Here is a 109,431-nt window from a genome sequence, read left to right as displayed (position 1 = left end):
AAAGAGATAGAGAGAGAAAGAGAGAGATAAAGAGAGAGAGAGAGAAAGAGAGAGAGAGAAAGAGATAGAGAGAGAAAGAGATAGAGAGAGAAAGAGATAGAGAGAGAAAGAGAGAGAGAGAAAGAGAGAGAAAGAGAAAGAGAGAAAGAGAGAGAGAGAGAGAAAGAGAGGGGAGAGAGAAAGAGAGAGAGAAAGAGAGGGAGAGAGAAAGAGAGAGAGAAAGAGAGGGAGAGAGAAAGAGAGAGAGAGAGAAAGAGAGAGAGAGAGAGGAGAGAGAGAGAGAGAGAGAAAGCGAGGAAAACAGGGAGAGAGAGAAAGCGAGGAAAACAGGGAGAGAAAGAGAAAGCGAGGAAAACAGGGAGAGAAAGGAGAAAGCGAGGAAAACAGGGAGAGAAAGAGAAAGCTAGGAAAACAGGGAGAAAAAGAAAGCGAGGGAAAACAGGGAGAGAAAGAGAAAGCGAGGAAAACAGGGAGAGAAAGAGAAAGCGAGGAAAACAGGGAGAGAAAGAGAAAGCGAGGGAAAACAGGGAGAGAAAGAGAAAGCGAGGAAAACAGGGAGAGAAAGAGAAAGCGAGGAAAACAGGGAGAGAAAGAGAAAGCGAGGAAAACAGGGAGAGAAAGAGAAAGCGAGGGAAAACAGGGAGAGAAAGAGAAAGCGAGGAAAACAGGGAGGCAAAGAGAAAGCGAGGAAAACAGGGAGAGAAAGAGAAAGCGAGGAAAACAGGGAGAGAAAGAGAAAGCGAGAAAAACAGGGAGAGAAAAAGAAAGCGATGGAAAAGGGGAAAAGAGAAAGAGAAAGCGAAGAAAAAAGGAAGAGAGAGAGAGAAAGCGAGGGGAAAAAGGGGGGAGAGAAAGCGGAGGAAAATAGAGAAAGACAGAATGCGAGGGAAAAAGGGGGAATGAGACAAAGAGAAAGCGGAGGAAAATAGAGAAAGAGAGGGAAAAAGGAAAAGAGAGAAAGCGATGGAAAAGGGAGAGAGAGAGAGAAGGCGAGGGAAAAAGGGGGGGGAAAGAGAAAAAGACAGTGGGGGAAAAAGGGGGGGGGGGAGAGAGAAAAAGACAGCGGGGGAAAAAGAGAAAGAGAGAAAGCGAGGGGAAAAATGGAAAAAAAGAAAGCGACGGAAAAGGGGAAAAAGGAGAGAGAGAAAGAGACAGCGGGGGGAAAAAGAAAGAGAGAAAGCGAGGAGAGAAGGGAGAGAGAGAAAGCAAGGAGAGGAGAGAGAGAAAGCAAGGAGAGGAGAGAGAGAAAGCAAGGAGAGAAGGGAGAGAGAGAGAAAGCGAGAGAAGAAAAAAGAGAGTGGAAGAGAGAAAAGGAAAAAGAAATAATGAAACTGAGGAAAGAAGGGAGAGAGAAAACGAGGGAAGAAGGGAGAGGGGTGAAAGCGAGATAAGAAGGGAGAGAGAGAAAGCGAATAAAGAGAGAAAACGAGGGATTAAGGAAGAGAGAGAAAGCGAGGGAAGAAGAGAGAGAAATCATAAGAGAAAACGGGAGAAGTTAAAGAGAAAGCGAGGAAAAATGAAGAGTGAAAATGAGAGAAGAGGTCCGAGCGAAAGAGTTAAAAAGAGGTCGAGAAAAAGAGAGCAGGAAAAAGCGTGAGAAACAAAGATCGAAAGAAAGAAAGAGCAAGGAAAAGAGATAGCGAGAGAGAGGAAGGAAAAAAGAGAAATAGGGATAGAGAAAAAAAGAAAGATAGAACAAGGGGAACGAAGAGTAAAAATTTGAGAACATAAAAAATTTCAAAAAATTAACATAGAACTATTAGAAATGAAAAGAAGTCGATAGATAAAAAACACTCATACTTTCGTCGCTTACAATCAATATATTGTATAGAGGGAAAGAACACCCCGCGTACATGAAAAAGTTATTCCACCGTCCACCCATTTGTAAAAAAAAAACATGAAAATGCGGTTCAGGTGATATTTGAACTATTTTTGGAAGTGAACAGAGGCCCATGTGAAAAAAGCTAACCACTAATCGGAATCGAGCAACAAATCCGCGAAATTATTCCACCGCCCGTTGGCTTCTTCTCTCAAAGTGTCTGTGTGCCTGCTACTTTCCGGAAGTACGGGAAGTTGTTTTCCCATTTTTGGCCAAGCCCCTTTTTCTGAAGGCATCTGCTGAAGATTCCCGAACTGCTATTCCAGGCAAGCTTTACGGGAGAAATTCTTCCGGTTATTTTCCAGAGCCAACGTTCCGTCCGTCTTCCGACTTCCGAAATTGAGGGTGCTCTTCTATGTAGCAAAAATAACTACAACAACAACAGTGATTCGATCCGTGTACATGGCTACTGGAGGGAAGTGGCGGTCGGCATATCGATTTTTCACCCTCCCCCACCCAATCCGCCAGCCAAACTTTCACTTTCATCCCGCTGGGCGACGAGTTGTCTCTCCTGGTACGGCCGGATGGAAAGAAGTTTAAAATTTCCAACTAGAGAAGTTTAGAAGTGTTCCTTTTTTTGGGGGTGGGGGTTGAATTTCATCCAAATTCCGATCTTGCCACGTGCCTTCGGCTCGGAGTACAGTACTGGCGCAGCGGAGAAATACTTTCACCTTTGCCAGACATGGGGCTGGCCAGACAGTTCAGTGGCCTCTCGAAATGAGTTTGGGTGGTAGCGGAAAATAATGTTCCTTCTCCTGTAAAAGGAGCGCTCCTGGGAAAAAACTGAAAAACGCGCCAAAAAGAAGTTCCGTTTTCCTCTCGCTGATGAAGAGAGAGAGAGAGTGGCTGGAGATGATATCCCACGTTGGAACCCTGTTAGTGGATTAGAAAACACACTCACAGACTCGGCCCATGGGCACAACGAGTTCTATCGAACGATTCCACCTTCTTCCGAGGAATTGAGACCAGGATTGAAGCGAAGGGAGATGGGTGTTTCTGAAGGCAGATATTACGGTACATGCGCATTCGAAATGTTACAGCCAGCAGCAGGCTGCTTGCCTGCGTGTTTAGATAGTTCATCGGACGAATAATTGAGAATCCGTGATTTCTGAATGCGTTCTAATCGAAATGCTAGCCTGTTCCCGTCATGCGGTAGTAGCGGGAAGTGTTCTGGGCCTCTCGAGAATGATCGATTGAGGCAATTTTCAATCGGATTAGGTGTATAACCACTCTTGGGATATTGCTGTTTCTGATATGGCAAATCAAAGGGGTATTTAGATGTTTTTCATTTGAAGTATACGCGATTAATTTGAAGTGATTGAATCGACAGAGTGATTCTAAACACAAGACAGAACGTAAAAGAAAACAGTATACCAACCTTAAGCATCTCTGATCGGATATAATATACCAAACCATAAAACACACCATCGTCTTTATTGGAAAATACCCAGGCAATATGCTCGAATGATCATCGCTAGCAGACGGACAGAGTTGTATTCTAAATATAATTCCCTTACGATCTATACGACTTGTTTTGACGCAGAGTCAAGTGGAGGGAAACTTACGTACGCGCGCGGAGTCTTATTTTGAAAACAGAACCTTCCCGCCGTTCCACACAGCAGCCTGTCTCAGCGCCGGAGGAAACTCAATCTAACCGGAATCCATCAGGTGCAGTGTAGGAATATCACCCATATTCCATCCATCTTTGTCGGCAGGCAGCCAGGCAGCCAGGCAGCCAGGCAGCAGTGAGATTTATGATTTATTCCCCTCTATCGTTGCTACACTACTGCTACTGCTGCTGAATCGTTTACGAGAGGGGAAGTCGTCCGGAAAATCTCATTTTCCTCCAGAGGAAACCATGAACAACTCGCGTAATAAGAAATGAGGGGGGGGGGGGAATGAGTGGAAAGCGCATTTGCATTTTATTTTTAGTAGAGTGCCTCGACTGGATTGCTTCCGGCAAAGTTGAATGATCGCCGATAGTGGGGCGGATTATTAAAATATGTTTACTTTTTCTGGGCCCGCCATATAGTTTTTGTTCTGTGTCGCAAAAATATGTAAATCCGATGTTGGAAATAATCAGATGCAATTTCAAACGATACAAAGTCGATAATGGTGACAAGAAAGAGACGAACCATCGACGCGTTGAGTGACCATGCCATTGTTATTGCCTACATCTGGGATATTATTTTGTATGTATTGCGCGAATGACGATTGTTGTTCCTTGGAACTGTGTTTGCCGGTGTCAAATACGGATCGAATTAAACATGGTAATTCGATACAAAACCTGATAGGAAATCATATCAGTTAACACGTAAAGCCGGGCTGGGGACTGACAACTATCTTTCTGCCTGGTCCGTGTCTTTTTGAAAAAATCATTTGCTCCTGTTCGCGACCAAAGCGCTGAAGTTAAGCATGAGTTCCAAATTTTCAAATTCCAATGTGCATCCCTATCCTTATCCCCATCAAATCCACTGCCCACCCTTCAATAATGCAATGTGTGATGCATACACATCTGCAAACAGCAGCAAAAACCGAAGAATAACATAAAATGCAACGAACATCAACGAAGCATACAACCGAATACGGATATTATAACCATTCCAATTCCAACTTTTACCAGTGCAAAATCGTTGATCAATCCATCCAATGTTTTAGAAGTACTGCAAAGTGTTTAATTTTCCCAGGTGTCCAAATCCTGAGCTATCAACATCCAGGCCTCCTTCAACCGAAGGGTTCGCCACTTCCTCATTGGTGTGATTCACAAGCTCCGCAAACCAAAAGTCTGGAGTGGCATTGCGCATTTCGAGCCGAGTAACTCGTTTCGAGAAAATTCAAACTCAAATCGAATTGGTTTTAGTATTATGTATCTTTTTCGAGTTAATAGTTTCAATGTACTAGATTTAGAGCAAACATTGTCTCGTAGAGAAATGTAAAATTTTTGGGTTCGTTAACAAAGCTAAGTCAGAGTGTTCGAAAAAATTATAGGAGGTTGTGTCCAAGATACGACCGCATTGTTGACGTAGAACTACGCTGTTATTTTATATAAGTCGCTTGTTTATACCTTCGGATATTATTCTATAATGCTGTGAAAATTTCGAAACAACTGCTTAGTAGAATAATCTTTGAAATGGTTTTTCATTGTAAAATCAGTTGACGATAATTGATTGATGATTCATTCTTGCCCTCGCAAAACAATACACTAGCTGATCGTATGTCGCAATTTATTTCATGTCCATGCATTGAAAATTTACCTCGAACGCTATTCCGGTGGCCTTTTTCGCAATTGACATAGACTCCGCTACAGTCGATTATATACATGTTACACCAGCACCATTATTCCACATCTCATAACTACTTCAATACATCTTTGGCACCGAATGGAAACAACAACAATGGCAACATTTGCAAGTATCAAATATCATGCTACATGTTCAGAACGACATTTACTTTCTTGGTGACTAAACAAGCGAGATAAACTCTTTTTGTTAATATCAACAACCTCGAAAACAGTAACAATGCTTCATTATGATCAATATTAGCGCAAATGCAATCCTGGTTGAAGGCAGTTTTGCGACTGGCACGCGAACCTAAATAACTTATAACATTCCAGTAAGACATTCAAGATGGTATTCCCCAAATATTTTTCTGGAGCATAACCTTAACGCCTGCTTCGCCATAACGTCAGTTTAATGCATTGATGCATTCTCAAAGGCACCAAAGAAGCCGTTTACATTTTCGACCGACGCGAAACGTCTAATTTAAGACGCGGGAAGAAAAACACACGATACGAATAACGAACAGAAAAAGCAAACGACGATATCCAAGTTGGATTACCACTGGTGGGGTCCAGTCTTAGATCGAAGCGCAGCGAAAGCAAAGTGAACTGGATTGCTCAACAGTCCGATGTCGAATGAAAGTTTGCCTCAGCGAGATCCACTGTTTATACTCAAGGCAAATATTCCCCTTCATTCTTCTACTTTTCCTTTGTTCACGGCGACTTCAAATCCTACGATTTCCCCTTCGTTGGTCGTCGAAAGCACACAAATCTTCGGGAAAGCACACAAATGGACAGAACAAATGTATGGAAAAATGGAAACGCCTAAAGTTTCCATGAATTTTAACCATTTACAAACCAGGGGATTCTAATGTATAGCATATTAAACAAATCTTACGGAATTTCAGATTCGTTTAGTATGTAAATCGCTAAAATCCGTTCGCGGCAAAAATAGTTATTAACGTTAACTTTATTTCATAAAAACGTGAACTGTTTTCTGATTTGGCACCCTTAATGAATGACGTAGTTCTACGTCAAAAAAACAAAAATCACTCGTTTCGAAATGCGCAATGTCACCCCTGGTCTGCAGGCACCAGCGTGAACGAGATGCAAAATTCAGTGTCAGTCCACAGGGACGGAAACTTGACGTAGGACTTTGAGTGCGGTTGCTTTTCAATTTCATTTTTCTGATTGACTGACCGTGAGTTAAACTCATTAAAATTCCAAAAACCGTTTGTTATATGAACTAAACTGAACTTCAAAGGGAATGATGAGTTGTAGTGGTAGAAAAAATCCGACATCATTAATAATAATTTATATTTTCAATAATAAACTCAGTGGCGTCTCGACAATCTCAGAGAAACATTTTTTTTATCATTTCACATTCGTATAAGGATGAGGAATTATCGAAGGTAATTTATTTATAATTTCCATATTATCCCGAATATCATCATTTTCTTTTCTGTTGCAGTGAAACTTCTCCACCACGAAGAATGTAATCTGATGGGTATAATTTGCTACACCGCACAACCTGTACGCAACACAACACAACACTACGAAATGAGCAGTAATGACTACCAGGTTCAAAAACCCTTTTTCGTATCTTCAAATGCGACACGTCAAACGCAATCAGCTATGTATGAAGCGATCACTACTACTAAAGCGCCGTTTTGCGTAAAAATGACATGTGAAGTTCAATGTTTTCTGCTGAACGAAGCCTATGGAAACGATAGAAAACACACAAACTTCATTGTTGATTGAAGATGAAAGATAAAAGAAGTGAGCGCCATTGTGGCAACCATCTGTGGCTTCCTTCCTCCACTCCACCTTCACTTTAAAATTTGCAAATTGTATTTAAAAATATGTTTCTCACCCGACAATGCTGTAATAATTTTATTAGATCAATTTTTGAATGGCAATATCGTTATCTTTTTAGCTCTCCCCAAGCGTTTCCGTTCCGTCCAGGCAAATCGCTTCCCGCATGTATTCAGTTCAACAGCATATCATTCCTTCCCAAACAGTTCGCTCGCAATCAGTTCGTCCGAAATCAGTTCGTATGGTGAAGTATCGTTTTTTTTAAAGAACGACCGTTCGTTCAATCTTTTTGGTGGACTAGTTCTTTCGTACCGTTCGTGAACGGTTTGCCCATCTGCACCATGGAGGCTAACGGCCGAATTGTATGCAAACATTGTTTGTTTCTCTGCACATTCAATTCAGTCAAGCTGTTCTGCACAAGCAGCAAGTGAAATCTAAAAAAACAAAAAAACATTCATTAAATTGTTTACTTGTTTTATTATTTTCACTTTATGTTATATTGTTATAATGCTGAATAAATTACCTATTCAATGGTATATAGTATGACATGTATCGCAATAACGATTTTGCGTAACATGATTTTGAAATCTTTTAATTTTTCGTTATATTTTTCGTAGAGTTCTTGATGTCTAATTTGTTGGGTGTGAGAAAAATGTTCGATGAACTATATGGCTTCGCCATAGATAAGTAAGGACAATGTCCACAATTAAATCAAACAACTTGTTACTTAGCACTAGCCATAAACTGTTGTACCCTGTGGTTTCGGTTTTGAATTTCACTCTATACAGCGAAGAATCAACACCACCTGTTGCTGCTGTGACGATTACTCGTATCGCTCAAAGAAAGTATTCTGTGCAATGGGATATGCGTTCGAGAAACATAATAAGGGACTGTGCTATGGAATATGTTTGGTCTTTCTCATTGCAAATTTTAGACACGACTCCGCGCATGACACGGGGCATCGAGAAAGAAATATAAATTGTGTTGCTATGGTTTCAAGTTTTAGCAAAAAATAAGGTTTTCGGCAGTCACCCAGCGACTGCGGCAAGGGCATTCGGAATGTCCTTTCTCAAGGCTATTTGTTACGGACCCAGCTCGACTAATTAGGCCGGGGAATGAAGATCAAGAACATGATCAAGAAACTGAAGCTATGACGCATACAAAATTAGAATCAGGGCTATAAACTGAAGAAATATTTTTATGTGACTTGCACGATCCTTGGTATGGATCGTGTTACTCATAGATAGTGCATCGTAGGTACACAAGATAGAGAACGAAGGAAACGGTATCATAATAGAACCATGTGTTTGTTCCTCTCCTTCAATTTCTGTTTATATAGCTTCGAAGAAGGAAGAGCAAATGAAATAGAACGCTAACCAATAGGGATTCCTTCGCTGGCAATCAGCGGATAGCTAGTAGTATAATCTCACCAAATTAAACTCCTTTTAGCGATAACGGATGGAATCAAGTGTGATGAATTTCATGTAGCGAATAGGCAGACGGATAACTGATGCGGTTTCGGTTATTTGAGTAGGAAAGGAAGATCCTTTCAATTCATTCAGAGAAACAAGATCAAGTTCGAATCCTTCAATCAAACAGAACAATTCGGAAAGCAATTGTTAAAGATCAAGTTCAAATCCTTCAATCAAACAGATTAATTCGGAAAGCAATTGGTAAAACCACATGAAAGGAAGAGGACGAACCTTTCTGGAGCCGTCGGATTCCGAAGTTTTGCGTCTACCCTAGTAGGGTAATAAGGGGGCTTAGCCCACAAGAGAATAATCGTCCAGACTTGCAAAATCCAGGGATTAAGTTCCCTCGGATAACATTGGTGGCTCCAGAGAGGAGGAGCCACACCAAACTTTAGGTCGAACCAATTTTGGCAGCTCATGAGGAGCAAAGAGTCAACAAAGACTGCCAATCTAGAGAATTTCGATTGCGATCAAACTATTAGTAGTTTAGGTTATGTTTTCTAAATAAGCCTCTTTCAAGGCTGAAAGCAAATGAAGAGCAAAAGTTAACAACTTTTATAATTCTACTCTTTTTTTCTTTCTCTCTCTCTTTCTTCTCTCTAATTCTTCTCCCTCTCTTCTCTCTAATCTTTCTCTCTCTCTCTCTCTCTCTTCTCTCTATTTTTTCTCTCTCTTCTCTCTAATTCTTCTCTCTCACTTCTCTCTGATTCCTCTCTTTCTCTCTCTTCTCACCCCCTCCTTCTCTCTCTTCTCTCTTTCTCTTTCTTCTCTCTCCACTCTAATTCTTTTTTCTCTATAATTCCTCTCTCTCTCTCCTTCTCTATCAAATCTCTCTCTAATTCTTCTCTCCCTCTCCTCTTTCTCTTTGATTCTTTTCTCCCTCTCCTCTTTCTCTTTGATTCTTTTCTCCCTATCTAATATTTTTTCTCACTCTCTCACTCCTTCTTCTCTCTCTCTCTCTTCTCTCTCTAATTCTTCGCCCTTTTTTCTATTTCTCTCTCTCTCTCTAATTCTACTGTAAATCTGTTAAGTTATGCTCATGAACTATAAGTTATAATAAGTTGACAGCCCTTGGTGCACCCATCTTTTTCGCTTTTTCCTTTCACTTCAGTCATAGTCATCTGCCGAGGTGATTTGAAATCGATATATTCTCTACGCACACTGAAACATAGATTCGTTTAGTTCGTTCATTCCTGCTGTCGTTTCCTTACAATTTTGGAAGCTCTACATCATTATCATTTCATCAAAATGGATTGACCTAAACCATCTTTGAAAAAAATGGCATTATCCTTTGACCTACAATATTGAATCTTACTCGTTGTAAATCGATTTTGCCAAATACTATGAAATCAAGCCTGACGCGGGATACACTTGCTCGTTTACAATTTTTGACGTAGGATTACGTCTTTCGGGAACATGTGGAGGTACAAATTGAAAAACGAAAATCGATCGCATCGTGAAAAATGTCCAATTTCAAACGCTTATTGCTCAGTCATTTAATGATGGATTGATGAGATTTTTGCATCAAACGATTTCGGCACTCTATAACAATTTTTCATCAAAATCAAGCTGCCTAGGGGAAATTGGCATTGCAAATACATAAAAGAAATGTGCTCCCTAACAGAGACAACAAAACCAAGCTGCCTAGGTGAAATCGACATTAAAAATACATGAAAGTAGGGGGAGCTTTTGTTCTCACCGAAAAGTGTACCCTAACAGAGACATCAAGACCAAGGTGCCCGACAGGGTTACCATATCTACAGAGTAATCTGTTTTTATACAGACTTTTCAGATTTTTTGAAACCAAGAATCTGTAGATACAGGTTACAGATTTTTTGAGTTTTCATACAGATTTACAGATTTTTCAAAAAAACCTTCCAATATAAGTTATGGCTTGATCTCAATAATATTTTCCCCCAACTCACCAATTTTATTCATATAACATTCGAATCAGTTCGAATGAGAGTCATTTTGGCATTCATATGTAGCGTGTAATACTGCTTTCTCAATCTAAGGAGAAAAGATCGGCTAGCTCAGGAAGGGTGCCAAATCAAAAACAGGTCACGTTTTTGTGAAATAAAGTTAACGTTAATAATTATTTTCACAGCGAACAAATTCTGATACTTTGCACACCAATGGAAACGGAAATTCTCTAAGATTCGTTTGGTATACTATACAGTGCAATCCACTAATGCCTAAATAGTTTAAATTAATGAAAACTCGAAGCATTCTCATTTTCCCATACATTTGTTCTGCCGATTTGTGTACATTCCCGAACAGAGCTATCAATAACGAGAAACTGACATTCGTTTCTGCCCGTTTTCAGCATATTTGGTTTAAATGAGCCATTCGCGATTTGAAGCCACACCACTTCTCGTTTGGTTTTCATCGAAGCAACATGGTTGCCGCAGAGTGTCGAGCGGGAGAGGATTGTTTTCTTGACGGGTGAAGGAGGAGTATGGAATAGAGTTTCTTTCCACAAGGGCCCTTCTCAGGGTTAGAGGCGGAAACCAAGAATAGAATAGAATGAAAACACAGATGCGAGTGAGCTAGCATAACACAACGAGCGGATATCATTCATGCCTAACGCTGAATTCACACACATACACACACAGCTCGATACAAGGAGAGGAAGCTCTCTGTATCGAGGTGTGCTACGACAAAGAAGAGCAGCATAAGAGAATTTTTCGTGCTAGTGCGGGTATGGAAGAGTATCCAGAATTTTGGAATATATATATACATTACATATATTTCGATAAACGTATATTTCATGAAAGTATACTTTCAAATTCCAGTAGAGTAACCTTACTGTTGCATGTAGTGGGGTTCGATCACATCTCAAGCGGAATATAGGAGCAAAAGGAATCATAGTTTGTTATCGATATCTGAGTAGGAAGGAGAATGTCTGATGCTAGTTGAATCAAATAAACGAGAAGTACTGGTAGCTATCGACTCTACTCGACTTTCGAGTCTTCTGAAGTAATAAAAAATTAAATAGCTAAAAAGATATTAGAAAAATTTCGATGCATTCTAAAATAATATCCGAAGTGATAAACAAGTGGATTGAATAATATAATTACGCAGTTCTACGTCGAAAACTGCGGTCGTGTCCTAGATACAACCCATTACCATTTTTTCTACTAAAGCAACGTGAATGCGAATTTTTACGTGGATACCATATACATCGTCAACTTCATAATAATTATACCGACCAATAAGCTAAGATTATGCTTTTAAATTGAATTTATAAATTTAACCCTTTGCGGTCGTATTAAATTTCGAGTGTGTCGTACTGGTCGCAATTATTTTTACTTCAAAAAGCAGTGATGTACTACTTTGTGAGATCATGAAAGGTGAATAGGATTCCTTTATTTTTCGCAAAATTCTGATTTATGTATTCTGATTCTGTATTTATGTTTATGTTTAAAAAATATTTACTACTTCGTGTGATATCTTGCGCATGCATCAAAAAAAAATAAATAGTTTGCAATTTTTCACCTTTTGTCTATATGAACATACAAAAGAATACTATTCACATCTACACAGTGCCGCAATACATGAATCCTTTTTTGCTGTGCTGGCTGAGCGTAGACAAACGAACGCAAAGGTTTAATACAGATTTCGATACAGATTTTCTGAGAAAAAAAACTCAAATAAAAAGAATTTTTGAGACCAAAAATACAGAAAAATACAAAGTAACATGTTTTTACTGATGAGAAAAATTGATAATTGTGTTCGGTATTGGTATTTATCTTGTATTACATTGGTGAGTTTTTTTTCTCTTTATTTCATCCATACATAAATGGAGTCTCGACCGAACACTCGTCGGGTGCGGATGAGTTTTTCTTTGCTCCGCGTCTGATTTTTTTTTCTTCTTTGTTTAGCGCGTTTCAACCTGTTTCGGCTCTATTCACTGCTAGGAATAGTTTGTTGGTGGAAGTTATCGTGAAAATGGTTTCTGGTTTCGTTGTGTTAATGGTGTTGTAATGAAAAAAAAAGTTCAAATTCAGTTAATCAGTTTTGTGGTTATTTTACTGGATTATGGCGTTGTTTTTTTTTTCAACTCTCTCGTGTACCGTGGTTATGTGTGTATGCGTGGTAGCTTGCTTTTAAGAGCATGTTTTTTACAGCAGTGATATTAAGGATGAAATCCACTAACCACTAATTCTGCCAGCAAAATGATCCAACTGTATCGAGAAACATCAACATCCCAGCTAAGTACTATTAACAATTTGTTATTTTTATAACCGATCCGAAATGCAATCCGCTTCAAGTCTCTCGGTGTTGTATGCGAGAGAGAGAAAGTGTCAGTCAGTAGAAGACTGCGGTGATGGCGGGTGCGGCTGCGTGTGAGAGTGTGGCATTACGAGTGCGCGATCGTGGAGGATGACCAGCAAACATGTGATTGTATTGGTGTGGTTGCCTTGCTTCCCAGAACGGACTCGTTTGCTTCGGAAGACCAAGGTAGTTTGATTCTTTTCGTCGGTTGACGTACAGTCGAGTTTTTGTGAGAGGATTGGATCGGAGAGCATATTTTGATTGTGCGATAGCTGACGGATGGAGGCAGGCTGTTTTGTTTGTTCGAGGCAGACGATTTCGGTCACGGCAAGGCGGAGCGGACTGTGTAGCCACGCCGGTGCAGTTCTATGTCGTTGTTTACTTCTCGCAGTTGCGTGAGATTTGTGCAGCCGCATTTTCGCGCGAAGTTGCATTCAATCTAAACGACATTCTAGAGTTTTAGAAGATCCAATAGTTTTAAAGGTTTTTATATATCTAATATCGTCTTCGTGGTAAAGAGCGCATTGACGTCAACGTAATATCGATTTTCTTTTCTTTTAAATCTAGCTAGACGTTGACTTTGATGTGTATGTACAAGCGGCCATAAGATTTCCATGCAAGAATATTCAACGTAGTGTGCTTTTCGACCATGAGAATATTACGGAGGTCGAGAGAAAAGTTTGAATTAACTTACATTTGTCTCTTTTGCTCACCCATGTTTTTTCTTGGGATTAGTAGTTCACCTTGAATGTCAGTGAGTTCTTCTTGTATGTATCTCCTTTTCGGTTTTTTTTTGAATAGAGGATTGACGTTGCTTTTCCTTCAATTATGTCATTCTAACCCTTACTACAAGAACAATGATTCCGTTAATAATTGCTCGACTGATTACTTGTGAAATTGTTAGTTTTTATTACAAATCCAAATCGCAGGTATCAAGTTTTCCTTTTCGAGGTTCAAATATAAATTGCAAGACTAGGTTCAAGATGCTAGAGTCCCAATTCGGAAAACTTCCGTGATTTCCGTGTATTACAATGGAAGAGCATGACGTGCGACTAGGCACAAGTATTAAGTCCGATCCGAGTCTGATGAGACCTTATCAGGTGACCCTTCAATATATTCAATCTCCAAATGCATTTCATTTTCGAGTTTTTGCTCCGTTGAACAGAGGAGACTTTTCAGGTTACCGTTCAGCTGCTACGAAATGCATTTGATGTTCGAGTTTTCGTTTCAACGAGTAATTGGGTCCACGCTTACAAAATTAATTCACTTACTAGAGTTATGATCCTTTTGCAGAGACCTTTTCAGGTCACCCTTTAATATCTTCACGGCTACGAAATGCATTTGGTTTTCAAGTTTTCGTTTCGTCAAGTGATCTCTAGTTTGCGTTAGCATAATCACATCACTTACCACAGTGAATCCTGATTATTACCCCTTCCCACTAACAAACTATCCCTTCCATGATAAACGCTAGGGAACCACGCTATAGAGGCGACCCTTCTGGCCTTCGGGCGGCGAATATCATACTAACATTCCTACCCTTCCCCTGGTGACTGTAAGGACGTGGCCGGCGTCGTTATTGATCATTGAAAGCTCGAATCACCGAAAATTGCACAACGAGAATGATTTGCTAGTCCCAAGCGTCATTCTGTGTGTTCTTTGTGCAATTTGGTTGGTTCAGGTCAATCACGGAGAGCAACTACGAATTGTACAGTCTACCCAAGCTCAAGCTCAAGCTCTTTATTTCATCCATACATAAAACCGGAGGCATTTCGTCTAGGATCTCAGAGGGCGGTTTTCATCATATCTCATTCCACTTCGGTATCTTTTATCTGATTCGCACTATCCAACGACTGTTTACCATCCTTCTGTCATCATCACTCGGTAAACACTGGTGGAGTGAACCAACAATACCCAACAACCTAACAAAACGGCCCATTTCAGGGCCACCGAATCATTATCAAAGGGTTTAACGATGTAATTCTTCAAACATATCCAAAATCAACAGATAGCCTAACGGAATCCTACGTCAACTATGCGGTCGTGTCCCGGACACAACCCTCCTGTTATTTTTTTTTTATCCTAATGAACAGCAAGTTTGATGACCTCTCCGAAAATTCCAAGGTAGCAGGTCTCACAGTAAACGTCGCAAAGACCAATTAGATGGAACTTAATACAAACAATCCCTTCAGTTCTACGGTATCGGGGAAACAGATTGAGAAAGTGAAAAAACCTTACAGTATTTCGATTGTCCGTTTACGCCAGAAGGTGGAACCCAGCCAGATATAGCTACGCGGAACAGGAAAGTTCGGTGTGCTTTGGCAGATCTTCGAAACACTTGGCGTTCCAGCCAGATGTTAAATTTGTACTACCGTACGTGTCTGAAAATTCTCATGAATCGTTCCACTGAATTACAGTATTCGTGTTCATGAGGTCACATAACAAAGGAACAGAACACACTATGATTCTTCTGCACGACTCCGATGGCGATTAGTGGGTCCCGAAAATGGTTCTCAATTCCAGATACTGGAGACAACGGCGTTTGCCGAGCTTATCTATGATTTGCGCCACATGAGTGAAATTCCTCAACACGATTATTTGCGCAGAGATCTCTGCAGACGTTCCATTGATCTTTATTCCTTATAGTAAACCCGGAACACTGTTCCGGATTGCGTTTCTCCTAGAGGCAGCGCGAACAACCTATTTAACGAACGTCACACAACACAAAACAAACATAAATAAATAATAAAATATACATGCGCGCTAATCTACAAACCACCACTCTGCAGGACATGTACGAAAGAGAACGCGAGGACTCATTCACGTGCTTTGTAGTGCGCGCGTAAAGTGACACACATTTCCGCTTGTTCTGTGGCAACAGAATCGAACCGGGAGGACGTCGTAATGACACGCGCTCGTCACGTAATATCGCTGTTCCCTCGTGTAACAGATAATAGGTCAGGGATTTATATCGCCGGCATGGAAAGTACTATATTCCAATAAGAGTTGAGGGGCTCAGCATTATTGATAACACACGGATTTATTCGTTCAGAACATACAGAAAACGGAATATGAAATTGAGAACTTTGCAAAAAAAAAGTTTTCGATTGAATTCTGACAACAAACGCAGAATAGAAGCACAAAACCAACACCACAACCATTGGGTTGAATAGCTCCATCACAGAGTGCCATGAACTTGCGGGGCGCAAAGAAAAATGAATTTCCTCTGTACGAATAATGAGTTTTGTCTAGCCCCGCTTCTGGGGTCTGGTCTGTTGGTAATCCGCCAATGGTTGAGGAGAGATTGCAATCTTTCAGCTTCGTTTGGCGTTTCTACTCAGAGTTTTGCATGAAGTTGCTTCTCGCTCCGGATGGGCTCCTCTTACGAGGGCGCGATGGGACTTGGCTTAGACTCCACAAAGGCAAGAAGAAGCTTTAGAATTTCGCTCCCAAAGTAAGAGCTTTTCGTAGGGGGGTTAGACGATATTGATCTGTACACGATTTTCGTATGATCCTCCTTTCAATGAATTCGTAAACATTTGCTTCAGATTACAGTCAGACATTCCAATGAGAAAATTTCAACAACTGCTATCAACTGTTATCAATGGCAATACAAAACAAAGAATGTCTGATGCATTTAAGAATCTCCACATTTTGCCAGGAGCACATGTTGTAGGAACTCTAGCGGGGTCATGCTGCAGAAAATAAACGAAAGAAAAACAAAAATCCCTCACATAACCTTGCTGGTATATAACCATCATCAACAACGAATCTTACTATTTAGAAGAGAGTAGAAAAGCGATGGCACAATTTCCCCTATCGATGGTTGTCGTTGAGCGCGTTCGGGTACTCTCCTACCGAAAATAGGGGCTAAGAAAGTGGATCAGTACACGGGTAGCATGCGAGTGAGAGTGAGAAAAACGCACGGAGGGGAGTGGTACAACACACGCCATTTAAACCAACCATCCCAAAACCAATCCACCGCGGAGCCCAACGAAAGCTGCAAAGTTCTGTGGTGAGAACCTTGGGCCAGCAGCGAAGATACCGAAGCCCGCCGTTTTGTCTTTTTCTCTACGAGAAGTCGAAAAGTGCTGAGGTGCTGAGGAAGGGTCAGGAAGGAAGCGTAAGAACACAAACGAACCAGAGTGGAGGGGGGGGGGAAGAGCGAAACAACAATGGAAGCGTAGTATTCCTCGGAAAACAGCGGCAGAGGGTCTTGGGATGCATGTGGGATATTTTCGCTTCCGTTCTTTGCCTACCCAACAACGCGGCACACGTAAAAGGGTCGTAATAGTATTGCGAGGGGAACGGGAGCTGAGGAGTTGAAGAGTAACCGGTTTCAGTGGTTTTCTCTCGGTTTATTCCTTTCTCACGTTTGCTGGCCGATTTAGTCTGAGTTCTTCTGGAGTTCTTTTCCCTCCAATTTTTATGTTCAATCGCGCGGTCATAGAATGTGAAAAGAAGTAGAGGGATGGTAGAGAAAAAAAACCTTGCTTCGTTCAGTGGAAAAATTCCAACATGAATTATTCTCGTGGGATGCGATCAAACTGCGAAGTTTGGTGTCCTCGAATCGTTTTGTATAAATTTCAAATTATCTCGGTAAATCAATATCACACATGCAATTACCCTCAAAAGTGACCATGAATGCATGGTAAACGCTTGCACCTACATTCTTCTGCTCAAAACGATTCGGGTTAAGTTTCGATTATACGTAGCAATAGAAATATTCGCTTTTTGTCACAGGTCTTCGGTGAGGATTTGATTGGAGAAATCATTTCTTCGTCACTACATGAATATTCGATGACTCATTGTGAATTTTGAAATCCATCATACAATATCAGAAAACGACACCTTCATCGTGAATATGAATGCGGAGACTGGGTCTGGAATTCACAAATCGAAACTGAAATCATATTCACTTCATCATCGGAGAATATACATACATTGTGGATTTGAATTCGGAGCTCAAAATCTGGAATTCGTATTAGGGATATACAATTGACAATTCAAAATCAAGAATCTGGACTCGGAACTCCGAAAATGGAACTTCAATTCGGATCATGGAACTAGCAATCTGAAATGTTGAAGCTCTTCAAATCATAAATAATTCGAAGGAAATATTAATCTATACACATACACAGATGAGCAATCAGCAAAGCAACCAAAACATATTATACAAGATTAATCATGACAGCGAAATGAATGATTGAACAATTCGACTTTTCAATATTGAAGATTTGATATAGTAAATTTCAACTTTTGCATTTTATACCCAAGCTATTGGTTTGTAATTTTAAATTCTAGGTAGGTCGCATATAAATTCGTATCAAATTACAATCGTATGAAATATCAATCAAAGGATGCATAATGTGTAATCGTATCGTATAAAATGTAAAATGATTTTCTATGTTATTGATAGATGAAGTCGTATATGGGTATAACGATAATCCTGGTATCGCCATATGTCCACATTCGCACATTCTATTCATTTCATATAGCATTGTCGGGTCAAATCGTATAATCATATTATATAGAAACATGGTATATCGTTATGTACGACTTCATATGCGTATAAATATGGCATTTACGTATATCGGCGCCACATTTGCGTGTATATGCCAGTTATGTGCATCATATATCATCCAAATGTGCTTTGGATGTATGTATATCGCTCCAATTATGGCTATTCATACGATTTAATGTTTGCTGAGTACAGCTTCCGATTTTTTCTCACTGTATGTAATCTAGTCAAAAACTTTTTTTTTTGTTATTTATACACATATTATTCTTTTTTTTTTGAATATGAAAGAAGAATTTATTTTTTGATTCGTCCCCTTAAAATCATACAATATCTATCTCATATACAAAATCCGAATTCATTCAAGAGGTGATAGTGGATCATATTTGATGAAAAAAAAAATCTTTCTACGTATATGTTCTAATTTCAGCAATGGCAGAGTTATTGAACGTTTTCTCTGTTTCGGGCTCTGATTGCCTTAGACTGGCTCTAACTCAAAAATTATACTGCGTAGGACAATTCTGTTGCGTCCATTTGAAAGTTGAAACAAATTAGTGCAGGATACAGTTGTGAAACTTTGAAAGAAGTGGATTTAGGTAACATTATAGAAGTGAAAAACTTAAAAGTTAGTGGTTTTTATCAAAAAAATGCATGATAAACTCGAATGTTTTTATCAAATCAGATTTCATCTAGTCCCGGCTTGCATATTCCAAGGTTTACTCATTTACAGATTTCATATTTAATTAGGATTTTTAAGATTTCATTCAAATTTACCAAAATCAACGTATTGTTAGTCTATCCCTGAATCAAACATAAAACAAATTGCAATCACATGAGATCCAGATTGTGTTCAAATTCCAAGTTTTTGAAATTAAAAATATCTTCGTTTTCATAATCCGGATTGAAGAATTAATATTTTGTACGGATTCAGAACTTCAGCTTTTATTTATTCAAAGTCAGGTCATATAAAATCTCAGATTGTAATTACATCAAGTCTTCGTATTGGATTGAGATGCAGATTTCAAGATTTTAAAATTCAAATTATATTCGGACTTAGAATACAGATTAAAGACATCAAATTTTGTTCATATTACTTGCTGACCCGGCAAATTTCGTCCCACCCAACATTTGTTTTTTGTTATCAATACTTTGAATGTTTTCTTACTATGAGCAAGTTCATGGGTCCAAACGCAGAACTGTTCAATCATTGATCTTCTAATCGATCCCGTTGAATTTAGCTTTTACTATTATTACTAAAATTCCTAGTATTTCTAACAAAACTCATTATTAAAATATCAGATTATTTTCAGACACAATTCTCGTTCAAAATTTTTCAACCACTTGGAAATAACATGTTTCTCCATGGTTTCACATGGCATAAATGTTTTATACAGAAAATATGATAGAACGAAGACAGCTCTAAATCGGACAATTTCTTCCTCGAGTTCTGCTCTTATCACACACATTTGGCGATAATTTTTATTGGTATAGATAGAAGAAGATATAGGAGTGCGTTTCATCACATTAAAATCCATTTCCAGTTTCGAACAAAGACCAATTTCGCTAGCGCAAACGTCAGATGGACTAACAGCATTTGTCACTATGTAATTGTAGAACATATGGGAATTTTTTTTTTCCAAATTTTCCCTTTTTCCTTCAGAGTTTTCCGAAAATTTTCAATTGTCATGTTTGGTTGGAATATTTTTGGTTGAAATATGCGTACTATTTCAACAATGGTATGACACCCCTCCCTCTCCATTCCAGAAAGGTGATTGGAGTATTGAACCACATTAGAAATGTTTCTCGCCTCCTAAAACCTCCACATGCCAAATTTGGTTCAGTTTGCTTGATTAGTTCTTGAGTTATGCAGAAATGTATGTTTCGTTTGTATGGCCCCCCCTTAGAGAGAGGGGTGGAGAGTCTAACCACCATAGTATCATTTATTGCACCCTAAAACCTGCACATGCCAAATTTGGTTACATTTGCTTGATTAATTCTCAATTCATTTGTATGACAGCCATTAGAGAGGAGGGAGGAGTGTCTAACCACCATAGAAACATTTATTGCACCCTAAAACCTCCACATGCCAAATTTGGTTTCATTTTCTTGATTAATTCTCGAGTAATGCAGAAATTTGTGTTTCATTTGTATGGCAGCCCCCCTAAAAGAGGGGGGAGGAGTATCTAACAACCGTAAAACATTTATTGCACCCTAAAACCTTCACATGCCAAATTTGGTTTCATTTGCTTGATTAATTCCCGAGTAATGCAGAAATTTGTGTTTAATTTGTATGGCAGCCCCCTCTTAGAAAGATGGGAGGGGTCTCAAGCTATCACGAAAACCTTCCCCGGCCCCAAAAACCCATACATACCAATTTTCATGTTGATAGGTTCAGTAGTTTCCGAGTCCATGAGAATCAGACAGACAGAAATCCATTTATATATATATATATATATATATATATATATATATATATATATATATATATATATATATATATATATATATATAGATTATATTTACTTTTTATTCATATTCATGTTTCAGATCCACAATTCAGACTCCAAACTTTTGGGTTCCGGATTTTATTCGTTTACAGCATCTGGAGTATAGATTTCGGATCCATAATTTAGAACTCAACTCGAATACCGGATCTTAAGATCTTAAGTCAGAACTCTGCAAACAAATAAAACCCGGAAACCAAAAATCAGATAAATTTGAGTAAATTTCGAAGCTTATTTATGTTCGATTCAGACTCCATAATTAAACCTCAAGATTCTATCCAGATTCCAGATGTAGAAAACACAAGCTTTAATTCAGATTGGTATTCCAATCCTTACACTCTATAATCTTGCCCACATCAAGTTCTACGATTTTGGATAATTCCAGATGGATAACACGGGCTACATTCATTCTAAATTTGGAGATTCCGGGATGGGTTATATTCGTTTTTCAGATTCCAAATTTACGACTTCGAATTCAACTTTTGATCTTCAGATGTTTCGAATTTCATTAAGATTTATTACTTTTCAAACCTTAAGAGTTGATGTTTAAGTTTATAGATTATATTTAGTTGAGATTATAAATTCAAAATTTCAGAGGCGTTACTCAAATTTGGGTATCAAACTCAGGACTTCAAATATTTTATTCACATTTAGATCCTAGATTCAAGGCTTCGGGATATGCTCTATGTCTTATCCCAAATTTAAGACTTTAGATCTCATTCATCCAGTTTTCGAATATTTCAAATTTAATCATGGTTCTGACAACCAATTTAGTAAATCAAATCCAATTGAAATTCCCACCATTCCCAAATCTCCCACAAGGCGCTAGCATCGGATTTTAACACAAATCCTATTAAACCAATTATCTTTCAAAGGGAAGTATTTATTAGTAGGACAATTTGTACTTAATGACACCAAAAATATCGTTTAATTGCCCTCTTTCTCTCTCTCTCTCTCTCTGAAGTGATTTTATGATATCCCTTGCACTTGAGAATTTATGATCCCCAACGGGGGAAGGCGCCAAAAGCATTACCTTTTCTAGCACATACGAATCAACATTCATTGGTCACCCATTTTTTTTGCAGTCTGAAAATAAAAGGCATCAATGCACCTCAGACACTGGAAAGGATGTTCTAGGTAGGGGGGTTTAAACAAATTTACGACATGCTAGAATTTATTGCTTCTCTCTTTAAAATTGAATAGAAGTGAAAAAGATTTAAAGGGATAATGCAGTGAAAGAGGAGGGAAGCAATAAAGCAATTGCATGGTCTAAATTCTCTGGGAATTTGAACAGAGGTAGAGTAACGTGTGGAACCTCGTGTTTACTTCGAATGTGTGAATGTCAAAGCGCCGATCGACCTCAAAGAAGAAGATGACAAGGTGAGAATCCAGGAAAACTGACCTCGCCTGTGTGAAAAACCAGTACGTATACCAAAACACAGAGAGAGAGAGTGTGCAATGATTTATTGACTGAGTTAGTTTGTACAGTTGGTTTTTGGTTTTGAGGGAAAAAAATTGATACCTAAAACATTATTGGGTCATTGTGTTTTTTTTGGGTAGGGCAACAATTATGGTTTTACATCTGGACTCGAGTTTGGTCGGAAACAGGAGTAGCAAAAAAAAAAGCGAGTGAGCTTAGAAAATGCTCCATGATATTCTGCAATTCTTGCGCTCCTGGTACCTTACTCATGATACATCACAACCCTTCTACCAACAGAAGAGATGATGCCCATGCGCTTTTCCAGAGCGTCTGGTGTCTGGCCTTGAAAACACGAATCCCGAATCGCCTTTTTACTTTTATCTTTCGCAGAAAATGCCTCCAGTGCTTGGAAGGCACAGAATCAACCGTAGCCCCCAATCTTGGCATCCACGATTCGTCAGTCTTGCATGACGACTCAAAAGGGGGAGGATAATTGAGTTCTCCCCGCCCCTTTCCCTTATGCGTGTAGCATTTTTCACGCGTAGTTGCTGCGGATCACGTCCGCAAAGCGACTAATAATCAAAACTCAATAAGCACTTCATCCTAAACAACAAGTCTTGATAGTATACAAAATCGCGAAGCCAGGGGTCTTTAAACGGGAGGGAGCCCTTTAAATTAGGAAAGCCTAAATTATTTCGTCGCCTAGCGCGGTGCGATTCACAATGTCCCGTGGGAAAAAAACATTCGCTCGCCTGGGAACAAATATGAAGGGCAGCGCGAAAGCGAAACAGAATGATACAGGGTTTATTTTTCCCCGAGTTTTGCTTTGTTGCCCAATTCGTAATGTATGCAAAAAAAAAAAAAAGAACGAGAACCTACAGAGGCTCTGAGACAAAAAATAAATAAATTATGGAATGATTAGTGATGTCCGGTTCGAGCCTATATACATCGAAGCGAATGAGAAGAAGGTCACTTACATTGAATCACTTAATATCTTCAACATTCAGAGTGAAAAAATTATATGAGGTTGTGTCCAAGATACAGCCGCATTGTTGACGTAGAACTACGCTGTTATTTTATATAAGTCACTTGTTTATAACTTCGGATATTATGCTGTGAAATTTTAGAAATAACTGTTTAGTAGAATGGTTTGATCGCCTTGGAATGGTTTATGTTTTAAATCGTAGAATCAGTTAACGATAATTGTTTAATGATTCATTCTTGCCCTCGCATAACAATTTACTAGCTGATCGCATGTGTCAATTTCTTTCAATGCATTGTAAATTTACCTCGAACGCTATTCCGGTGGCCTTTTTCACAATTGACATACACTCGGCTACAATCTATTATATACTTGTTGTACCAGCTCCCTTATGTCACAGCTCATAACTACATCAATATATCTTTGACACCGCATGGAACCTACAACAGTGGCAATACCTGCAAGTATCAAATACCATGCCACATTTTATTTAGAATTGTTTCAGTGGAATCGCACCTCTAGGCATCGTTCGTGCAACGTAAACCAAGCGTTCGCCATAGCATGCATACAGAGCCATACATTGATTGCTTGAAGCTGCTAGAAATATAAACACTTCTCATCATTTTGCACGCAAATACCCATATATCGATGGCTTGAAGCAACTTAGTATACAAACATCTCCGGTTTGCTATGCTTCTGTTAATATTACCGGTCTAGATTAGCTTACCCAAATCACAGGCAACATTTCAGAACATTTATTTTCTTGGTGGGCCGACGATAACCTGGCTTGATACTTCCCCACACAATTGTGTAGCTCAAAACATTAATGCAATGGCGTCAGTTTGATGCAATGATTCCGAGTGATTTGGTCGCGTCCACAGCTCAATCCGAAACGAAGACATGTGATGACACAAAACAAGGAAGAACAAGCGATTTTCATTGCTTCGTATCTAGAACGATACTGAAAGCTTGCCTTTTTCTTCTTCTATTGAATTAAAGAGACTTTAAACTTTTCAGTTCATTCGTTTCTAGTCTTCAAAAAGACCCTTGGGAAAGTTTCCCACTCGTTCACCTCCATTGCCTTGAGAAAGGCGCTCGATCCTTCGCTGTTCAGCTCGCCTAGCAACGGTGTTGTCCTGTCGGTGTCCTCACCAAGAATGGAAGCTTGCCTCAGCGAGATCCACTGTTTATATTCTAGGCAAATATTCCCCTTCGGAGATTTTAAATCTTGCGATTTCTTCTTCGTTGCTCGTTATTGAAGGCACGGGTAGAAAAGCTCACAAATCAGCAGAACAAATGTATGGGAAAACGTATTTTTCATGAATTTTAACCATTTACACACCGGAGGATTGTAATGTACAGCATATCAAACAAATCTTAGGGAATTTCCGATTCGTTTGGTATGTAAATCGCCAAAATCCGTTCGCGGCAAAAACAGTTACTAACGTTAACTTTATTTCATAAAAACGTGACCTGTTTTCAGATTTGGCACCCTTAATGAAAGACGTAGTTCTACGTCAAAAACAATATGACGATTAGCAGTTTATGTTTCGTCCGAATTAAATTTACTATTCGGTAATATCTCTGCAAAATCAGTTTGGTCTGTATTTCTTAGGTCAATTTTGAAGTCGAATATCGTTGTTAATAAACTGAATAATAACATGAATTTTAATAATCAGTCAATTTCAGACATTACACCGGTTTGACCAGTCGAGTTTCTATCGGTGGATTGTAAACATATTTGAACACTAGAACTGCCGACAGTGTTTATTTACCTATTTCTAACAAATCGATCATTTTGACCAGTGTGATATTTAGTCGTCACAATAAAAAAAATTCAGAGGAAATAAACTATCTTTAGATGTCATTGCATTATTAGAAAATCTATATAAATAAAAATTATTTGGTGTCCGTTCCTCACGATTTAACTCAAGAACGGATCAACAGATTCAAACAGTCAGTATCAAGTTAGATGCGCCTTAGTCTGCGACCGCGTGTATAGATCAAGTACATAAAAATAATTTCTGTGGGAACTCAATATCAATTGTGCGTTGGACGAGGTGCGCCGGGCCAGCTAGTCTATCAGCCCCATTTTCTATATTCCGACGAATTTCCATTTCATTCGAGTTATAATTTCGCATTCCCTATCTCGAACGCGTTGTCCATTTAATGTTCGAAGAGGAACACATCGAACGAAATGTAAAAACAACTCGAACGGAATACAGAATGGAATTTTATCGAGTCGCTCGAAATATTTCGAGTCGATTGAAATACAGAATAGAGGTATATATATACAGCCATTCCATGCCAAACCAATATAGTGGTTCTAAGATTTCCATGAAAAGTGGTACTTTTGTTCTTTATCGCAAAACATTAGACCCGTATTTTTTTATTTGGGTGCCCATTTCCATTTTGGGGTGATCCAAAAAATACTTTTCCCCAAAAATGACTTTTTTTCAAATTTCATAACTTTTGAACCACACATTTTAGATGATTTATATGATTGGTATATCGAATCAAAGCCAATAAGCTAGCCCTTTTATGATAAAATATTGAACTTGCAAAAGCAATGGCTTTTGTTTTCGTCCTTTTTTTTAATTCGTTTGTTTTTACAAGCTCAGTTACATAAGTTTAAAGGAGCCGAATTCTTAAATATATTTTTTGAAACTATATATAAACAATTTTCCTAACTCTATGGAAATTACTCGATTACTCGCGGTTTACTCGAGTTTAGAAGGGTGACATATTTTTTTCAGGAAAGGGATGGGATGTAAGAGAATTGTTACAATGTAGATAATCACACTGAATTCTTAAATCTATTCGTATGTCTATTGTATATTTATATTTCAACTTGTTTTACTGTTTATAGCAAGGGGGACAATCGCTCGCAATGGATGAAAAGGAGGATATGACGACATAGGGACAATCATACACGAAGATCGATAGCTTTAAGGAAAACATATATATATATATGGGACATGTAATCAAGGTCTAACTGAGCCAACACATCTCTCACCGACACATTGAGCTGTCTTCCTCGGGTCCGAAGGGAGTTTTCTAAATTCGATCTGACGACAAGATACACCTCGCACGACCAAACAACATGCTCGATGTCGTGATAACCTTGACCACAAACGCAGAGATTGTTGCCTTATTTTTTATTATTTTTGCCACTACAAAAAATCATAACTTTTGAACTGCTGGGCCGATTCAGATGATCGACATATCAAATTGAAGCTTATAAGTTAGTTTTCTTTGGAAAAATGAATATACTCTTGCGGAAAATTAGGATTTTTGTTTCTGTAATTATTGATTGAGTTAGATTCTCATAGTTTTCTCGGTTAAAGCTAGAGGGCGTTATATTTTTTATATTTTTTCTGGAAAGCTGAGGATTTTATACATTACATAGCTTGATTTTATAGATGTTATTGTTTTTGTTTTTGAGATATGATTTTTCAAAGCTAACCGGTGGTTCGAAATATCACTATTCCCCCTTTATCCAAAAATTACTTTTCGCAAAAATTCATAACATTTGAACTGCTGAACTGATTCAGATGACCGTCATACTAAATTGAAGCCAATAACCTTCTTTGAAAAAATATCACACTTACGGGAAGATTGGATTCTAGACGCACAGGTCTAATCTAGCTACATAGGAATTTAGAACGAAGACATAAAACATGTTAATTTTGCAAAAGAATAACTCAAAAACGAAAAAATAGCATCTCTGATATCGAGATATGTTTTGTAAAAAAACCTCAGTTTTCCAGAAAAAATATAGCGCCCTCTATCGAGATAATTATGAAAAACTCACCCAATCAATAATTACAAAAACGAACATCCAATTTTTTTTGCAAAAGTATATTTTTTCAAAGAAAACTAACTTGAAGCTTTTACAATTTTATATGCCGATCATCTGAATCGGTTCACTAGTTCAATAGTTATGATTTTTTGTAGTGGCAAAAATGGGGAAAATTTGTTTTTGCGAACCGTCGATTAAATTTAAAAAATCATAACTCAAAAACGAAAAAAATAGCATCTTCGATATCGAGATATGTTATGTAAAAAATCCTCAGCTTTCCAGAAAAAAATTCCCATGCGAATGAAACATAAATTTCTGCATAGTTCAAGATTAAATTAAACAAATGGAACCAAATTTGGCATGTGAAAGTTTAAGGGGGCAACTAAGACCCCCCCCCCCTCCTCTCTAAGGAGGGGCCGCCATACAAATGAAACACAAATATCTGCATAACTCGAGAACTAATTGACGCAAATGGAACCAAATTTCATATGAGGGGACAAGAAATGTTTTTATCGTGATACGACTTTCCTCTCCCCTCTCTAAGGGAGCTGTCATACAGATGAAACACAAAATTCTGCATAATTCGAGAACTAATCAAGAAAAGGTGTAAGAGTAAAACTCGAGGAAGGAATCGTCCCATTTCAGATGTCATCATTTTATTATATTTTCTGTATCAAAAATGTATTCCAAGTATGGGAGAAACATGTTATTTGCAAGTGATTGAAAAATCTTGAACGAGAATTGGGTCTGAAAATAATTTGATATTATAATGATGAGTTCTGGTATAAGTACTAGGAAATTTATAGTGAAAGAAATTTGTAAAGGGTCAAAATTAATCAATGAACGTTACTGCGATTGAAACCATGGACGTTCGCTTAGTAACAAAACGTGAATATTTGAAAGTACAGGGTAACTTCGATATAACGTACATTTTGCTTTCAAAATTGTACGTTGTATCGAAATGTACGTTATATCGAAGCATAATAAAGATCTCTGAAACGTAGCTTATATTACTTCATTGTTTTGCTGTTTGAGTAAGGTTGATGAATAAAATCAATTAGGAGACGAAGCCAACTTTTCTCATGATGTTTCCCTTCGTTCAGTTGATTGAAGTTTGATTCATTTAGAATCCGGAATCACAAAACAGTAGTATTTCGGGATTGAATAATGTTACAACACAAGCTTTAGTATCAAAATACAGATAATTTATTGTTCTTTCAGAAAAAAAAATAAAAAAAAAATTCTGGACTTCGATCATGTGTACGTTATATCGAGGTAAAATGTACGTTATATCGAGGGTACGTTATATCGAAGTTTACCTGTATTTATAACAAAAAAAAACAATTTTGGGCAAGATTAAATTTGCAGGGTCAACTAGTGTTATATAAAATTTTATTATATTGACATTGAATCCAAAAAGTTTCTGATGAGCAATATTACACTCTGAAACGTACAGAACTACGGCCGAATGGCTATCGAGAGAGCAATTTCGGTTTTTATTTATATTTTAATATGCGATAGCTCTACTGATGTACAGGGTGACTCAAAAGTCATTAAATTCTTCAAACATAAGGTGACTATCGATACGGCATCTATAGTCAATAGTTATACTATCAAACAAGCAGATGACCACTTTGCCCCTACTACCCTTATAATTTTTACGGATAATTTTCATTCTGATGGAGTAAAAAGTAGAAAAATCAGGATAATTTCAGAAAAATCAGGAAAAATTGAATGTTTGTCAGGATATCGGGAAACTAATGAAATGAAATAATCTAATGAAATATTGTCTTCCCTCAAACCAATTTTCTCCGATGTTCCTCACGGGTGCGCTCCTTTTTCCGTCAGTTTTGAAATATTTTAGGATACATCTTTATGTTGATGATATTCAAATTTATTTATGTAGACGGAAACGATTGACAAACACCGAAAGAAAGCTGGTGAGTTAATTCAAACAAAACAGACATCGCTAGACAAAAATCGCTGTTGTCTAACAGCTTAGTATCTGAGAGTGGAAGAATGTCAGTGCTATCAGATTGTTTGATCAAAGTGATATTAGAACTTCAGCCAAAGACCAACACAATCCGAATACCACGACCATATACTCTACTATGCACTGCCGAAGGGGATGCTAAGAGACGAATGAACTCTCAGAGTTTAAAGTCTCTCTAATTCAATACCTTCCTTCCTTCCTGCCGAAGGGGTTCAATTTAAACAACATGAAATGCAACAATAATCAACCGCGTGGATTATTCATCGAGAATTTTCACATTCGCCCCATTCAATAGTATCAAGGAGAACTTCTATCATCGTATATCCCACTAGTTACACTGCCAAAGTTCGTTGACTACCCAGAAACTCGATCGAAGGAGCACGTGCTTTTTCACTATTAGAAGAGCAGTATCCCGGTCACATATATTCATAGTGCCTTCATAAATGAGTGAGAGAAAGGAAGAATCTCATTTAAACTTCGCCAAAAAAAAACACACAGTCGAAGTTCGGAATGAAGCAACATAAAAAAACCGGCTTTTTGGCCTTGAACTTGGTTTGAGAACTGTTGAAATGGATGACAAAGAAAAGAACTATGATTTTTGGCGAGGCCAAATGACATGCAATGAGCCTTCTACGGTGGATTATTTGACACTGAGCCCTGATATATGCCGGAACACTCTCACGATTTGTAACCTGTAATGTGTATATTCTAGTCTACTTACACTGTACTTGTTAAGTAACACGTCATGGAATCCGCTACTCATCTCTTCTAATTCGAACATTTTAGCGCTCGGTGTCAAAATGGGTCATAAACTTATAATCGTGTACACACTTATATTCCTCTAAGAATATTTATCTTATATTTCCGCCTGCTGGATTGTTTCACGTTTTCCCTCTTCTTTACTCATTAGCTCAAAACAAAATATTCTCCCCACTTCTAGCGCACAGCACCGGTGTAAAAACAGAGAGAGCGAAAATGCGATTAATGCTTTCCCAAACAAGGGGACAGGCAGGCGATTGGAGGGGAGCCGGCTGCTACTTTCCACAAGGGTACAAGAAATGTTGTAGCAAAACACAGAAAGCCGCGTTCCACGAAAAGCAGGAAACGACCAGCTAGAGACCACACCACTCACTCTGAGAGATTATCCTTCTCCGGTTGCTTTACACCAGCTTTCGTCTTCTCAGCGCGCACCCGTCAAACGGCAATATCCTCTCGGTTCAAATCGGCAGGGAGGGGTAGTAGGCATAGAAACAACACAGCAGCGAATCGTATCGGGATCGTTTTTCGCGCGCACTACACTCTTCATACGGACCACTCTCGTACTCAACTAAACTCCAGGAATGGAGGGAACACCAATTTCAACGGAGGTTCTTCGTCCCTAGATGGTTCTACGGCAAACACACGCGCGGCCGGTATCGGGGATGTGTTGGTGTTGCACAAACAAAGTTCATGCATTAAAATTCAAAATACTCGCTTCCGATTGGTTCCCGCTCTCCCAGATGAATTCTCCCCTTGGTTTGTGTTGGTGAGAGCCCTTGATCTTCTCTTCCACACTTCTCTCGACCCGTTGTACGATTTTTCTGTTCTATCGGTTCACACCAGAATTCAATTAAATTTCAGCACAACTATTCAAAGTTGCATCAAACCCATCGCCGGGATCCAACTTGAACGCCCAATTGGATCTTGAAGAGAAACACAGAACTAGTTTCGCACCCAATTATGTCGTCACGACGTCGGACATGAGCGCCTGTCAACGGGGTTTTGACACTAATTTTGCCGGGATATTGAATGTCGATTGCAAAATGGCGGCTAGGTTCACTACCTTTTTAGCCTCTGAGCGAGCACTTTTCGGACACACGGCAATCGGTTACAATCACGTATTTTCTTCGAAAAATCACCACTCTGGGTAAAGCACACTTCAACACTTTTGTCGAACTAATTTATGTAGCACCCACGATTCGCGCAACTGTTCCTATTCCAGCAACGGAACGATTTGCGAGGGAAAATGACTGAACGTGTTCCGAGCGCTACGAAACCCCTGAGCATACAACTTTACAGCCACTGGGAAAGATTTCGAGCCGCAGCAAGAGCGCGAGGCGGCACACACAACAATGCACTTTTGTTTGTATACAAAACCGGGGTTCTTTTTCTTTTTCATGGGCATTACGTTGCATGAGTTTGTGATGTGTATGGCGTGCTTATTCGCCGTTGCCGGCGAGCGTGTTCGATGGTGTGCGTGTGAAAGAGACTGCTACTGCCAATGATTCGGCATGGTCGTATAGGGTGCACTAAAAGTTGACGATGCAATGTTGTGAATAAATGGTTTGTTTCGCTGAACAAATGAAATGTTTCACCGTCTTATTGGAAACAAAACCTTATAATTTAGTTAAAGCTAATAATATTTAGGGGAAGGTAGCCCTGATCCGACTCACTAAGTTGCAACGGCCGTTCATCACATAAAATTCTTGTTTTTGCTGATTTCGGCATTTAAATGTATAGTCTAACTCTTTAACTATATTCTCTACTGGTTGGTGTGTTTCATGTGTGTTAAAAAAGGGGAAAACCAAGGCCAATTCGGAAGTCCCTGTTTTCGACACTTTAAAAATGATATGGTATAATCGCACGGTTGATGTGGGACTGGTTTTGATGGTTTGGTTAGTCAAAACACTTCGGCGGGAACAAAAGTTCCCACTACTCGCATGTATTTACAATGTCAATTTCCCCAGGCACCTTGGTTTAGATCAAGGCGCCTAGAAGTATATCCTAAGGTGGGCCAACTTGCTAAAAGCACTATTCAGCCATCTTGGAAGTCTACTGTGTTATGTTTGTAAACAAAATACAATACGCTAGTGCTGAAGCTCGCTCCTGATCAGTCTGTCTCTTACACGCTTCAAGCAAATAATGCCCCTTCTTCTTTCTTCCGTACTGTTTTCATATACCGCTCCCCTGACCAACTTAGTGACGAAACGGCCTCACCTTAGGATATACTTCTAGGCGCCTTGGTTAAATCGTAACCTAAAATTGAAAATGAAGTGCTCCGCGCGATTCTCCAGCAGTGATTTTAATTGCAAATCGCCAAGAAAGCTTCCAGATGGGTATCCAAACATCGCTTGCGTCGCTGGAAACTATCCAACGTAATCATAAATTAACATGTATGACTCCAAACATTAAACAAAACGTGAGCCCTATTTTATGCTGCCAACGCTTAATTTGCATTGGTTGGGATAGGGTACCCAGAGCCCCGTCTCCTTTTTCAGCGTTTCCAAGTATGTTTTGACCGGTTCCGCGACATGCGGTCGAGCATTGTCGTGCTGCAAAATAACTTTATCGTTTGCTCGTATTGTGGTCGTTTTTCCTTCAGTGCAAATGCATCAATTGTCGTCGGTAGAGGTCCCCCGTAATGGTTTCATTCGGTTTTAGCAGCTCATAGTACACCACATCCAGCTGGTCCCACCAAATAGACAGCATAACCTTCTGGCCGTGAATATTCCGCGCGGCCGTCGATGTTGATGCATGGCCGGGGTATTCATACGTTGCCCGACGTTTGGGATTGCCGTCATGGACCCACTTTTTATCGCCAGTAACGATTCGATGCAAAAAAACCCTTTCTTTTATACTGTTGAAGAAGTTGTTCGCACGTGAAAAAACGGCGTTCGACGTCTCGTGGGTTAAATTATGGTACCCAATTTCGGATCATTCTCATTGTTTTTAAACGATCGGATATGGTTTGCTGAGCTACTTCAAGTGTATCTGAAAGTTCTTGTTGCGTTTGTGATGGATCTTGATCGAGTGAAGCCTCCAATTCTTCATCTTCGAACATTTTTGGCGATCCGGAACGTTCTTCGTCTTCCAAGTCAAAATTACCACTTTTAAACCGTGCAAATCACGTCTGACACACGTTCGCTCAGTTGGAACATGGTCACCATAAACTTCCACCAAAATGCGATGACTTTCCGCAGTTTTTCTCTTCATATTGAAGTAATGAAGTAACACTCCCCGCAAAAACATTCTCGTTGGTACGAAATTTGACATATTCGAAGTGGTTAAAAACTATGTTGTTTACGCTTCAACTTTTTGACATATACTGAAAAACCACTCGCAATGACGGTAGCTTTCCAACACGAATGTCTGGAAATTTGATTCACTGGAATAATAATCAAGTTACGCCATCTGTTGTAAAACCGAAGAAACTTACCGGTACACCTAATACATCAGCCATTCCATCCCAAACCGATATAGTGGTGTCGTGACTTTTTTTTCATTCAATGGCAAATGCACCGATAACGCACTTATGCGACCGTTCGCTTCAAAATTACTCGAGAGAATAGTCTTTTGTAGATTTTATGATATACATCAGATGTAGAGAGAATGAGATTCCTGAAACTCTCATTTTTCTCATACTCACCTTCTGAATTTTGGTAAGAACATAGAAGGCATATCGACGCATATTTCTTATACGCTTCCACTCTCTACTGCTCTCGTTTCCATCTATTTCATTTATGGGGAGTCCAAAATCTCCCTTTACGCTTAGTCTCAAATTTGCAAAGATTTGGAACAGACAAAGTACTAGGAATGTTTACACCAGATTTTTCACTTTAAATATTTAGTTTCAGTTAATTTAATTATCTTCATCTTATATCCCACATTACTCCCTGCCTCTATACTACTGAAAGACATTATAAAAGAATCAGTCGTCCAATCTGGAAGTTTTCTGATCTCCTATTTTTGCCGTAGATAATTACTCTTTTCCTTCAAAATAATGTTTTTTTAGGCATAACAGTTAGTTTATCAGAGTTTGAGTTTCATTATGCATCAGATATTTCTTCAAACCTATAAGTGATACCTTTAGCACTTTTAAAATATTTCATGTTTCGAGTATCTCTATCATCCATAACAACAATTTTGGTCTCATCTTTGGCTCCAACTCGAAATCTTTTACCGAAAACGTTGGTTCCCGCTTATTCCTTGTTTGTTGAACAACGATTACAATTTCTCCCGGTTTATATATCTTTAGTCTTGTGTACCAAGTTCCTTTTATTTTTAATTGAATAATATGTGAATTTGAAATAATTATATGATAAACGTGTACTTATGTATCAATCGATTCACTTTCACAAATCATTAATATCAGACTCGATTTTCTTCATTTTTATTCGAATCATTTTTAAGTGTTAAACTTCTAACATCGACAGTGTTCTTGAAGGTGGCGAAAGTGACACGAAAGGTTCGTTGTATGTTCCTAACACGTCCATAATTTCTACACACCTTATTCGCTGCGTTACAATCCGATCCCGTATGTCGAAGATTGAAAATATGCTGGATATATATTTTCATCGGAAAAGCATCAAACTCATTAATTTTATTACGATTCGTGATGGTATGCCAACTTCCCGCCAGGTTCCTCTCTCGCCATCCGACGCAGCACAATCGGTTGAAACAGAAGTAAAAATTATTGGTTCTAGTTTCATAAATCTCTGATACACTAACCCCTCATTCAGGAGCCTCCAACTCACGCATCTTGTCCGCCAGATCTGTGAAAGTTGCTCCCAATTCAATATCTAAAACAGCAGAACATTCTACATTTCAACTTAACATCTAGCATACTGTACTATTGCGTGTTTGACGTCTTCGCATTCCTCATCATCGTTGAATTCACATAAACGGACTGTTGCCTTACCCCTGTGATAAACTTGAGATCGAAGTCGTTTGGTTTTGTTTCACCAATACCACTTCACACCAGTGGAGTATCACATCCGGGCCTTAGCCGAAATAAGATTTGAATATATTCAAGACGCTCGAAAATGAGTTCGATAAATGATCTGGGATATCGACACCAGATCCCGTGTTCCGGAAAATGCTCTCAAACGCAAACCCGCTTCTACTTGGAAAACACGAACTGAGCAGCCTCATCGTCGATTTCGGCTAAGTTCACAGTGTCACGAAACAAATCCCTTTATGACTCACACTCGTGTCATCGAAGCGATAAAGCTTTGTTTCTCCGGTTTAAATACGATATCTCATGCGACTTTCATGGCCGACGAATTTATATTCGTCCCACGATTCCCTTTAATGGGCACCTTACACGATCAACCGGATTGACAATAAGTGTCTTCAATATCGTGACAGCTAGGCTTTCAACATCTGATCTAACCTCAATCAATATTTTTCCACCTTACACGGTCAATATCGCCCTCAACCCGAGACAACGAAAATATCCGCGATGGCTAGTGGCGACATTTGAGTTTGGGATCCAAACTATTCTCTATCATATTAGAAGGCTAAATGGCAATTTTCAATTGGTAAAATTTTAATGAAAATATCTACTTGGTATTATTTAATTAGTTGAAGCGCGTAGTCCTAACCTTAACTTAACCTATTTCCCCTGAATTTTCAGATATTCCTACTAAAATGTATTATAATATAACGTCAATTTCAGACATAATTTTTGTATGGGATTTTCTCACCACTTGCAGAAAAAAAGTGATTTGCATTCACATAGAATACTAATTTGATTCGTAAAAGTTAATTTTCATTCATAATTTACACTTTAGAGTTCGGTTTTTCTTCTCAAAAATACATCATAATACTCGTTTCACAAATACAGACTGTTCCTTTCAGTTTCAGAGATGCCAGATTATTTTAGTTTACGAAAATATATGCAAGTTATTTTATCTGCAAGCAAATGTTTTTATTCCATAAATGAGACTATGACAGTAGAACCCCGATTATCCGCGAGCGGGTGATCCGCCCTGCGGATTATTCGTGACTGCGAGTTCCATAGTAAATCAATAGGCCTTTCCGGAATTTGTTAGTGAGTGGTAGGCCCATGCTCTTTTGTTTTGGTCATGGCTTTTACATTATTTAGCCACTGGTGTACACGACCTTATAGATGGATAGTTGATTGATTTCTGTATTGATAGAACATAGTTTTTATGTTGAAACATCTATTTTCGTGTTTGCATTTTTTTTGTCCTTTAATGGGTCATCCGCGATTTTCGTTAATCGCGGTGAGTTTGCCCGACTATTCCGCGGATAATCGGGATTCTACTGTAGCTTGAATTAACACATGATGTTTTTTCATCTGTAATTTTCCCAGATCTTCTCATTCTCCAAATTTTATAGCGGAGTGTGAAGAAACACACAACCCGCTCACTAGCGCAAAGAATGAACGAGTTCAACGTTAAAAAATCCTAAAACGTTGTTAAGTTTCATCCACTCTCTCACCATTAGAGGTGTGCAAATCAGCTCATCATGATGAACAACTCTGATCATATCAGCTCATCTAAATGAGCTGTTCTTTATGAACAGCTCTTCAGCTCAGTTGTCAGAGCCGACTTTCAATTTGGGTCCCAAACTCGATAGCCACGAAGCCAGTTTGAAAATGTTAAAATTCAAATGAAATTTTTCACACCATATTATTAATAACTTGAAACACGTATTCCAGACTATTATTTACAACAGACTCGGCGAGTACAACATTTCCGACATTTTTACTGAGGCTTTACATTACAATAGAAAGTTTTCTTCAAAAAAAAAAAAATCTTATGAGATTTTTGCACCTTGCAGGCGGTGCAAAAATCTCATAAGATTCACAAAGTGTTTTTCATTGAAATAGAATACTCATTTGATACACAGAAGTTAATTTTCATTAATAATTTGAATTTTAAAAACGTGTAAACTGGTAAACAAAGCTCAATGCCGTCAACGCGAATATAACAGTTGAAAAGACGAGGGACAAATGAAACTAAACTGTTGTCTTAACACGAAGAGCGAGAGACGGTCAGTTCATTTGAATCTTACAGCTCACACACTCTCTTCAATTCTACAGCTCTTTTCTCTCCTTCATCATCATCAAAGTGAGCTGAAGAGCTGTTTGATTTTTTTTGCGAGCTGTTCCGCGTCAACTCACTTCAAAGAGTCGATTCTTCGGAACAGCTCATGAGCGGATGGCACATCTCTACTCACCATCACATTGTCAGTTTACTTTGAAGTTTTGATTTGTATCGTGAAAAGTACCGTATTTTGCTATTCAAAGTATCGGTTTTCCAAACCAAAAGCTTCCATTTATGATTCCTACAATTTCAGTAGTTTATAAATTTTAATTGCAATCGCAAAAAAGACTAACAAAAATTAAATGTGCGCTTGCATATCTGGCAACTCAGTCTAGAAGTCCGTGAGGTAAAACGTCAACATCATGCATCCATATGAAATGTCACGATATTGATGCTCGAAAATCAGAAAATCCGGATTTCTGCGTCATCGGCCATGTTCAGCTGTCATTATGCTCTCAAATGTCATCATATTGTTAATAAAGTTGACCGTGTAAGGTCCGCTTAAAAAAAATTGTCCCACGATTTTATGATATACATCAGATGTAGAGAGAATGAGATTCCTGAAACTCTCATTTTTCTCATATTCACCTTCTGAATTTTGGTAAGAACATAGAAGGCATATCGACGCATATTTCTTATGCGCTTTCACTCTCTACTGCTCTCGTTTCCATCTATTTCATTTATGGGGAGTCCTAAATCTCCCTTTACGCTTAGTCTCAAATTCGCAAAGATTTGGAACAGACAAAGTACTAGGAATGTTTACACCAGATTTTTCACTTTTAATATTTAGTTTCAGTTAATTTAATTATCTTTATCTTATATCCCACAAGGGGTTCTCAGATTTACGTGAAAAGTGGTGGTTATGTTCTTTATCGCAAAACATTAGACCCGTATTTCTTTATTTTTTCATTTCCATTCTAGGGTTGTCCCAAAAATCAACTTTTTCCTCTATTTTCCAAAACTGACATTTTTCAAAAAATCATAACTTTTGAACTACTAGACCGATTCAGATGATCGATATCAAATTAAAGCCAATTACATGGTCTTTTTTGAAAAAATACTACACCTGCAGAAAATTCGAATTCTGTTCTTTTTTTTCCAAAATATATATTAGGCTGTTAAAAAAGTCCTGCGGTATTTTTTTTTGAATTTTCATTTGTTCATAAAATTAGTTACAATCATCTGTTTTAAGTCAAATATGCGCCGTTTTGTTCGATGACTTGTTCCCAATGAGATGCCAACTTCATAATACTCCTGTTATAGAAGCTCGCTTCCTTATTGGCAAAAAACTCGGATAGCCAATTTTCACAGGCCTCTTTTGTGGCTAACTTCTGACTACCTAGCTCGTTCGCCATGGACAAAAACAGGTGGTAGTCACTTGGTGCAAGGTCCGGACTATACGGCGGATGCAAAAGAACCTCCCAGAGCTTCTGGCGCGTCACCAAAGAAGTGTGTGGCCTGGCGTTGTCCTGATAGAAGACAATGCGTCCTCTGTTTATCAAAGATGGCCTCTTCTTCATGAGTGCTACCTTCAAGCGGTCCAGTTGTTGGCAGTACAGGTCCGGATAGATTGGCAGTACAGCTCATGATAGATTATTCCTTGACAATCCCACCAAACACACAGCAGAACCTTCCTGGCCGTTAATGAGGGCTTGGCCACCGTCTGAGCCGCTCCAGCGGGCTTCGACCACGACCGTTTGCGCTTCACGTTGTCGTAAGTGACCCACTTTTCATCGCCAGTCACCATCCGCTTCAGAAACGGGTCGATTTTGTTGCGATTCAGCAGCGATTCACATGCGTCGATACGGTCAAAGATGTTTTTTTTTGCGTCGACGTGTGTGGCACCCATACATCGAGCTTCTTTGTGAATCCAAGCTTCTTCAAATGGTTAATAACGGTTTGATGACTTATCCCCAGCTCTTGGCCGATGCTACGGCTGCTACTATGCCGGTCTTTCTCGGCTAATTCAGCGATTTTGTCGCAATTTTCGACGACAGGCCTTCCGGAGCGTGGCGCATCTTCGACGACCTCTACACTAGAACGAAAACGTTGAAACAATCGTTGTGCGGTGGAAATGGAAACTGTATCGGGTCCATAAACTGCACAAATTTTATTGGCAGCTTGAGATGCATTTTTGCCTTTGTCATAGTAGTACTGTAAAATATGTCGGATTTTCTCTTTATTTTGCTCCATATTTGCGACACTATAACTCACGAACGACTTAACCAAACAAAACACTGTCAATGACTATATTATACCTTTCCAACAAGCTATAGTATGACTCGATACAATGAATACAACTAGAACTACGCGCTTACAACGACACTTCGCGGAAATACCGCCGGACTTTTTCGACAGCCTAATATTTTTATAAAGGCTCATATGGCGTTAGCCTCACGGGGACGGGAGTTCAATACTTTGACAATTTTTCTTATTATCTATGTTAGTAATATGTAACCGATTACTCGCGGTTGGCTCGAGGTTAGTATTACGAGTGTTTTCGTAATTGGGATGTTGCTGTCTCCAATGCTCTGTACGTGTGCCCGACACGGGATACTTCCTAATGGGATGCAGCTGACCCTTAATCAGCAATGCCCCCCTAGTCTGTACCTCATATCTAGCGTGGTGCATCTTTCTCGACTCGAGGAATCCAGGGTAGAATGGTCACTAGCCGGCGCAATCATCAGTTCGTGTGGAGTTGTCATGAGCGGTACAACCTTTGGCTCTTGTTGAATGATCAGTGGACTGCACAACCTTTGGCCCGTGTATCTGTAAAGAGTGTGTGTATGTATTGCCGCGACTAAGTAAAAGTTTATCGATCGGATAGGAGGGATATGAAACGGGGACACAACGAAAATTCTGTTCTTGTTATTATTGATTGTATTCATTTTTTATTGTTTTCATAGCCTCGGATTTTTTTCTGGAAAGCTGAGTATTTCTCCCATAATATATCTCGAAACCAGGGAGGTTTTTTTTTCGTTTTTGAGTTATGATTTTTCAAAGTTAACCGATGGTCCGAAAAATCATTTTTTCCCATTTTTTCCACTACAAAAAATCATAACTTTTGATCTACTGGACCGATTCAGATGATCAACATATCAAATTAAAGCCAATGAGCTAGTCTTGTTTGAATATTACATTCTGAATAAAAATGGATTTTGTTTTCGTAATTATTGATTATATTTGAACAATCCTCAGCTTTCCATAAAATATAAAAAAATATAGCGCCCTTGGTTCCGAGACCATGAAAACTATAAAAAACGAATACAATCAATAATGACAAAACCAAAACCTGAAAAATCGGTTCTGTAGTTCACAAGTTATGAATTTATGAAAAAATGTCATTTTTGGAAAAAAGGAGAAAAAGTCGATATTTCGGATCACCCTAAAATGAAAATGGGCACCCCAACAAAAAAAAACATACGGGTCTATTGTTTTGCGATAAAGAACAAAACTACCACTTTTCACGAAAATCTGAGAACCACTATATTGGTTTGCCATGAAATGGTAATATTACCAACCTGTGACATGCGGAGTCAATTAAATTTATTTTTCAAGTGCATTTTTCCCCATGCTGTCTTTTTCCGCATGCTGTCAGATGTTTCACTTATAAAATCAGCAAACGTTTTCGTGACTCAGGCTTTGTTCATTTACCTATTTGACCGAATCAGAAATGAAATAAATGTTGTAATTTGTGTAATACGTATTTTTTATTGTTTTAATGAAAGAAAAATGATGAAATAATATAATACTATCATTCAGAATGATAAACGCCTAATATTTGGCGCGAAGTAAGATTGGATTATAATTAAGTTTATATATGTTTAGAGGTCAATAATACTGAAATTTCAGTATCTCTCATGATTTGAAACACGTAGCATTAATTGATGAAAAAATGTACATAGTTCGTTCACTTTGATTAATTGGATTATTCTCACATAACAATACCAATAACAATACTTTCTATATGTAGTGGATTATTGTAAGAAAAATAGCACTTTTCCCCTTCCTTATTATTGAATCACTCTTGATATTTCTATATTTCTTATTTCTTGATATGACCCAGCTTCTAACTGTATGTAAATTGAATGTCAGATGTAATACACATCCCTACCAACGATTGGTACATTTTACAACGCGGTACCGATAACATTGACAATTGTCATAACTGGCACCCGCGAAGAAAACGTAAACATAACATTATTAACCTAATTGCCGAGCTGATAGTTGAGTTGAGCGGCACTACTTTTCCATCTTTATTTCTTCACAGAAAACGGTCATGGAAATCAGTTCAATTTATGTTCTTCAACCAACATTGATACATATTGGACAACCAAGCAATGATCCGTGCTCGTCTGCTGCGGAAGAATGCGAAGACATTAATTCAATCATAAGGTCAATAATCTGGGTACTTCAAGATACAAAAAACGTGCCCCATCGGCTCCAAATTCCACCATTATGCTGTCGGATTTGGTCGAGGGCAACTTCATAAACGTTTTGCGGACAATTGTGATCGGTGTTTCGATCAATTGAATGTTTTCCACAATCGTCACGGATTCGTTTCCATTGACACAGCGCTTCAAGTCAATGTTGCAACGGGACATAGCGTTTAATTTAATGCCGCCTGGGCTTTGTGATATTTCTCGAATGTGTTGTAAATAAAGGTAATGTAAATAAATTAATAAAGATGCATACAATAGCTCAATAATACCTAAATAAATTCATTACAATACATGTATAAAGGTCTGCTTATACTGGCCTATACTGGCCGATTTGGGTGTTCTGCATAGCTCGAGAACTAATCAAGCCAAATTCGCGATGTGAGGGTTTTTCGGTACGAGAAATGTTTCTATGATGGTTTGACACCCCTTCCTCCTCTGAAAGGGTGATAATGGTTTCTTGTGTTTTTAGCTGGTTCTTACTAACGTAGCTTAGGTCGTTTACTGAGGGATCTCTGGGGGAACTCCAAACAATAACTCGTGACGCAAAGGTGGACATAAAATGTGTTTATGGCTCGAGCTCACCGGTATCGTTGCGGCCGATAATCACAGACTCCCAACACTATTTTTCTTTATTTGTCGTATGAGAAATAACATTAAATCAAACACGAGATGTGGACATGAACTGTGAATTTCTCAAACGACAAGACAGCACAAACAAACATTTTATAAAATTGATTTACAATGTTTGTAAGGTCCAAATCAAAGGTTTCAAGGGGGAGGGGTCCCATGAAAATATTATACATATTTTAACCAACCATATTCCAACGGAACATGATAACTGAAATTTTTCGAAAAACTATGAAGGAAAATTGGAAAATTCGGAAAAAATAATTTCCATATGTTTTACAATTACATCGTGACAAGCGTTGTTAATCCATTTGGTGTTTTCGCTAAAGATCAATATTCTAAAATGTAAATCGATTTCCAGGTGAAAAAATGCACTCCTTTATCTATATCTATATCTTATTTTATCTCTATATAATACTATCTGAATAAAAATGGATCGCCAAATGTGTTGTGTAATGTGTAAAAAATGTGTAAGCGCAAAGCTCGAGGAATGAATCGTCCGATTTGGGATGCCTTCATTCTATTATATTTTCAGTATAAAACATGTAACGGAGGAGAATTGTGTCTGAAAATAAGTTTTTTTTCCTTTATTAAAATTAATTAGGCACAACTGTCCCATAGGGCAAATTTTGGCCAATCAACCATTATAGAATATACATAACATAAACTCAATAATAAAACAATTAGCTATGAGGAAACGATTACCCGCGGCTTACTCGGGGTTAGTTCCAAACACACTCACACACATACTTTCCAAACATTCAATAGCTTTCATTCTCGCATACAAAAGGATGGACAAGGGAAGGGGAACTAACTACCTTATACTAACTAATACTATGTGTTGGTCTAAAAAAGCGAAGCGAACAGTGTACCAAATTATAATTGAATTTTAGATTTCATGATGAATTCGTGTAAGAGCTTCATGGTTTGAATGTCCTTGTTTCCAAGAATATCTCGAATTGGTTGAACAGGAATTCCGGTCAGAATATTGGTTCGATATGCCCCGTAACGTTCGCACTCCCAGACGAGATGGTCAATGATGGCGCATCCCTTGCCGCAGTCGCAGAGATTCGAATCGGTGATGTTGATTCTGAAAAGATGACCGTTTTGAGTATAATGATTTGCCATTAGACGACTCATATTTTTTATGAACATCCGTGAAGAAACGATCTGATCGAACCAAGGTTTTGTTTTAACGGAAGGAAGAATACTGTAGCAGTATCTACCAAGATCACTTGCAGACCACCCTTGCTGCCATGACTCGAGTGCCCTACTACGGAGAATCGGAAGAAAATCGTGTGACTGAATTTCTCTGAAGAAGATCTCGTTAGTATCACAACCGCACTTCGCCAATGTATCAGCCATCTCATTTCCGGCGATCCCAGAATGAGATGGAACCCATAAAAATAGTACAAAGTAGTTGCACGATAAGAGATATGCAACGGTATCTCTTATGTACAACACCAATCGATTTGTCTTTTTTGATGTTTTTGTATTCTTTATAGCGTTCAAAACACTAAAGCTGTCAGAACAAATAAGGTATTTACCAGGAGGGAGACCTTTGATGTTATCTACCACGAATAAAATCGCTGATAATTCCGCCGAGAATATTGAACAGGGGTCAATCAACCGCCTACTAACCTCCAGTTCAGTGCCAAACACTCCAAACCCCGCACACTCATCCTTCAGGGAACCATCTGTGTAAAATACAGCGTCCGCAAAATATGTTGACAACTTTTCTTGGAACAAGCTCTTTACGGAAATTGAAGATCTTCCGCTAAGCATATTTCTTTGCAATGAAGTATCAACCGGGACACAAGATATCGTAGAGGAAAAATCGTAATCAAAGTAACATTTCATCGATGCTTCAGTTGTAGGCAGGGTGAGACATTCTCGATATGAAATAAGAAACCTTGATTGTGGATTCCTGTCGGAAAGAAGATCCAAGCCAATCCTAACGTCACTGGAAGCAATATGACAACTGACAAGGTATCTACAGTTCAACTCGTTAAAACGATTTCTGAGGGGCAAAACGCCAGCTAAAACCTCAACACTTTTTGTATGAGTCGACGTCATCAAACCCAAGCAAATCCTGAGACACCTGAATTGAATGCGTTCAAGTTTGATAAAGTGCGAATTTGCGGTCATACTAAAAACGAAACAACCATATTCCATCACTGAACGAATAGTGCAGGGGCGGGTTTCGTTTGTGCACGATGAGCAGACTCAACCATTAAATTAGAAATATAATTATGGAGATCTGGTATGGCCACCTCGCAGCAGTCCGTGGCTCTGGAAATATGCGATGAATATTGTACCCAATCAATATTTTTGGTGATATCAAAAGGTACTGTAGCTTCAAATGAACCCCTTTCGGAAAATTTGACATGAATCGGTAGATGATCGCTTCCTGCTGAATCATCCAACACGGACCAGGAGCAATTCAGCGCAAAGCTTGAAGTACAAATTGAAAGATCAACTCGACTAAACCTAACCGGTGGGCAAGCCAAACGGGTTATCTCACCTGTGTTTAAAATGGAGAGATAAAACTCATCCAACAGATCGTATATTAAGTTTGCTCTACTATCATCGTGAGCTTCACCCCAAGCACAACCGTGGGAATTGAAGTCCCCGAGTAAAAACATCGGGCGAGGAAGTTGGTTGATCACATTTCTTAGAATCGGAAAACTCAATGGGCGTGACGGAGGAATATATATCGAAGCAACAGTAATCCACTGGCCACAAACATCAATAGAGCACGCCACTGCTTCAATTGGACCCAAGTTCACCAACCGAACACGGTTGTATGAATAATTGTTTTTGATACCCAAACAGAACCCCACCGACTATCGCGATCGGCACGAATGATGTTAAACCTCGGAACAACAAAGTTCAACTCCTCGACCAGAAAAGTTTCGGATAATGCAAAACAATCAGCATCGACACAATTCAAAAAGTTTCTAAGATTTGCCTGTTTCGGCAAAACGCTTCTGCAGTTCCACTGGAACAAGGAAAAAATCTTTCTCGGCCGACCGGAATTAGCCATCGATAGTCAAGAACAAACCAAGGAGGGGCCAAGAAACGATGATTTTCGCGAGAATGGTGTTCAAGAGAGGAGATAACTTCATCAGTGTATCTGTCCATACAGGATTTAATACAAAAATATCAGCAATTAGTTGAATCAGACCTGTGATGTTCAGTTTACCTGAAGTTTGATCTTTATTATTTCGTTCATACTGCTGTGAAAATCCATGAGGGAGAGCTTTCGTTGGGGAAATCATGGGTTTGGGAGTAGAGACCGTAGGGCTTAACGGGGGAAAGTCTTCTATGTGAATGACAGGCGAGGACTGCTTCGGTTTTTTGGCGTGTTTTGGCATGGAAACATTTTTTCGTTTTGGTGTCGCATTCTGACTACAATGTGGAACCTCTTCATCCAAGTCCGTAAATTCTCTGAGGGAATCGTACGGATTGTCATCGTTGACAGCAGGGGCGACCTGCCGAAGCATCTCGGCGTAACTCAATTTTGACTTATGAATCACTCTGTCACGAGCAAACCATGCCCGTTCCTTATATAAGGGACAATTCTTTACATCAATATGAACACCATTACAATGTAGACATATGGCTTCCAAGATGGTGCACTGCCCATCTGAATGAGACTGTCCGCATTTGCCACAGCGAGCTTTATTAGCACAAAACTGTTCTGTGTGACCAAATCGTTTGCAAGTCGTTCTGGAAGAGCATCAACTTCGGAGAAAAAAATCGAACTGGAATCAGAACATTATGAATACAAAGATAGTCTGGCATCGAAGAACCACTGAATGTAACCCGAACTTCGTGTGATGGAATAAAACTCTTCTTTCCATCTAAAATGGCAGTCACACCTAAGCGATTACACTCTAGAACCGGCACCGAAGGGAGCCGAGGATCTTTAAACTTTCCTTTGCCATGTTTAACAACATATTCTATCTCTAGATCAGCCTGATTAATTACTCCATCGATCTCAACACGGTCGCTCGGTACGTAAACCCGGTAAAGGCGAGATAGAAGCTCATTTGAAACGACTTCATTTGCCTCCTCCCGATTGGCAAACATAACCCTTAACTTACTAAAGTTTATCTTTTTTATTTCCTTGACGGATTTAAAGTTTTTCTTAAGCTCAGCTGAAACAAGAAGTACATTAATCGGCTTCTCTTTCTGGCGAATAAAGACTTTAAACGGCCCCTTTGCCGTGTCGGGGTAGCAGCGGATTCGAATTTTTTTATCCGGAGGTAACTTAGCCCTATTCTCTGAGGATGTAGGGTTAGGATCATCAGCGGACTCGATCCCTTCCATCACTCACCAACCAACCGAAACCAGAACTCAAAAGAGAAAAAAAAAACAATTGATACTTAGCTTCAGAATTGATGAACAATGATCTACACTTATGCACAATAGCAAATTGATTTTCTTTGAAATTCTTTTATATGAGCTTGAAAATTATTTCGGGAGTAGAAATAGTTACGTCAGCTCTCGGACGTGACTTGCTATGAACTGTCTGAAAATAAGTTGATATTATTATTAGTTTTGGTAGAAGTACTAGGAAACTTAAAGTAGAAAAAAATAGTAAAGGTTCGATTAAAAGATTATTCAATGCACAGTTCTGCGATTGGACCCATAAACGTTCGCTTGGTAAGAAACGTGAATGTTTGAAGGTTCTGATAACAATCCTTTTTGGGTGGGACGAAGTTTGCAGGGTCACTTAGTCACAATAAATTTCAAATTTCGTGGGCTGTAGAATATTGATTGGCAATTTTTTCTATTAATTCGTTAGCTTTTAACATACATTGGCTTAAAAAACAAACTTGAGATCAAATATGCTTTGGTTATTTGGACTATACTTCAATGTGAAAATACGTAAAATAGTAAAAATGGAATGATCATTCCAATAACGTGACTCAGAGTAGTGTGAATAGCGTGTAGTGAGAAAGTTCGTATAATGACAATTTTGTTCTGCGTCGAAAGCATTGTTATTTCTGTTCACCCTGCTGTTCCATAATAATTCCATAATGTTCATTATGAAATGGTTGATCTATATTCAACGAAAACTATGCTCTCATAAAAATAGATCCAAGTTACTTAAATGTATCTCACTTTCGAACTCAAACACAAAATTATTGACCGAGGACAAAATGCAATAACTATGTCCTATGACCCAAGTCGCTAACGTTATCCTACACCGTTGCGCAATCCGCAATCGATTCTCATCCCAAACTTACCTGTTGTTGATGGAGCATTTGTTTACCGACAAAAGCACGTGCTTGCTCGTGGATGAATCCCGTGATCGTGTTCGATAGTGAATCATTCGCGCGCCTCTCGTCAATCTCGTGCTCCTGTCCACCCACATCCACCCGATCGACCAGCTGTGAAAATGATTCAAATGCGCCGAGTGGTTCATCCTCATTAAGTAACGAATCGTCGGCGGAAATAGTCGCGTGCTCGATAGTTGGCCCGAGTTATCGTTGGGGTTTGATTGAAGTGAGGGAATAAAAAAAATCAACTGAGGACTACATTGTTCACGTATCGGTCTGAAGGTGAAAGTTCCAGCAGGATGGTGCTTGATATTGCAATTGCCAGATACGACAACACCACGCCGTTCGGTTTCAAACTGGTCGGTGGGGCAGATTTCGATGTTCCTCTGCAGGTTGTGAAAGTGAGTTTTAATGGATGTTAGGCTAGTCTAACTTTAATTCTAAGAATATCCAGAATACTCTTACTAGATGAAATAAAATCTTCCAAAACGTTTGGAAAAAAAAATCAGATTATGTAACATAAGGAAACTTCCACGTCTGAAAGACGTGATGTACTAGCTTTCACTTTCAAGATGTTTCCTGTGACTGAAAGTAATGTTTTCTAAGGTATGCCTTGAAGTAGCACCGACTCAGCGTGGATTTAGTGTGATTTACAACATTTTGAAGGATTTTTATTGAAATTTACGTGATACAGGTCGCCATGTTGTAATACTCAGCTGTCAAGATATAACCTCAAACGACTGCGATCGATTGCCTCGTGGTTGTATTTTTATTTGCAAGTGAAATCGATTGAAACGAGCCAAGTGCGCGAAACAAAAATAGCCTCGGTTCACTATCATTGTGTATTTTTGTCGTTCTGCCTGCAGATCATACCCGGAAGCATTGCCGAGGAGGTTGGCATGCACATTGGCGATGTGGTGGTGAGAATCAATGACATACCAACCAACAACCTGTCGTACTATGACGCACATCAGCTGCTCGCGTGTGCCGGGAATCGGTTCCTTCTTGGAATTCTCAGGTTGGCTGGACTCGATTTTGTTTTCGCATAATTTTTGAAACTGTTCGGTAATTCTGAATTCAGAGCACGTGAGGTTCCGCCGCAGCAACGTGCTGTCAAGGAACCAACCCCCACCGGAGAGGTTGAGTACATCAACACATCGCCGAAGCCTTTCTGGACGCCAAACACGAACATCACCCAATCCAGAGAAGAGCAAGAAATTGAAGAGAAGATCTCCGACGTTCCCATCACCGACGAACAGATAGCGGAGATCCTTTCCGGAGAAGCCGAAGTTCTGAAGCAGCATAATGTGTTGGGGTAATTGTCCAAAATTATGAAACACATTGATACTTTATTGTTCCAATTGTACCTCTTTTCACAGAGTCAACTTTAAGAAGATGATACCGACGTCCGAGGTGTTCAAACAAAGCGAGGTATTTAAAACGTTGAACAGCGAGCTCATTCAAACGGAGGAGGAGAAGAAGTGGACCACATTCTTGAAGAAGCCGTCACGCCCTGCACCGAAGACACGCGAGGAGAAACTGCGCGATATGCATCCACCGACAGAGCGCTATCAGGTACGAATCGTAAAACAGCCGAAGCCGAAGATCGCACCCGACTATAAGCCACCCAAATCGCCGGTAAGTTTCGCCCCGCGATAGTTTCGTAGTCGTCCACTGTCGCTGAAAGTTGAAAGTCACGCGGAGCTTTTAAATCTCTCGTCGCGAAGTGTTCATAGTTCACTGTTGTACGGTTTGATTTAGGAACCAGAGCCCGAGCCTGAACCTGTGCCTCTGTACGAGGAATATCTGCACGAGCGAGCGGAGATCGAAGAGGAAACCACCAGAACACTCGAAGCTGAACCGGTCATGGAGAATCCAGGTAACACAGATAACCCAAATCCCCGTTCCGATGATCCTGTCAACAATCCAGATGAGTCGCCCAGTCCTACTCCCGATAGTACCGACAAGGTAGATAATGCTATCACTGCAACGGTAGATGATGCGGTTAATCAAGCAGTTGAACCAGAGGAAGAGGAGCCTGAGGCATCTGAGGAGTTTCGCTCCCAGCTTGAGAACGTTCAGAAACAGTTGGAGGCCTTATCGAGCTTACCGAATACGATCCAAGCGACAATTGCTGCACTAACTGAGCAGTTATCTGCTCTTGCGCAACCGAAACGAAAATCAAAAAGTGTTACCCCACGACCTAAAGGTATTCGAATATCTGGTGCACGTGCGGTCTTCTCTGGCCTCGTATTTCATGAATTCATTGTCACTTTCCTCTAAACAAACACTCGGCACCATTTCAGGGTGTCCATCACATACTCACATACACACATATGTTGTCACCCATTTGTCTTTTTTGTAGCCTTGTGCATCGACGTCTAGGGTGGGAGTATTTGTACGCAACGTGTATCTCTAGACTGTTGTATGCGTGCGTTGTGTTTTTTTTTTCACAATATGAACTGTTGTTACAGAAGGTTTCGCTGCGAATGCGGAGCAAGCGACTGCCGAAGTATCTTCGGCTTCGCAGATCGTAGCGGAAGTGTCGGAAACATTCGAGGTTACCGAACACAGTAAAACGGAGGCGGAACCTTCTGTGAGAGAACAGTCCGCCAGTTCCGACGAAGGAGAACACATTACTTACACAGACGAACAGTTGGAGAAATTACAGTTGAAGATGAAGGAACACGACATTGAGTGGACCGATCGGAATGATAAGGTTAGTTTGGAGGACCTCTTAGATAGATGTGAACCGTTTAAGTTTTCCTAGCGGAGTCGTTTTGACGGGAATTATTCACTGTATTTTCTATGTACATAACCAACAAAACAATACAACACAACAACCATTCCGCACAGAAGCCAAAATACCAAACAGTGGACTGGGCGCTAAAAACACGAAGATGCTTCCTGATTATGGTGGATGAAGAAGAAGTTGAAAACATAACACTGCCACTAAGGATCTCTCAAGCTATATACATAGGGGAAGAGGATGGGCAGCAGATAGTAACAGAAACTCCTGCTGCTCCTGAGACAGACGCACCTACTTCTCTACTTACAACAGAAACTTCACAGGCCATTGCAGCCCAGTAAACAACAAGATCTATTGTACTTGAATGTCACACAATAGTATTATTACATTTCGAGTACAAGTTAGCAATAGCAAATAAATTTATTTTACAAATTGTTGAGTTTAACTTCTGTCATACCCCGTTATAACATTTGGGTGGCTTCCAACTAGCACATTCTCTGCATACTTCTAAATAATATAAGACCTTCGTTTAGCTGGTTTTAATTCCAATACCCCTACTAATCCATGCTCCGTGTAGAGTTCGGAGGATTCTTCCCAGACGGATGTAAGCCAGGGTGGTACTCGTACGGCGATCCAAAATGAGCTGAAGATGCAAGTCGTTAAGAAGAAGAAGAAAGCGGTCAGTGCGTTCGGACCGTTGACTCCGCAGGAAAGGCCGATCTTCCTGCCTGGCGGCAGAAAGTGGCGGAACGCCAAAGATGCCTTCAACGAACAGTTCATTGCCGAAGTGATCAGTTCGCAGGCGGAGCTCATTCAGGGAACTACGCTCGGGTAATATTTTGATTCGATTGTTTTGACCACTTTCAGAACCATGGACCATTAGCTGGATTTACCATTAGTATCTTCATTTTACATGATCTTCATTCATTTTTGTAGGAACCTTTACGAAAGTCCTCATCTGGGTTACGACGATAGGTAAAGTCATTTATTTCTAAGTCTGTTGCGCAATGTGGTCGTGAACTTTTCGTTGAAATTGAAGTTTTGTCGCGAACTATCTTTCGGCCTCGTGTCTAAACCATCATCTAGTGACTAACGCAAACACTGTGTTGAACCGCACCCCACACCCAATTCGAAAGTCGCTCTCATTTCACGAATAACTAATAAGCCAAAGTCATTTAACAGACATTTTGTGTTTTAGGTGAAATTTTGGAACTACTACTGGGCCGAAAACAAAACGAAGAAACCCAAGGTTTATCGGTATGTATTCGAAACACTCTTCCTCTTGGACATACTCTCATACGTCATCGTTTGGTACGTTTTGGTACGACATTCCATTTTTTAAGAACTGCCTCCAAAAGGTTCTCCAACTGTGAAGTTCTGGTAGAGAAATTCGAGCATGTGTTGTTCAAGTAGGTAAGGCTCTTCGTTCAATGTCTTCGTTTTGCATGCAGTCACACTTCGTTTCACCAAAGCCCAATCAGTGTGAAGACACCTCGCTTACCAAGGTACTTGACGATTTTCCATTCCAGGGTTAACTTTCTCAAGTACCAGAAGCCCGAGAAGGATCTCAGCTTCATCAAAAACAGCGACGTCTACAAACTAATCCACGACAAGGATCCCCCGAAGACGGGTATCGAGCTGCGTCCGGAGCTGGTGCTGGCCGAGGAAGATGTGCGAAAGGTAATGCATGATGAAACCATATTCCAACCCCGCAAATCTAAGGTATTTTTGTACCAAAATTGACCCCGATTCCTCTCATCTGCTTTTTCATCATCCGTTCATTTCGTCCATCATCTCGTCATCGCGTCAAATCTGTGATTGGCATATATTTCGTCGTAACTGGTCTAACTTGCTGCTGCACATCTCCTGGGCCCGCTGATCCGGCTCCTGAATTTGCCTGCCGTACAAATTTCGACCGACAAAAATGGAATGTAAACACATAATTGGTCCGAACGACAATGCAGTGTATTTCGCCTTGTTGAGAAAATTAGTTTTTATCGTTTGTGCATATTGTACGGACAGGGATGTTATCTTTGCCAAATGTTTTGAAACTTATTTTTATACCATTAGCAAGAGCTGAATTATTTTCTTGTTTCCGTTGTGATGATCCCTTCGCTTGAGTTCGCCCATTTGCAATCAAAGGACTGTAATGTTTTAGTGCTCATTTTTTTCAGTTTCATTAGAGAGTTTTGTTGCGGTATAGTTTCATTTTGCTGTTTGTTTCAATGATTAGAAGATATTGAACGAATATATTGTTTGTTGGTAGCGTGTAGATTGCATATTGATTTAATGGAAGGTGTTCAACGCATTATATTTTACACTAATTAGGATTACGGAATGAATAAAAACAAATAACATATAAAAGAATTGTTTTGTTACATTTTATTACATCCGAAATTACGTCCGGTATACTGAAAAGATGGTAGCATTAATCAAAATATTTGGTTGTAAACCCTTAAAAACATTCATTCAGTTGATTACTACACAAATCAGAAACAATCGACCCGGCTAATATTTGCTATCCGGCCGGATACCGGATATTCGAAAAATTGTAAGGGGTTGTATCTAAGGCACGACCGCTTTTTCGAATAATTTCGAACTACAGAATAATATCATTCAATACGCTTGTTTATCACTTCGGATTTTATTTTAGAGTGCATCTAACCTTTTTAAAAAACTTTTTTGTTATTCAGTCATTTTGACTCTACTTCAGTAGTAAACATTTCAATTGAAATTTGAACAATTAGTAGTGGTAACATCCATACCTCTCACGCGAGATCACGAGTTCAATTCTCACTCCCGACATTCTTCCAAAAATGGAAGTAAAGTGATGAACCAGCCAAAATGTGTTGAAAGTCACAATAATAGAGAAAAAAAAGGTCCGCGAGCTCCTCTCTCCACTCTCCTTTTTATTCATGTAGCAAGCTGTGTGTGTGAAATCAGCCTTAAGCATGAAATGATATCCGCTCTTCGTGTTGTGCTTGCTAGCCCGTTCGCAGCTGTGGTTTCATTCCATTCCATTCCATTTTTGTTTTAAAAAGGCTTTAAACTTCTTCAGTTCATTCGTCCCTGGCCCTGAGAAGGCCTTTGTGGAAGGAAAATTTACTCCATACTCCGTTTAGAGATTAAGGATTTCAAATGTACAAAACAATTTAGAGACATTCCGAATCGATTGGTTTTCAACTCATCAGGATTCATTCGCTGTGAAAATAGTTATTAACGTTAACTTTATTTCATAAAAACATGACCTGTTTTCTGATTTGGTACCCTTCCTGAAAGACGTACTCCTAACTTGAGCTTGAGCTTGGGTAGACTGTACATTTCGTAGTTGCTTTCCGTGATTGACCTGAACCTGCGAAATTGCACCAAGAACACACCAAATGACGTTTGGGAGTAGCAAATCATTCTCATTGTACAAGTTTCGGTGATTCGAGCTTCAAATAGTCAATAACGACGCCGGCCACATCCTTACAGTCACCAGTGGAAGGGAAGGAATGTTAGTATGATATTCGCCGCTCGAAGGCCAGAAGGGTCGCCTCTATAGCGTGGTCCCCTAGCGAATATCATTGAAGGGATTGTTGTTAGTGAGAAGAGGTAAAAATCAGGATTCACTGAAGTAAGTGATGTGATTATATAAATGCGACCACTATATGAAACGAAATACCTAAAATCTTATGTGTCACATCTCGCGGCGTTATCTTCAGGTACACTGAGAAGGAAAGCCTGAAAAAATAATTGGAACTATATATTTTTATTTACGCACGTTTATTTTATCATTCGATATCGCGTGGATGGTGAGTTAAGTGTGGGAAACCTGATAAGAGAAAATTCCTCTAAAACCAATCGATCTCCAGTCGCGTCGACTTCCTGAAGGACATACTTCTCTTATCTATCCCAATTGAAAGTGCTTTTCACGAATGCTACTTTCAATCTCTGTTCATTTAGGAATGAGCTTTGATACAATCTGTAAGGTTTCTCCTAGGCTACATTTTTCAATGTAGTCCAATACAGTATCGTAGAAGTTTTTCATAGGCTTTAAGAAATCCAGCCTTCTGTTTCTAGTTTGAATCAACTAGGCTATTAAGAACACCAATGAAATCATCAGAAATAGCAGAAAATTCAGTGGCAAATGCATAGTCTTTCTGTACAACTGATCTCTTGTAGACAAAGTTGCCAACCTTCCAGTTTCTCCTGTATATTGCCAGTTTTTTTTAACCATGCCAGCGAAGCAGCCGAAAGCAAAAAAAATCTTCATTTTTTTTAAATTTTCATAGTTTATCCAGCCTTTTTCATTTTTCCCGCGTTTTTCAATTTTTGACGTAGGACTACGTCTAACCGGAAGATATAGGGGGTGAAATGGAAATCTAGGCACTGGACAAGTAGGAAAAAATGCAAGATTTGGAACGCTTATAACTCGAGCATTTCTCAATAGATCGCAAAGGTTTTTGTATCAATTGATAGGAAATATATCTACGCATCTATCATAACGAATAACATTTAATTTTTCTTGAGATAAATAATTGAATAATTGTGAAATATCAAGCATTGTCAAAATGCACTATGTGCCCATTTTTGATTGGTCCATTTTGTGTTCCTCAAATCGTACCGACCAAAACGGGCAACCAGAGCAGCAGCGAAATAGAATGAAGCACGATTGGAAAGGAAAAAGAAAAAAATGAACGAAACATTGGTCGCAGTCTCACACATGCGTAATTCTCGAGCCAGCCAGTCAGCTTAAAAATCCCCGCTCCGCTGCCGTAACGATCATTCTCATTCAAACCGTACACCACATCGGTTCGCATCACAACACATCAACAAACCAACCCAAGCAGCCATGTCTGGACATGGTAAAGGAGGAAAAGTGAAGGGAAAGGCAAAATCCCGCTCGAATCGTGTTGATCTGGAGTTCTCCGCAAGGGTAGCTAGGCCGAGCGCGTTAGTACCAGTGCACCAGTCCACCTAGCCGGCGTTCTATAGTTTCGGCCGCCGAAGTGATCGAGTTGGCTGGTAAAGCATCTCGCGACGATAAGAAAAACCGCATTCAGAACAGAACACATCAAGACAACAACAGGCAGTTACAGCGAGGGGCGAGTGGCAAACGCAATCGCAAAACGGCATCAGGTAGCAGAAGAAAAAAGTTTGTTCTTTATACAAACTGCTTTGGTGGCAAATCCAGAACAAGGTGGCGTCGAGGGCTTTCGAAATGGTTTTTTTTTCAAAACCACGGGTACTAAGTTTTCTAAATTGGAACCATTCCATAAAATAAGGCGCTTTTCAGGGCCTTAAACCTTCCAAAAAAGAGTTTAGGAAATACAGTTCAATGCTTTCTAAAACAATATCCAAAATAATAATAAAACACAAATTGATTTTTTCATAATTTGTTTGCCAGGATATGATGAGTATGTGAATTTGGCAGTTGTTCTGAGCTTATTGATTTTCACCAATTCTTAAATTGCTTCTAGATTGAAAGTACAGTAATTTACACTTATCTCGACATTTAGCTAATTCGACGGACCTGTAATGCGACATATTTAGTTGGACATTTTTGTAAACATAGAGTTCGGGGTCCAAATTATGACCCCACATTGAAAGTCGACACTGTACCACTGCCATCGCAAATTATCAATTACAGGTTAAAATTACCTCCAATCCGATACTGAGTGGTGGTAATGCGACGTGCCATTGAATGTAATTTACTGTAAAATATGTCACAAGCTGGATGGGAAGAAATTTTCCAACTGTGAAAGCTGTGGCGAGTGGCAAATGCAATCGCTAAACAGAAAGGTTTAGCCGAACAAGATGGGGATATCGAGTGATAACAAAACAATAAACTCTTTAGATTGAAGATAATTTTGTGATCCTGAAAAGGACCCTTTTTAGCCTGCATGTGAATCCAACGAGCGAACAAATCGTAATGAATGTATTTTTTTGCCATCGCTCCCTTTTAACGCTCATTCGTTCGTCTCGTTGGACTCGCCCCTCTGGCTGAGTCTGCCGATTTGTCTCTATCCTGTGAGTGTGTACCGCTAGTGTATAAAACACGCGGACCCCAAAAAAATATCTTATTTTCTTTCAAACCATAAACCCGTGTGGTTGTACGGCATCGGCATCGTGGACGTACCAAAGGAGGACAAGTTAAGGGAAAGGCAAAGTCTCACTCGAACCGTGCAGGTCTCCAGTTCCCTGTTGGTCGCATTCACTGATTGCTCCGCAAGGGTAACTAGGCCGAACGGATTGCTGCCGGAGCACCAGTATACCTAACAGCGATTATAGAGTTTCGGCCGTCGGAGTGCTCGAGTTGGCTTGCAAAGCTGCTCACGACAATCAGAAAACCCGCATCAAGAACAGAGCAGCTTCGGTTCGGCGCTCATAAAGGCAACAATTAGTTTCAGTGAGTGGCAAAGTGTTTCTCCGGCACGTCGCATTAAATGTAATTTACTGACCAATATGTCACAAGCTGGATGGGAAGAAATTTTCCAACTGTGAAAGCTGTGGCGAGTGGCAAACGCAATAGCTAAACAGGAAGGTTTAACCGAACAAGATGGGAATATCGAGTGATAACAAAAACACAACACCAAAGGTTCTTCTCAGAACCATCAACATATTCATAAAGAGTAAACAGTAAACTAATCAATTATCTACCTGAAATAGGTAGGTATTCACGTAGGAGAAGAAATTAAAACAATATATTTAAAATATATATTTAACAAAAGCTGTCCCCTTTGTATAGTCCTACGTCACTCCGGTTATGTCCCCGACATTACCCACCCGTCTTTTTTGGTTCCTAAAATTTTTTTTTTCTACCTGACCTGAAACACCTAGTTGCTTGGGGACAGATGTAATGATTCCAAAACGTTCTACAGCTCAGAAAACGTTCATACGCGTCCGTCGAGTGATGAATTGTTGCGATCAGTATCCAATAATGCGCCTGGACCTCACCACATTCTCTTCCAGTTCTTTAAGTTCAGGGTTCTCTTGAATGTTTTTGAAGAGGTCAGCGTATGACACGTCACCATTGGCTTTTGCGTTGAGCATTCGATATTTTGCCTTTTGGCTTCTGGCTCTTTTTCTTCTCCGTATCTTTTTTTCTTTTTCTAGCTTTTTCCTGATTCAATTTACGACCGCGTTCCAACCGTTTTTCTGGTTGTCAATGCTACTCTGGCCGTCGTTGTCTCCCCGGTCTTCGTGTTCGCTCTGGTCGATACTTTCATCTTGATCGCCTTTATCGCTCTGACCGTCATACCGTTTTTTGAGCAGTACATCTTGTGTTGGCGAGTCCTTCTTGCTTTTTTCGTAACGGTTTCGATGAATTTCTGACGTCACCTGTCCTCCGGCTGAAGCTCTCTGAAATGTTTCAGTGAGTGCTTCCTCGGCGACTTCTACTCTTTCGACAAGCCCGTCATACTCCTTTATAGTCGTTCTTTGTACATCCTATGGGGGATCTTAGACTCGACATTCTGGACTTCATGTCCTTGTGCACGTTGGGTTTGTCTTGCATAAGGTATAGAGTTCGTTGATCTTTGTCATGATCATGTTCAAGATGGCATCTCTACTTCTATTAGATGATGCTACTGTTGGCGAAAACAGAGAATTGATCCCCCGACTTTGCCAAGCCTTAGATGTTCCTCCAGGTCGATTACTATTGCTAGAATCCAATGTTTCCATGATCACTTTGAGAACCCCTGCACTGGATGATGAATCATGTGGACACCAGAAACGAAAACTTCGTGCATTTCACCTGTTACACTCTGCCCTGGAGATGGTTTTGAGAATTACTCTCGAATATTGGTGAAATTCGGAAAGATGTATTCAAAGTTTGTCGGATGCGATCTGGCGTAGTTGTAACATCCATACCTCTCACGCAAAGATCACGAGTTCGCTCCTCACTCCCGACATTCTTCCAAAAATGGAAGTAAAAGTGACGAATCAGCCAGAAGTGTTGAAAGTCAGTATAATAGAGAAAAAAATGGATAGGTTATATCTATGATATAACGCAAGGATGACGTGGGACTACATTAGCTTAGCAATCATTTGTTTGAATTTATTGAAATTTTGATTGAATGAAACAATTTCCGAATTCAATTGAATTCAATATATTTGTTTTGTGAGTAAAAATATTGTATAATGCCATGTAAGGTCAATTCATGCAATAGATTATGTTCTTCGTTACAAGTAAATTTTATGACGGTCCTTTTACGTTTGGTATGATGGCATCTTGGTTTAGATTAGAGATGGGCAAACCGTTCATGAACTGTTCAAAAGAATTAGTTCATCAAAATGAGTGAACGAACGGTCGTTCTTTTTTACTGGGCAACAGTTCACATGAAATGCTTACCCAGTTCAGAACGAACTGTCTAGGAAGACCGCTGGCTGAACTGTGTATGTACAATCTTTTTGAACAGCATCTAAAAATATGTGACGCTGATATGAATTGTTTCTATATTATATCAGATTGTGCTCGATAATTTCGAGGAAGTCGTTCGCGTTTTGGTACAGTTTTGCTATATCAGTTATTGAAAAACATTGTAAGAAAAGCAGTGCAACGCTAGTTTGTGCTGAGAAGAATGAATCACTAAATCAAAATTTCAAAATCATAGTTTGATTTTCTATTCTGCTAAGATATTTTTAACAAAATTCGGACGTATAATTATTTGCTAACAAAAAGTATTTAATGAATGAACAGAACAGTCCTACATAACATCTCACACTTTTTTATACTTGCTTTGGCATATCCTTCTAATGTACGGAAGAGTGAGCGAACTGTTCAAAAGAACTAGTTCACTTAAGCGAACAGTTGGTCACCGAACGGTTCATTAAAGTGAACCGTTTTGTCCATCTCTTGTTTAGATGTCTGTGTTAGGCAAACACATTTCAGTCAGAGCAAAATGACCTCGAATGCCGATTTCCCCAGATACCTTGGTTTAGAAGTCTTTATTAGGTAAACACATTTCAGTCGGAACAAAAATACCCCTGACAATTTCCTCAGACACCTTGGTTCTGAAGTCTGTGTTAGGGAAACACATTTCAGTGGAATACCCTCGATCTGCATGATGCAATCCCAATCTCCTTAGACACCTTGGTTCAGAAGTCTGTGCTGGGGAAAAACATTTCAGTCGGAACTAAAAAGCCCCTGACTTGCATGTATTTGCAATGCCAATTTCCCCACGCTCCATGGATTAGAAGTCTGTGTTAGGGAAACACATTCCAGTCGGAACAAAAATACCCCCGACTTTCATGTATTTGCAATGCCGATTTCTCTAACGCTGCTTGGTTTTGAAGTCTGTGTTAGGGAACACATTTCGGTGAGAACAAAAGTCCCCATACTTTCATGTGTTTTCAATGCCGATTTTCCAAAGGCTGCTAGGTTTTGATGGCTCCAACATAGCCATCAAACCGTAAATCGGGCCAATCAAAACGAGGTAGTTAGGGTGTTTAGATAACGCTTAACGTTATACAGTTATTCAATTGTTTATCTTGTGAAAAATAACATTTTATTAATAGCGATAGAAGCGTAGAAATATTCCGTATCAGTTGATGTAAACATCTTTCCGATCCAGTAAGAAATGTTCGAGTTATAAGCATTCGGAATCTTTCATTTTTTCCTGCATGTTCTATGTTTAGGTTTTCATTTTACCCCCCATATACTCCGGTTAGACATAGTCCCACGTCAAAATCAAAGTTCGTCGTGTTAGAACAATATTCTCTTTAAAACTCAGTAAATCGATGCCAGAACGCTTCCATCGTCTAATACACAAATCGTAGACTATAATTGCTGTAATACGTACCGCCTGCCACTGTATTTACTAGACCTGGCCCCTTCAGGTCGGGTTGATGGAAATGGAGTCGCCCTCTCGCTTCGGCGTTTGGCTCCCAATTTGGCAGAATTAAGACAGTGAAAAATTATGAAATTTGTTTTTCAAAGTCTAAACACAAACAGCGAGGCTTATCTCGAGTATTTTCGAGCAGAAGAAGGATCAAGATCAGGTGATACTATTTCGCCATTCATTGTCTGATCACTGTCCGCCGTCGCGGTTGAATACATCATCGCTTATTTTTAGAACGTGTGACAAATTCGTGACGTGAAATAAATTTCCTGATCATTCGCATTGGTTTGCGTGTTTGTCTGTATGAGTAACCGATAAAAATACTGTTTATTTTTATCGGCAATCGATCTAAACCGAAGATAAGAAGCTGGTGGTGGTGAGGACGCGCCAAGACTTGGACATTACTGCAAGCCGATCATCGAAGGAAAAACATACGCTTCTGGGGAAATGCTGTGCTGAATAAATGAACGGTTAATGATTAAAACTGAAACTCACTATGTCCCACCTTCAAATATTGTCAGTGATGCGACTTTGGTTCCAGTTGGAACTTATGCTTGTTCGGGGGCTTCAACTAGATGTTATGCTCATGGCGCTTGTAATACGTCGATCGTTTACAGATGATGCTCGGTTTCCGACCGGATGTACCGAAGACGGAAGGCTTCGTCGAATCGTCGGCTTTCGTATTGGATGACATTGAGTAACAGGTATTTTAAAACAAATTTCAATCGCTTGACAAGTTTTAATCGATCAACCGACAGTCGCGCGTTAAGTGATCATTTTTTGCTGTACGATTTCAGGTGATCAGTGAACGGCTATGGCTATGGCGGTGGATGTCCTTGTGGATGCCCAGGAGGTTGCGTTACCACCAATTGAATCTTTCAAAAATTGCGAATACCATGTACGAGTTACTGGAACGACGGAATTAGATAAGCGAATTATGTCCTTCGTGGATAATTTGTGGGGTTTCGAGGTGACGGGAGGTATCGATCAGTTTGAACCACTGACGGTGATATCGGTGAAACGGGAAGGCCTGGCGAGACGCGCCGGTATCAGGGTGAATGATGTGATTACCAAAATCAATGAGACTTCGGCGGAGAAATTGACTCTTGCACAAGCCCAGGAACTGATCGCGGAGTCTGGGAGAACTGTGAAAATATACGTGAGAGGGTAAGCTGATCACGATCCATGTGATAGAGGAATGATACATTGAATGCTTCAAAATTACAGCGATGTGGAAGACGATAGTGATGACGACATGACAGTCGACTTTTGGTTCAAACCTTGTAAGTACTGGACTTCGGATCATCTGTTTGTTTGTGGTCAAAACAGTCACCAATCCAACTGATCGTTCCGATAGTCATGAAAACACAGCATTCAAACCACAATTGGGAAGACGTGATTGGTGGCATATTGTACAATCTCTCTCTTTCTCTCATCCGACCCTCTCATCCTGTTACTGTCCTCTCCCATCCTACGCATTCTTGTTTCTTGTGGAACGGTATTAAACACTCGTTGATCAATAGATGGGTTTTTCTCTTCAGTGAGTGATGCCGAGCGGGCACTTCTGGATTGGGAGGCACGGATGCGAGCGAACCGTAATGTATGTTTTGGAATGTTTAGCAATGATCACAATCTCCAATGAATTTCGTTTCAATTTAGCCGGATAAATGGAATGGGCTGTGGCCGTGGAATGATCGCAAGAAGGTGATCTATAAGTGAGTATCCTTAACACTGGGGAGAATGCGGAACGTGAAGGCACTTTGGCAATGATCTGACTGTTCAAATATTTTGGCAGGCGCCTTTAAAGTTTGTTTGTTAATTTCACAGGGAATCAAACTGTTATATGGTTCCAAGTGAGGCCGAGGAGAAGCGGGAACGAGAGCTGAAACTGCGTGTATCTGAGAGTGAATACAAACAACATCTGGAAAGAGAAAAGGCAGAGGCCGAGCGTAAAGCCGACGAGAAACGACAAGAGGAAGCCAGACGTAGCGAGGAGGAACGAAGAGCCGAGGAAGAAGCGTTCTTCGCCAAGTTCGAAGCTGAGCAGAAGCGTTTACAGGAGCAAGATCCAAGGGTTGCAGAGGAAGCTGACCATTATATCGAGGAATTGATGCAGCAGAAAGATTTACTGGAACCCAGTACTGAAGACCCTTAAGAATGATAGACTCTTTGTAAGGTTATTTTGATTCTTTACTTAGGTTAAGTATACACACATTCGAATACAAATAAAATCCGATATTTTTATTTTTCAAAATAAATCTGTTTCTGATTGAATCCTAATCCTTGCGATTCAACCATTAAGCTTTCTCACATCTCAGATTCGAACAAAAGAAGAGGGAGAGATAGTCTGAAAGGAGTGCAAGTCTAAATTTATCAATCAATCGAATTCATCTCGTCAGAGAGAGACACAGGGAAGCATGTTAACCTCATTAATCCACGGCGACACACGAATTGCAAGAGTGGATACAGACATTTTGCGTGCGGATTGAAACGAGCGCAACTGCGATTTGAATCAGACTACCTTCACGCATTGAACTGTTAACACGTACAAGTCGTTCCGCCGGTCGAACATAACTTTTGTTACTTTATTGGAACTCCTAGAAGTTTCCAGAACCCGGTACGATCAATTCCGGTGTTGTGTTCTAAGTGCATCTTCGAATCGGCATTAAGCAAAGTTCGAAAAAAGCGCAAATCATCACATTCATTCACCAACGCAAAAGGATAACTGGGTTGAATACGTAACCCAACATATTTGCAACGAGCCGAGACCGAGAGAAAATTGCTCGTGCATCGACATGCCGGAGTTCGTGATCGAAAAACGTAACTTTCCAGTGTTGACTATCGCGTCCAATAGTGTCCACAGTGGCAATGGGAACGGTGACAATCCTATGGGTTTTCGTATAACCGGGGGAGCGGATTTCGAAATGCCGATAACGGTGTTTCAGGTGAGAGAATACGTGGGCACTTGGAACAGTTCGGGAGCATCGGGAGTACATTGGTGGCATCACCTGATTCGCCAGACACGGTGGGAAATTTTTCAGGTTTATAAATAGAACCGTTCCCCCGTCATAAGTGCACAGACAGGCAGTTGTTATGCTGCGCCATGTGCGATCGCAAAAGAGAGCAACGCAACCGGATTCTAACCGACAGCTTGAATCCTAACCTAGAGTACAAGTGTTCTGTTGAGGCATAACTTGCGTGCAAGATTTACGAGCGGGTTGTTGCCAGAGCTACCATTATAAAATCTGTGTTTTTGGTCTGAAAAAAATCTTATCTCAGTTATTTCTCAACAAATCTGTATTTAATTTTTTAAGCCCAATTTTGAAACATTGTTGTTTTTTATTAGACGATGTTGATGGTATCCACGTAAAGCCACACAAACCTGTAATGATTGTAACGAATTAAAAGGTTGGATAATTGTGAATAACTGGCCCCGTAACTCGGTACACGTCTTACCTCTGCTGCGGCTGGAACGAGAAAGAGGCCGATTTCCTGTGTGATGTTTCACATCAGCTTTCAGGCCGAGCTCAAGGTTCGCCCGTCAGGTTGCTGTGTTCGGAGTATGCACAAATTGTGGGATGAGCGAATATGATGAGTCAGTTAGAGCTGGTAGTATTGTCAATGTGCATTCTGGAATCCACAAATCCTCCACCCTCTCTCTAAAAAAAATGAAATCTGGGGAATAAATGGAAGAAAACTTGTATCCCTTCAGTCTTTTTAATTTCCGATGTTTCAGTACACCCTCCAATGACAGCGTTCACGCATAACATTGACGTAATATTTTTAAATTAGCTGGTTTCAAAATACCACTTCGCTGTATACCGTGATACTTACGAGAGTCGAACCGCGATTCTGCCTTCACCCGAACCTGACGAATAAGAATCACCCCGTATCTCTAGGTCGAACAAGATAGAAACGAGCCCATGGTTTGCAGTCTTCTCGCTTTTTGGCCCGTAATTTTGACTACTTGTAGCTTCTATACCATATGTTCATTTGTATATGAACAATTCTTGGTGAACACTACAAGTTCTTTGATTTTGCCAAGAGACAGTGATTTCGAGACGATCCACGAATCAATGGCAACGTTCCTACAAAGATCTCTGAGTCCTTATTTCTTTTTTCGTTCTGCTTCGATTTTTTTTGCCTTGAGTTATTGTTTCAGTGTTTGTTATCCTAATATCCTACGGGATTACTGCTGTCTTAAGTGCTACGTTCTGTTTTATTCTCTTTCGGTTTGGGGTCTTGTCTGATTCCTCTTCGATATTGTCTGTTTATTCCGCAGTTTTCGTTAGTGTACGGCCAATCAAAATATTCCCACATTCCATATTCTTCAGTCTTCTCCGCTGTCTTCTCGATCCACTTCCAATTGACCCTAACGCGGTGATCACAATCCGCTTCCAATTGAACTTAGCGCGGTCGTCTCGATCCGCTTTCAATTGAACCTAACGCTGTCGTCTCGATCCGCTTCCAATTGAACTTAGCGCGATCGTCTCGTTCCGCTTTTAATTGAAACTATCGCGGTCGTCTCGATCCGCTTTCAATTGAACCTCAAGCGGTCGTCTCTATCCATTTTGAATTAAACCTCACGTGGTCGTCTCGATCCGCTTCAAATTGAAACTAGCGCGGTCATCACGATCCACTTCCAATTGAACTTAGCGCGGTCGTCTCGATCCGCTTTCAATTTAAACTAGCGCGGTTTTCTTGGTCCGCTTTCAATTGAATCTAGAGCGCTCATCAGGAGCGGCTTCCTTCCTTATCCATCGCGGAAAAAAAGTTCATCAATGCCATCTACCATGCTCCATCATCCAACAAGTAAATTAAAGAAAAAATATCACTCGCGTAGATAGTTTGTATCGTACACGAATTACTCACACATATAAAATAGCGGGTAGTGTTGTGTTTAGAAACTCTGAAAAACTTAAAAACAAAATAATATTAGGCTGTCAAAAAAGTCCTGCGGTATTTTTTTTGAATTTTCATTGGTTCATAAAATTAGTTACAATCATCTGTTTTAAGTCAAATGTGCGCCGTTTTGTTCGATGACTTGTTCCCAACGAGATGTCAACTTCATAATACCCCTGTTATAGAAGCTCGCTTCCTTATTGGCAAAAACTCGGATAGCCAATTTTCACAGGCTTCTTTTGTGGCTAACTTCTGACTACCTAGCTCGTTCGCCATGGACAAAAACAGGTGGTAGTCACTTGGTGCAAGGTCCGGACTATACGGCGGATGCAAAAGAACCTCCCATCCGAGCTCCCGGAGCTTCTGGCGCGTCACCAAAGAAGTGTGTGGCCTGGCGTTGTCCTGATGGAAGACAATGCGGCCTCTGTTTATCAAAGATAGCCTCTTCTTCATGAGTGCTACCTTCAAGCGGTCCAGTTGTTGGCAGTACAGGTCCGAATTGAGCGTTTGGCCATAGGGAAGCAGCTCATAATAGATTATTCCTTGACAATCCCACCAAACATACAGCAGAACCTTCCTGGCCGTTAATGAGGGCTTGGCCACCGTCTGAGCCGCTTCAGCGGGCTTCGACCACGACCGTTTGCGCTTCACGTTGTCGTAAGTGACCCACTTTTCATCGCCGGTCACCATCCGCTTCAGAAACGGGTCGATTTTGTTGCGATTCACATGCGTCGATACGGTCAAAGATGTTTTTTTGCGTCAACGTGTGTGGCACCCATACATCGAGCTTCTTTTTGAATCCAAGCTTCTTCAAATGGTTAATAACGGTTTGATGACTTATCCCCAGCTCTTGGCCGATGCTACGGCTGCTACCAATGAGGTACATATAGAGGTGGAGCAGTAGGCGAAGTATATCTGTATTGGCAAGCAAAATATCGTGTCGTAATTATTTGCATTCAAAATGGAATGTATATGGAAGATACAAAACAATGTTCAAAGTATTCTCGGTTGCATGACAATTTGAGCCAAAATTCTAATGAAATCATTCAACTGGTTGGTTTTTAACAGATGGCAATTATATCGTGGCTTATTTCGATTATTCATGTAGTAGAAAGGTCCAGAGAGCAGTCGTTTGCTTAGTTCTCAAAAGCAGTAACATTTCCGGTAAAATTTCGATTAATTGGCGATTATTATTATCTCACAACATACACACCGACACTGAGAGCCTTCGAAACATCAACTTCGTAACGGTAAAATAAAGAAACTTCGTTTGCTTCTATGAACGTGTTGGAGTGAAAATGGTACATGAAAATATCACTTTTATCCGTCTATTTCGACGTGATTTCACTAATATTCACTCTACACTATCACATTAACCTCATATTCGGCGGGAACTCTACAAAAATGTACGTTTTTAATTGATAAATTACTTCCCGAAAATAGCATTTTTACATGGATGCGGTGGGCAATCAAAGATAAACACAACAACTGACGTCACTATTTGCTAAATAGTTATGGCAGCGCATGCTATGTCGCTCGAAACTCGACCATCTTCATTAACTTTTTTCCACGACATTGGGCTGCTACTATGCCGGTCTTTCTCGGCTAATTCAGCGATTTTGTCGCAATTTTCGACGACAGGCCTTCCGGAGCGTGGCGCATCTTCGACGACCTCTACACCAGAACGAAAACGTTGAAACAATCGTTGTGCGGTGGAAATGGAAACTGTATCGGGTCCATAAACTGCACAAATTTTATTGGCAGCTCGAGATGCATTTTTGCCTTTGTCATAGTAGTACTGTAAAATATGTCGGATTTTCTCTTTATTTTGCTCCATATTTACGACACTATAATTCACGAAAGACTTAACCAAACAAAACACTGTCAAGGATTATATTATAGCGCGCAAAAATACCTTTCCAACAAGCTATAATAAGACTCGATACAATGAATACAACTAGAACTACGCGCTTACAACGACACCTCGCGGAAATACCGCAGGACTTTTTTGACAGCCCAATATAAACCCGTTCTTCTGCATGTTTTTTTCATAAAATTGTACTCGGAGACAAAGTGAACCAAAATTTGGCTGAAGATTCCTCATAAATTGCACGTTTTTACTAATGCTGACGAGAGGGCCTTCATAGTATACCTGTAAACTGTCCAAGTACATTGGGTCTGGACGACAGCCATATTTATCCACTTTCACGATACAAATGAAGCATACATTTTTGAATAACTCGAGAAATGATCAAGCAAATGGAGCTAAATTTGGGATGTGAGGATTTTTGGGGACGAGAAATGTTTCTATGATGGTATGAAACCCCTCCAACCTCTGGAATGGAGAGGGGGTCCCATAAAAATATTAGGCATATTTCAAACAAAAATGACAATTAAAAATTTTCGGAAAACACTCAAGCAAAATGAGAGAATTCGGAAAATTCAATTCCCATATGTTCTTTAATTACATAGTGACAAGCAATGTTAGTCCATTTGATGTTTGCGCTAACGAAATAGATTTTGTTCGAAACTGGAATTGGATTACCAGATGATAAATCGCACTCCTATATCTTCTTCTATCTATATACAACCATTCCATGCCGAACCGATATAGTGGTTCTCGGATTTTTGTCAAAAGTGGTAATTGTGTTCGTTGTCGCAAAACATTAGACCCGTTTTTCTAATCTTTTTATTAAGGTGCCCATTTCTATTTTAGGGTGGTTCGAAAAATATTTTTTTTCCACTTTTTCCCAAAAATGACTTTTTTCAAAAAATCAAAACTATTGAGCCACTCAACCGAATTAGATGATCAATATATCAAATTGAAGCCAATAAGCTTTTTATTAGAAAATTTAAACATGCAACAGAAAAAGGATTTTATTTTTGTAATTATTGATTGTAGTCGTTTTTTTTATTGGTTCCATGGCTTTTGGACCAGAGGGCACTATATTTTTTCATATTTTTTTCTTGAAGGATTTTTTACATAACATATCTCGATATCAGAGATGCTATTTCTTTTTTCGTTTTTTAGATATGATTTTCCAAAGTTATCCAATGGTTCGAAAAAACAATTTTTCTCCCTTTTTTCCACTACCAAAAAATTCATAACTTTTGAACTACTGGACCGATTTAGATGATCGACATATCAAATTGAAGCTTATGAGTTAGATTTCTTTAAAAAATATTGCTTTTGCGAAAAATTTTGATTTTCGTTTTTGAGTAAGTTTTTCATAGTTTTCTCGGTAAAAGATAGAGGGCGTTATATTTTATCATATTTTTTCTGGAAAGCTGAGGTTTGTTTGACACAATATATCCAAAAATCAGAAATGTGTTATTTTCCGTTTTCGAGTTATTTTTTTTCAAATCTAACATGTTTTAAGTCTTCGTTCAATATTCCTTTGTGACTAGACTAGACCTGTGCGACTAGAATCTAATCTTCCAGCAAGTGTGATATTTTCCCAAAGAAGGTTGGCTTATTGGCTTTAATATAATATGTGGACCATCTAAATCGGTTCAGTGGTTCAAATGTCATGATTTTTGCATAAAGTGATTTTTGGATAAAAAGGGGAAAAATGAGCCACCGGTTATCTTTGAAAAATCATATCTCAAAAGCGAAAAAAAGCATCTCTGATATCGAGATATGTTATGTAAAAAATTCTCAGCTTTCAAGAAAAAATTTAAAAAAAATATAGCGCCCTCTAGTCCAAAACCCTGTAAACAATAAAAAACGATTACAATTAATAATTACGAAAATAAAATCCATTTGTTTTGCAAGTTCAATGTTTTTTTAATAAAAGGCTTGCTTGTTGTCTCTAATTGTCGTTCATCTGAATCGGTTCAGTAGTTCATATGTTATGAATTTTTGCAAAAAGTCATTTTTGGATAAAAGAGGGAAAGTGATTTATCGGACCACAGGTTAACTTTGAAAAATCATATCTCAAAAACGAAAAAAATAGCATCTCTGATATCGCGATATCTTATGTAAAAATTCCACAGCTTTCCATAAAAAAAATATAAAAAAGTCCATCCCTCTAGTCGAAAGCCATGAAAACAATAAAAAACGGCCACAATCAATAATTACGAAAATAAAATCTCTTTTTTCTGCAAGTTCAATGGTTTTTTAATTAAAAAATAGCTTATTGACTTCACTCTACGACAATAATTTATTACAATAATCAACAGGCAGAATCTATGCCCTAATGATATTTAAATGGGTTAATATTCTCTTAAAATTACGTTTAATAGCTACCCTACATAAATTGAAATCAAAACCCTCTGCAACTCTGTTGAACATTCTGAGCAGACCGGATATACTACCGTAGGTCGCGTAATTTGTTCGCCGGACCGGTATATGCAGCAAATTTTGGTTCCGCAGACTTCTTGGAGGCACCTGTAGTTGGAATAAACGGAGCAACGCCGGACACTCTGTTTTCGACGTCAGGACATCAGACACTAGCATAGCACGGGCGACATTGCGGCGAACAGCTAAGGTGTCTAAATTGATTAGAAGGCATCTACTATCATAGCTGGGTAGCCGAAAAGGATCCCTCCACGGCAAGCGTCGAAGAGAAAAGCGCACAAACCTGCGCTGTACAGCTTCAATTCTGTCGACACCATTTTGGTAGTAAGGACTCCAAACTTGACAGCCGTACACAAGAGTCGAACGTACCAGCGAGCAGTACAAAGACTTCAAGCAATATATGTCATTGAAATCTTTACCGATTCGAAACAAAAAGCCCAGACTTCTGGAAGCTTTGCCCACAATATATGAAATGTGCTGCTGGAACGATAGTTTGCTGTCTAGAAGTACCCCTAGATCTTTGATACAGTTGGTTCTCTCGATGGAAGTATCCAAGAGTTTATAATCGAACATGATCGGTTCCTTTTTTCTTGAATAGGTGATAATAGCACATTTACTTGGGTTCACCTTTATGCAATTAGCAATACACCAATCGGCAAAACTATCCAGCTGTTGCTGAAGTAGGCAGGCATCGGCAGTCGAGTTGATTATAAAATAAATTTTCATATCGTCGGCGAATGACAAGCGCGGAAGGTTCAGCTTAAAAATGACGTCATTGAAGTACAAGAGGAAAATCAACGGCCCCAGGTGGCTGCCTTGAGGAATCCCAGATGGCGCGTCGAATTTGCGCGAGAAATGATCACCAATTTTTACTGCTAGCTGGCGACCGATTAGATATGACCGCAGCCAACTGATTATTCTGCCGCCAAACCCCAAATTCTCCATTTTAGAAATCGCAATTTCGTGATTAATGCTGTCAAACGCTGCTGTTAGGTCGAAATATATCGCATCTGTTTGTTTGGCGCTATTGAAACCTTCCGTTATATAAGCCGTGAAAGTCAACAGATTGGTTACAGTAGATCTCTTAGGCATAAATCCATGTTGGTCTTCTACAATGTAATGCTGGCAGAAACTAAAGATCGGTTCCAAGACAACAAGCTCAAGCAGTTTGGCGACCGAGCTTAGTGCGGAAATTCCTCGGTAGTTATCGATTTGAGTCTTGGCACCCTTTTTATGTACAGGAATCAAAAACGCCGACTTCCAGGAAGTTGGAAATTTTCCACTAATCAACGATAAGCGGAAAATGCGACAAAGAGGAATCATCAGATTAGCTGCGAATTTCTTCAATATAATAGACGGAATACCATCAGGACCAACTGAGCAAGACGCCTTGAGTTTGTTCATAGCAGATTGTACCATTGGCTCGTCAACCTCGATATGGGAGCAAGACTGGCCGAGAAAAGGTACGTTTCCAGCAGCAGATTCAATTTGCTCGGGTGTTATCGACTCATCCGAAAACACGCTTCCAAATTTATCAGCAAATAGGTCACATATCGTTTGTGTGTCATAACTCCAGCGCCCATTGTACTCCATTGTAGAAGGTAGACCGGACTCATTCCTTTGCTCGTTTACGAACTTCCAAAAAGACTTAGGATTTGATTTCAGTTTCAGCTGCATGTTAGTTATGTAACTACGATAACACGATTGAGTAGCTCGCTTGTATGCAATGTTTAGTCGCACATAATAATTCCTAAGTGGCACGGTTCGGTACTTGGCAAATCGACGTAATGCCGCTCTCTTTGCTGTTTTCATTTGACTTAGTTCCCTAGTCTGCCATGGAGTATGCGAATGCTCTAAAGCAGTTCGCTTATTGATATGTCGATCATCTAATCTAAAAAAAGACATTTTTGGGAAAAAGCGGAAAAAATGATTTTTCGGACCACCCTAAAATTAAAATGATCACCATAACGAAACCATAAAAAATACGGGTCTGATATTTTACGATAAAGAACAAAACTACCACTTTTCATGGAAAACTGAGAACCACTATGTGGGTTTGGCATGGAATGGCTGATATATAGATCACGTACATAAAAATAATTTCTGTGGGATCTTGAGTTTTCGAAATGATTTGAATCAAGATATCAATTGTGGGACGAGAAGTTCGTCGGGTCAGCTAGTACATAATAAAATTCTGCATATATTCTGTGTATCTGTATGATTCTGTATATATATCTAATACTAGCTGACCGGGCAAACTTCGTCCCGCCCAAAATTTGTTTTTTGTTATCAATACCTTCAAACATTCACGTTTTCTTACTATGAGCAAGTTCATGGGTCCAATCGCAGAACTGTTCGTTGATTGATCTTCTAATCGACCCCGTTGAATTTTGTATGGCATCTCCCCCTTAGAGAGAGGGGGTGGAGTGTCTAACCACCGTAAAAACATTTATGGCACCCTAAAACCTCAACATACCAAATTTGATTTCATTTACTTGATTATTCTCGAGTTATGCAGAAATTTGTCTTTCAATTGAATGGCAGCCCCCTATTAGAGAGGGGAAGGAGTGTCTAACCACCATAGAAACATTTATTGCACCTCCACATGCCAAATTTGGTTTCATTTTCTTGATTAATTCTCAAGCTATGCAGAAATTTGTGTTTCATTTGTATGGCAGCCCCACCTAAGAGAGGGAGGAGTATCTAACCAACATAGAATCATTTATTGCACTCTAAAACATCCACATGCAAAATTTGGTTCCATTTGCTTGATTAATTCTCGAGTAATGCAGGAATTGGAATTTCATTTGTATGCCAGCCTCCCCTTTAAGAGGGGGTGGAGTATCTAGCCACCATAGAAACATTTAGTGCACCATAAAACATTTACATGCCAAATTTGGTTTCATTTGCTTGAATAATTCTCGAGTAATGCACAAATTTGAGTTTCATTTGTATGACAGCCCCGGCCCCAAAAACCCCTACATACCAATTTTCATGTTGATCGGTTCAGTAGTTTCCGAGTCCATAAGAATCAGACAGAAAGACAGACAGACAGACAGACAGAAAGACAGACAGACAGACAGAAAGACAGACAGACAGACAGACAGACAAACAGACAGACAGACAAACAGACAGACAGACAGACAGAAATCCATTTTTATATATATAGATTTGGCGATAAAGAACAAAACTACCACTTTTCATGGATATATATATATATATATATATATATATATATATATATATATATATATATATATATATATATATATATATATATATATATATATATTATATTCTGTATGAATTCAAAAAATCTGTAATCTGTATCTACAGATTCTTGGTCTCAAAAAGTCGAAAAAATCTGAAGAAATACAGATTATTCTGTAGATATGGTAACCCTGGTTGTTGCGCCGGCGTCTCGAAGATTTATGCTGAACTGCAACGTCTGTTCTTGAGTGAGTTTTTTCTTCCGATCTCAACATCGCAAAATGCCTGTCAATGATCCCAAAATGTATTTTCTTCTCTGATTCTATGTTGCTAGTGGGAAAAAATAATTGTTATGGTTACGATCTCACACAAGAGATCTGCTTTAAAATGATCAAAATGTTCAAATAACATTGACAACGCATGAACAGCTGCGCTGAATTTTGTCTGCATGCGAAAGAATTTCCATTCAACAGAAAACACGCGAAAGTTTTACTTTTTTTTCAATTTTATTTCGCTTTGATACAGTGCATCATTTGATACGATATCATCCAACTATTCTTTTTATTGTTGCCTCGTGACGTCAAGCGGATAAACCGTATTCAAATTGCAGAGCGAGTGTTTCTCGTTCTCTGACACTGCCAGCATTGTATTGGTTCAAATATTTTGCCTGAGAGGACTGATTTAAAAATATGAAAAACTGAACACGGGGAAAAACAACCAAATCAAATTGATGTGCGACCCAGGGCAAAGATTTTGTTCCACTGGCTCAGTCTCGCGTCTATTGTTCAGAAGAAGAGTCACCAGCTCGCTTGCCAGCAGTTTCCCCGTGTGAAGTGATATTAATTTCTAGAATCCAGTGGCTAGTGGGGGGAAAAAATTAGAACTCTTTCCTTGCCTCGCTTCTTATCATCCTCTTATCGAGCGAATGGCTCTCGACGAACCCAAACTGGCACCCGAAGGGGACGAGCAGCAGCAGCAACGGGACCACCACCCGTGGGCCATAAGAATTGGCAAGAAACGTGACGATGCTCCCGACTATTACAAGCAGCCCAAGTTCAAACGAAACATAATTCCCTTCGACACGGAGGATTTATCGGTGCGGGTTATCCGCGAACGCTTTCTTATTCCGGACCAGGTCAGAGAGTACAGTCCGGCGGAGAAGGCGGGTCTGAAGCTGGGCGATGAGATTGTCAAGATCAACGGTGCGGATGCGTCCGCGATGCGACTAGCTACGGCCGAATCCGTCATCAAGCAGGCCGGCGAACAGTTGCACCTGATAGTGGCCAAGTAAGAGCGGCAATTGTCCCCGTGTTGTATTGTGGCTTGTGTTGTGGAGTTGCTGAATTTTGGGGAGGCACGAAAATCTCTTCAACGGACCTCAAGTTTGCCTATAGATTGTGTGTGAGTGTTCTTTTTTGTGACTAAAATGTGGTTGGTGTGATTTTATTTTTAAATATTGTCTTTCAAGTTCCGACAGAATTTCTGATAGCGAAAACGCGAATTGGAGCAATACACCAGCCGACACAGAAACAGAGGAAAATTGCAGGGAAATCTTGATACGTAATTTTGTGTAGTTTTATTGTATGAACGATTGCATGATTAAACGAGCATGAGAATGGTGCCGGATAGTTTGAAGTGTAATGTTTGTGTTGATTGTCTTATATACTATTGATTCAAAGCATTGCTATTGCTGGTTAATTCAACTAAGAAATCCTAGCCCGAAAACCCATTTTTCGGGAAGTGTAGGAATCCCGCTTCGAAAAGTTTAGACATCTCATGACGTGATCCACTGTTCGAATTAATTGCATTTGTATTTTGTAACGAGTGATGGCTAGAGGAAGTAACATCTGGATAATATGGCGGTTATTCTCGGACCTTCCAAACGAAGTATGTTTTGATCATATTTGCAACATGGAGTCGAGCATTGTTAGGCTGCAGAACATTTTATCGTGTCCTTAGTTGATGTCTGGCAGTAACCCATTCAATGCTTGACACCGAAACATCAATTGCGTTCTATTCTGATCACTTGTTTCAGCTGTTTGCAAAGAGAATACATTATAGATTAAAATACAATTACATGAGCATAATTAATAATGGGTAAATCGTTGTCTAGTGTTAGGTTTCTTAGAAAAGGGTGGTGAATTTTGTTTCCTTTCATTTTTGTGGTAGGTGTAAAGGGTGAATCCATCAAAATTGCACACACAGAATTGCAGAATTGCTTGAAAATACTAGCAAATGAAGTCACTAATTAGTGACTTTGCTTTATTTATTTTATTTAGTTTCCTCTCCTATTTCGATTGCCCGTACTTTTCTCTTCACTCCCATCACCCATCAAATTTTGTGTAACAAATTTTCTCATTTTTTTGAATAGTAGGGAAACTGGGGGTAAGCCCGGCCCCATTGGGGAAAGTATTGCTTTGTGAGATCTGAGGGCACATATTGTTATGTTTCCCTCACAGAATAGTTGTCTTGATTATTTTCCATGAGATACGAGATATATCAGTGCTTTCAAACGGCAATTTTTCAAGTAATAGTCAGTTTTCAAAGCTGACATAAAAACAGAGCTAACCAAACAGCTACCAGGTAGACACAAAATATAGAGCAATTCCACGCCAAAACAGACAATTTTGACGCGATCTTGTACCATTTTTATGTAGAATTACGACTATCAGTAAGGGTGCCAAATCAGAAAACAGGTCATGATTTTATGAAATAAAGTTAAATTTTTTTTTGGCGGAGCCGTTAATTCATGATTTGTTTATTCAAAATTTCTACTTAAATCTATTTTTAATAGGATTCGACCGATTACTCGCGGTTTACTCGAGGTTAGAGGGGCAACAAAAAGTTAACTTTACTAACTACTTTCGCTACGAATGAATTCTAATGATTTGCACTCCAATCGAATCGGAAAAAATCTAGGACATTGTAATTCTCTAATCCTCAAATTCTCTAATCCACAGAAAAAAGTAAACAGTGGTACAATTTTTTCATGGCGTTTGACGAGAGTGCATGACACGCACATTTTGTTGCCTTATGCGTCTCTAAATGCAAAATGAAATGGTTACGAAATGTGCAACAATGGTGCCGGGGAGCGAATATTTAATCATCTGTGATCGAATGTGTCACTGACTGTCGCGATAGTGTTCACGATGTGTAGTACATAAAGGGTGTGTCACATCAAATTGCATCACGGAAAAAACGCTGTAGAAATTCGCCCAGTAGTCCGATCCTTTTGAAAATTTTAGACAGTAAAATAAAAACTGTTAAACAACTTTTGGCATTTTCTTTTTATTCATACTTCGAGCCCAAGCCCGTATGCTCGCACCTTCCTCTTTACCCCGTCCATAAGGTTCTGTACAACGTCAGGTTGTAGTTTTTTTTGAACAGAAATTCATTTTCTCTTGAAGTCCTCCTCCGATTTGACAACTTTTGGGTTCTTCTGGAGGGCCTGCTTCATAATCGCCCAATATTTCTCTATTGGGTGAAGCTCCGGCGCGTTGGGCGGGTTCATTTCCTTTGGCACGAAGGTGACCCCGTTGGCTTCGTACCACTCCAACACGTCCTTTGAATAGTGGCACGAAGCGAGATCCGGTCAGAAGATGGTCGGGCCCTCGTGCTGCTTCAATAGTGGTAGTAAGCGCTTCTGTAGGCACTCCTTAAGGTAAACCTGCCTGTTTACCGTGCCGGTCATCACGAAGCGGGCGCTCCGCTTTCCGCAAGAGCAGATCGCTTGCCACACCATGTACTTTTTGGCAAACTTGGATAGTATCTGCTTGCGAATCTCCTCCGGAACGCTGAATTTGTCCTCTGCGGAGAAGAACAACAGGCCCGGCAGCTGACGAAAGTCTGCTTTGACGTAGGTTTCATCGTCCATTACCAGGCAATGCGGCTTCGTCAGCATTTCGGTGTACAGCTTCCGGGCTCGCGTCTTCCCCACCATGTTTTGCCTTTCGTCGCGGTTAGGAGCCTTCTGAACCTTGTATGTACGCAGGCCCTCCCGCTGCTTGGTCCGCTGGACGAATGAACTTGACAAATTCAGCTTATTGGCGACATCCCGGACCGAACTTCTCGGATCACGTCTAAACTGCTTAACTACGCGCTTGTGATCTTTTTCACTGACGGAGCATCCATTTTTGCCGTTCTTCACCTTCCGGTCGATGATTAGGTTCTCGAAGTATCGTTTTAGTACTCTGCTGACCGTGGATTGGACGATTCCCAGCATCTTACCGATGTCCCGATGTGACAACTCCGGATTCTCGAAATTAGTGCACAGGATTAATTCACGACGCTCTTTTTCGTTCGACGACATTTTTCCAAATTTACGAAAAATTGACAGTGAAGCATGGCCAACGTGATCTAAACACTCTTATCTGATTATAAGCGACAGCTGAAGATATAATTCCTAAAAATTAAATTTCTACAGCGTTTTTTCCGTGATGCAATTTGATGTGACACACCCTTTAGTGCATTACTATCAGCAAACAAATTTCTCGCGTATTGCTCTCGAGAGGGCAAGAGTGGTTCATCAATCAATAATCTTTACCTGTTTCTACGGAACTATCTATCGGCTCTTTTAAAGCCCCTAAAACTAGATTTTAATTATTTGAAAATTTCCGATACATTCCAAAGTAATATCAGATATAATTAAAAGCGAGTGGTAACTTTGTCAAAAAAGAGTTTTTGTGAATTCAGAAGACTTTTTGGTGATTTTTTTTCCGATCGATCATTCAATTTCCGTGAATTCGAGCAATGTGTTCGGGTTGAAATTGGCGCCAAAGTGCAGTGTTGCTTTTAGCAACCGGTTCTCGCGTGTACTTTATTGTGAATTCCTGAGAGGAGAGAGTCTAAGTGCATTCGATGGTGCTTTGTACTCCATAAGTATTTCGTGCTAAAATAAAGGGATGCAGAAGAAGAGGCTCAAACTACGGTAGACTGCATTTTTAACTTTCTCGAATTTGGAAGAAATTTTCGAAGCTTCAGACAGAACAAGTTATTGTCACATGAAAAATGGAAAACGTAGATAATGCTGTGCATTGTTTCTGTGTCAAAGGTAGCTTCAAAGTGCATCGTATTTCAAGCCGGATGTAATAAATGTATTTTCCTCGGGTGAGAGCTGTGTTCTTGGGCGAAAACTGAAGATGAAGGTTTATTCTGCAACGCTTATCCTCGCCAGCAATAATTTTGTAGTCTTAAGTTAACAATGCGGCCGAGTCTTAGACACAACCTTTCTATTTTTTTTAAATCTTGTTGCAACTATTCAAAATCACAATTTTCATTTCTAAATAACCAATTTTATCTACGACATTTTCTTCAAAAAAGTCATTACTCAAAATTGTTGCGAAATCAATCAACTATTTAGGAAAAAGAAAGGTTAATGATTCTAGATGCCGATATCAAAAATCAGTCGCAAATAAAGTTGGTAATCTGATAATGTAAATAATGATTCTGGCACCTGCCACCATACGTACAAACTTTAAAAAAAATGGAGAGTATCGGGTCAAAAACCGGCTGATTTGGGGAGGAATCGCTCTATAATCCGTCGGCTTACGCTTACACTTTAAAAATTCGTTTTCAATTCTTGTAAACATCTTCATCACCTTCCGATTTGCAACTGGCACGAATTCTTAATACACGTTTCTATCTCATAAATTATAACTTCTTCATTCATTGTCCACTTATCAAACAAAATATGTTCATCTGTTTGAACTGGGACTTTTTTTACTAATGCTACTTTAAACATCTGCCCATTTAGGAATGAACTTTAATACAATCCATAGATTCTATTGTTTTTCTCCCAGACTAGCCTTCCATTGTTTCTTCCAACAAAGCTGATTAACTGATTAACGACTTTTGGATCTTTTTTTATGATTTCGATAAGCAGTCACATCACTCACCTCAGCAAATCATGATTCTTGCCTCTCCTCACTAACAACTATCCTTTTCTTGATAATTGCTAAGGAACCACGCTATAGAGGCGACCCTTCTGGCCTTTGGGCGGTGAATATCATACTAACATTTCTTCCCTTTCCCTGGTGACTGTAAGGACGTGGCCGGCGTTGTTATTAACTATTTAACGCTTGAATTACCGAAACTTACACAATGAATTGTTGCTTCTGTCCGTAAATAAAATCAATAACCTCTCTTTGATTTGAGCAAAATTTAAGCAGCCAATTGCGTTGTTTTACAGTTATTGCTTAACACTCCTATACTCGCGCATTGGTCTGTCAGACCGAGAAATCAATAATTCGTTCATTTCTCAGAAAATACCAACACTACGACTTTGCGATTCTCTCTAGCTTCGTTATTCGTCGTTCATCATCGTTTGGCGTATCGCAAGTGTTGGTACAAAGGGGATGTGTGCCACTTTTTTTAACACTTTCGGTCTGACACACCGACGCGAGTATAGGAGTAACTTTTTTGGACAAGTGCCTTTTTTCATATTCTGGAATATTATTGAATGAAATGTATGAATTAATGTTAAAGGCGTGGAATATTTATTGAATATAATGGATAAGATTATTAGAGGACTATTTGATTTCAGTCCCTTTTGTAACTGAATTGAACGGATCCATATATTAACTATTCGTCGATATATTCGTCGTTAGATTCATACGTTCAAATGCAAAATATAAATGTTTGACTTTCGTATAGTTATTCGCTAAATATAATGGTCATACATATACACACTTGTGAAAGAATTTCACTTGTGGAAGAATTGTAAACAGTAAACTATAAACTAATCGGTAGCTTATGGTAATTTTCAACAGTTAGTTTTGGGGATATTTTCTTATAATAGATAATATCGACATAAAAACAAGAAAAAGCAAAAGGAAGTTACTAGAAATCCTTTTATATCATCTTTTTATGCCCCATCTAAAAATAGCATTCATTCTTAGTTTACCAAGAAAACAGAGACAAAGAATATTAGAAATATTTATATTGCAGAACCTTTATCGTATGGTAATTATCTAGAACATCGTTATACATTCTTCTCTTCAATAAAAGATCCGAAAAATACGCAACAACTGCATGAAATGTAGAAAATATGTTTGTTTCGAGCATGCAGTTATGCTATGTTCTGATTCTTACTCCAATGAAACCACAATCAATGTTATTTTATAGCTCTTTATACTTCCATGAATTATATTCAGTTGCTTACTTTTAATTAATAACACTAAAAAAATTCGAATTTCTTTATTTGTGTTGGAGTATCAAAAATTACTCTATTTTGAGGAGGCTGAATTAGATGGCTTTTAAAACATAATAAAGACGAAGAAAACATATTTTTTTGAGTTTTTTATTCAATCATGCCCTCTTCTAAATGCCAACAAAGCCTGAAAAATGCGCAATGGCAACATTACAGAGAAGTTCAATTTTCGGTCTGTGACACCGTGCGCGAGTATACGTGTTATGATTTTGCACGCGAGTACAGGAGGGTTAAGGGCGAGCCCCTGTCTGCAAGGTCCAAAAATAACGATTTTTTTTCGGATGTTAGAAATAAAGTGAAGCATTCGAAAAATGATTATTACGCTGTTGAAAGCTGGATACGCAGATGCTGTTTGAAAATCGGTACCTTGCTGGTGGTACCGATTCTGAAGCAACGGGGTGTCACAGAACGAATTCAGATGAATATTTGAAAACCTAAAGCGTCACACAGGGGTTTTTGAAAATTTTAAAAAAATACAAAATGGCGGCTATTTTTGTTAAAAGTGAGTTATTTTTCACGAAAAATCGGTGTTGGAAAACTCATCAAAAATCTAAGAAAAGAGATATCGAAAACGGCTATGCAACGCTTTAGATAATCTTTTTTTACATGCTGAAAAGAAAATTTCAGCCAAATTGGTCGAGTAGATTCAAAGTTATCGATACCACCAACTGAAAAAAATGGTTTCGAGAAAAACGCGTTCAAAAATTCGTACATCAATACTATATTCCTTGAGATGACCTCATACTTTTGGCTGTAACTTTCCAACGAAATCTAATATCGAAAAATCCTTTTAGGACAACATTTCTAAGCGCATAAGCTCCCGGAAAATGCAGAAAAATAGATTTTTTCGACTTTCCAGACCGGTATCCCGCTCCATGCTGCATTATAAGAACGCATACTGTGCATACGGTTGGAGCAGCGTGGAGAAGTCATAACGCAGGAGTGGCCAAAGCGTAGACCGCCGGCGCCTGGCCGCACGCGTAGCTTTTCTTAGTCACCCGCCTATCTGATATTTACACGGTACTAAAATCCGTCATGTACAACTGCAGTCGTTCCCAAAAAATCTATATAAATAAAAATGTAAGGCAAAATCTGTTGGTAAGCGGAAAACCCGAAGAAGGGATGGTCCGATTTTCTTGCCTCCTATATTTTATTGTATTCGTCTCTTCCCGTAGATCAATATAGCGGAGAGAAAAATCGGAAAATTTTCAGAAAATCCTGAAGGAAGGTAGGAAAATTCGGAAAATTGAATTCCCACATGTTCGAAAATTACATCATAATAAGCGTTGTTAGTCCATTCGATGTTTGCGCTATCGAAATTGATCTTTGTTCGTAAGTGGAAATGGATTTTCAGGCGAAATAACGAATTTCCATATCTTATATCTATATAAATAAAAATGAAAGGCAAAATCTGTTGGCAAGCGGAAAACCCGAAGAAGCCGAAGCCGAAGCCGAAGAAACCCGATGGTTCGATTTTAGCCTCCTATATTTTGTTGTACTCGTCTCTTCCCGTAGATCGATATAGTGGAGAGAAAAATCGGATAATTTTCAGAAAATCCTGAAGGAAGGTAGGAAAATTCGGAAAATTTAATTCCCACATGTTCGAAAATTGGTTGGTAAATGACTGGACTAAGCGTACCATCGGTACTTCGCGTACCTGCAGGCATAAAATAGACCCCATTCGTGGTCCTTAGCTTCCTGTCCAGTAACTCCTATCCCTACCTCCCCGTGGTACCGGCTGGGGTACGAGTAACCATAGTGAAGATCGGGTAACCAACCCCGGTGGGATCTTGGTCGTATGCTGACAGGGAAGGGGGCGTATCCGAGCGTCTGTTCACCATGGAGGTGCGGCTCAAAACAGCGTCTGATCCCCATGTTAGGGGCGGCTGATCACTGTCTTCGTGCCAGCGGGGACTCTAAAAAGAGCTGTGCACGACGGTCCTCCGGCGAGACAGGGGGTTGGTGCAGGCCCTGCAAGCCATCCGTAAAAATAAAACGCACAGGAAAATTCACAAAGAAATTCGAGACAGGACAATCGGACTAGACCTACGCAAAGAACACGGACTAGAGATTGGAAACTCGGAACATGGAACTGCAAGTCTCTCAATTTTCTTGCGAGTACCCGAATTCTTTCGGAAATATTGAGAGCCCGCAATTTCAACATCGTAGCGCTGCAGGAGGTGTGCTGGAAAGGTTCGATGGTGCGATCGTTCCATGGTGGATATACCATCTATCAGAGCTGCGGCAACACACACGAGCTGGGTACAGCTTTCATCGTGATGGGGGAGATGCAAAAACGGGTGATTGGTTGGTGGCCGATCAATGAAAGAATGTGCAGATTGAGGATGAGAGGCCACTTCTTCAATATCAGCATTATCAACGTCCACAGCCCCCATCTAGCTAGCACCGATGACGATAAAGAAGAATTCTACGCGCAGCTAGAGCGTGAATACGATCGCTGCCCAAAACACGACATCAAAATCGTCATCGGTGATTTGAACGCTCAGGTCGGCCAGGAGGAGGAATTCAGACCGGTAATTGGTAGGTTCAGCGCCTATCAGCGAACCAACGAAAACGGCCTAAGACTTATCGACTTCGCTGCCTCCAAGAACATGGCCATACGTAGCACCTTCTTCCAGCACAGCCTCCAATACCGTTACACCTGGAGATCACCACAGCAAACAGAAACACAAATTGACCACGTTTTGATCGACGGTCGGCACTTCTCGGATATCATCGACGTCAGAACCTATCGTGGCGCTAACATCGATTCAGACCACTACCTGGTGATGGTCAAACTGCATTCTAAACTGTCAGTCGTCAATAACATAAGACACCAGCGCTCACCACGGTACCATCTACGACGACTACAGGAGCCGAACGTTGCTGCAACATATTCGCAGCGTCTTGAAGCTGCGTTACCGGGGGTAGACGAACTGGATGCTGTTCCCCTCGATGAATGCTGGAACTCCTTAAAATCAGCAATTAGCAGCACAGCAGAGACCGTCATCGGGTATGAACAACGAGGACAACGGAACGAATGATTTGACGACGAGTGCCGAGCGCTCCTGAACGAGAAGGATGCAGCACGCGCAGCCATGCTGCAACGAGTGACTCGACAAAACGTGGAACGATACAGACTGAAACGAAGGCAGCAAACACATCACTTTCGGGAAAAAAAGCGCCGCCTGGAAGAGAAAGAGTGTGAGGAGATGGAGCTGCTTTATCGTTCTCGAGAATCGCGGAAGTTCTTCAAGAAACTAAACGCCTCGCACAAAGGCTTTGTGCCGCGGGCCGAAATGTGCAGAAACAAGGAAGGAGGCATCTTGACGAACGAACGCGAGGTGATCGAAAGGTGGAGGCAGCACTACGATGAACACCTGAACAGCGCGCAGACAGGAGACCTAGACGGCGTTGAGGAGGACTACACCGGTGCAATGAACAACGACGACGTACCACCCCCGACGATGGGTGAAGTTAAGGAGGCCATTAATCAGCTCAAGAACCACAAAGCAGCTGGTAAGGATGGCCTCGTAGCGGAGCTCTTCAAGGGAGGTCCGAGAAAACTTGTAGAGTGTATGCACCGGTTGATAGTCAGGATCTGGGACACAGAACAGCTACCGGAGGAGTGGAAGGACGGGGTAATCTGCCCCATCTATAAAAAAGGCGACAAGTTGGATTGTGGGAACTATCGTGCCATCACAATCCTGAATGGTGCCTACAAAATTTGGTCTCAGATCCTCTTCCGCCGCCTATCGCCAATAGTAAGTAGATTTGTGGGAAGTTATCAGGCCGGATTCATGCCCGGTTGCTCGACGACGGACCAGATTTTTACACTGCGGCAGATCCTCCAAAAGTGCCGCGAGTATCAAGTCCCTACACACCACATCTTCGTCGACTTCAAGGCCGCATATGATACAATCGACCGACGACAGCTATGGAGGATCATGGACGAACACGGCTTTCCCCGAAAGCTGACAAGACTGATTCAGGCAACGATGAACGGTGTGCGGTGCAGTGTGCGGATCTCAGGTGAGGTGTCGGAATCATTTGAGACTCACAGGGGACTTCGACAAGGCGATGGAATCTCCTGTCTGCTCTTCAACGTGGCGTTGGAAGGTGTTATGCGGAGAGCGGGCTTCAACATGCGGGGCACGATTTTCAACAAGTCTAGTCAGTTTATCTGCTTCGCCGACGACGTGGACATAATCGGAAGAACACATGCGACGGTAGCCGACTTGTATACCCGACTGAAACACGAAGCAGGGCTGATTGGGCTTGGGATCAATGCGTCTAAGTCTAAATACATGCTAGCTGGAGGGACTGATCGCAACAGAGTTCTTCTTGGTAGTAGTGTTGTGATCGACGGCGACGAGCTCGAGGTGGTAGAGGAATTTGTCTACCTTGGCTCGTTGATAACAACTGACAACAACAACAGCCGTGAAATTCGAAGACGCATTGTCAATGGAAGTCGTGCCTACTATGGGCTCCGCAAATCCTTGAGGTCCAACAAACTCCGACCCCGTACGAAGTGTACCATGTACAAATCCCTAATTCGACCGGCTGTTCTCTATGGGCACGAAGCATGGACGATGCTTGAAGAGGACTCACAAGCGCTTGGAGTTTTCGAACGCCGAGTGCTCAGAACAATATACGGTGGTGTACAGGAAAGCGGAGTATGGAGAAAGAGAATGAACCACGAACTGGCGCAACTCTACGGCGAACCCAGCATTCAGAAAGTCGCCAAGGCTGGACGAGTGGGATGGGCAGGGTATGTTGCAAGATTGCCGCACAGCAACCCTGCAAAGATGGTGTTCGCATCGAATCCGGTAGGAACAAGAAGGAGAGGAGCCCAGCGAGCGAGGTGGTTGGACCAGGTGGAGCAGGACTTGGCAAGAATCGGTACAGCCGGGAGTTGGAGAACTGCAGCCATGGATCGGGACTATTGGCGAAAAATTGTGAAGAAGATCTAATCTCTCAATGGGATGTAGTATCATTATAAATAAATAAAAATAAATGTTCGAAAATTACATCATAATAAGCGTTGTTAGTCCATTCGATGTTTGCGCTATCGAAATTGATCTTTGTTCGTAAGTGGGAATGGATTTTTAGGCGAAATAACGCATTTCCATATCTTATATCTATATAAATAAAAATGGAAAGCCAAATGTGTTGGTAAGCGCAAAACCCGAGGAAGGAATGGTTCAATTCGAGTCATCTATATTTCAATGTATTCGTCTCTTCCCGCAGATCAATATAGCGGAAAAAAATCGGAAAATTCGGAAAATTGAATTCCCATTTGTTCTACAATTAGCTAAGCGTTGTTAGTCCATTTGATGTTGGCGCTTACGAAATTGACTTATGTTCGAAAGTGGAAAAGGATTTTCAGACGGAATTGTATCTTCTATCTATATAAACGAAAATGAAAGGTCAAATGTGTTGGTGTGCCCTAAACCCGAGAAAGGAATGGTCCGATTTAAGCTGTTTTTATTTTGTAATATTCTCTGTATCAATGTTTCCATGCAACGAATTTTTGTAGAAGTACTAGACAATTTATAGTAAAAGAAAATTGTAAAGGGTCAAAGGGTAAACAATCAATGAACAGTTCAGTGATTGGGCTCACTAACGTTCACTTAGTAAGAAAACGTGGATGTCTGAAAGTATTCAAATCAAAAAATCTATTTTGGGCGGGACGAAGTTCGTCGGGTCAGCTAGTAATAAAATAAAAAGAGAGTATCGCTGGCTCCGAATGAATGTTTTGCAGAGTTTGATTTCTCGAGTTTTCTCGAGATCGAATTAGAAGTCGAAATCAGCCACAATTGCATCATTTTTTTCAAACATTATTTTTCAAGAAGTCTCCATAAAAAATGATACGTATTCCAGAAAACTATAAAAGATAAAAAGTAGATGTCTTTGACAAAAGCTCATAATTGAATAAGATCTAAAACTTTGTCAAATCGCTATCTTAACTTTAAACAAAATTAGGATTAGTAGTATTTTTTTTCAAAGAAAAAAAAAGCTGTTGTTAGAAAAACTTTTTCCCTGTAAAAGTGCCCATCTTCCAATGTTTGGGTGACTTGTTGGAAATTGTAAGGGCTATTCAAATATTTTTTTGAGAATTTAAAAAAAAACGTTTTTGAGGAAAACGAAATTACAATTTTGAAAATAATTTTTTTTAATGAAATTTTTCTTTAATTTTTTGTTTATATTTTTTATGAAAATTGATTTAAAAAAACAATTTCCTACATTTCATCCAGAATTTTTGTAAAAAATAAAGAATAAAAGGTTTTTTTTATCCCATTTGTCTACTTCAGGCTCATTAGCATTTTAGCTGTAACAGAGCTGAATTTTAATCGTGTATACATGTCACATGGTTATCATATCTATAATTAGCACATTACACAGTTGCCATTTTCCGGCTTAAGAGTTCCCTTCTATACCATTGCATATGGTACATTTACACAGTAGCCATTTAGGCGTAAGAGTATTCTTTCTGTTCTTCCATTATCCAAGTTAAAACACCGGACAGCGGAGACAGTTGCTATGATCATTGTTGAGTTATTAATAGAACAGCAGCCCGATGTGTCTTGCAGAGCAGAGCAGTTGTACGGATGGATCGATCTTATTTCGATCGTAGATCGATCTCCATCGCTGATGATTGTAGCGTGGACGTAGTTATTCTGTAACAACACAAAAATGGTCAATGAGGGTCCTGAGTTTTAAACTCACAAACGATCGCTTACTAAGCGAACGCGCATCCAATGTGGTTACGGAGACCCCCTGAAAATAAAATGTTGGCGCTTTTCAAAAATCAATCTAATTCTTTTTCGAAGATTTCAAGTATGTAAAGTTGCTAAAATGACCAAGATCTATACACCCACAACGTCTAACTGCATCTGAGTTGGTGCTGTCAACTTCTAAGACGAGTTGGCATGAAATCTGTCCATAGTGGACATACTTTTGCTCCTTCGAGAACAACAGTTTATCGGGGGTTTAGTGAATTTAAAATAGGCCGTACAAGCACCGCAGATGCACCTCGCTCTGGAAGGCCAAAAGAGGCTACGAATCCAGAAATCATAAAACAAGTGCATCGGTTTGTTTTGAACGATCGCAAAGTGAACTTATGCGGCGCGTTGGTGATTCAACAGCCAGTTTGGTGTTGTTGAAACGTAATCGAGTGGACTTCTTTCGTCGATTTGAGACAATGGATGAAAACGTGGTTCCATTACCACACTCCTGAGTCTAATAGGCAGCCTTCAGAGTGGCTGACAAGCCACGAAAGCCAGCCAAAGCGGCCAAAAGACCATTGGTCGGTCGGGAATGTTTTAGCCTCTGTTTTTAGGGATGTGAAGGGCATAATCTTCATCAATTTCCTGCAGAAGGGAAAAACAATTATCGGAAAATATTATGCGAACATATGGCGAAGAACAAAGTTCTATACCATCACAATAACGCACCGTCCCATACGTCCTTAAAAGCGATGGCCAAGTTGGACCAATTACGATTCCAATTGGTTGCTCACCCACCATATTCTCCAGATTTGGCCCCAGTGATTATTCAAACCCCAAGCGGTGACTCCAGGGAAAGAGATTCACATCGAATGAGGAAGTTTTTGCAGAAACTGAAGCATATGTCGAAGACTTAGACGTTTCGTACTACAGAAAGGAAATCGAAACGTTGAAAACTCGCTATACCTAGTGTACTCTCGAAGGAAACTATGTTTTGAATAATAAATACAGCGATTGTTTTTTCCATTTAAAATCCCGGGACTTTTCAGTCCATGAAGTAGCATCAGATTTTTCATTTATAACGAGAGACGAACTAACATCTGTGAGCATGGATCAATTGAAGCAAGTTGCGTCAAATTTCGGACGGAAGTATTCTTCAGATGTTGAAACAAAGGAACTTATATCAGAGGTGGAAGTGTTCAAGACGCTGAAAAAGGGCCTATTCCCTGACCTGAACTCTTCGACGCCTTTAGGTATCTTGAACATTATTCTCAGATATTCTCACGAAGCATTTTATTCTAAAGGGCGGTTTAGAGTTCCCGTGAACGTGAACTTGAACAGGTGGTGAAAAAGTACGATTATTTCACGGTGAACAACATTGCGGACAAACATCTCAGAAAAATTATGGTGAATAGAATATTTTTGTTCACGTTCACGTTCACGTTCACGTTCGCGTTCACATTGAATGTTCGCCAGTGAACGTGAAATAAACAAATATCGTCTTCAAAAAAACAATTCGGATAAAATATACAGTTGGCTACGTAAATATGGATGATTTGAGTAATGCACTTATTCTTGGTGGCGCTTTCGTTGTTTTGCTATCCATATTGAACACACGAAGAAGGCGAAATCGACGTCTTTATCGGGTACATCCATATTTACTGAAAAGAAATGAATGCGGACGTTTTAGAACTGCCTTCGAGGATATGTTGAGCAGCTCTCGATTTTTCTGTGAAAACTTCCATATGGATGTAATTTCATTCAATCGGATTTTTACACGGGTCGAAAAACACTTGGAGTGCTTAGTGAACACTCGACCGAATGATAGAATTCCTTCGAAAATGCGATTGGCGATTGTTTTGGAATTTTTGGCATCTGGTACGATATGTCGTCATATTTCATCAGTATACCGCATAAGCAAATCGTCATTTTGTCATATTATTGATCAGGTCTGTGATGCTATTGTACTAGAGTTTCGAAGCGAGTTTATACCATTCACAAAACAAAATTGGTTGGATGTTGCAAATGAATTCAACTATCGATGGAACTTTCCAAATTGTGTTGGAGCAATCGATGGTAAACATGTTCCAATAGTATGTCCACCCAATTCTGGAAGCTTGGTTTACAACTACAAAAAAAAATTTTCCATTATTATGATGGCTATGAGTGATGCAAAATACGAATTTTTGTACGTCAACGTAGGAGCATTTGGAAGTGAAGGAGATAGTGGAGTATTTGCTGCAGATCCCATTGGGAAAAAGATCTGCAATGATCAATTGCCATTACCTGAAGAAAGCACAATCAATGGACACAAACTACCATTCTTCTTCATTGGAGATGATGCGTTTCCGTTTCAGTCCCGAATAATGAAGCCTTATGTGCCATCAAAAGGGAAGTCACTCACACCGGAAGAAAGAATTTTCAACTATAGGTTGAGCCGAGCTCGCCGTTGTGTCGAGAATGCGTTCGGAATACTGACACGGAAATGGCTGTGTTTAAGTCATCCACTTAGGTCGGAGCCTCAGCGTGCATCAAAGGTTATTTTAACCTGCTGCGTTCTCCATAATTTGCTTATTGACAACAAGAGATACTGTCCAGCAGGATTTGCTGACTATTATGATGCAAATGGCAATTTAATGGAAGGAAGATGGAGAACAACGGGACACGATATGACACCATTGCAAATAACCGGAGGACGAAGTTCAAACAGAGCAAAAGAGATACGCAATGTGTTGAAAAACTACGTTAATTCTTCTGCTGGCAGCATTTCTTGGCAAACGGCATCCATGTAAAAGTTGTCGTTTTGTTCAAATTAGAATAAAAATAATAAAAGTATCAGACATATTCATATTCCATATTCATTCTCCATTTCTTTCTTTCTCACGCTTTTTCAAAATAGCATTATACGTCATTGAAATGAATTGAACATTCAAATCCGTGATTACATCTTCGTCAAGTTGTTCAAAAAGTTTTTCCATTTGAAGCCAAATGTGCTGATGCTTCAATTCCTGGGTTGTTTCACCACGTTTCTCGATGAACGAACTAATGGATCGGCTAACTAAAAGAGCGGCTTCCATCGATGGATCGTCACGATCACGCTTTCTTTTTTTTTTGTCATATATGAGTAATCGCTACTGGTAGACGCAGCGTCATTATTGTGCAGATCTGACACTGCAGATGAGCTCGGACGAGGAGTTATAAAATCGTCCCCTCCCAATGACACAGTCTGGCGTAAATTGGAAGCAAAGTTTTCTTCCAAAAACGCCATTGCTTCACGCAACTCTCCCACTTCTTGTGATTCCTCTAGATCGTCGTCAACTTCTTCTGGGGCCGCATCACCACTTTTAGTCTTCGATGAATTTTTAGCTTTTTGTAGGAGGTAACGATGCGTATCTTTAGCTTTTTTCCAGACATTTTTAGCATCAGCAACTGAAAATTAAAAATTCCAATGTCAGCAGAATGCAAATGTTTGATATTATTATAAGAAAACTTACTTGATATTTTCATCGCTTTTGCGATATCTCCCCAAGCAGCATTACGTTTTGATACATTCCTGTACAATTTATCTTTTTTATCCCACAGGCAGGAATACTTTTTTACTTGTCTGGCAACTTCCTTTTTTTGTTCCTCCAGCATAATATTTTTATTGTACTTCGCTGGAGAAACATCATATACGGACCTGTTTTCCGTTTGGACGATTTCTTCCAATTCTATATCCATTTCTTGGATAACAATATCGTCACAAAAAGCATCCATAACTCACTATCAAAGCACAACAACAATAGCAGTTCACGATGAAATAATTTTCAGAATGCCTTGGAACATTCGAACGTGAACGTGAACGGGGAAATATTTTGACGTCTATATTCACCACTTTTTCGCGTTCACGTTCACCGAAGTCGGTGAACTAGAGTGAGTTCACCAACATCTCGATTCCACGGTGGAAATTCAGAATCGTTGTGGAATATTGAATTAATCTACTTTTATCAATATGAATTGTGTTTAAACATGTTTTTCAACTAGAAAATGTTCCTTCCTATCGTTTCACGATGTTTACCTCGCGTTTTATGGATGAATTGATGAATTATTAACAAAAAAGTGTTTGTCCGCGTTCACGTTCACGGGAACTCTAAACCTACCTTAACATCGGAACGGCGCTACGAATTTCACTGGCCACTGTACATCGTGCAAACGCAGTTTCAGCAAGCTTCAATTGACTAAAAATTATCTGCGTTCTAAAATGAACCAAGCCTCAATGGATTGGCAATCGAAACTAATGAAAGAATCGAAAAAAGTGGTACTTTTTGGGGCGTCATTTTCATAGTTTGCCGGGGGCGCTGTCTACCCTCACTACGCCGCTGGGATTAGGTCAATCACGGAGAGCAACTACGAAGTGTACAGTCTACTCAAGTTCAAGCTCAAGTTTAAGGTAAATTTAAGAAGTATTTCTGTTAGAGAACATTGAAAACTAGAGTGTAAAAAACAACCCCCACGATTGGCTGATTTTGTTAGTGTGGTCTTTCACTTTGTTTGATATGCATATTATTCAAAATCAAATGAGACGTTTTCAGTGTGTTAAACGTTCCCTACTCTCATACAATGCTAACTCAAAAAATTATCCACATCACCACCCACGATGGTTGTTTCCGCACAACCTGCATCAACAAAATAAACAGGTGACAGACAGTATGGCGCGATTGAAACATCCAGAAAATGAGGTGTGCCATTGAAACACCTGTTTATGAGCTACCGTGTGACGAAACATCAGCTGACGAATGATGTAGCTTCCTCAGAGGCGCGGAGCTTAGTGATCGCGTCTTCTCTATCTCTTCATGAATGACCTACATTCATTGCGTTACCGAAGTGGTTAACCTTCCTCCCATGAAGAACGCCCTAACTTCGATTGGGAAATGCCTAGCAATAACCTATATCAACAGCGAATGTAATTATAAATAGAAACGCCCTCGCCACATCGTGATTTTTTATCGCATTTTGACGAATGATAGCGAAATTTGAACGAGATGGTCTGCTATCCAACCTACCACCGACCGACCGGTTGACGTCCGTGTCGCATTTGTTTGGACCATGATCAAGAACGAAAAAGTGAAAATAAGCAAGCACTTGAGGAAACAAACGGCTCGCAATGTTCGAGAAACCGACGGGCTATTTTAGAATCCACCAAGACTGATTGCAAAACTTTGCGTCTCTCAATGATGGCAGCGCACGTTGCGCTTGGCAGATCGAAAGTCGTCGTCCTCTCGAAAAAAGAACCGTAAGTAAGAAATGCACACGGATGGTGGGAAAATTGCCTCCTGTCCCAGACGTTGTTGTGTGCGGTTTAATCCAGATGTAAATATTTATCTGCAAGTTAGAAGTCGATGGTAGGTTTATGAGTCCTATAGTTTGAATGTATCGCGCATTTCAAAAACAACAGTCTGTGGCGCAGTAAAGCATGCATCTTTGGCACACCAAAGTTTGAGTTTCTGCACTAGAGCAGAATAAAGATAATTAATCGCAGAATTTTCACAAATTTTTAACGACACTCGTTTCAGGGGCGATGAAGATGCAGTGAAGAACCCCGACAAAACGAAGGAAACCCGCGAGATCAAGTTCGCAGGTAACGAGAACCAGGGTGATGTCACTAACAAAGCTCCGAAGCAAAAACCAGTCGACGATCGTGGTATGTTGTACATGCTAATGTCCTACTCTATCCCGCCAACTAACCGCAGTATCTTCCCTTCTTTCTGTTCAATGTGATGGCGCGTATTCACCGAACGTGTCGTTGAGTAGAAGGCTGGATTCAGCCACCGGAGCGTAAGGTATGGCACCCCATCGTTTGGCAGCAGCCACCTCCACCGATTCCACCGGATATGTATGGAAAGGATGCCCCCCACCAGCAGCTGATCGCCAACATCCGTCGTCTGCTAACGGAGACAGCAACCAAACCGGAAGAACGTCAGAAGCACATCGAACGCATGATGCTTTCGCTCCCGACCGGATCAAAGAAAAACGAGGACGAAGATGAGGAGGAAGTACCGAAACCGGCTCCAAAACCGAAACGCAAGGCCAAGAAAACCCGCAAGGTAGTTCAGGTGCAGGCCGACAGTGAAACTTCAGAGGAGTCAGACGCGTAGGATGTGTTCACAACTGCAGAGTCCTCTTCGATTATTTAATGAAAGATGCACTCTATCCTCCCAATATGGATTTATCTAGGTTGTAACACTTATAATTTTTAAGCTACACAGACACTCAACATGTGATACACACACTCACAAGCATTGAATATATAAAACACAAATAAAAATTTAAAACGATTTTGTTTGACAGACTTAGAAACAAAAAGTAGTTGTTTGCAATTGTTTCCTAGCTATTAGCGGAAGAACAAATGAACATTGTGTTATTGAAAGACTTGTCGATTTATACCATTGTTAACTATGTATAACTATTTGTCTAATTATTCGTTTGAAACATGTAATTAACATCTGCTACCCTTATCGAATAAAGCGAAATTGTTGCCCAGATTGTGAATGTCGTATTTCCCATTTCGATATCCGAAATATTAGTTTATATCATTCAACGATTTGTCGTCGTCTGTACAGCACTTTTTTTTCTTATAGTATATTTCCCGGAACATGCCAGCGAGGTTCGATCTCGCTCGTCGACTTACAGCCCAACGTTTTCCCCGCAACCAAGACGCTCGCCATCCTGTGAGTCCTGCGAATACACCAACGCCGCAGTCGTCGAGGAGCAGTTGCGTCAGATGCAAAAACAACTCAACGAGATTAGCATCATCCCGATGCAGATCCAGGCGACGCTGAGCTATTTGACGAAAGCTTTGGCGAAATATGCCCCACCCGAGGTGCAGCGAGAGCTACCCAGGTCGCTCAGGAGCAGCTCCGTCCGAGAGACTATTCCAGAGGAAGTCGAAGAACCGGAAATGGATATCCCTGAGGAGTCGGATCAGGAAGATCTAGCCGAATGTTTGGAAATGCTTTACGACGAATCCGAAGTCTTGGATGTGATTCCTCCGAGATGTTTGGAGTACGAATATCAATCGGAAGAGAACGAGGAGATGGAACAAGAAACGGAAACTAGCGAAGAAGAACGCCTCAAGCAGGAGAAGCAGGAACGGGTTAGCAAGCTGGAACGCGCATGGCCCTGGAGTCAGACCGCCAAGCCAATTCACAAGTAATGCTGTTTTTCTCTACCCAAGATGTCTTTTGTCGATTTATTTGTCGTTTTTTGCAGGCGATCGAATTGTCACTTGGTTCCGAGCATGGCCCTTGAGAAGTCTAAAATTAAACAGTTTATGGAGAGTGAACTTATGTTTTACAATCGAGGATATCGTCAAAGGATTGGAAATTGAGCTCCCCGCGTATATCGAATATGAGAAATTAAGCAAATCCAAGATACATTCGAGCCTGAAATCGTTGATTTGCATAGTGTTCTTCTTATCCATCGAACGGTTTCTCATTGAACTTCATTCATTTTTTCTACTATGAAATATATCTTTTTTGTCACCAAAAACATTTTTAATCTGTTCATAGTAGTTTTTATGTAACTCTATCGTCAAAACTGACTATGTAAAACATTTTATTGTTTATTCATTAATATTAATTTATTATCACTATCCCTATTGGCGATCTAACGCAAAACGTAAACGATCGGTGAGACATCTGGATTTTGTTTTTGAACTAAGAAAATGATGCTAATGTAACCTAAAACTCAAAAACAAATCACGTATATTTTACTTCCGGGCTTTCCAAGGTAGTTCTCACATGCAGGAATCGTACATTTTTCTACTTGTGTTTGATTGTGCTCTCGAATTTCCTTCTTTAATTCAACCATTGTCTACAGTTTTATAGTTTTCACTACTGAAAGAGGTAAATAAATAACATGTTATATATAAAATTGCGCAGAATTAAATTTCTTACAAACTCATCGCAATCAAATAATCTTTTATGATTATAACATTGTAATTTATGGAAAGAACTACAATCCTTCCATAAGCTCACATGGCAAAATTTAAACCCATCATCACTTTCACCGCAGCGCCGCCTAAGTGTAGATTTGTACGTTAGATCGCCAATAACATTCTGTCAAAATCTTCCTTCACGTCAAATAATGTTGGTAGTCTTCTCAGTCGCGAGTTGAGCTTCTTTGAGATTGAAAACATTCCTTTTATTATAGATTCAACCTCGAAAATAGCTCAATATTCTATGGCACAAGATTAGGCGAATTAAACTTGAACAATCGGGAATAAATAGGCTAGACCCACGAATTATCCGTTTCAAATGCATGTTACTTATATTTTTACGTAGCCAGGGAGGAAAAATAATTCTAATTTTTTTTCGTGAAGCATTCCGGGTGTGTATAATACAGTGATAGACATTCGTTTAGCCGCACTTGAAAAAAAAAACTTGAAACACTTACAAAACAACTAGGAATGTTTTTCTTTTATCGGGATACTTATTTGCTGTAGTGATAGTATATTTAAGTCAATTTTATTGAAAGGACGTGCGTCACAATCACAATCACATTCAAACGTCGTTTTTCCCGAGACATACGTTTAACAGCAGGGCATAAAAATCGAGTTTTCGCATAATCACCACGCCTGTATCTGTGTTTTTTGAAAAAATACTTGGGAATGTTCAATTTACAAGATAAATATTAGATGTGCAACGTAAGAAGTTGGTAAGATTAGTGGTATTCTATTGACGGAAGAGGGGTGGGAAACAATAAAGATATTCTGTGAACAAAAGTTTTCTAATCGCTCGATCGTAACAAAAATTGGTCGATCCGAGAAAGTGGTACGGAATTTCTCTAAATAGTGCCAGAAATATGAGATATAACGACCAACAAATGGGAACACCAAAGTTACTTTGCGTTTTAAAGGTCGAATAAGACACGAAGCAACCAGGAAACGATGTCCTTCTCATACATTAAGGCAGAATCGGTTGTTCCAGTAACGAAGAGGCATATTGCGCGCATCTTGAATGAGTCACCAAACATCATGTGGAAGAAACCTCAAGGGAAGCCGAAACTGACCACCACCCATAAGCAGAACCATCTCATTTTCGCCCGGTAATACATGGAATGGAACCTAGAATGGAGAAATGTTGTATTTTCCGGCGAAAAAAGTTCAATTTGGATGGTCCGGACTGTTACAGTTGCTATTGGTATAATTTAAGTCAACGGCATGTCGTGAGATCGAAGCTAAACTTTGGGGGCGGAAGTTTGACAGTGTGGGGAGCCGTTTCCTATCACAGCCAGCTTCCCATTTGTTTCATTTTCACCCGAATGAACTCCGAAAAGTATCTTCAATTACTGAAGGACGTTTTGATTGGTCATATTGAGAATAACGCTACCGAGGATGTCGTTTTTTCAGCAGGATTATGTATAGATCCACGTTTCCAAACAATCGAATGCATGGCTTGCCGAGAAGGACATTCCGCTTCTTGAATGACCTGCTGGCAGTCGATTGCAATCCCATAGAGAACCTATGGAGAATCTTGGCCGAGATGGTCTATGCAAACGGATGACAATTTGACAACATTTCCAATCAATATGGCGACACTTTAAAAGCTGTCTGACTCGATGCCAAATCGAGTTTTCAAAGTGATTCGAAATGGAGGTGGACGTACTAAATATTAGCTACCGACTGGACTCGAAATTTGCCGCACAAATTTTCTTTTATTGAAATTTTAGGATGCGTCTAAATGAATGTCCACCCTGATTCCACATATTTGAATTACTTAGAAAACAAAAAGTGAATTTATACATTTTTTTAGAATAAATTCGATGAAAATAAACAATAATAGTCTTTTATGAACAAAACTGTACAAAGAATTGATTTATTTTTAAAAATATTGAGGAAAAATGGAGTGCGGCTAAACGAATGTCTACCACTGTATTCAACGTCTTCTCAGTTATCCTGGAAATACTTAAACTACTCGAAACCTCATCCTAATTAATCATCATCGGGTGAGTGATGTCGGGGACATAACCGCAGATACTTAGGACCAAGGGTTGTCAATTTAAATATATCGTTTCATTTTCATTAGTTCAATTTTTTTTTCAAATGATGATGTGACTTGTACGTTAAGTAATCTATCCAGAAAATGAATTGTTCGACTGGAAAAATGAACTCTTCAAGATTTTTTTGGTGATTTAAAAAAAGCTTCAGTGTTGTCATTGACGTTGGTTGGATCTTTGGTTTTGCCGATGATGACTCTGGATGATGACTTTGCGCTGGCCCTGGTGTTTTTTGATTCGATTTTCGTTGGATTTCGATGAGTATTTGTTTAATTTCTACAGCTTTTTTCAATTGTTTTTTTTTCTTCTTTTTCTTGCGTTCGGCGGTCAACGATTCGATAAACTGAAGAAATTCGTGACGCAGTCACGTCGTACTTCGAAAAGTTGGACGCTACGCACTTCGCGCTCGGAATAGAAAAACTCGTGCCACGCTATGAAAAATGCCTCGAACGTTACGGTGATTATGTAGAAAAATAGAAAATGTAACGTAGAGTACGAAAATCACTTGTTTTCTGTCCTAACTTTATTTTTCCGCGATTTCTGAGGCATTGAAACTTATTTTTTGAACAACCCTCGCACATGGGGAGCACAATGTTAACATATTGCGGACCGCTCACGAGTTTTCTCGTGTTTCGCGTTCCGTCTGTTACGGATGGATCACGAAATAACCCGTATTTTCAACACTTGAAGGTTAAATCCTTGGTTTGCCGAGAATCTAACAAGGCCTACCGATGGCTTGCCTTCGTCTCGTCCACATCGAAGGAAACGATCTCATTCGTGGAATCCGAACTAATGTAGCGTTCAAGTTTGCCCCAAATCGTAGTGTGTTAAGATCGCGACTACTCAAGCTATCATAATCTGATATGCGTGAGTATATTTTTTCGAAATTCTAAATCAGCAGCCAGTTAAATTTATTAATTGCATTTTTAACATAACCAAACAACATGCTCGATATCATGACATCCTGGACCACAATTATATAAATTGTTAGTAGTAAGACCTACACGATAAAGTCATGAACTGGGCCCGAATTGATTGAACTTTCGAGATAATAGAGTAAAACTATCTTCCGAGATTATCCCTCCATTGATTCTGCCAACTTATAAACGCCTGGACATTAACTCGTGATACGCATCCACTCACGATGTGAGCTAACGCTCGTATGTAGGCAACAAAATTGCTCGTTGCATTGTGGAGGAAAACGAGAGGTTAGTAAATATGAAATAACATACCCATTTTTATCGTCAAATTGTTTACCTTTTTACTATATTCACTGTTCATGTTTACAACAAAAAAAGCAAAAACTGCTGGATAAATTTCCTGTCTAATAATATACAACATAAAATATATCACAATAACGATTTTGCGTAATATGCATTTGAAAACTCCTAATAAATCGTTACATTTTTCGTAGAGTAACCCCACTATAGAGAAATCAGAGATATAGTCCTAGGTCAAAACATTGAATAATCTTTTAAACATGGTTTAAAATAAGGTTATGAATTTTAGTTTCCTTCAATGCAATTGTAAAGATATTTGAAAACATTTTTGACGTAGGATTACGTCTTTCGGGAACATATTGGGGTACAAATTGAAAATCGAAAATCGAGCACATCGTGAAAATTAATCAATTTCAAACGCTCAGTCATTTCATGATGGATTGATGAATGTTTTGCGTCAATCGATTTCGGCACTCCATAACAAATTTTATATTGAAGAAAATAATATATGTCATGAAACTAACTATGAAACAATTGAAACATCTCAACCCCTATCCTAACGGAAATACCCTCTTTTGATTGGTCGAAATTGACGACACATGCGGCGGTTCCCTAACAGAGACATCAAAACCAAGCTGCCTGGGGGAAATCGGCATTGCAAATACATGAAAGTAGGAGGAACTTTTGTTCCTACCGAAATGTGTTCCCTAACAGAGACATCAACACCAAGCTGCCTGGGGAAATCGACATTGCAAATACATGAAAGTAGAGGGAGCTTTTGTTCCCACAGAGACATCAAAACCATGGTGTCCGGGTGAACTCAGCATTGCAAATATATGCAAGTCGTGCGAATTTTTATATTGAAAGTAAGGTGAATGGTACGATTTATTCTAGCAAATAGAATTTAGATTTGGAACTTTAATGTTGGTTGCTCCGTGAAATTTCACATTTCGTGTATTGTGAAAAATAGGTGTAAAATTTTATATGGTAGCGGTTGTGTTAAAAATGACTTGATATATGAAACGATTTATTTCAATTTTCGTAAATAAACACCAAGGTGTGTTCCCGCTCAAGAACGGGTCTTTCGGTTTAAGCTGTCTGTTTTGTTGAGTTCATTTTCAACATAGGAAAGTTACGGCGAGAAAAATTAGAAAAATGAAGACATATTAGGAAAAGTTATTTCCCATATGCTCTACAGATAGTCTAGTATAGGTGTTGTTAGTACCAGGGCTCTGCATAGTCATAGTCAACTGAGGATAGTCAGCTGACTAACTGACTGACTATATCCATAGTCAGTTAGTAATGACTTTTGGCTTCTTCACGCAGTTTCTCCGCCAAAACGACTGAACAGTCAGTCGAGCGGTTAGTCGCTATCTCCCTCTACCGACTCGACTATATCATTTCATTTTTCCCAGTCAAATTGTCCTCGCCGCAATTTGAAGTGACTTCCCCCAAAATGAATTCGTTCCTCTCTTTCTCTCTCCCATGTACACGTGCATTCATCGATGTTTGAGATCAACGTGGTTTGACATACACTACAGGTGAGCTAGATTCTTTTGTATCGCACACGAAAATTACTTGCACGTATAAAATAACGTGCAGTGTGTGTGCGCTATTTTGCACGCCTAGTACTAACTAATACTAACGCGAGGACCTTTATAGCATACTTAATATTTGTCTAAGTTTGTTGGTTTGAGTTCACTTTTCTGCATCAGAAATCATGTTTTAGTTCCTCTTTATATGGACGTAAAAATAAGATTGTGTACGCGGGTATGAATTAGTGTCAGGGGGAAATGGAAGTGTGGATTGAAGTCAGTTGAATCAAGTGGCAGATTTGTATTGATTAGTCGTGTCAGTTAAAATAACCACTGACTGGACTAGTTCACCAGTCATCCGCGCTAGTCAACGCTAGTCACTTCATTTTCTAGTCAAGTCTCTTTTTGTTGGCGGCGACTGCCGAAGCAGTTCTAGTCAAAGCGAAGCTGCTGAGAGTAGAGTCGGTCTTCATTTTTCATCTTCGAAGATTTCGGGCCCTGGTTAGTACAATTAAAATTCACATTGGGTTGAATAAACACTCAGAGAGTAAAAATTATAAAAGAAAATTGCCTTTTCCATTTCAAATATGTTTCCTCTATGTTAAAGTAACAAGTTTTTACTGATGAGAAAAATTAATAATTATTATCTTATATAACATTGGGAGTTTTTTTTTCTTTATTTCATGAATACATAACACAAGAGGCAACTCGTCTAGGATCACAGAGGGTGGTTTTCATCATATCTCGTTCCACTTCGGCATCTTTTATCTGATACGCACCATCCAACGACTGTTTACCATCCTTCTATCATCATCATTCAGGAAACACTGGTGAAGTGAACCAACAATACCGAACAACCAAACAAAACGGCCCTTTTCAGGACCACCAAACCATCACCAAAGAGTTTACCGATGTAATTTTTCCAACATATCGAAAATCAACAGATAGCCCAATGGAATCCTACGTCAACTATGTGGTCATGTCTCGGACACAACCCTCCTGTGACATTTTTGTACCATGTGAAGACATTTGAAAAATCACCTGGCATACCTTGTAGAAATACAAACATAATCACTTTTGTGGTTATGAGCTCTAATGTAGCTGCACGAACTGATGCAGCTATGCATAAAAATTGTCATTTATTGCACGAGCCATACTCTCTGGAAATCATTTAAAAAAAATTATGTTAGCATGTATAGAACCTCTTTTCAGAAGACAAATTAAATCTAATTCAATTCAAAAGTGTACACTGGACCTAAATCGATAAAGCAGATTGTCGGATTCCTTCCCCTCGAAAGCAAAATGTGTTTTTGACATCTGAGAGCGGCATTATAAAAATACATTTTACGACTATCAGCGTCTTCTGCAAAATTTCAAAGTTTATTCTGTTATAATAAAGGTGCTAGCTATTCTTTTGAAAAAAAAAAAACTTGGTGTTTTTCACTAAGTTTAAGTTCACATTGAATATGTAAGTGATTTTGTTTCTAATTTTGGCGCTTTTCTAACCAAACACTGCTCATTTCAGGGCCCTCGCGAAGCCAAAATCGGAGCTGACTCCTGAAGAGCTCGCCCGCCAGGAGGAGGAAGAATTCAACACCGGACCGCTTTCGGTGCTGACGCAGTCGGTGAAAAATAACACTCAGGTTCTCATAAACTGCCGCAACAACAAGAAGTTGCTTGGTCGAGTCAAAGCTTTCGATCGTCATTGTAATATGGTGTTGGAAAACGTTAAGGAGATGTGGACCGAAGTTCCTCGAACGGGCAAAGGCAAGAAGAAAGTCAAACCGGTTAACAAGGATCGTTTCATCTCGAAAATGTTCCTGAGAGGAGATTCGGTTATTTTGGTGCTGCGAAATCCGCAGGCAACCGCAGCGGGAAAATAATACCGCCGACAATCGGTGTGATAGAATTAAGTTTATTTTGTAATTGCTTAAACCGTAAACACATTTTTAATAGAATAAAATGAATTGAACCGCTACTATGAAAACATTGTCAACAAATTTGGGAAATAGATTTTGAGAAATTTTATTATTAATACCGAGAAAATAAGTTGGAAATACATTAAACGAATGTGAGTCGACCAATTCACAGAATCTAATCCTTTTCCGCTATAGCTGTCAGGTGGACCTCGATTTCATCCTCATCAAGCACTCGGAATTCGGGTTTATCCTTGGTGACCAATCCCAGCTCAATCTCCGATGGTTTAAAGTCCACAGCAAGAACCGTGGAGAGACAGGTGATAGCCAACTGGATTGCTTCCTCTTCGGTGTAATCGGCCTTTTTCTTGAGTTTCTTCTCCAGATAGCTATTAGCCTCTGTTTGTTTCACACCAACGGAAATCGCCCGATATCCGCAGTAGTATCCTGCCGGATCCGTTTTGTATACACAGGGTCCATTCTCGTCGTCGTATGCGATCAGAACCATGCCTACATTACAAAAGGATTTTCTCAATGAGAATAGTTACTGTCGGAGACTTTTCATGACGGAAATACTCACTGCATCCCAGTGGTCGCATCTCGGCGTTTTGCGTGTAAACCTGAGATATATCAGCCATTCTCCGGCATAACACATCCACCGGCATGTCATATCCGTACTTGTAGCGCCAATTTGCCGCCTCGTAGCGAGCCCGCTGCGCCTGGGAACGAGAATCGGCTATTCTTCCAGTCATCACGCATCCGATATTGCGAGTAATTCGATACAAATGGGTAACCGTTGTTGGGTCAATCAGCTTGTCGGGAATCTTTTTCTGGGTTGCAACCACAGCGACATCCTTCCCTTTCAAAGCGATCGAGGTGAGTCCCTCCTGGTTAATTGCTTTGAAAGCGTACTCTAGAGAAAAGTAATTTCTCGCCGTCAGGAAATAAATTTTGCACTATCATTTAGCACTACTTACCAACTTGATACAAACGACCCTCGGGCGAAAAAATCGTGATGTGACGATCGAATCCAGCGCTGCTTCCACGGGACATGATTATGCTAATGAAATTCTGATTTTAGGTTGCACAAAATTGATGTTTTTTGATTTGGAACAGAAACTAGCTTCTCGACAGTGACGAACCAGAAAACAAGAATCGAGGTTATGACAGTAATGATTTTGTTGATTTTCATACTTTGTCGGAGTTCGGCTGAGAATTGTCAACTGTGTCGGCAAAACAGTTCACATCAGTGGGTGTGCTGATAGGGTGACCGAATTAGTTTGAAGTTGTAGTTGCATCGAGTTTTGAAGTGCGTAAGATAGTTTTTTTTTCCAAATGAACTTTGAAGCTATTTCGAAGTTCAGTTGGTAATTTACAGGAAAAACGCGCACGTATGCGCGCTTGTTATTGGTATTGCAATTACTGCTAACTTGGGTAATGTGGATAGAATCAAATTGATTGCCAAAAAGAATCCAATAGAGATGTCAAAAGAGATCCAATAATTATTAGGTGAAAAATGTTCCTTTCTTATAATAATCCACTACATAGATAAAGTATTATTATCAAATGCAAAACAAACCAAAATAAATAAAAAATAAACAAACTACCTTTTTGCATCAGTTAATGCTAGCGTTCAGAATCTGAAAGACCTACCTGATATTTTAACAGGAACTGAAATTTCAGTTTTATTGAGATAATTTTAACTGATTATAGTTCAATTTTACTTCCCGTTGAAAATGATTATTTTCTGTGTTTTCGAACGTTATAAAACAATTTTTATTTCATTAAAGCAAAAATACGAATTACACGAATTACAATATTTATTCCATTCGAGTTCATACAACAGGCAAAAAAATCTGAATCAGTGATTAATACTTAAACGAACTTACTTTGGCTATCGTGCCACCTGAATTTGGTCTTCGTTAAACACTCTACTGAGGCGCTATGGAAATTCAAACTACTAGCTCTACTGATTCAATTCCGAATTCCAATACTGAACTTTCTGTCGCCATATTTTGTGCCATGTATAGTTAGAATATATTGAATGTATCAATCAGGACTGTATCATACAAACTGGGAAACTACCTTTGATATTTGATACTACATTTTAGTGTCTTAGACTTTTCCGGGACCGATGGGTTGAGTTTCACAAAGCTTTTGAAAATTTTCAGAATTTCACATTCAGATTCTGCGATTTGGTCGACACTCCATGGATTAAGATCTTCTTGGATGAAATCTGCATCAGTGCCCGAAATCTTCGAAAATCGAAATCTCTCAGTATCTTCGCTTCGACTAGAACTACTTTGGTGGTCGCCGTCAACAGAAAGTGAATTGACTAGAAAATGAATTGACGAGCGTTGAGAGCGAGGACGACTGATGAACTATTCTAGTCAATATTTATTCTAATTGACGTGACTAATGAATACAAATTTGCTTCTTCATTCAACTGACTTCAATCCACATTTCTACTTCCCTTCCACGGATCTCTTCACCCGCGTACGCAATCTTTTTTTTACGTCCATATAAAGTGAAACGAAAATTTGATTTCTGATGCAAAAAAGTAGTTACACCCTTAATGGACGGTTTATGTGCGCTACACTTACAACCAGGGATGCCAGGCTTGAAGACATGTCTTCATTTTGAAGACATAATGAAATATGTGAAGACATTTCAGTATTGTAACATATGTGAATTTTTAAGAGATATTATTTCCATAAAATTCTAACCATTGGCCGAAAATATCGTCAAAAGAAGTAGGGCTTTTGTCTCAGTGTCACTCGTTTACTAGAAGTAATCTTAGTAATCAACGGAGACTTTTGTCTCGAGGTTATCAATTAGCTTTTTCCAAACTTTTCCAAGCAGAAAATATAATGAATTCAATTCTGGAGAACTCCAAGCGTTCTGAATACATATTGTCTCTAGGAGACATTAGTTCATTTGCACTCGAGAATTCGAATGATTGTGACATTTATTTTTATTATTCTGGGCCTATACTATATGTGTGATTTTAGCCACCAAAAGTCCAGCCATTTCGGAGATGTTTTAACCTTATCCGCAGAGCACACGTCTTGCCTTTACCGCTGCCAGAATGCCGAGAGGGGGCGAGATCTCGTGCTGCGTAATTATGTTGGGCGATGCAGGGTTGGAACAAACCTTATAGCCGGCGAAATATGGGCGGCAGGGCTGCATCGCATAGGCACGGTTTGTATAAAAGGGACAACGCAACGCATTGCAAGTGAAATACATTGGATGTAATAGGAGGATCACATTCACGTCCCGCACACTATACAATAGATTAACCTAGATCTTTTATACGACCACTTCACAAATCGTAAGGTTTTCCTATTAAATACTGTTTCAATAATTAGTTTTATGGATGTAGTTTGAGTTACTTCACAGTTCACAGAGAAATCACAGTTCTGTTTTTTTTTGTGGAAGAATTGGGGCGATATTTAAGGCTGACGATGCCAGTCAGCGCTCTAGTTGAAGTATCCAGTGAACAGAGAACAGACACTCTGTTCAAGTTACTTTTACCAGTATCGAACAAGTAATTGGCCTCTAACTTGAAAAGAGTGTCTGGTCTCTATTCACTGGATACTTCAACTAGAGCGCTGACTGGCATCGTCTAAATCAGCCTTTACTCAATCAACGGCATATCAAGCCAGTTATTCAAAAAAGGTAAAAAACAAATAGAAGTATAAGATTAGTATGGGATTTAAACATCGCTGCGGTTGGAACTGCTTGAGGTAGTGTGAACCGACCCGAACGGGGATTTGGCGGGATGTGATGGTTCCGCCTGTATTGAAATGCAGACTCACTTGAGCCAGTGGTTTAATTAAGGAATGTTCTCCACGAATCGAAAAACCAAATCGTGACAATTTCAAAGAATTGAATACCCAAATCTCTTCTAAAATAGGGAGTCCCATGCAAAGATTAAATCACATAACTTGACATATTCTTAGTCGCATATGAAGTAAGATCGAATCAATATTTATATAATGTCATTCAAAGGATACATTATGTACATCTAAAAGCATAAAATGCGAAAATTCCTATTTGATTTGGCACTGCAGATTAAGTTTCAATTCGGGGTAATAAACCTCAGTTTTATGATATACACCATCGTAAAATCGATCTATATGAAATCAATCAGGCTGACGCAGTGAGTCGCATGAACATATAAATTTAATCAATGTAGTAATGATAATAAAATGATAAATAAATCGTATTGCATTGTGTGAAAAATCATTCAACAGTAAATCATATTGGATCGTATTTTAGTCCATATTACATCATATTAGGAATCTGACATATCAAGATCCGCGATGTCATATGTACAGTGTCGACATCTGGTGTTCATTTAGGGAGGCAACTTAATCTCTACCAGACCAGCAGGTCCGAAAGCAGCTTTAAATTGGCAAAATTTGAATGAACATTTTTACTTAATGTTTGATTACTTAAAACACGAAACACTGAACATTACTCAACCATTTCTAAATAAATTTCATGACACTTCCACTAAAATACAATCGACAACCAGGAATGATGTATCCGATTGCATCATTTTCGTATTAACCTGGGTCATGCAGAGTCAATGAAGTATTTTTTTCAAGTGCAACCAATTTCTTACAAATGCACTGGATCGGTTTTTGTGAAGACGACAAACTTGTTCCGAGCAAGGATACCCGTGTCTGAGGAGTAAGTGCGAAGGTTGAAATATTATAAACTATTAGTGTTGCAAAGTTTTCATTTACTTTTGCAGGACCATGTTAATGGAAATAGGTTGTTCCAGTTCAACCGAAAAGGGAACCTGGTGGAACTTCGAAACGCTCTCCGACAATCAGGAGCCGATTGTCGAGCAAGAGGACTACGTCCATCACCAACACGTAGCGCAGATTGTTTTGCCGCTATATTCATAACTACGCAGATCAGGGTAACTCCCCCCAAAATGAATTCGTTTCTTTCTCTCATGTATCACGTATAGAGTGTGCATACGTGGTATATTGGTATACATGACGGTAAGTATTACCAATGATTAGTCAATTTTTGCAATACGAATTATTCGTACATATTACCCGATAACATTGATAAACAAATGTCAAACCGGCCAGTATAACCCAGTATAAGCCATAGGTCCAACGTTGGTTTAACATATACTCTAAACATTTTATGTTAACCCAACCTTTATGTATATTTCGTTATTGATTTATTTAGCAAATATTGAACTATTGTATGCAGTTTTAGTCATTTATTGAACTGTCTAAAATGTTATATTAGGCTGTCAAAAAAGTCCTGCGGTATTTTTTTTGAATTTTCATTTGTTCATAAAATTAGTTACAATCATCTGTTTTAAGTCAAATATGCGCCGTTTTGTTCGATGACTTGTTCCCAACAAGATGCCAACTTCATAATACCCCTGTTATAGAAGCTCGCTTCCTTATTGGTAAAAAACTCGGATAGCCAAATTTTCACAGGCCTCTTTTGTGGCTAACTTCTGACTACCTAGCTCGTTCGCCATGGACAAAAACAGGTGGTAGTCACTTGGTGCAAGGTCCGGACTATACGACGGATGCAAAAGAACCTCCCATCCGAGCTCCCGGAGCTTCTGGCGCGTCACCAAAGAAGTGTGTGGCCTGGCGTTGTCCTGATGGAAGACAATGCGGCCTCTGTTTATCAAAGATGGCCTCTTCTTCATGAGTGCTACCTTCAAGCGGTCCAGTTGTTGGCAGTACAGGTCCGAATTGAGCGTTTGGCCATAGGGAAGCAGCTCATAATAGATTATTCCTTGACAATCCCACCAAACACACAGCAGAACCTTCCTGGCCGTTAATGAGGGCTTGGCCACTGTCTGAGCCGCTTCAGCGGGCTCCGACCACGACCGTTTGCGCTTCACGTTGTCGTAAGTGACCCACTTTTCATCGCCAGTCACCATCCGCTTCAGAAACGGGTCGATTTTGTTGCGATTCACATGCGTCGATACGGTCAAAGATGTTTTTTTGCGTCAACGTGCGTGGCACCCATACATCGAGCTTCTTTGTGAATCCAAGCTTCTTCAAATGGTTAATAACGGTTTGATGACTTATTCCCAGCTCTTGGCCGATGGTACGGCTGCTACTATGCCGGTCTTTCACGGCTAATTCAGCGATTTTGTCGCAATTTTCGACGACAGGCCTTCCGGAGCGTGGCGCATCTTCGACGACCTCTACACCAGAACGAAAACGTTGAAACCATCGCTGTGCGGTGGAAATAGAAACTGTATCGGGTCCATAAACTGCACAAATTTTATTGGCAGCTTGAGATGCATTTTTGCCTTTGTCATAGTAGTACTGTAAAATATGTCGGATTTTCTCTTTATTTTGCTCCATATTTGCGACACTATAACTCACGAACGACTTAACCAAACAAAACACTGTCAAGGACTATATTATAGCACTCTGTTCAAGTTACTTTTACCAGTATTGAACAAGTAATTGGCCTCTAACTTGAAAAGAGTGTCTGTTCTCTATTCACTGGATACTTCAACTAGAGCGCTGACTGGCATCGTCTAAATCAGCCTTTACTCAATCAACGGCATATCAAGCCAGTTATCATTTCTAAACTCATAAAATTTAGTTCGCAGTTCGCAGGAATATATTCTTTTTTCACATTTATCGAAATCAACTTCAAAAACTCAAGGTAAGTTTGATGAAATGCCCTATATAACAAAACCAAATAGAATAAGCATTGAATAAGCTGTCAACCTTTGTTCAAAAGTAAGTTATGAATTTTAGTTTCCTTCGATATGATTGTGAAGACAGTTGAACAAATCACCTGGCATCCCTTCATACAACGTCCCGTCACCGTTCCGTCAACTATTCTCTTGGACTTATTTTGCCGACGTCAGAGTTGCTCATCTTGTAGCTCACCCGTAGTATATGTCAAACCACGTTGAACTCAAATATTGATACATGCACCCAGAAAATGGGTTACTAAAAAAGCTACCAAATCTCTGGTAATGTAAACATTGATAAAATGTACATTGTTAGTTCGATAAGCTCGAGAGCGGAGGCTCTGGTCGGAAGGTGCACTGTTTCACTGGGGAAAACGTGCCAAAGGACGCTTGAACTTGTAAAGTTCACAGCGGAAACACTTTTGGGAAATAGTCTGCTTGATTACACAAAGAAAAAGTACGATGCGACAAGGATAAAGCATAAAAACAGACGAGGTCTTTATTCACGTTTGACATCTCCACTGTCAAATCTGGTGGAGGAAAATATATGGTCCAACACGTTTCAATGTTTCTAGTTTGGGGTTTCTATTTTGGTTTTAATTTGATGTGCACTGATGGATGGAAAAATACTCTCTTATTCTCGCTGCTGGGTAGTGGCATAGCGGTGCCAGCTGACAAGAGAATCACGAAAGGTGGAGGGGATGAATTTGCGATGCAATGTTTCTCTTCTCTACAGGGACTGGACATACATATTTTCTGTAAATATTACCAACCGTATGTAAAATAAATGTCTGATGCAATACACATCCCTACCAACGATTGATACATTTTACTACGCGGTATCGGTAACTTTGACGATAGTCATTAATGGCAACCGCAAAGAAAATGTAAACATAACGTTATTAACCCAATTGCCGAGCTGAAAATTGAGTTGAGCGGAACTACTTTTTTATATTGATTTCTCTACAGAAGAAGGTCGAATTAACCCTGATTCAGGACAAGTGAGTGACTTGAAAATCAATTCAATTTATGTTCTTCAATCAACATTGTTACATATTAGACAGCCAAACAATGATCCGTGCCTGTCTGCTGCGGGAGAATGCGAAGACATTACTTCAATAATGAGGAATCTGGGTGCTTCGAAGCACAAAAATGAGCCCCGCTGAGTCCTAATTCCACCGCTATGCTGTCGGATAAGGCCAAGGGCAACTTCATGAACGATTTTCCGATGATTGTAATCGGTGGTTCGATCAATTGGATGTTTTCGGAATAGTCAAGATGAAGGTTCCGTTTCCAGTGACGCTGCGCTCCAACTCAAAGTTGCATCGGGGCATAGAGCTGATCTCACTTAATGCCGCCTGGGTTTCGTAAGCTTCGTGGTATTTCCTGAATTTGTTTGGCTGATAAGTATTTACACGCTGGTCCTGGGAGAAAATAATGGTGAGAATTGTGTATCGTCTTTCACAGCTGTTTGTAGTAATAATTTTTTTTCCTAATTTGTAGCCGCGGATGATACTCAATCGATGCAGAATCAGATGTCGTTCGCTGTTAATATGCAATGTAATGTTGTTAATATAACATTTTAGACAGTTCAATAAATGATAAAAACTGCATACAATAGTTCAATATTTGCTAAATAAATCAATAACGAAACATACATAAAGGTTGGGTTAACATAAAATGTTTAGAGTATATGTTAAACCAACGTTGGACCTATGGCTTATACTGGGTTATACTGGCCGGTTTGACATTTGTTTATCAATGTTATCGGGTAATATGTACGAATAATTCGTATTGCAAAAATTGACTAATCAAAACGAATTCATTTTGGGGGGATTTACTTCAAAATGCAATGAAGTCCATTTGACGGGGAAGAATGGAATGATATGGTCGAGTCAGTAGAGGAAGATAGCGATTAAACGCCCGACTGACTGTTGAGTCATGTTGACGGAAAAACTACGTGAAGA

At 39.6% G+C, this 109,431-nt stretch overlaps 6 protein-coding genes and 1 pseudogene across 15 annotated transcripts in view; 5 read left to right on the top strand and 2 right to left on the bottom strand.

Moving 5' to 3' along the window:
* Window positions 1-31,011, bottom strand: part of LOC129761867 (uncharacterized) — a 51,369-nt gene extending 20,358 nt beyond the window's left edge. Inside the window, exons 1-2 of one of the 3 annotated variants that reach the window (XM_055759686.1) lie at window positions 30,070-31,011; window positions 29,659-29,873 (exon numbers count right to left, since the gene is read on the bottom strand). In XM_055759686.1, the coding sequence (XP_055615661.1) occupies window positions 29,659-29,718 (60 nt within the window). In that variant the 5' untranslated portion in view covers window positions 29,719-29,873; window positions 30,070-31,011. The remainder of the gene's footprint in view (window positions 1-29,658; window positions 29,874-30,069) is intronic. The other 2 variants (XM_055759687.1, XM_055759688.1) reach the window with 2 other exon arrangements.
* Window positions 31,012-47,269: 16,258 nt separating this feature from the next.
* LOC129763049 (proteoglycan 4) lies at window positions 47,270-52,245 on the top strand. 6 transcript variants are annotated; one of them, XM_055761792.1, is made up of 11 exons: window positions 47,270-47,530; window positions 47,996-48,147; window positions 48,211-48,444; window positions 48,509-48,767; window positions 48,891-49,008; window positions 49,126-49,338; window positions 49,604-49,848; window positions 50,456-50,709; window positions 50,815-50,853; window positions 51,408-51,558; window positions 51,843-52,245. In XM_055761792.1, exons 1-11 carry the CDS (start codon window positions 47,429-47,431, stop codon window positions 51,858-51,860), a joined length of 1,785 nt encoding a protein of 594 aa, XP_055617767.1. In that variant the 5' UTR covers window positions 47,270-47,428; the 3' UTR covers window positions 51,861-52,245. The 6 variants fall into 6 exon arrangements, with proteins under 6 accessions (XP_055617767.1, XP_055617765.1, XP_055617766.1 ...); XM_055761790.1 differs by having other exon boundaries at window positions 51,408-52,245; XM_055761795.1 differs by lacking the exons at window positions 50,456-50,709; window positions 50,815-50,853; window positions 51,843-52,245 and adding exons at window positions 51,077-51,135; window positions 51,222-51,291 and having other exon boundaries at window positions 47,271-47,530; window positions 51,408-51,545.
* Window positions 52,246-60,441: 8,196 nt separating this feature from the next.
* LOC129762495 (uncharacterized) lies at window positions 60,442-61,960 on the top strand. Of its 2 annotated transcripts, none has more exons than XM_055760799.1 (5): window positions 60,442-60,869; window positions 60,930-60,985; window positions 61,244-61,302; window positions 61,362-61,417; window positions 61,530-61,960. In XM_055760799.1, exons 1-5 carry the CDS (start codon window positions 60,517-60,519, stop codon window positions 61,855-61,857), a joined length of 852 nt encoding a protein of 283 aa, XP_055616774.1. In that variant the 5' UTR covers window positions 60,442-60,516; the 3' UTR covers window positions 61,858-61,960. The 2 variants fall into 2 exon arrangements, with proteins under 2 accessions (XP_055616774.1, XP_055616773.1); XM_055760798.1 differs by having other exon boundaries at window positions 61,226-61,302.
* A 238-nt stretch (window positions 61,961-62,198) lies between these two features.
* LOC129775041 (PDZ and LIM domain protein 2-like) lies at window positions 62,199-93,576 on the top strand. 2 transcript variants are annotated; one of them, XM_055779229.1, is made up of 5 exons: window positions 62,199-62,647; window positions 73,250-73,401; window positions 91,602-91,666; window positions 92,667-93,237; window positions 93,298-93,576. In XM_055779229.1, exons 1-5 carry the CDS (start codon window positions 62,498-62,500, stop codon window positions 93,413-93,415), a joined length of 1,056 nt encoding a protein of 351 aa, XP_055635204.1. In that variant the 5' UTR covers window positions 62,199-62,497; the 3' UTR covers window positions 93,416-93,576. The 2 variants fall into 2 exon arrangements, with proteins under 2 accessions (XP_055635204.1, XP_055635194.1); XM_055779219.1 differs by lacking the exon at window positions 62,199-62,647 and having other exon boundaries at window positions 72,772-73,401.
* A 6,573-nt stretch (window positions 93,577-100,149) lies between these two features.
* Window positions 100,150-100,826, top strand: LOC129775420 (probable small nuclear ribonucleoprotein Sm D2). Its single transcript, XM_055780165.1, has 2 exons — window positions 100,150-100,307; window positions 100,365-100,826. Coding segments are annotated over exons 1-2 (360 nt in total). The 5' UTR covers window positions 100,150-100,305; the 3' UTR covers window positions 100,723-100,826.
* On the bottom strand, window positions 100,735-101,934 carry LOC129775414 (proteasome subunit alpha type-6-like). The gene is made up of 3 exons (XM_055780153.1): window positions 101,733-101,934; window positions 101,336-101,668; window positions 100,735-101,265 (listed from the first exon to the last, which is right to left on the bottom strand). The coding sequence occupies exons 1-3, from the start codon at window positions 101,806-101,808 to the stop codon at window positions 100,934-100,936; spliced, it is 741 nt and encodes a 246-aa protein (XP_055636128.1). The 5' UTR covers window positions 101,809-101,934; the 3' UTR covers window positions 100,735-100,933.
* A 3,833-nt stretch (window positions 101,935-105,767) lies between these two features.
* On the top strand, window positions 105,768-109,050 carry LOC129763016 (ER membrane protein complex subunit 3-like; annotated as a pseudogene).
* Window positions 109,051-109,431: the final 381 nt, after the last annotated feature.

This window comes from Toxorhynchites rutilus, chromosome 1 (assembly GCF_029784135.1).
Source record: "Toxorhynchites rutilus septentrionalis strain SRP chromosome 1, ASM2978413v1, whole genome shotgun sequence".
Taxonomy (NCBI): domain Eukaryota; kingdom Metazoa; phylum Arthropoda; class Insecta; order Diptera; family Culicidae; genus Toxorhynchites; species Toxorhynchites rutilus.
This window is presented reverse-complemented; position numbering and strand designations above follow the sequence as displayed.

Coding starts and splice junctions, on each gene's coding strand:
- LOC129763049 (XM_055761790.1), top strand. CDS start 47,429: ATGGTGCTTGATATTGCAATTGCCAGATACGACAACACCACGCCGTTC. Junction 48,148..48,210: donor TTCCTTCTTGGAATTCTCAG/GTTGGCTGGACT, acceptor TTCTGAATTCAG/AGCACGTGAGGTTCCGCCGC. Junction 50,854..51,407: donor CATCTGGGTTACGACGATAG/GTAAAGTCATTT, acceptor TTTCCATTCCAG/GGTTAACTTTCTCAAGTACC.
- LOC129762495 (XM_055760798.1), top strand. CDS start 60,517: ATGGCTATGGCGGTGGATGTCCTTGTGGATGCCCAGGAGGTTGCGTTA. Junction 61,303..61,361: donor GGATGCGAGCGAACCGTAAT/GTATGTTTTGGA, acceptor GTTTCAATTTAG/CCGGATAAATGGAATGGGCT. Junction 61,418..61,529: donor CGCAAGAAGGTGATCTATAA/GTGAGTATCCTT, acceptor TTAATTTCACAG/GGAATCAAACTGTTATATGG.
- LOC129775041 (XM_055779219.1), top strand. CDS start 73,040: ATGGCTCTCGACGAACCCAAACTGGCACCCGAAGGGGACGAGCAGCAG. Junction 91,667..92,666: donor CCGCGAGATCAAGTTCGCAG/GTAACGAGAACC, acceptor TTTTTCTTATAG/TATATTTCCCGGAACATGCC. Junction 93,238..93,297: donor ACCGCCAAGCCAATTCACAA/GTAATGCTGTTT, acceptor CGTTTTTTGCAG/GCGATCGAATTGTCACTTGG.
- LOC129775414 (XM_055780153.1), bottom strand. CDS start 101,808: ATGTCCCGTGGAAGCAGCGCTGGATTCGATCGTCACATCACGATTTTT. Junction 101,669..101,732: donor GGGTCGTTTGTATCAAGTTG/GTAAGTAGTGCT, acceptor ACTTTTCTCTAG/AGTACGCTTTCAAAGCAATT. Junction 101,266..101,335: donor GATGCGACCACTGGGATGCA/GTGAGTATTTCC, acceptor TTTGTAATGTAG/GCATGGTTCTGATCGCATAC.